The sequence below is a fragment of the Phyllostomus hastatus genome, unplaced genomic scaffold (assembly GCF_019186645.2).
Source record: "Phyllostomus hastatus isolate PE091 unplaced genomic scaffold, TTU_PhHast_1.1 phas_contig_150, whole genome shotgun sequence".
NCBI classification, from domain to species: Eukaryota; Metazoa; Chordata; class Mammalia; order Chiroptera; family Phyllostomidae; genus Phyllostomus; species Phyllostomus hastatus.
In genome coordinates this window covers 31,720,310-31,863,850 of record NW_025333611.1, presented here as the reverse complement: position 1 = coordinate 31,863,850, position 143,541 = coordinate 31,720,310, and the positions used below count along the sequence as shown (strand labels likewise).

The following is a 143,541-nucleotide window of genomic DNA, read 5'->3' as shown; positions in this document are numbered from 1 at the left end:
ATAAAAAACAATGAAGAATAGGTAGTCCAGCCCTGTGTTATCTTCCCTGTAGAAGCAGGATCCCCACCCCAGGGCGAGCCTCGGGTTGCCTGTGCACCTTTGGAGCCGCTTTGCCCTGTGCTGGTTAGCAGGTGCTCTGCCGACAGAGACCACACCGTCAGGTGGCCCCGGGGAGGTGTGACAAAAGCGGGTCCTCCAGGTGGGAGAGCACATCTGCACACTTCCTGGGAGGGTGGCCAGTCCAGCCTACGTCTGCCCCCAAATCACCGGTCGCCACAGGGGCTGCGTCAGGAAGGAGTTGGGCGGGGGTGGGGGGTGGGGGGTGGGGCTTGGAAGAAGCCGCACGTGCAGCTGACCAGTGGCCTCTCACGGTCGGACCCCAGAAATTGAGACAGCGATATTTTTTCTCTCTCATTCCCTCTCACCACTTGCTCTTCCGTTCCCCCTCCTATTTTTTTTCCATTTAGAGTTTTTATTAGTTTTTGTTTTAAATTTCATTTTAAAATAAAAGTTATGTTCCTGGCTGGCGTAGCTCAGTGGATTGAGCACGGGCTGCGAACCAAAGTGTCACAGGTTCGATTCCCAGTCAGGGCACATGCCTGGGTTGCAGGCCATAACCCCCAGCAACCGCACATTGATGTTTCTCTCTCTCTCTTTCTGTCTCCCTCCCTTCCCTCTCTAAAAGTGAATAAAATAAAATAAAAAATCTTAAAAAAATAAAAGTTATGTTTGCACACACGCACTCACACCAACCCCCAGTCCTGGAATTCTGCCCTGCCTCTTTTTGTACTTCCCAGAGGAAACTACTTTTAGTAACTTAGCTGATTCTTTTGATATTTACCTGTGTATCTCTAAGCTGCTTAAATTCCTGGAATTGTCTGTTGACTTCTTGCTATGGTAGGTGAAGATTTAACTATTTTTCCCCCTCACCCAAGGACATGCTTATTGATTTTAAAAAGAGGGAAGGGAGGGAGAGAGAGAGGGAGAGAAACATCAGTCAGTTGCCTCTCATATGCTCCCCACCTGGGACGGAACCCACACTTGGGCATGTGCCCTGACCGGGCCTGGAACCGGCGACTTTTCAGTTTACAAGATGACGCTCCAGCCAACTGGGCCACACCAGCCAGGGCAGGATTTAACTTTTTAAATCACTACATATACTTCCCATCTTTCATAGTTGTAGCATAATTTTATTATATTCATATCTAGTGATTAAATCACTTTGACCCTGAAAGCATTATATGCATCTGAGCTGTGATGACTTGTATTTTCCAGCCAACATTTTCTCTCTGGAATTATAATTTTTTGCCCTATTTCCAGTTTTTTTTTAATATGCCACTGATTCAACATCAAACTCTTCTTCTGTTAAGTAAAATTCATCTCAAAGTTGTTTTCACAGTCCTTATTCTATTCACTTCATCTTCGTGAGAAAAATCTCTCCTGGAATCTTCTGACCTGGGGTGGGTGCCCTCTACAGCTTCTGTGTGGGGTTGCTCCACTAACCTCTGTGATTCCCTTGGTTTCCATGCCTGCAGGATCTTCTGTTTCCTGGACACTGTATCCTCCTGTTCCTTGGGTTGCTCCCTCATTATGGTGGAGCACGTTTCTCCCCCATTAATTGTTACAAAGAAGTAAGCCGGGTTGGGCTTCTTTTTTTTTTTTTAGGACTCGAATGTCTGAAAATGTATTTTATCCTCATGCTTAATTGCTGATTTGTCTGGGTATAGAATTCTAGGTTGGAAATCACTTTCTCTCAGACCTTGACGGCGTGGTGCCGCTGTCTTCAGGCTGCTGGCGTTGCTACAGCGGCCATTCGATGAAATCTATTTCCCTCTCTCCCTCTCCACTGAAGGAGCTTCTCCTCGTCCCTGTTGTTCTGAAATTTCACAGCGCAGTTCCTGGTGCAGAGAGATGCTACCTCATTGTGCCGGGCATTTAGTGAGTTTTTTTCCATTTTGAAACTCATATCCTTCTGTTCTGGGTATTCCGTGTGAGCGCTGTTTCCTTGCTGATTTTCCCTCCCATTCCCCGCCCCCTTTTATGTCCCGCCTCTCCACTCCCCAGGGACCCTGCTGCTCAGAGGTTGGAGCTACTGAACTATTTCCCCGTCTTTCTTATTTTGCTCTTGTTTTCCATCTCTTCTCTTCCACCTATTGTCCAAGCCATTTCATCTTTGAAGTTTTGAATACATTTTCACTCTGCCATCATTTCTTTTTAATTTCCAAGAGCTCTTTTTTTGTTGTTTTCTAAACATTCCTTTTAAAAATAGCACCTTGTTCTTGTTTGAGAGATGTGATATCTTCTCTGAGAATATTCTAGTTTCACTAAAGTTTTCTTCTCCTCCCCCATTTGTCTTGCTTCTCTATATTTCATAGGAGGTGATTTCCTCAGGTGCCTAGTGATTCTCGATTGTCTGCTCACCTCAAGAGCAGAGGCAACTAGAAAGCTGACTTGATAGCCCTATGCTACGTACTTGCGTGGGACTGTTTCCTTAAAATGACCATGTAGTATAATCTGGCTGGGCTGCTTTCATAGGGAATCCTTAGCATAGGTGCCTTTTGAACTTTTCTCCTGGACGAGTCAGATTGCTCAGAAAAATTGTCTCCCGTCTTCTGCCTGGAGATGGTATGTTGGCTACCAGCATTGTGGGGGCTTAAGAAGGGGAAAAAAAAACTAGCTATCTTTTTATTTAGTGTGCGTATTAGTCAGCATGTGTTTGCCCAAGCTGTTGCAGCAAAATGCCACGAGCTTGGAGGCTTAAACAACAGACATTAACCTTCCCACCGCCGTGGAGGCTGGGTGTCCAAGATCGAGGTCCCGGCAGGCCGTTTCCTGTGGCGGCACCTTTCTGGCTTTCAGAGGCCGCCTTCTTCCGAGGACCTCACGTGATCTTTGTTCCGTGTGCACAGAGAGCAGGGCCATCTGCTGTCCCCTCTTCCTCCTCTTTTAAGGACATCAGTCCTGTTGCATCAGGTCCTCAACCTTATGACCTCACTTAACCTGAAGTACTTCCTTAATTGCCGTATTTCCAAATACAGTCACCGAGGGGGTCAGGGCTTCAATGTGTGAATTTGAGGGGGGACAGTAGTTTATACCAGTATGTGAAGCATCACTTATTTCAGTTTTCATTCTGATTCTCCCACCTTCAACTGCGTGTGGCAATCTCAAGACTGTTTCCTTGAGTCTGCAGCGGAAGTGGGGCAGGGGCTGTCCCCTGGCTACCTGGACTCAGGATGGGCATCTGAAAGCTCGGCAGTTTACTAAACAGATTACAGACTTCCCAACTCCCTCTTTTTAAATTCCCATTCGCCCCCAAATCCAGAAGTAGCGTCGCCACCAATTTCTGGCCAGTCGACTTTTTGGTTTTCGTTACTGGGGACTCAGGACCAGCTTTTCTGGATCTGCTACATCGGTTACCACTTGTCCAGCTTCCAAAGTGTCCTTGCTGTTGTGTTATCTTCTGCCGTCTTTGTCCATGAGGATTGTAGTATAGAAGCATCTTCTTGTCGTTAGTCACATGGGGGTTTTGGAGCGGGTAGAGGTAAGCGCACGCCTGTTTAATTTGCCGTCTTTCACTGGGTGCCCTACATCGTCTCCCTCGAGAGCCGATGGAAACCCACCTGCCAGTTTGGCTTTGATGCCAGGCTTACCTCTCCCCCAGACCCGGTGTGTTCACGGAATGTCTCTATTGCATCCAAGTATGTTTGATTCTGATGCATTGGTTGGTTTTTGAGAACCAATAGTCTGATATCACTTGACCAAGGGAGAGGGAACGCATTCTGAGCTTATCACAAAAATGCAAAGCTTTTTAATAAACTCAGAAATGATTTGTGTTTTGAGTTGAACAAAGCCTTCACATTTTCCCGAACACCATTTTCCCGCATTTTAAAACGTGATATATTTCCAGGAGAATCTAATCCATATGTTTCTTATTTTTTGCTTTTAAGACATCATAATATTGCTTCATAAAGCGCTGTTTAAGTCAGTATTCTTTATTAGCTTTTTTTTCTTAAGTAAGCCCTTTTCCTTAGCTTTTATTTAGAGACATATTTTTTCAAAACTTCCCAACCACAAAGTTCAACTGAACCCCCAAAGATCTGAGTTTCATTTGAAATTTTGACTTTTGTTGAGTTCTAATTAGAGCAAGCCCAGGTTTTCTAAAACCGTGTGGGCTCCGTGTTTGCCGGTGGAGCGTATCTGCGCCCTGAGCCCACTTCTCGGAGTGCCTTATTGCGCGGCGCTCTGGGTCAGAAAGCAAGCACAGACCCGCAGCACGCCCCTCGGTGTGTCTGCTCTGCCGCTGCCGCGAGAGGGGAGCAGAGCAGCTACGCCCCCGCCTGGGGAGTCCACAGTCCGGTGAGGGAGCCTGGGGAAGACGCAGAGGGCCTGTCATTTCTCCGCTGCCAACTGCGCACCAGGTGATGAACTAGCCACTTTGCCGTTACTGTCCTAGTAACCTAAGGATAAACGTAAGTATTTTACCTAAATGTAATCCCCATAATAAGCCTCCATAATAAATGAAGTTTTTCATTCAAGGTGAAATTGACCTCCGGTGAGATGCACTCACCTGAGTGCAGAACCCGGTGAATCTGACAAATGTATGCACCTGTGCAACCACGGCCACGTCGGTACATACAGCATTTTCATTGCCTTGAAACATTCCCCTGTGTTGTCTTGTGGTCTGTCCTCACCTCTGATAGGCAATTATTTTTATTACTGTAACCACAGATTGGTTTTGTATGTTCTTGAGTTTGGTCTGAATGAAGTCGCATAGGGCGAGCTTGGCCGTGTCTGGTTTGCCTCACTCAGCATGCTGGAGGCTCATCCGTGCCGCCGTGCGCACTCGGGTAACAGTGCACTTTGGAAGTTGCCAAATATTATTTCCATTGTATAAAAATACCACAGTTTATTGATTTTCTTGTTGAAAGAGATTGGGTGGTTACAGTTCAGGGCTATTATACATGAAGCTGACACAAACATTCTTGGACAAGAGGCTTTGTGGACGTGTCTATTTATTCTTTCGGGTGAGTAACTAAGAGCAGAGTTGCTGGTCACAAGTAGATATAGGTTCAATACTTCAGAACATGCCACAGACTTTCCGAAGTTGTTTTTTCCCATTTGTCCACCTCCATACATGGAGGTTCTGTTTGTCCCTCCTCCACTTGACAGTCTAGCAGGTAAAAATGAAAAAATATGCGAAGACCCAGTGTGGAAAGGCAGAGTAAGCGGGATGATTAGAGGGTTATGGAGAAATCAAGCATGGCCCTATTATTCATTTCAAATTAATTTGCATATGGAGTGAGGTAGGAGTCAAAATTCATTTTCTACCATATCAATATCCAGTTGTTTCAGCACTATTATAATTCTATATTTCATAGCATTGTTTTTTAAAAATTTTCTCAATTACAGTTTACATCCAACACTATTCTATATTAGTTTCAGATGTATGGCAGAGTGGCCAGAAGGTCATGTCCTTTACAGAGTGGTTCCCACGATGCTTCAAGTACCCACCTGGCCCCGTACATAGTCATCACGACATTATTGCCCACGGTCCCCACGCTGTGCTCTCCATCTCTGTGACTGTTCTGTACCCAACAGTTTACACCGCTTAACCCTTTCACCTTTCTCACTCAGCCTCTGCCCCTCCCCTCCCCTTTGACACAGCACTGTGTTTTAAAAAGACGTTCCTTTTTCAGTTGAACTGTGTTGGCTCTTTTTGTCAAAAATCACTTATGTGAGAGTCTATTTCTAGGGCATTCATTCCATTCCATTGACATACAGGGTCCGGCAGAAGGAAGGCCCGCTCAAGTGTGGTTGGTAGGGCAATAATACGAGTGTCATAATTTATAGTTTTAATTTGGACGCTTCACCTAAAATGCAATATGGTGTGCTTGAGTGTGACAGTGTTGTGTTACAGAGTTACATTCTTATGATTCTGTAATAAAAAGTTCTGTAATAAAAAAGGGGTGTTATTTGTGCTGGATCCTGTGTCTGATCTTCAGGCCAATGCTACACTCTCTTAATTATTGTAGCTTTAACGCAAGTCAGGCAGTGTGAGTCTCCCAAATTTGTCCTTTGTCATGATTGTCTTGCTTATTCTAGGTCCTCTGAATTCCCAAATACCATTTTAGAATCAGCTGCCATTATACAGAAAAGAGCTTGCTGGGTTCTTGACTGGGATGGTGTTGAATTTCTAAAATAGTTTGAGGAAAATCAACACCTTGAATTCCATTCAGTCTTCCGCCCCATTCACATGGCGCGGCGCTTCCTCCAGTTAAGGCCTCCTCAATTTCTCTCCTGTCCCACAATTTCTAGTGTAGAGGTCTTGCACATGTTTTATTAATTTGTTCCTAAATACTTTTTGGTTTTATGACTCTGCTGTAAGTGGTATTGTGTTTGGAATACCATTTTTAATTGCTTGGTACCAGGTTCCAGCGATGCAGTTGAGTATTGCGTTTTGACCTTTACTCTGTGGCTTTGCAAAAATTCTCTGTTAGTTTTAGTAGCGTGGGTTTTGTGGGGGTCATATGCCTAACAGTTTATCATATAAGCAACCATATCAGGAGGCAGTTTTCTTTCTTTCTTACTGATCTTTGCGCCCAAAATTAATTTGCTTGCTTGTTTACTTATTTACTTACCTTTAATGCACTGAGAAGATCTCCAGTGTAGTGTCGAATGGAATTAGTGAGCGTGCGCATCCTTTCCTATTCTCTGTCTCAAGGATGGATGATTTTGGTATTGCACCCTTAAACGTCATAGTAATCCTGTTAGCTGTCATTTTTTCGTAGGTGCCCACTGTAGCAGGCCTTCTGCGAGATGGTCCCTGAGGATCCCCATCTCCTTTTGTTTACATCTGCGTGTGACCTCCTTTTCTTGAGTGTGGGCTGGGCTTTAGTGACTTGTGTCTAATGAACAGAATGCAGCACAAGTGATGCAATGTCAATTTAAAGGTCATAAAAAGACTGTGGCCCTCACCTTGGGGTTCACTCCCCTTGCTGGCTTACTCCAAGGGGAGCCAGGTGCCACGCCGTGCGCTGCGCTATGGAGGGGCCCACGTGGCAAAGAACCAAAAGAGGTCTCCAGCCAACAGTTGGTGCTGAACAGAGGGCCTCTGTCAAAAGCCATGTAAGTGAACTTGTAAGTGTATCTTCTGCCAGTTACGTGTCCCGAGGAGACTGAAGCCCCAGCCAGCAACCTGGCTGTAACCTCATGAGAGACCTTGAGCCACACTCATGCAGTTAAGCCACATCCGGATTCCTGACCCCGGAAACTGCGAGATGAGGTTTGCCATTCCTTCCATTCCTGGTTTATGAAGAATTCCCACCGTGAATTAGCACCTAATTTTGTCAAATGCCTTTTTTGTTTTATGATAAATTGAGATGATTATAGCCTGTGTTCTGCTTATGTGGTGGATTACACTGATTTTCAAATAAGCCCCACATGCTCATGATGTATTATCCTTTTTATATATAATTAGAGTCAACTCACTGATATTTTCTTAAGGATCTTTGCTCCTGTGTTTCACAGATGTTGGTCTGCTCTCTTTTATTATCGGGACATAATTCATATATCTTAACATACACTATTTTAAAGCTAATGTGTAGATCAGTGGTTTTTGGTATATTCTCAAAGTGTGCAACCATCACTACTGTCTGATTCCAGAACATTTTCATCAGCCCAAAAGAAACCCTGGTACCATTAGCGGTCACCCCTCATCTTCCCTTCCTCAGGCCCCTGGCAACCACTAACCTACTTTCTGTCTCCATGAATTTGCATATTCTGGACAGTTTCTACAGATGGAATCACACAGTATGTGGCCTTTTGTGTCTGGTGTCTTTTATTTAGCACACACCATTTTGAGGATTCACATGTGCTGCAGCATGAAACAGTGCTTCACAGAACTCCATTCCTCTCCACAGTGGAAAAACAGTCTACAGTGTGGATACGCCACCTTTGTCCACCCATTCACCCATCAGCAGTGGCCACTGGAATTGCCGCCACTTTTTGGCTATTGTGAATAATGTTGCTATGAACATTTGTGTACAAGTTTTGATGTGGATGTATATTTTTAATACTCCTAGGGATACACCTAGGAGTATTAACCACGCTTCTGTGGTAAGGCTAAGTTTAACTTTTTGAGGAACCGCCAAACTGTCCCACAGCGGCTGTGTCATGTACGTTCCCACCGGAGTTGCATGCGAGTTCCAGCGTCTCCACATCTCCACCAGTGCCTGTTAGTGAAGCCTTTCTTAGCACTGCCGTCCCAGTGAGGGTAGCATCTGACCGTGGCTTTGATTTGCGTTTCTCTGGCGGATAATGGTGTCGAGAATCTTTTCATGTGCGTATTGCTGTTTGAATATCTTCTCTGGAGAAATGTCTACTCAGCTCCTTTTCCTAATTTCTTTTTTCTAATTGGGTTGTGTTTTTGTTATTGAGTTGTAGTAGTTTTTAAAGGACGTATTCTAGATACAAGTGCCTTAGAAGATATATTATTTGTGAAAATTTGCTCTCATTCTTTGGGTTGTCTTTTCACTTTCCGGTGGTGTCTTTCGAAGCACAAACATTTTTAATTTTCAAGATGTCCAGTTTATCCGTTTTTTCTTTTGTTTGTGTTGGAGTCATATCTAAGAAACCATTGGCTAATCCAAGGTTATCAAGATTTATGCCTAAGTTTCCTTCTAAGAACTTTACAATGTTCACTCGTACAGTTAGGTTTTTGATGCCTTTAAAGTTAGTTTTTATCAGGAGTGTTTAGTTGGGATCCACATTCATTCTGTTGCCAGTTGCTGTCCTGTTATCTCAGCATCATCTGCTGAAAAAGCTGCTCCTTCCATGGGATTGTCTGCATGCCTCTTGTCAAGATTCAGTGGGCCATAGGTGTGTGGGCCTTTTAAACGGACTGTCAGTTCTATCCCACCAGACCGATGGAATATCTTTGTATGTCTGTCCTTCTGCCAGTGCCACACTTTTGTGATTGACTGTAGCTTTGTAGAAAGTTTTGAAACTGGGAAGTATAAACTTTCCAACTTGGTTATTCCTTTTCAAAATTTTTTCGGCTCTTCTTGATGCCTAGCATTTCCACATGAATTTTAGGACTAGCTTGTCGACTTCTGCAAAAAAAGCAGATGGAATTTTGATAGGGACTATGTCGACTCTGTAGATTAATTTAGGGTATTGCCATATTAACAATATTCAGTTTTTGATTCATGAACAGGGGATGCCTTTACATTTATTTGGCTCCTTCTTAATTGCTTTCAAGGATGTTTTGTAGTTTGTGGTGTTCTTATATTGACTTTGTTTATTTTTTATATGAGGGTGGTAATGCTGGTTTCAAAAAATTAGTTGGAAATTATTCTGTCTCCTATTTTCTGAAAGACTAATGTAGAACTGATACTATTTTTTTCTTTAAGTGTTTGTTAGAATTCATAACTCTGGAACTGAGATGTTGGGACTATATGAAATTATGAATTCAATGTTTTTAAAAGCTCTAAGGAAGTATACATTAAAAAGGCAATTTTACTGTATGTTAATTTAAAAAATAAAATTAAAAATAGGGTTTTTCAGATTTTTAACTTTACTTCTTTTTTAGTCTGTTATTTTTACTACCAAGTCAATTGGCCCATAGTCGTTTGCCATATTTCCTCAGTTGCATTTTCATGTCTGTTAGATCTGCAGGGTGACTGGCTGTTGATAATTTCTGTCACTTTTCTTTCAAAGTCCAACCAGTTTCGATTGCTTTAGATTATTCACTTTGGATTCTGTTGGTTTTCTTCTATTTTATTATTCATTTCTGTTTGCGTATTCATTTTCTATTTCATTAATCTTTGCTCCTCTTTCTTTGAATTAGTTTGGACTTCGCTATTATTATTATTATTATTATTATTATTATTATTATTTTATTTATTTTTTTAGTTTCCAAAGGCAGAAGCATTGATCTTTGTTTTAGGCCATTCTATTTTTCTAATGCAAGAAGTTGAAGCTGTAGCACTCCCTTTAAGCATAACTTTAACACCATCACACAAATTCAGACACTATGTGTTTTTATTTCCATTAAATTAAAAATATTTTCAAGTTCCATGTTTTCTGAGGTACTGTTATTCAGCGCACTCATACTTAGGATCATTCCACCCCTTTGTCGTTATGTAGGGTCCCTCTTTACCTGGCGTTGTTCTGCACCCTAAAGCCGCCTCCTCCTCTTGTGAATGCAGGCGCTGCAGCTCTGTCCTGACTGGAGTTTGCTGGGTACATGCCTCTTCGTGTGCTTTTACTGTGAGTGTGTCTGTGTCTTATTTTGAAGTGGGTTTCTCATACAGATTAGATAGCTGTGCCTTGTTATTTTATCTGGATTGAGAATCTTCACCTCTTAGCTGGACTATTCAGAACCAGATTTGATGTGGTCGTAGATATGGTTGGGTTGGGTTTATGTGTACGATTTTGCTGTTTCTTTTTCTAGTTGTTTTGCTGTGTCTGTGCCTTCCTAAAAGCATTGTTTATTGCCTTTCTGGAATGCATTTTTTAATGATTCTATTTTGTTTCCACTCATGGATTATTAAAGATATCTTTATTTTACTGTGGTTTTCATTTTTAGTGGTTGACTCAAGTTTTAAAATATGCATCTTAAACCCATCGCAGTCTGTCTTTAAATGGCCATACGCCACGTCACTTACCATGCAGGAACTTTGCAGCAGTCCGGCTCCGTTACCTCTCTTATCTGTGCTATTTTTAAATTACATTTTAATGTTACATGTGTCATAGCTTCCACATGTCTTTTCATTAGACAGTCAAATCTCTCTTAAAGGAATTTTTACCTCTTATTTTGTAGTGTCTTGAGACTTACAGAAAAGTCAAGTTGGTGTGGAGAGAGCCTGTGCACCTCCACCCAGCCTCCCCTGATGTTAAACGACACCTTGCATAACCCCAGCGCGATTATTAAAACTAGGAAATTAGCATTGATACAATACTGTTAACTAAGCCAGACTTTCTTCAGGTTCCACCAGCCCTTCTCCCAACACCCTTTTCCTGCCCCAGGAGCTGGTGCGAGTCCCCGTGCTGCACTCCGCGCCCACGTCTCCTCAGCCCCCGCGATCTCTCACGCGCGTGCCCGTCGTTCGTGGTCTGGGCTCATCTGAAGAGTTGGTTATTCTGTGCACTGCCCCTCAGTTCGGACCTGAAATTTCCTTGTGACTAGACCGAGCTTGTGCACGTTGGGCAGAGATACCCCCAAAGTGATGTGCCCTGCTCAATGACCCCCCTGGGGGCATGTGACGTGGGTAAGTTTTATTCCCGGTGGAGTTAACATCGATCACTTGGTTTGGGCAGTGCCTGCCAGGGCTCTCCACAGAAAGTTATTGTTTTTCCCCAATAAATACCTTGGAAGGAAGACTTTGAGATTGCAAACATCCCATTTCTCCTCAAAGTTCATTTCACTAGTTTTAGCCTCCATCAGTGGTTCATTTTGGTCTGCAGCAATTACTGTACTGTAAGGGAGAGCTGTCCCTCATCTGTCTGCCTGTTTGTCCATCCACCCGTCCATCCACCCACCCATCCATCCAATCAGTATTGACCCACATATACTACTTTTATGCTGTAGGTTATCAGGTTGTTACGCATTTCGCTGCTCAGACTGTTTCGGCCATTGGGCTCTCTGAGGGTGGTCCCGCGCCGTTTTCACGCACCCTCATCCTCTTCTGAGCGCCGCTTTACTCCCTGGCCCCACAGAGGCTCCAGGTGTACCTTGTACTTTCTCTTCCCCACCTTTGGAATTAACCACCTAAGTAAGGGCCCTGGTTGTGGTGGCGGTGGTGGTTTCTGATTGGAGAAGGAAATAAAATCTGGGCAGTGAGCATCCTCATCGCTCACCAGATGTCATGTTTCAAGGTTCTATTAATGCACAAACCTTAGATGTAGGTATGCTAACTCAAGTATACACTCACTTACCTTTATTGTTGTATCTATCTACGTAAGTAAATATGTTTTAAAAACTATAGTTCATACTGCTACCTCTAATTCAAACCTGATACCACAGTGCTCATTCTGGCCCTCTCCGTTTACTTATTTGTAACTGCCTTCTTCAGCTTGTTAGACACCTTGCTTTCATTATTTACAATGTGTCTATTTGTTTAACTCGAGCATACATATACAGTAGCTTCAGAATTGCTAACCCATTCCTCTGTGAGAAGTAATTTTACTAACTACCGTATAGTATTTGAGTGCAGTTCTCTTTACCTTTGTAGTATCCAGTCAAAACACGGTTTTGAAAGTTACGGAGGTTGATGCTTCCCCTCCCCCACCCCCTTCGGTGTGTGTCTGCTGCTCATTCGTCCACTTCGGCTCGTTTGCTACAGTTTGTATTTGATGTTGGCTTCTTGCCACGTCCAGGCTGATTTTATTTTATGTACATTTACCAGCAGTGAACTTTGCTCTTCGCAATATTCAGTTCTGGAAATTTTGGCAAAGTCATAGAGTCATGTCGTCACCACCAGCCATGACACAGAATGGCTCTGTCACCCCCCCAAAGTCTCCTGGGCTGTCCCTGTGTAATGGCCCTGCCCTACCCTCTGTCCCTGGCAACCAGTGATATTTGGTTTGCTTGCCTTTTTTCCTAAACATTATCAAAATGGAACCATATATTATGTAGCTTTTTAGGTCTGGCTTCTTTCCTTTCACTAAGTGCATGTAAGAGTCACCCATGTGGTGTGAATCATTAGTTCCTTTTTCCTGGTTAGCAGTGTTCCATTGTATGGCTGCGCCATTGGAACTGTATTTACCCATTCACTGGTTACATAAGAGGCATCTGGGTTGCATTCAGCTTTGGGCAATTGCGAGTAAAAATGTTACATAAGTGTACAGGTTTTGTGTGAATATAACTTTTTATTCCTCTTGTGCAGATATCTAGGGTGGGGATTACTGGGTCTTCTGATAGTCACGTGTTTGACTTACCAGAAAGTGACCGACCGCTCTCTGCTCTGCCTGCATCATGTTGCGTCTCCAGCAGCAACGTGTGTGAGTTCCAGTGGTTTCACACTCCTGCCAAAAGTTGGCGTTGTCATTCTTTAAAATTGTAGGCATTCTCATAAGTGTGCACTGACCTCCTGGTCTTATTTTTTAAATTTTTATTTAATCTTTATTGTATTTTTTCCCATTACCATTTAGTCTCCTTATACCCCTCTCCCTCCAGCAGTCACCATACTGTTGTCCGTGTCCATGAGTCCTTATTCCTTTTTGCTCAGTCCCTCCACCCCTGCCTCCCCCTCCCTCCCTGGTTTTTATTTGCATTTGTCCAATGATAGGGAGCATCTTATCATTTGTCTATTTGCCATCTGCATATCTTTGGTGAGGTGTCTGTTCAGATTTTTGCTCATTTTTAATTGGGTTGTTTGCTTTCCCATTGTCAAGTTCTGAGAGTACTTTCTATATTCTGGAAACAAGTTCTTCATTGGAAATGAGATCTGCAAATATTTTCTCCCAGGCAATGGCTTGCCTTCTCATTCTCTGAGCAGTTTATTTGACAGAGAAGAAGTTTTTAACTTTGAAAAGTCCAATTCATTAGTTTTTGTTTAATGGGGCTTGCTTTTGGAGTAGCCAGAACTAACATTTCTGGAGAACTAACATTTGAAAACTATTGAGTCTTTCAACCCATAGACATGGTGTATTTCTCTATTTATTTAAGTCTTTCATGTCTTTTATCAGTGATGTATAGTTTTCCACCTATAGATCTTCTAGATATTTTGTCAGATTGACACCTACGTATTTCATCTTTGGTGCTATTGTAAATGGTACTGATTTCTTCATGGTGAATTCCAGTGGCTCACGCTACCATAGAACACACAGCTGATTTTTTATATTGACCTTGTGTCTTACAACTATGGTAAGCTTATTTAGTTGTAGGAGCCTTTTGTAGGTTTTTGTTTTAACCTTCTCTGCAGACAATCATGCCATTTGCTAATGGGAACGGTTGTATTTCTTACATTCCACTCTACATGCCTTTTCTCTCTTTTTCGTGAATGTCGTGCCAGCCGGCATTTTCAGTCTTAAATTGAATAGAAGTGGTGGGAGGGAACATCCTTGCCTGTCTCCGGCCTCAAGAGGAAAGCACTCCGTCCTTCACTGTGAGGTATGTTATTAGCGGTGGGTTTTTATAGATGCCCTTTATTAAGAAAACGCACTGCTATTATAATAGCTGGTGAGAGCTTTTATCATGAATGGATTCTGAGGTTGGTTGAATGCTTCTCTGCATGGGTTGGGATGATCACGTGACTTCTCTTCTTCAGTCTGCTCATCTAGGGCATCATGTCGGCTGTTTTCAAAGGCTGTTCCGGCCCTGCATTCCCAGGAGAACTTGGAATTGTGCTGTGTTGTACTGTTCTTTTTCTATATTGCTTGAATGTGCCAGTATTTTGTTGAGGATTTTTGCAGCGGTGTTTATCACAGATCCTTTTTTGTAGTTTCTTCATGTGTGATATGTTTCTCTGGTTTGAGTATTAGGGCTGTAGTAGCCTCATAAAATAAGTTGACAAGCATTGCATTCTTTTCTGTTTTTTTGGGTGAGATTGTGGGGAATTGGTACTATTCCTTTCTTAAATTGAACATTTGAGGAAGTGAAACTGTCTGGCCTGGAGTTTTATTTGCTTGAAAAAATTTTAACCATGAATTCAATTTCTATAGTAGACAAAGGACTATTTAGTGTTTGTTTGTTTGTTTGTTTTTGCTTTTTCCTAGATGAATATCTTTTAAGGAGTTGGTTCATTTCAACTAGGTTATTTAACTTACAGAAACAGAGTGGTTTGTAGCATTTATCTATTATCCATTAATGTCTGAAGTCTCAATAGTAATACTCTTTTTCTTGGTGTTGGTATTTTGCATCTTCTCTTTCTTTTTTGGTCAAATGGATAAAGTTTGTTTTTTTCAAGGAACTGACTTATAAATTCACTAATTTTTTCTCTTTTTTGTTTGTTTTCAATCACAGTGATTTTTGGTCTTTACTATTTTCTTTCTCTGCTTTGCGTTTAGTTTTCTCTTTTTTTGTGGTTTCTTAAAATAGAAGCTAAGATGATTGATTTGAGAATTTTCTTCTAATAATAAGAATCTAATGCTATAAACTTCCTCTAGATACTATATTTGCTGAATCTATAATTTGTTATATTTTACTTTTATGTTCATTCAATTAAAAATATTTTCTAATTTTCCTTGAGACATTTTCTGTCATCTATGGGTTATTTATAAGTGCATTGCTTCATTTCCAAATATTTGAAGAGTTATGCAGATCTCTTGAAAATAATTTTTATTCCACTGTTTTTAAGTGATACGTTCTATAAAAACCAATCAAGTTGGTCAAGTTTTTTCACAATGTTGTTTGAATCTGCAATATCCCTGCTCATTTTCTGTTTACTTGTTCAGTCAAGTACTGACTGAGATAAATGCATTAAATGATCTAATTTTAAAGTCTTCAATTATAATTGTGGATTATCTTTTGCTTTTTTCCATGTTACACTTGTTAGATTTACTTCATTTTGGAGCTCTGCTGTTAGTTGCATACGGTTTCCTGATGAACTGAACCTTTAACCATTGTGTAATATCCCTAGTAGTTTTCCTGGTTGTAGAGTCTATTGTTTGGTAATAATGTTGTCCTAAAAACTAAAATGGCCTGTTAATTTACTAGTAAATTTGGGAATATTACGGGTATATTTGGGAACAGCAGAGAATTGCAATCTGGGACAAGTATACTATAGCAAAAACTGTAGGCAAGTCCAACAAGCAAAGGAGAAGAACATTATTTTACAGAGAAAAAGGAAGTTGGGAGTGGTTGTTTTGAGCAAAAGTCCATTGGAGGGAAGCAAGGTGGACAATGTTGTATTTGTCCGTTTTGGCTGAGTTGCTGGACAAGGGAAGGATTCTTCCTTCTGCCGGTAGTAAAGGAGTATTAACTCGCAAGGCATGTCCCTTCCTGTTGAGACTCATAACTGATCATTCTTCCCATTGGGATCTATCATTGACCTTGAGTGGTAGTCTGTGAGGGTCCCCCTACTCCATTAAATGAGCTTTTCCTTTATTAATTTCCACATTACTATAGTCACTCCAGCTTTCTTTTGGTTGGTGTTTGTGTAGTGTATGTTTTCTCATTCTTTTACTTTTAACCTACTTTTAAAGTTGGTTTCTTGAACACATCATACAGTGGAACTATTGTTTAAAATTTGATCTGACCACTGTGAGAGGGTCGGGGGGGGGTGGGGACTGATTGGAAGAAGGTGAAGGGGTTAGTCAAAGAACATTCAGGAAGGACCCATGGACATGGATTTGATCTGACCATCTGTCTTTCAATTGGTATATGTAGACCATTATGTTTAACTATTAATATTTACATTCAGGTTGGCCATTTTATTGTTTTTGTGTTCGTCTTCTCTTTTTGGTGCCTCTTACCTTATTTTGTGTCTTCTTTTGGAGTCATTGACTGTTTTTTGGTATTCTATTTTCTTTTATCTATTGGTTTTTTTATTATGCCGTTGTGTATTTTTTAGTGATTATTCTAGAGTTTATAGTGTACATACCTAACTATTCAGTTTATTGAAGGTTAAAATTTTATGATTTCAAGTAAAATGCATAAGTGTCATCGCCATAAAGATTTATTAGCCCCTCTTTGTGCTGTAGCTGTCACAGGTGTTATGTGCACGCTGTAAGCCCCCCTCAGCGTTCTGTAGATCATCATATTTTCTTTCAACAGTCGTGTGTATTTTTAAAATCTTGAAGGAAAAACTAAAATAATTTATATTATATTTACCATTTCTGTTTTTCTTTCTTTATTCCTGAAGATCCAGCTCTCCCTCTGGGATCATTTGCCTTCAGTCTGGAAACTTCCCTTAGCATTTACCGTAGAGTGACCCTGCTGGTGACAAGTTCTCTTAGGACCTTTACCTGAAAACGTAATTATTTAGCTTTTGTTTCTGAAGGGTATTTTCACTAGATGTGGAGCCGCGGGTTGACAGGAAATCTTATTTTCTTTCTCTCTGGTGTTTGGCAATGGGGTTCAGATATGCCTGCACATACTGTCCTTGGCGTTTGCTCTGTTTTAGGTCTCTTTCAGTTTATTTATTTATTTTTTAATTTATTTATTTTTAGAGAGGGAAGGGAGGGAGAGAGAGAGAGATAAACATCAATGTGTGTTTGCTGGGGGTCATGGCCTGCAACCCAGGCGTGTACCCTGACTGGGAATCGAACCTGTGACACTTTGGTTCACAGCCTGCGCTCAATCCACTGAGCTACGCCAGCCAGGGCTTTCTTTCCGTTTATTTTGAAAATTTATGCTTTTCACTAAATTTGCTAGGTTTGAGATGTCTTCAACTAATTTTTTTTTTCTGTGCTAATCTTTCTCTTTCAGGGACCCCAACGACATGAATGGCCTTTTGAAATCGGCAGACAGGTCTCTAAAGCTCTGTTCATTGTTTTTTTCTCCTTAGTTTTTCCTCTGCTCTTTAGTTTGGATAATTTCTATTGATCTGTGTTCACGTTCCCTGCCTATTGTTTCCTGTCATCTTCCTCTTACTATTGAAATGATCCAATGTTGTATTTATCAGTTTTGAAATTTCCATTTGGTTCTATTTTTTGCTGGGCATGTCTATTTTTCCATTCATTTGAAGAATATTTATCTTTGCCTCATGGAGGATGATGACCTTGCTGCTTTAAATTTAATTCTACTGGGTTATGGCCAAAAAGTTCATAGGATTTTTTTCTGTATGATGGCTCTAGTAGTACTTAGTTGTCTTTAACTTCATTTGAAACAATTTTGTTAGACTGTATTGTGGCAGTTGTCATATCAGCTTGCATTTAAAATAAACTTACCAAAATTGGTGAATTTTTGTATAGCTATTTTAATATTGAAGGTGGAAGAACGCATGCAGTATTTTTGGCATATTATGGTTTATTATTTCAAGAAAGGTTAAAATGCAACTGAAATGCAAAAAAAAAAAATAAAAAGACTTATGTAGTGTATGGAGGAGATGCTGTGACTAATTGAATGTGTCAAAAGTGGTTTGCAAAGTCTCTTGGTACTCTTGACATTTTGGCCAAATAACCCTTTGCTGTGGGGCTGTCCTATGCACTGGAAGATGTTTAGCAGCACCCCTGGCCTCCACCCACTAGAAGCCAATAGCAGGAGACAGCCGACATACTCGAAATATGCACATCAATAAAGTTATTGTTGAAAATGAAAAATGTGTCTTTTATTTCGTGGAAAAAAACATAACAGACTTTTTGGCCAGCCCAATAACATCTGATCTGTCTCGGGTTTGACATCTGTTCCTTGTCTTTCCCTTGAGAATCGGCCAGGTTTTCCTGGTTGCTGGTATGTTGAGTAATTTCATACTACACCCAGGGCATTCTGTCCATTAAGTTGTGAGGCTCTCGGTCCTGTTCAAGTGTCCTGGAGGATGTCGATTTTGTTTAGCAGGCCACCAACCTGGTGAGGGACAAAGGACCAGCTCCGCCCCGCCGTCTGTGGGCAGCCTCTTCTCTGCTCTTTGAGTGTGTGCTGCACGTGTGCAGCTTGGGGAAGTGCACCTGGGGTTCAGGCTAGTTCATGCCCGGGATCAGGGCTCCCCTTTTCCTGATCTCTCCACCCTAGGATTTCCCCCTCATTCTCCAGGTTCCAGAGGCTCCTTTCATGGCTACAAAGCTGGGGTTCTGTTGGTGCTTTCTTCAGCCACTGGCACTGTTGCTGTTTTGGAAAATAGGGGAGTGGGTATAGAAAAGAGGAAAAAGCAGTGCCCTTTGCAGAACAGGAGCCCCCGTTCCCAGAGGTACAGGTTTCTTTGTGGGGGGGGGGCGCTCAGGTGCCCGCATCACCACCAGTGGCGTGGTACTGCCCTTCTTAGGCTGAAACTGGCCTTGGGGCAGGGCCAGGGCCAGGAGAGAGAAAGGACACTCAGAACAATGAGGGCTTCTCCACAACCTCAGGCTTTTAGGGCCACACTGACCCAGAAGAGGTCATTTCTTGGGGTGTTTGCTTCCTGTAACCACTCTGAAGTTCCCCAACTTGACTCACCCTGGGGTTAAAGCCAAGAGATGAAGGGAGAAGAGAGGAAAAGCACATAACTCATCACCACCATGCTGATTGTACTTGAAGTTTGGACTTCCCTCGGCTGTCCACCTGCTGGTACTCACCGGTGAGGTTCCTCAGCAGCTGCCTTTCTGAGTTCTGTCCAGTGCTCTTAGTTGTGAGTCGTAGGATAAGCTGCAAGAGGCTTACTCTGTCTTGGTGGGAACTTTGGGGACATGCCTAGCGGTTTCGGCATTTCACAGCTCACAGGTGGGCCCTCGCACCTGCACACTCCATGCAGACCCAGAAAACTCAGGCTGATGGAGGGGAGACTCCATCTCTGTTCAGTTCACACGAGGTTGGTGCTCGGTCTCATAAACAGCCTGTTGCTTTGATCTCCGTTTGCGTTGGGGCATCAGAAATTAACTGGGGCAGATAGAGCCAGAGAGACTGAGTACAAGTCTAGTCTCTGGCACTTATTAGCTCCTTGGCATTGGAAGAGCTGCTTTCCTTCTCTGAGCCTGAATTTCCACATCTATAAAATGTTATGTAAACTGCCAGACTTGAAGGCTGTTAATTCATTTAAGAATTATTGATGTAGCATCTGCTATGCACCAGGCATTATTCTAGGCACTGGGCCTATGGTAACAAAAAGCAGGCAAAAATTCCTATCTTCATGCATCTTATATTCCAGTGGTGGGTGGTGAACGATAAAAAATGTGAATGTGGGAATTAGATAGAATTTATTAAAACCAAGACTAGTAAGTGCTCCATCTATGGGCCTCACCTAGATGAAGAGCATTAAATGGCAGGTGCCAGCCAACATTCCCTACAATCAGTCGTGAGGGTTAAAATGAGCCCCAGTTAGACTGGACCTGAAACAAGCTCAGCTTCACTGCTAGCATCATTGCCAGTTCGATTCCCAGTCAGGGCACATGCCTGGCTTGTGAGCCAGGTCCCCACTAGGGGGCACATGAGAGGCAACCACAATTTGATGTTTCTTTCTCTGTCTTCCTCCCTTCCCCTCTCTAAAAAATAAATAAATAAAATCTTAAAAAAATATTTTAAATTAAACTGACATTTCTTTTTTATTGAATTTACTGGGTTGGCATTGGTTAATAAAATTACATAGATTTCAGGTGTACAATTCTATAATACATTATCTGATATTGTATTGTGTGTTCATCCCCCCAAGTCAAGTCTGCTTCCATCTCAATTTATCCCCCCTTCACCCTCTTCTACCTCCCCTACCCTCTTTCCTTCTGCTGATCACACTGTTGTCTGTGTTTGTGAGGTTTTTTTCCTTAATCCCTTCACCTTTTTCACTCAGCCCCCCAAACTCTCTCCCCTCTGACAGCTGTCAGTCTGTTCTCTGTATCTATGAGTCTGTTTCTATTTTGTTTGTTAGTTTATTTTGTTCATTAGATTCCACACACAAGTGAAATCGTATGGTCTTTGTCGTCATTTCTAAGTGCCAGTGAGGAGGTGGAGTAGCTATAGCTCTCATGTTCCTGAAGCGTAAACTTGTACAGCCTCCCTGGGAAGTGGGTTGGCAGTTTCTTTTGCTTTTATATTTTTAATTATATGTTATTGATTATACGATTACAGTCCCAATTTTCCCTCTTTGCCCCCTTCCACCCAGCACCCCCTACTTACTCAGACAGTCCCCCCACCATTGTTCATGTCCATGGGTCATGTGTATAAGTTCTTTGGCTACTCCATTTCCTATACTGTGCTGCACATCCCCATGGTTATTCTGTGACTACCTATGTGTACTTCTTAATCCCCTCACCTCTCCACCCATTCCCCCACACTGCCCTCCCATCTGGCGACCATCAAAATGCTGTGTCCATAATTCTGTCTCTGTTCTTGCTTGCTTTTTAGATTTGATTGTAGATAGATATGTCTTTATTGCCATTTTATTGTTCATTGTTTTGATCCTCTTCTTCTTAAATAACTCCCTTTAACATTTCATATAATAATGGTTTGGTGATGATGAACTCTTTAATTTTTTTCTTGTTTGGGAAGCTCTTTATCTGCTCTTCCATTCTAAATGATAGCTCTGCTGGGTAGAGCAATCTTGACTGTAGGTCCCTGCTTGTCATGACTTTGAATACTTCTTCCAATCTCTTATAGCCTGTAACTTCTTTTGAGAAATCAGCTGACAGTCTTATGGGAACTCCCCCATAGGTAACTGATTCTTTTCTCTCACTGCCTTTAAGATTTTCTCTTTACCTTTAATCTTTGGCATTGTAATTATGCTGTGTCTTGGAGTGGGCCTTTTTGCATCCACCTTGTTTAGGATTCTCTTTGCTTCTTGGACTTGCATGTCTATTTCCTTCAGCAAATTAGGGAAGTTTTCTTTCATAATTTTGTCAAAGAGATTTTCAATTTCTTGCTCTTTCTCTTCTCCTTCTGGCACCCCTATGATGTGAGTGTTAGACCACCTGAAGTGGTCCCAGAGGCTGCTAACACTGTCCTCGTTTTTTGGATTCTTTTTCCTCCTCATTGTTCTGATTGCTTGTTTTTTGCTTCCTTGTGTTTCAAATCATTGATTTGGTTCCAGCTTCATCCACTCTACTGTTGTTTTCCTATAAATTGTTCTTTATTTTTATTATTGTATCCTTTGTCTCTGACTGGATCTTATTTATGCCTTTGATGTCCCAAATTCCTTGAGCATCCTTATAACCAGTATTTTGAACTCTGCATCTGATGGTTTGCTTATCTGCATTTTGTTTAGTTCTTTTTCCAAAGTTTTAATCTGTTCTTTCATTTGGGCCATGTTTCTTTGTCTCCTCATTTTGGCAGCCTCCCTGTGTTTGTTTCTGTATTAGGTAGAGATGCTATAACTCCCTGTCTTGGTAGTGTGGCCTAATGTAGCAAGTGTCCTGTAGGGTCCAGCAGCACAGCCTCCCCTATCACCCAAGCAGGGTACTCAAGGCACGCCCTGCATGTGGGCTGAGTACACCCTCCTCCTGTAGTTGAGCCTTGATTGCTGTTGGCAGGTCAGTGAGAAAGATTTACCCAGGCCAGTCAGCTGCAAGGACTGGCTGTGATGACTGGGCACCAACCTCCACCCTCCATGAGAGGATCAGCCGTGTTGGGATAGGATGGTGGTGATCCAATGTGGTCTGTAGCAGTCCACTGGGTGTGCAGAATCTGGGATTTCCCAGGTGGTACAGGCCAAGGTCAGCCCCCACCTGTGTTCTGCCCAGGGCCACCCTGTGTGAGCAGTCTGAGATAGCTGCTACTTATGCTGGGCTTGGAGATTCCCAGGCAAAGCCAAGCTGTGAATCTAGTCTGGCTGCTCCTAGTACCAGGTCTGGGGTCACTGAGCTAGTGGTATAGGGGCTGGGGGCTCACTGAGGCCAGCTGTTGCTTGTTTGATAGGATTTAGGAAGTTATGAAACATGAGCCAAGACCAGCCATTCATATGGAAAAGGCACAGTTAACAGTTTGGGTGGGCCCATTAGTTGTGTGGGAAGGAGTCTCAGGATCTTCTGGGTGGGCAAGCAGTGTTAGCCAGAGTCTCAGATATGGCACCTGCCTGCTGGCTCTGTGGCTCTGTGGTGGGGAGAGCTCAGAAAAGGGACAATGGCCTCTGCTTGCCTTTCTGTATGGGAGAAAGCTGTCCCTTAGCTTCTGCCTTAATGCCAGACACTTCAGTTCTTCCCTGTATGCTATCAGTACCTTTCAAGCTGCTACCTCGGTGGTGGAGCTCATAGGGAATGAGTCTGAGTGAGTTCGTGTGTGGGCTCTTTAAGGGGAGCTGCTTGGAACTCCAGTAGTTTCTTCCATTGACTAAATCCCTGCTATTGTTGCCACCAGAAAAATTATGGGGACTTATCTTCCTGGCACTGGAACCCTGGGCTATAGGGCCTGGGACTCCTTACTCCTGAGGTATCCTGATATCCCTCCTGAATTTTTATCCACCACACATGGATGAGGGACCAGCCCATTCCGTGTCTCCACCCCTCCTACCAGTCTGAATGGATGCGGCTTCTTTATTTCCATAGTTGTCAGACTTCTATTCAGTTCAATTTCTAATGATTCTGAGTGATGGTTGTTCTATATTTTACTTGTAATTTTCATTACAGCTAAAATGTAGTTGTGCCAGGGGTGGGCCATGTTTACCTGTGCCTGGCAGTTTCTTTTAAAGTTAAATGTGCAGTTAACCGTATTCCATTTCTGAGTATTGGGTTGGTCAAAAAGTTCATAGGATTTTTTTCTGTAAGATGGCTGTAGTAGTGCTTAGTTGTCTTAACTTCATTCAGAACGATTTGTTAGAATGCATTGCGACAGCTGTTATATCAGTGTGCATTAAAAAAAGTCAAAATTGGTGAATTTTTGTGTGGCCTTTTTAATACTGAAGATGGAAGGGAAATAACACAACATTTTTGGCATATGCTTTATTGTTTCAAGAAAGGTAAAAATGAAACTAAAATGTAAAAAAGATTTGTGTAGTATATGGAGAAGGTACTGTGATTGATAGAACGTGTCAAAAGTGATTTGCAAAGTTTCATGCTGGAGGTTTCTCACTGGACAATGCTCCACAGTTGGGTAGACCAGTTGAAGTTCATAACAATCAAATCAAGACATTAATTAGGAACCATCAACATTCTATCATGCAGGAGACAGCCAAAATACTCAAAATATCCAAATCAATAAAATTATTGGTGAAAATGAAAACTATGTCTTTTATTTTAGGGCAAAAACCATATGGACTTTTTGGCCAACCCAGTATTTACTCAAGAGAAATGGAAACATATGTCTACCAAAAGGTTTTTTATATAAATATTAATAGTAGTTTCATCTGTAAGAGCCTGAAGCTAGAAACAGCGCAAATGCCATCAATAAGTGGACCTACACACACATCGTGGTACGTTCACACCATGCAATGCTGCTCAGCAATGAGAGAGCAACAAGCCGCTGACACAGCGTCGTGGGTGAATCTTATGGACATTATGCTGGTGCAAGAAGAGTGTGTCTTATAGATCCTGTTAACATCATATTAGAACAAGTAAAACCGTAGTGATGGCAGCTGAAATCACACCCGCCACTGGCTGGAGCTGAGGGGAGCTGACTGCAGAATGGGGCAAGGGAGCTTTGGGGCTGACGGGGCTCCTCGAGATCCTGGCTGCGGGTGGTTGTATGTATATGAACGTGTGTGTGTGCAATTATGTGTATATACACATTTATTTTCAAAATTCAGCAACTCGTACACTCAGAATGGATGCATTTTACTTTATGTAAATTGTGCTTCAAAAAGTTGAAAAAAATGATGCCAACTAAGACCTTTAGCCAACAGGAAAGTTTTACCAAATTCCTAAAGTCAGTACTGAATTCAGATGTTCTGATTAAGATCCTCCAGCCTTATTATAGGCATTGTGGGTTCAAAACAGAAGAAATGAATTTAAAACTACTTTTGAAAAAAATGGTGTTGTTGGAAGGTAAAGTCACTCGTGAATACTTTTCATCACCCTAGTTTGACATGAATTTTGTGTCTTGGGGACTCTCCCTAGTGTGGTCGGGTCCCTGCTGAGCAGTGATTCTGGGACAGGGACCTGCGTGCCAGTGTCAGGCGCTCCCCCTGCTTTCTGCAAAGGCATGGCTGTCCTTCTGACTCCTGGAAGTACGACCAGGGGCTGGCTCTTCTTCCTGGGCCACAAAGCCCCTGTTTATCAGCCCCTGTCTGTGGCACACACAAGACACTCGCCATTTAGATAATTTCCGTGGGAAGAAAATCCTTGTTATTTCAGTGACATAGTGACAGTCTTTTAAAAACTTTGTTTTGCTTCGTCCAGGTAATTGATCCCCTGGCCCACTCCGGGGCTGTGGTGTAGACGTGCTCTGTTCTGAAGCGGACACTGTTGTGGAGGATAGGGGGCAGGTATTTGTGGACAGGCAGGTGTGTGCAGGGCTGTGCCAGGCTCCGGGCTCAGGACTTCACGGGCACCTTCACATCAGGCAGCTCCCAGAACCTCTGTCTTCCACCTGTGGCTGAGACTCAGCTTGGGTGAGCGATGTGGCTTTTAAATTGGAAAACTGGATTCAAACCCAGGGACTTACTCACTCCCAAACCCATAATCTTCCTCCACATCTCGCTGAAAAATAATTATGATCCAAAGACGGCCCAGGAAACAGGCCCACTTTGATCAGATCTGAAATGCCACCTGGCCTGCATTTTCCACGGCGTGTGAGTGGCTGAGGACCACAGCTGGGTACAGGCCACCGCCACAGCGCCATCCAACAACAGCCAACAGCACTCGTCCCTGGGGTCCCTGAGTCTGGTCCGATACGGTTCCCCTTCATTTCGCAGAAAGTGTGCCAGCCCACCTGGAAGGTGCCACGAGTGTCTCGTGAAAAGACCAACCACACATTGTCAGGGTTTTGAGAGCTTGTGTCGTCTCTTCTCGGTCAAGCACATTTTACATGGGATTGAACTCCTCCCCTTTATGTGGGAATTCAGCCCTGTGCACCACTATGTCACCAGACTCATGAATATTAAGAGCAAATGTGTCTTTCCTCTTCTTTCTGCTGCCCCAGTGATGGCTACCAGGTGGCCAAACTAGGCAGGTGTGTGCTTCTGCGCAGGCCACCTTGGTTCCGAGGGCTCCCGTGGGCAGGGTGGGCTGGGCTGGGCTGGGCTGGGCGGGGCCTGGGGCTGAGCAGGAGAAATGCTTTTGTGCGCCTCTGAGTCTGGGGGAAGGTTCATGGCCAGGTCAGCACTCCAGCATTCTTTTCTGGGCCACAGGGGCAGAGGCAGAGGGGCCCCAGTGGGAGAAGCCCAGGCGGGCAGGTCTTGGGCGGCAGAGCTGCAGCTGCTGTGTTTGGTTTCCCTTTGGTCTCAGGGATTTAGATAAAAGGGCTGCTTTTATTGATTGGGGAGGCTGGGGGAGGGAGGGAGCTCTAGCAGTCAGCCTTTGCCTTTTTGTTTTTCTAAGCAAACATTTATTGAGCATTTACTGTGTACCAGGCATCATGCTAAATGCTTTTCATGCATTGTTGGGTTGGATCCACATGACAGCCATTTGACCAAGGAGGAGGAGAAGGCTAAGGCTCGGAAAGGTTAAGGAACCTGCCTGCGGTCACACAGCTTAGAAATGGCAAAGCATGTGGGTCCCCCAGCCCTCTCACCTGGACGACCACATTCGCCCCTCACGGCTCCTCTTTCTGGCCCTCGCCTTTCTAATCATCAGCTACTCGGCCACCACAGTGGTCTTTCTAGGGCCCAGCCCTGCTCTGCAGGCGGCAGTGGCTTCCCTTTTCCGCAGACCGAAGTTCGCACTGTGGTCTGAGCTCTGCTCATCCTTCCTGCAAGAGTCCCTCTGAGTCCCCGCTTTCCACCCCGGCTCCCCTCCCCCACACCTTGCCTCCCCCAGATCACCTGAGCCCAGGCTCCTGCTGGCGTCTCAGAGCAGGTCTCAGGCCCCCCCGCCAGTCACGGCTCCTCTGCCAGCTGCTCCTGGCCCCTGGCGTGCTTGGCCTCCCTGCTGCCTGCACAGGAACTGGAGCATGGTGGGTGCTCTGCTAATGCCTGTTATATGGCTCGTGTGGAGAAACCTGCCTTTTGCCCCTTTATTCTCAGTTCCTAAGGGCTCCATGGTGCCAGGACTCAGCCAGACCCTTCCCCGGTTGGCAGGGGCCTCATCCTACAGGGAGGGCCAGACTGGGCGGCCTTTCCCTACCCAGAAGTAAAGTCACAGGGAGAAGATGGCTGGTGATTCGAGATGAAGGCCCTGCTGCTGGGCAGGTGGGCTGGCAGGCTGAGGCAGAAAAGGAAAGACGACCCGAGGACCACCTTCCAGAAGGGGGAACGGGGCCCAGTCCTGGGCTGAGGGGCTGGTTGGCTCTGGACAGACGCAGGCAACGCCAGGGTGAGATGGCCAGGAATGGACGTCAGACCCGCCCAGGGGCACGGTGGAGGGCAGGTGAGGGACCTCTGGGAGCGCAGGTGTTACCTGGCAACAGGAAACCGGAGGGGCAGGGATTATCCAATTTGAGATCACAGAGGCAGAAATGCGTTGGATGCCATTTGGTAAAATGAATTAGGACCCAGCTGGGTGTTCAGGTTGCAAAACCCCGCAAAGAGGTATTACTGGGGGATCAGCATTACCCACTCTCGTTAATAAGCTGATAATGCTTCCATGGGAACCTTTCGCTGAGTCCTAGGGTGATCTCTCTGGGCCTCAGTTTCCTCCCCCGTGGTGTGGGCCCCTGGCGCAATAGCTTTCTGGGTACACAGGTGGTGGCGTCCAGGGAAGCGATGAGGGGCCTGCCCGAGTCTGCATCTTTCCTGGGTCCTTGGCTTCAGCCGTCAGTCTCCGGACAGGACAGCGTATGGCCATCAGACAGTTACGTTTCATTACAGGTTGTGCAAACTCTGAGCGTTAATAAGTGTCTGGGTGGGGACAAGTCTGCCGCCGTGCCTAACCTGCATGCAGGGCACAGGTGGGTTCATTTCAATCCTAGTGATCCTCAGTGCAGAGTGGGGGTGGGGGTTGGTATCCTCACTTGTAAACTGGAATTAATGTGGCTCAGACAGGGCAGGTGACTGTCCCAAGGCCACATCGGTGAGTGGCAGGGGCAGGTGGACACCAGGCTTGGCTCCCTTGAGCGCTCCTGCCCCAGACTGCTCTGCCAGCAGGACTCCCTCTGACCCCGTGGGGCGGAACCAGGAGCCTCACAAGCCTGCGTCGTGGGACGAAGGGCTCGTCCATCCGTCCTCTGTCCTGGCCCCTCCCGGCACACGTGGATCACACATGTCCCAGCCACGCTTCCTCGTGTCCAGCCCTTGGTGACAGACTGGTAGTTTGTGGTGGGGATGGGCCTTCTATTCTTGGCCTGATGGCCCCAAGAGAGACTGGTGGCCCTGCACCCTGCACGTCACACCTGCTCCGGAAGGCGCTTGGTGGAGCCAGCTCAGGGCGGCATTGCTTTGTCTGTACTCAGTTCCCAAACTCGGTGGTTCAGCACAAATGAAAGAGACCCCTTTGGTGGTGATGCTGGCCCATGGGTGTCGCTTGCTGCTCAGGGAGCCCAAGCCACACCCAAGGTTACACTGAAGAGCCCCGGCTGGCCTTCTTCACTGACGGACACTGGGGTCACCCAGAGCAATGGCTGGGGCCTGGGGCCTGCCGACCATAGCTGCGTGAGCACCAGCAGGTGGGACTGCAGAGAGGGGAAGGGCTCCAACCTCGGGGTCAAGCGGCCTGGAGCTGCGGGTGCTGCTCTGTACCCTGTGCGAGCCTGAGCGAGGGGCTTAGGCTCAGTGCTGTCAGCTGTGAAACGGGGAAGATGATGACAGTGTGATCGGCACTCATGGTGTGGGGCACGTGAGCCCTAGCAGGACCGGGGTCACAGAAAGCAGCCCAGGTGCTGGAAGTGCTGGGGGTTCCTGTTCTGGCTCTGGAGGAGCCGGTCGTCCTAGCCCCTCCTCCAGCAGGTTGGGGGGCCCGGCTGGGCCGCTGACCCTGCATGACAGGTTGCTCCATGAGCGCCTCTGCCCGGCAGACGCATGGAGGTTGTGTTAAGGCCAGGCGTCCATTGTCCAATCAATCAGGCTAATCGGCCTGGCCCTTGATAAGGGTGGGGATCAGGTTTCAGGGAGATTTTCCCGGGATTACTTCCAGTAGCCGCTCAGTCTAGACAGGCCTCTCAGTTACAGGGGTGCAGACAAAGGCGAGGGCTGGGAGTGCCCCACCACGAGGCGGCCCCACCCTGCCGGGTGGGCCCCTCCCTGCCCTGCAGACCCTGGTCTCTTCCTGGGGGGTCAGGACAGGGAAGGAATCAGCTCACTCACCGGGACCCTGGCCCATCCAAGCGAGGGTCCTGAGCCCCTGTGGTGAGCCCGGGCAGGGCACCAGGCCCCATTGGAAGACGAGGACACCATTGGTGCCACACTCGCAGGTGCTGGGAAGAGCACAGCTCACGCTTGGTCTCATTCCATTCTATCAGGCACAGGGAGGCGAGCCCCCCAGCTAGAGAGTTGTGGGGCTGGGACACGAGTCATGGCCTGTCTCGGGGGTTACCCTGGGAACATTGGGAGGGCTGTCCCAGTGCTGAGGGGACGGGCAGGGCAGTCTACCTGCCTGTCTCACTCCGGAGTCCCCAGCCTGGTCTTGCTTGGTCTTGCTCTGAGACCCAGGCAAGTCACTTTTGGAAATCAGTTTTCTCATCTGGAAAATGGGCATGCTATCTGCTCTGCCAAATAGGGGTGCCATGCATGTCGCCGAGAGAATGTGTGTGAAATGGTCTGGGAAACTGCCGAGTGCGGTGCTAACGCCAGCCCTGGCTCCTGCACGCTGCCTGCACGGAGCTGGCCGCGGTGAGAACTGTGGGTGAATCTGAGCACCCCTTCTTCTAAGGTAGATTGGCGAGTCTCGTTCGCTCCCCTTCTCCATCTTCCTGACACCTCCTGCCCCCAGAAAATGTGGGGAGCAACCCGAACCCACAAGGACAGGGAGCTGCAGGTATGACCCCCCTTTCCGGTTTTCCTGTGACATGCCCTGCCTTCACTGGCATCCTGGGGACATGCAGGTGTGACCCCGTCCACTCAGATGTTGCTGTGTCTGCCCCTCTAGGCTTTTGGAGCGGAGCCATGAGGAAGTGTCCTTCGGGGCTGGAATGTAAACTTTGGTCATATACCCTTGTGCATGGGGGGGAGGGGATGATGAGCCAGCCAGCCAGACAGACAGACAGATCCACAAGGCATGTGCAGCTCTTCATGTTCTGCCTTGGGTTTGACACAGCCTCCATATCACTTTCCAGTTTCTGCACCTTCCCCCGGACCCTGCAACAAAGTTGAAGACTTGACCCAAGAGAACAGCGCACTCCTCGTTTAATGGGTTAGCTTTCCCCAGAGCAGCAAATCCAAAAAACAAAATGGAATGATCAACAATAATAACAACAGCAAAACGTACAAGTTCAACAGGTCCTCAAACCTCGCTCTTCTGTGCGAAAGGCTTCTACCTCCAAGTGCTCTTTGTTCTGAGGGCCTTGGGTCAGAAACTGACCTTGTCCATGAGCCTGGAGGGCAGAGGCTGCACAGAAATGGCCTGGGGAAGGCTGACGTGCACGCCCCTTTGCAGGGCTGGGCAGCCGCCCACCCTATAGGCCGAATTCCCCAGGTCAGAGTGTGTGGTGACCAAGGGATGGTGGGGGTCTCTATGGCATGGGGTGCTGGGGGGACGGAGGGGCTCACAGAGTCCTGAGCCCCAGTGACCGGAGCCTGAGCCCGGTTTCACCGTCCGCCAGCTGTGTGACTTAGGCAAGTCAGGTAACCTCTCTGAGCCTCTGCTTTCTCATCTGTGAACTGGAGGAAAGACAGGACTTGTGTCATGAGACTTGGAGGGTTTGTCCAAGATGGCGGGCATCAAAGGGCGTGTGAGGAGGGGAACAGGCCTTCAGCAGGGTTTGCCCTTGGAGGCTGGGGTGGGGGTGGGGGATGTAGGCAGGGCTCCGGGGTGTTTGACGTGCCCTGTGTAATTGGCCTTGGGTGCCTCAACTCATTTCCATTCCTACCAATGCATTAAAAATGCCACTGGGCTCAGGACAAATGCCAATTCAACTCTGTAGTGGAGTTCTGACTCTCCGCCAAGCTGTGCATGGTGGCTCCCAGCGCGATGAGCAGGATCATAATGAAATCAGCATGTGCTCACGGCCGTTGGCGGTGTTACTAGCATCTCTGGTTGTGATAAACCCTAATCCCTTCCACGTCCGTGAGTGAGGATGTCAGCAGGAAAGTGGGGACACGCCCACAGCTGGAAGCCAGGGGCATGCGCCACAGAGGAGGAAGCGGCAGCAGCTGGCTGCCGTCTCTCTGTGGAGCGTGAGTGAACCCTTTGACGGCACGTGCCTCAGTTTCCTTAGTCTGTCAAATGTGATGATTCCTCTTCTGTCTACTCACTGGGCTGTTTTGAAGACCCCACGGAAATAGATGCTGAAACGGTGCTGAAATGTATAGAATCTTGTACAGATGTATGTAGTTGTGACTCATGGGAGAACATGGTGGCGTGTGGGCAACAGGTGATCTGCACATTTTTATAGCTAAGTTTTAATCTTTTTTATCTTCACCTGAGGACATTTTCTCATTGCTTTTAGAGAGAGAGAGGAGGGGAGGGAAGAGAGAGAAAGAGAAACATTGATGTGAGAGGGAAACATTGACGGGTTGCCTCTCATAGGCCCCCCAAACAGGGATTGAACCCGCAACCCAGGCATGTGCCCTGACCGGGAATAGAACCTGTGACCTTTCAGTGTGTAGGATGACACTCCAGCCAACTGAGCCACACCAGCCAGGGCCGCAGCTAAATTTTAGGTTTCTGAGATCTGGGAGTGACTTGCGAAGTATTCCAACCAAGACGAGGGTTTACATTTCTATGAACCCACCTGCTGTGTTTTTCTGCAATTAATTACACATCCTCCTATCTTCTTAAATAAGCAGAGCAGACAACATTTAACCTTTTCTTGTTGACTTGGCCATTGCAAACATTAGCAACAAGGATAGCTGTTAGAGCCAAGCACCGGATGTGTGTTTTTCCTGTATGATCTTGTTTAATCCTCATTACAAACCTAGGAGACAGATATTTATTCTGTTTTATAGTGACGCGCCGTGCCCCAAATCACACAGCTGATAAGAAGTGCGGTAGCGGTTTGAGCCCCTGGAATCCACGGTCCTGTAGTATTGCCAGTGAGTCAATTAAAATTATTTGACTTTTCCCCCTTCTTCCCTGTTTCCCTCCTGCCTTCCCCTGCAGCAGCTCCCCGGCTGTTGGTGTGCTGGGGTGAGAAGCCTGGCACTCCTTCTCCATTGAAACCAGACGCACTTGTCGTAAACAACCCCTTCAGGGCTCTAGGTACTGACCAAAATCGTACATTTCTGATAAGAATGTAAAATGATACAGCCACTTTGGAAAAGAACTCAGCAGTTTCTTACAAGGTTAAATATAAATTTATTATTCAGACAAGAGCCACCCTTAGGTGTCTGCTGTAACGAGTCATTGCAAACTTCGTGGCTGAAAACAACACAGAAGTATTAGCTTACCGTTTGGGAGGTTAGAGGTCCGGCAGGTGTTGCTGGGCTAAAGTTGAGGTGTCAGCAGGTGCACTACCCCCAGGATGCTTTAAAGGAGAAACTTCCAGCTCCCAGAGGCCGCCCACAATTCCTTGGTTCCTGTGCGTTTTTTCTCCATGTTCAAAGCCAGCAACAGACAGCTGAGTCCTTCTCACAGTGCATCACTCTGTCCCTCTCTTCTGCCCCTTCCGCTTCTAAGGATCCTTGTGAGTGTGCTGGGGCTCCTCAGGTAATCCCAGATAATCTCACATTCTTAACATCAGCTGGCTTGCAACCTTGTTTCCATCTGCAGCCTTAACATCAGCTAGTTTGCAACCTTGTTTCCATCTGCAGCCTGAATTGCCCGGTGCCAGGTAGCACAGCATGTTCATGGGTTCTGGGGGTTAGGGTGTTGTTGCAATGTGAAGTCACCCAGGGTGGTCTGGTTTTCTTAAAGTCAGCCAATGAGCAAGTCGGGCATATTGGGGAGCCTTCATTCCCCCTACTACACTACCCGGAACACATTTAAGTGTGTGTCCACGCAAAGACTTGTACGCAAATGTTCGTATCAGTGTGATACGCAATAGCCTCGAACCTGCAACAGTCCAAATGTCCTGCAGCTGGTTCATGGATAGACAGAGCGTGCTGAATCCTTCAGTGGAGCACCATGCGGTGATAAAGAGGAAGGAACTACTGGTACATGTTCCAACACAATGAGCCCTCAGACATCATGACAGTGATATGTCAGGGACAAAAGATAGGTTATGTAATTCCCTGTATGTGAACATTCCAAAAGAGACAAATCTGCAGAGACAGGAGATGGGAATGGCTACAAATGGACACCGGGAAGCGGGCTGGCGTGAAAGAAGCATTCACACAACTCCAACATGGGATGCTGCCTGGCAGAGGTCAAAGGTCATGTGAGAGAGGTGGCTGGGTATGGTGGCAGCCTCGGAGGATGGAGAACTTGGTCCTACATGGGGGACTGAGCCGATAAGAACCTGTAGGGAGGACACAGAGGCCGGTTCTCTCACTATTAGAGGACAGAGTTACAGATAAGGAAGGGGGAAAGCTAGAGGCCGGGTCCTGTTGGACTGGAATTGGGGATGTTGGTGTAAACTCGTGCTTTTCAGTATACATAAATAGAAATTAGCATGTATGTAAATGTGACACAAATATTGCTCAGCTCTTTCCATTAGGAGGGCCGAGAAGTGATGACACCTGTGTAGCAGACAGTGCACCAAGTTGCTCGGGTGCTTGTTTCAAATACTGTTTTCCACTACCAGGGGCCCAAAGCCAGCTTGAAGGGGCTCCCACTGGCACAGCCGGGACAGTTGAGCATCAGAACATGTATTGATAGTAATGGGCGAAAGCCCACTAAACAGAGACCTACGATCCACCCTGGTTTAAATAAGTAAATGAGGGAGAGGAGAAAGCCCCTCATTATAGAATGTCAGCTGATCAGGAGTAATAGAGCAAGAAAAATCTCCGTTTAGCAGTCATTATAATAATGAATTCAGGCCAAACTAACAAATTAAAACTGTTTCACATTAAAAAGTAAAAAACAAAACAAAACAAAACTGGAATCAAAAAATAAAATTAAAGCTAGACTTTATTTCTATTTAAAAATGCTCAAGAGAATTTAAAAAGGCCCAAAGGTGTCTAAGTTTTGCAGAAGATCATACTGAGGTGGTGTCTTCTCCATTACTAAGGCATGAATTTGATTCTTGGTTTTTTTCTTTTTTTAATAGATGTTATTGATTATGCTATTACAGTTGTCCCATTTCCCCTTCACTCCCCTCCCCCCTGTACACCCTCTCCCACCAACATCCCCCTCCTTTAGTTCATGTCCATGTGTCATAAGTTCTTTAGTTTCTACATTTCCCATACTATTCTTGCCCTCCCCCTGTCTATTTTCTACCTACCATCTATTCTACTTATTCTCTGTACCTTTTCCCCCTCTCTCCTCCTCCCACTCCCCTGTTGCTAACCCTCCATGTGATCTCCATTTCTGAGGTTCTGTCCCTGTTCTAGTTGTTTGCTTTTGTTTTAGGTGTGGTTGTTAATAACTGTGAGTTTGCTATCTTTTTTACTGTTCATATTTTTTATCTTCTTTTTCTTAGATAAGTCCCTTTAACATTTCATATAATAAGGGCTTGGTGATGATGAATTCCTTTAATTTGACCTTATCTGAGAAGCACTTAATCTGCTCTTCCATTCTAAATGAAAACTTTGCTGGATAGAGCAATCTCGGATGTAGGTCCTTGCCTTTCATGACTTGGAATACTTCTTTCCAGCCCCTTCTTGCCTGCAAGATCTCTTTTGAGAGAGAAATCTGATGGGAACTCCTTTGTAGGTGGCTGTCTCCTTATCTCTTGCTGCTTCTAGAATTCTCTCCTTAATCTTAATCTTGGCTAATGTAATTATGATGTGCCTTGGTGTGTTCCTCCTTGAGTCCAACTTCTTTGGGACTCTCTGAGCTTCCTGGACTTCCTGGAAGTCTGTTTCCTTTGCCAGATTGGGGAAGTTCTCCTTTATTATTTGTTCAAATAAGTTTTCAATTTGTTGCTCTTCCTCTTCTCCTTCTGGTACCCCTATAATTCGGATGTTGGAACATTTCAAGATGTCCTGGAGGTTCCTAAGCCTCTCCTCATTTTTTTTAAATTCTTATTTCTTCATTCTTTTCTGATTGTATGTTTTTTTCTTCCTTCTGGTCCACTCCATTGATGTGAGACCCAATTTTCTTTCCATCATTATTGGTTCCCTGTGCATTTTTCTTCATTTCTCTTAGCATAGCCTTCATTTTTTCATCTAATTTGAGACCAAAATCAACCAATTCTGTGAGCATCCTGATTACCAGTGCTTTGAACTGTGCATCTGATAGGCTGGCTATCTCTTGGTTGCTTAAAAGTATTGGCTTTGGAGCTTTCATTTGTTCTTCCATTTGAGCCATCTCTCTCTCTCTCTCTCTCTCTCTCTCTCTCTCTCTTTTTTTGGTCTGATCTCACCTGTTATGTAGTGAGGGCCAGAGCCTTAGGTGTTCACCAGGGCGGGGCAACCCAGTTGCTGAGTTGTGATGTTGTATGTGTGGGCAGGGTCCAAGAGGGAACAATGGCACTTGCTCCACTCTCTGTTGGATTTCAGTCCCCTCTGCTGCTTCCCACAGCAAATTGGGCCCTTCTGGTGCTGGCTCCCGGGGGGGTGGACTTGTGTACATTCTAGGACCCTGTGGGTCTCTCCAACGAACTCTCCTGTGAGGCTGGGAGTCTCTTCTGGCACCTCAACCCCCACAATTGTTTTCAATCAGTGCTTTTAGGCTTTATTTCCCAGCTCGGGGGCCCTGGGTAGCACGGTCTGTCTTGCTGCCCGTTTTCACCTGGTTTCTCTGCGCGAGAATGTGTGACTGCGGACAGCCAGCTGCCTTGCACACCTCACTGGGTCTGTTTGTTGCCTCCCCATGCCCGGGCCCGGGGTCTGCCAGCCACTGCTTTTTGCTGTCACAGGCCTCCGCAGGCCTCTGACTCCGCCCCTCTTGCCGGTGTGGATGAATGGTTGTTGGACTTCCGTACAGTTCAGTTTTCTGTCTGTTCTGGTTGTTTTTTTGTTTCTAAATTTTTGTTGTCCTTAATTTTGGTTGTGCAAGGAGGCACAATGTGTCCACCTATACCTCCATCTTGGCCGGAGTCCCTGATCCTTGTTAATGAAACTCCCTGAGAGTTCTTCTTGTTGGGCTGTGGTGGATCCCTCTGACTCCCGGACTCTGTCATAAATGGCCGTCAGCTCACGAGTGGTGAAAAATGCCACACCGGAGGCAGTCATGAAACGTCTGCAAGTTCTACTTGAATACCCTTCCTGCATTATTTCCTGAAACCGGGCCCAGAGAATACTGATGTGAGTCGTGAGCCCCAGTAAAGTGTCATCTGCAAAAGGCTGGTCTTAAACACAGCTCTTTCAGAACAGAAACTAGCAAACACCCTTCAAGAGGAAGGAGGAAGCACATGAAAAATTTTTTTAAAATGTTAAGTTTATAGAAATGTGTTTGCACGGGATGATGCACGGGCCTTGCTTGTCACGTGCTATAATTCGGAACCCCTCAGATATGTGACGGTTTGTCCCTGCTCCGAGCAGTCACAGGCTGCTTTGTAAAAGTTTCTTTCCATCTGTTTTGTGTGGTTCTGCCTTCTTTCTCTCTGCATGTCTCTGTTGCATTTTCAGAAAGCAGGCGGGCCTGCGAGCAGGCCAGGCTGCCTGTGTCCTTCTGCACAGTCAGGTCTGAGCATTTGTGCACAAGCTGATTGTGGGCTTCGGTGGGCAGGGCTTCCTGGGGCTTCCCCCTGTCCCTCTTCATGATGGTTGTAGAGCTTCAAACAGAGTGGACAAGGAAGCCTTTCCAATGGATGCTGTGCAAGGGCCCAGGACTACAGTAAGACTGGGGCTGGAGGGGCAGCGAACACGCTGTCTCCTCGAGGCTCAAGTGCAGCACTTGGGACTAAGAAACAGGGGTGTGTGTGGACGGAAGTGTGGCCATGAGGCCGCACTCCGCCCTCAGCAGAGGGATGAACTGCTGTATTGTGAGTGACTCCCAAGTGTCCACCAGCCAGAATTCACCTGGCTCAGGGTCCTCAGGTATGTTTTTAAAACCAGTGTGCATTCCCACGGATCATGGCAGCTTTATCACACAGGCCTAGACTTGGTCTTTCCAGCGGTGCCTGTTGTTATTGCTGCCCTAGGGCCACCGGAGTCCATGGTGCTGGCTGCGTCGGCCCTGCTCTGATTGGTGAGAGGAAAACCCAGTCAAAAGTGCCCAATAACCCAGGCATCAGTGTAGAAACTGAGATGCCGGGACTGGCAAGGTGACGGCCCTCCGGCCCTGGGAGAAGGGCGTCTGGGTGGCAGAGCAGGGCAAACAGGTGATTAAGGGGGGAGAGTGCAAGCCTGCTCTGAATAGAAAGCCGGAACAGCAGTGGCACTTGTGAACTTTCCTCAGAAATACCTTTGGCTTTGGTGTAGAGGGCACGCGCTAAACTAACACCGTCACCGCATCTGCAAGACGAGAGCCTGCAATTGGCAACTGGCTTTGTTGAGAGGCGCTGTCAGGCTGTGGTGATGGATGGGGGACCATGGGGCAGTCGGCTCTGGGGTGTTTTGCTTGTTTTAAGGCCTCAGGAATCTTCCGTGAACAGGCCAGCCTTTGCCCGTGGCGGGCCTCCTTCCCGAGCCCGGTTGATCCACGTGTCCTCAGGCCTTTTAACTAGAGAAACAAATAGGCCCTTCATTCAAAGAGGAATTCAGCACAATTGCTGTGGGGTGTGGACATTTCAAGGCTGTTATGAGGGAGGGTGAGGCAAAGACAGGAAGGCAGGCAGATGGAGATAGGGATGCTCACCTTCCCGGCAGCGACACGAGGCCCATGACTGGCTCTTGAGCATCTTCTCTGCACCTGGGCCCTGGTTTCCTCACCCGCCCCCCCGGGAGTTCCCCTCCAACCCCAGTCCATCCACCTCTGGCTTGTGCCACTGGTTGATTGGTTGATTCTGGGCTTGAACATCACCCCTGGCCTATGCTCCACAGGACTTCACACAGAGGAGTTCTTGATCCATTCAGAAACAGGGGGAAACTATTTCATGAGTGATTCCACAAAATTCTCCTAGAAAGTAAGAACTCCACGAAGGTGGTTAGCAGAGAAGCCTTCAGAATGTGCAAAGCGATGTCCATTTTCCAGTTGATTCCAGACCAGGAAGTGGCTGGGTGATGCTGGCTGTTTGAAGGGGATGCCAGGCAGCCTCTACTCCTGCCTGTACTGCCACCCCCCACACCCCCCGGTCCGCCCCCGCCCTGGGTGCACAGCCAGGGCCTCTGTGGGCTACGGTGCCGCAGGCCTGGCACTCGGGCCACGAGCAGTTGCCTGCAGATACTGAGTTGGCCACGTGCCCTAGACCGACTCCCCAAAGCCCTGAAGACATTATATTACCACCCCTCTCTGCTGTCACCAGCTCAAACTGAGAAACGGCCCCAAACCGTGATGCTGAAGTTAAAATAATTCCTTTGGAGATTTGCTGGTTGCACAATTTTAGGTAAGTTTCTTGACACTGAGCTTTTCTCGCTGGTTTAGGGGCCTGCTTTGCTCCCAAGCTTGGGGAGTTTTGCGTAATAGCCTTTGGGGCTGTGGGCTTTAGAATCTGAAATCTGGGATTTGAACTCAGTTCTGTCTCTTCCATGTGACTTTGGGTAAATCATTTAACTTTCTCAGTGTCCTTGTTTTTAAAAAAAAAAAAAAGAATAATTTTCTCTGAGTTGCTGGGACTCTAGGCTACCGTTTCCTGCGTACTCACTGTATGCCAGCTGGGCATGTGTGCCGTGTGGTTTAACCTCACAGCGACCTCACAGCGTGCGTGTGTGTGTGTGCGTGTGTGTGTGTGTGTGTGTGTGTGTGGGGTGGGGATATAATTGTTTCTCTTCTATAGATAAATGACAGACTCAGGGAAACTAAGTGACCCACTGAAGATCACAGCTAGTAAGTGGCACAGCTGGGACTCGAACCCGGATACTGATTCACTTGTCTGCTTTCTTAACCACTTTCTCAAGGCCCACCAAGCGTCCGATCAGCAGTGACTGATGTGAGCATCACTCGTCTGTGCTTTGCACACAGTAGGCGCTTGGTACAAACGAGGAAACGAAGAAAGGGCGGTGTCCGATGTCTGCAAACCCTGAGGAGCCTGTCACGGCCCAGGCAGAAAGCTTGGCTTCGCGACCTTGGCAGGAAGGCAGCCAGGCAGGTGGCGTCCTTAGGGCCTGTTCCAGGGCGAGGCTGGGCAGGAGAGCCCCCTGTGGGCTGCCTGAGTGGCTCCTCCTCTTCCTCCTGGGTGGGCAGGCACCTCTGCAGTTTGAGCCCGGATCTGGATCCTGGAGGTGGACACAGTGTTGCTTAGAATTATGGGGTAAGTGCAGAGCAGAAAGGACGCTGTCTTAAAAGTGAAGGGCAGCATGAGTGTTGGGGCCAAAGGAGGATGGTTGGGAATTCCTAGTAAAACTTTACAGCTTCCGCTTTTTCCCTCCTCTCAATCTTCCCATGAAACCCGTGCGGCTGGGGGGCCGTCTCGGCTGAGTGAGGGCAGGAGCCACCCATTGGCTCAGCCAGGGGAGGACTTTCTGGCCTCACTGGTGCCCAGGCATGGCCCTGGTGGACAGGCACCTGCCACCTGGCCCCCTGCTCCAGGCCCACAGGTGATAAGCGGCGGCCACAGGAGTCCACGGGAGCTGGGCTGGCACCGGCGCCACCCTCCAGCCCTGCCGGGCCACATCACGGCAGAGGACGCTCAGCTGCTGTCCCTTTTACGCGTATTGACTTAGTGGAGTGTAAACATGTTACAAGTTCACTTTCTCCTTTATAGGAGTCTATAAAAAGGCTCTTAAACTGGAGTCCTAGGGCTTCAGCGAGACAAACGTACAATGGGGCCTGGGGGCGGGTGCAGTCTGTCCTTCCCCGTCAGCCCGGAGGTGTGAGCCCAGTAGGATGTGGCTTCGGCTTGGAGCCTGGCACTCCGGCTTGGCCGGCATGACCGCAGTGGACTTGCGCCAGCAGGCAGAGGCTTCTGGAGGCAGGGCTGCCCGAGGCCTGCAGGCTGTTTCGGTGAGTCCCTGGTGAAGGCTGGCTCGCCTGCGTGGCCCCCAGGGCTGTGAAATCCAGAGAGTTCCCCTTCCCTAGAAAGAATTCCCAGGGCCCGTGGAGGTGCATGAGCGCCGGAGGTCTCTAAACAAGTGGGACCAATGAGAGGAAGTGTCCCGGGTCCCCAGTATGTGGCCAAGTGAGCTCAGCAGTCCTTTCTGGTGACTTGGGTCCTGGGTGGCCTGTGGGGGAGAGGGAGAGGAGGGGAGACCCTGCTGGGGAGGAGGGCCCCTGGAGCTGACCTTTGGAGCCCCGGAGCCTTCGGCATGCCTCGTCCGAGGAAAACCTTCCCTTCAAAGAGTGAGCTGGTGCGCAGGCACTGCGCCCTGTGGGCAAGCCCTGGGGTGGGGGCAGTGCGCTGGCTCTGGGAAACTGCATCTGGGGTGAGTGGATGAGGGGCCGAGGAGTTCTCTCCAAGGGCCTGGCGTGCTCGCCCTGCCACACTCACTGAGCCCCGCTGGGAGCTGTGGGCGTGGCTTTGAGCAGGAGCACAGGGCTGCTCCTGCACCCAGGCACTTACTGGGGCATCCACCTGACAACCAGTGTCCCGTGCTGACCTGACCCCTACAGGGGCTGGGCTCCTTCTGAAGGGGTTTGGCTTCACAGCTGTGGCCTCCACCCATTGTCTCCACTACGGCTCCTGGCCCAGGGGGCCAGGGAGTGGGACCCAGGCAGCCCCGGTGGCCAGCAGCAGCCTGTAATCCCACACGGCAACCAGGAATTCGAGTAAGCCCCAGCCCGGGTCAGTCATGTCCGAGGGGGAGTGTTTAAAGCCAAGTGAAAGGCTTTTTTGGGCAGCACCATCACCCCTCTGGGTGCACATCTGTCAGAGCACAGGATGAGGACAGGCCGCGCTCTGCACCTGAGTGGCAGGCTGGCTTTGACGTGGAGCTGGTCGTGCTCCCTCTCCCCATCTTGCTGGAGCTCCCCAGGCTCCTGGAGACCATCTGGTCACTAACTGCAGAGTACTGGAGAGGAGGAGCTAAATATGCTAATAAATGGGAGGCCCCCAGCGCAGGGCCAGGAACACAGAAATGTCCACTCCACGGGTCATTCTGTCCACTGTCGTGTGTATCAGCTACGGCCATTGTCACTATTGGGAGCATAAAAGCATTTGCTGGGGGAACCAGCCACAAAGGCTTGTGGGGGAAGCCTGTGGCTTTGGCTCCACATGCTAAATTGAATGGGATGTGGAGCTGGTGGTCTCTCCGAAGGGCTCCACCAACTGGTGTTCAACAAAGGTGCCGACACCACAGCCTTTAGCCCCATGTGGCTACTGAGCCCTTTGGATGGAACTAGGGAAAATGAGAAACTAAATTTTTAGTTGTATTTAATTTTAATTTAAATAGCCACCTGTGGCTAATGGCTGTCATGTAGGACAGCAGAGTTCTAGAAGCTTCTCTCCCAACTGGACATCGCCTGCTCCTCTCTGAGCTGTGGGGGCCCTAGACAGAGGGGCCGTCTGTGACTCCAGCGCCCTCGGTCATCCACAACGAAGGCTGCACTGGAATGGCTCATGGGACTGCTCACCATCTAGCCGGGTTTCCTTGAACTTGGCCAGTATGGAGAAGAGCTGGCTACTTGCTGACAGTGACCATCGCCGGACTTCAGTTATGACAGGCCCATGGCTTCCAACCTCCATGGGAATCAGAGCAACAGAAAGGGAGACCTCACGGTTATCAAGCATCTCTCCCCAACACTGTGCTGCCAACTCTGTTGTACAAACCAGGAGACAGACACCCTCAAGAAGTGGGGTGACTTGCCTAGCTCTGCATTTCCTACCCATCCCTCAGACTCCCGAACAAAGGACCAGCCAGGTTCCATACTGACACAATGCCAAAGTCAAGGTCACAGGCTGCAGAGCAGGGCTCTTTTGGCCCCGGCCCCTCTCTGTCCGGCCACCTCTGTGGTGCTTCTCTGATTATGAGACCCCTGCCTCTGTCCTGTTGTTTGTCCTGGCAGTGGGTGGCCAGGGCAAGGGGTAGCTGCCCACTTTTCCGCTGTGGGAATGAAGGCTCCAGGGGCTCGAGGGGCCTGCCCAGACCCTATGGGGCCCTGGCCAGTCCTCCGGGAGCCAGGACAGCACTCAGGGGCTGGCTGTCTCTAAGGCTGATTCTCCCGCCACCCATGTCCTCCCTGTGTCCCTTGGATTTGCTGTGGCCACTCCAGGAGGACAAGGCACCCCTGTGGGGTACACCCACATGGACTGGAGGTGGACAGGCCCAGAGAGGGGTGGCTCTGCCTCTTCAGGGCAGGGTGTGCTGGTGGGGGGCTGACAGCTGACAGCCTTAATAGGCACATTGTCCCCTTGCTGCCGAGAGTGCCGCCCGGCCACTTCCTCACACGCCGCGTGCTGGATGAGCTCATGTCTGCGGCCCGGGGCAGCCGGGCCTGGCTGTGGGGAGGCGGCCGGCCGGCGAGGCCCGGGCGGGCTGGGCCTGGCGGAGTTGTGAAGCGGAACGTTGTAATGAGCGACGCCGGCTGGATTTATGGGGCTGCGCACGTGGGCCTGGCCTTCCTGCAAGGGCCTCTGCATGGGAACACAAACAAGTCCTGGCCCAAGGGCGGCGCGACTGGGTCTTAACGAGAGCCCACTAATTACGGGAAGACCCCAGCCAGTCCCCAGCCTGTGGAGGAGCAGAGCGGGGCTGGCCCCTGTGTCTGCCCAGGCTTCCTTGGGGTCCCCAGTCCCCACCGGGAAGCCCAGGCGTGCCTCACCGGCTCCACGGCATGGCAGAAGGCCCTTCCTCCTCTGGGAAATGGGATGGCGCCCCTCTGCAGGCCTCTGGGAGGCGGCAGACCAGGATGCACGACTCGGCTTCAGTTACCCGTTCCTGGCTTTGGATCCTGGTTCTGCCAGGCCCCTGCTGTGTGGCCTGGGCAGGTCTCTTCCCCTCTCTGATCCAAGCTGCCTCAGAGAGAGCAGGGATGCTAATGTTCACTTTGCGGGGGCGTGGGAGGCTTTGATGGGAGACCGCGAGCAGGCTCCTCATCCACCGAGTGCTCACGGCACTGCCGCTGTCGGTGCTCTGTCCCGTCTCTGGCTGGTCATTACTGTCATTTGCCACCCGTGTGTGGAGGTGGCAGATGGCATCTCAGAGGCCCAGTAACATTCTGACTCTGCCCCTGTGCTGTGGTGGGCGAGGCAGCAGAGGGTTGGACTTGCACCTCAACAGGGGCATGTTGGAAATTCACACAGGCCTCCTGCCTGTCCTTGTGACCACTGGCCTCCCTCTGCCTGCGTGGGAGCCGGATGGGACCGGACCCAGGGTGTGCACCGCGCTGGCAGCAGAAGCCAGTGCTCCTGACCCGGGCGGGGGCTGTGAGAAGTGTCCTGACTCGGGCTTGTGTGTGGCGTCATGGGGACGTGCTGCTAGTCACCCCCCAAGGACACCGGCCCCGTGGGCAGTGCCTTTGCCTGTGAAGTTCGTGCGCCACGCTCACTGGCACAGAGGCAAGAACTCGCCCACTGCTCTGGCCCACAGTCTCTCCTGCAAATTTCCCACTGTTTTCCTGGTTTACTGTTCCCATGGATTCAGCCTCTCGCCAGGAAGGTCCACGTCCACACCCCCTTCACATCGAGAGCCAGAGAAAGCAGATGCACCATATGCTGTGAGGCCCAGGCTGTGGTCAGCAGTGTGGCAAGAGGGCGCAGAGCAGGGGCCTGGTGCCAACGTCAGGCTTCACTCTGAAGCCACCGTGTGCCCACATGAAGCGAGGGAGCTGGTGGGATGTTACCCCTGGCTGACTTCCGCAGGGCCGAACCGTAGGGAGTGACCGCATTCTCCTTAACCTTCCTGCTGCCCTCCCTGAACCAGGCACTCTGCCTGGTGACTGGGCTCCGAGGTCCTGGCAGGCTTGGCTTGGCCGGTGACTCACGCAGCCACTGAGAGAGAGCTCCTCTCCAGCCCTGGGCCCCTGGGTGAGGCTCCGAGGGTGCCACTAAGGGCAAGAGGCGTGGTCCCTGGCCTGGTGTCAGACAGGCTCTCCTTTGCTTGCTCACTGCTGTCTGCCCAGAGCCTAGGACAGGGTCTGGCCCAAAAGGCTCAGGGAACATGTGCGAATGAACGACACACACTGCCTGACAAGGTGACAGTGTGTCAGCACACAACAGTTGTCCGGGGGCACAGTGCTGTGGCTGGTGGATGTGCAGAGTGCACCGAGAGCAGACCCGTAGCCTGGACAGCAGGGTGGTCAGGGAAGGCTTCCTGGAGGAAGTGGAAGAGAGGTCTAAGAGTGGAGACCTGAGGGGATGGGCAGCATTGCAAGTAAGTGGTGGCAGCATCGTGTTCCAGGCTGGGGAGCTGGCGTATGGGAAGGCCTGAAAGCAAGACGATGATGGCCCCACACAGAGACAGGGCGGGGAGAAAGACGGGCAGAGAGGAAGGTGGCCCCAGAGACAGGACAGCAGGGGTGGGGCAGAAGCCAGACCGAGGGCAGGTAAGAGGCCGGAGAGGATGACTGGGCTTCCTTGAGCCCCTGGCCCCTGAAGACCTCAGAAGGCAGCTTCTGAACTTCCACGGCCCTGTTTCTTCCCCATTTTATAAATGGAGACACAGCACTGTCATCCCAGGGCGTTGTGAGTGTTGAGCTGGTGTGTGTGTGTGTGTGTGTGTGTGTCTTACACACTGTAAAGGGCTGAGAGGGGTGAGGTGATGGTTTGGGGGTGTCGCCCCTGGGAAGCCCTGGGGAGACTAGGGATCCATGAGGAGGCACAAGAGGGTCCAGACAAGGGCTCCTTGGGAAGGAAGGTCCCTTGGGTGTCATCTTAAAGGGAGACATCGATGTCCTTTCAGCTGTTTGGATTTGCCCGTAATTGAACCCTGGAGGGGCTGTCAGCGGCAGGTGACACATACATCGTAAGCGCTCTGGTTAAGAGGAAGTTCTGAACCCGGGCCCAGCCCTGGGCCCGGGCGGCACTTCCCTTCGGGGGATGTGCTGCGGGGCCAAGCTCGCTCTCTGCTGGGGTTCAGAGGCTGCCTCGAGGTGGGACTCCGTGGCCAGGTCCTACGTGGGACCTAATGAGGAGCTGCTGGGGTGCAATTACGCGCCCGGCCCGGGCTCTGCACCGGCTGACTGACAGCTCATTACCCCGCTGCCATTTTGGGGCGGTGAATTTAATCTCCCAGACGGGAAGCAAATCAATTTGCCCATCTGCTGCAGCTGTGCCTATGCGAACTCCGCTGTAATTTATTCTCTTCGGCTCAGGAAGCCTCGTTGCTTTTAGGTACAGAAATAGGTCTCGTGGCCGGCCTGGCCAGGGAGTGCTCAGGTGGACATGCCGAGGGGGTTGGGCTGTGAGGGTCAGAAGGGAGGTGCCATCAGCCTGGCTCAGAGGAAGCCAGGTTCTCGCCCAGGAGGCTGGGCTCCTGGATGGGAAGGTTGTATGTGGGGGGGGGAAGGCGTTGTGTGACATCCCATGTTGCTGGGATTGAGGTCACCTGCTCAAAGTCTTGGGACCGGCAGGCACTTCTGCCAGCAAGGCACATACGGCTTGCTTACCTGCATCCAGGACCGTGTTATTCTGAGCCATGGGCGTGGCTCTGGTTTCCGGGCTTTGGACACAGAAGGTTTGGGAGGTGTCACTCTGGGACCCAGGTTTCTGCCCTCTGTAAAGTGCGGTCATCACCAAAGCCAAGGTGGTGACTTTTGACTGGGGACACGGGGACCGTCTGCAGGGCAGTCCGAGGCCTCTTCCCCAGTGAGCACATTACCTGTGGCGTGTGCGCCTGGCCACATTGGCGGGGCTCCCATCCCCTGCTGAGGGAGTGGGGCCCCTGCAGGCTCTGGAAGGTGGTCTGGGCGCCCCCTCTGAGCACTCTCAAGGGGGCTGTTGGCAGATTCAGATTCACAGGGCCAAACAGGTGAAGTGGGGCATCTCCTGGGAGAAACGCCGTTTCGTGGGAGAGTTTAGGATGATGCCACTCAAGTTGGAAGGTGTTTCTTTGCATGTCCCTCTGTTCTGCACGCTGCATATGGAGGGCTCTGGAGTCTCTTCAGGGGCACGTGAGCGAATGCGTGTGTGTGCACATGAGCATGAGTGCCCATGGGTGTAGGAGGGTATGTGTGTGAGCATGGGTTTTCATGGGTGTGGGAGGGTGTGTGCATGGGTGTGTGTGAGCATAGGTTTGCACAGGCACGGGAAGGCATGTGTGTATTCATGGGTGTGTATGTGTGCACGATGTGCATGGGTGTGGGGTGTGTGTGTATGTGTGTGTGCGTGGGTGCATGTGCACAGCTGGGTGTTGGTGTGGGAGTCACTCTGGTGGGAGAAGAGGGGTGAGGAGGAAAGCACCTTCTGTGGAGAGAATGTTTCTGAGACTCCTCCTCAGCGTTGACAAAACAGCCCCTGCTGGTTGGTTTTTAGGGGTCAGAGAAAGGCCACTGTATTTACACACCGTTGCTGTGGAGCATAGAGGGGTGGTGCTGGGGGCTGGGACTAATGAGCAGTTTTATTGCCTCACCCATCAGGAGGGTCACGTGATATTATTTTGATATGGGAGCCCCCTAAAGCAAACACAACAGGCCAGGGGGTAAATAGAAGAAAATAGAAGAAAAGGGGGCCTCACCCCTGGCCATTGAACATTTCCCTTTCTTCTCAGCCCGGGGTGTGCCCAGGACCTGCCTCCCAGGGCCGGTGCCTGCAGGCCACTCACTCCGAGATGGCACCAAGGCCAGCTCCCGAGATAACACTGGCCCCATGGCGCCTGGCAGTGAAAATTAGACATTGAAGTTGCTAATGAATAAATCGACCAGGCCACACCCCCTGGCCACCCCCCGCCCCCCCAGCCACCGCTGCCTCTGACGGTAGGGAGAGCAGGACCCGCTCAGGGTGACTGATAGCAGCGTGAGTGACAAACCAGGGAAGGAGAGGAGTGCCCTCACCCCCCCCTTTTTTTTTTGCCTTCTTTTCTGTCGGGACTAACTGTAGTTGTGACCAAAGAGCCACCTGACTCTGAACAAGAGGAAGGAATTCTGCCCGATAAACCAACCCAGGATGGACAACTCCACACACAAGCCGGGGAAAGAGCTGGGGAGCAGACGGTGGGGCAGTGGGGCTGGCCTGGCGGCCAGTGGCCGTACGCCCTGGCTTCTCAGACACACTGAGAATCTGCCCCCACCTCACACGCACTGGGGCTGAGATGCCTGGGGGCACCTTGCCACTGACCTCCTATCACCTTGCTTCCTCAGCCTAGAATGTTCCAGCCTTTCCTGCGAAGTCCAGCTCTAGGTTACCTGCCCCAAGGAACGCCCTCCCCCCCAGCACTCTGAGTCGGGGTGCCCATTCAACAGGCACGTCTCTAGGTCCCCACTCTGCTGGCCAGAGGCTGTATGTCACCTGCCTTGCTAAGAGCCCCTGATCTGAAGCCGCATTCATAACCACGACCCAGTAAGTCCTTGTTGGCCACTGGATTGCTTTAAATACTCCTTCTGTTCACCCCTCACCCAGCTGGTTCTGTTTATGCTTCCAGGGCTGACCACACAGGACAGCCATCCGTGAATAGACAAGAGGCCCTGCCTCACCGGGGCAAAGTGCCGGGTGCATACCAAAGGAGAAGCCAGCCCCCGGGGCGGGGGTGTGGAAGAGCTGTTCGTGGTCAGACAGCTGGGGTCAGATCCCAGCTCCACTGAGAGCTGTGTGACCTTGAAGAAGATGCCTCACGTCTCTGTTTGTAGTTTGCTATCTATAAAATAGGGATCATGTGAACAACTTTCTAGAGCTGCTGTGAGAAGCAGAGGAAACAGGTGTGGAGGACGGGGTGGGGGGGGCGGGGTATACGCACGTGTGCGCGCACACACGCACACGCACACACACACTGGTGATTACGGTTGGCTTAGCTGTAGCTAGAGCCACGGTGCCATGTCATTCACAGGGGCTCCTGGAAAAGCAGGGCAGAGACCGTATGGATTACTCCGGACAGAGCCCAGCTGCCGAGGGCAAGGGCTGATTTTTAGAAACAAGTGCGCGGTGGGGATGGGGGCAGGCGGATGGTGTCTGCCCTGGGCTGTGGTGAGACCACAGGAGTGTGTGACCCAACGTTGGGGCTGGGGACTCAGGCGCACTGGCAGTGCGACAGCCCGCTGAGCGCCCCTGCTGCAGAGCACGCACTGCAAGCCGCACTCACTGCAAACTGCTGCCGCCAACAGCTCACAGCCAAGGGGAGGGTGGGGCAGACCACAGACTTCCCCCCGCCCTTCCCCCCACCAAGAATCCTTTCATTTTTGGTAAATTCTAACAACTGCAAACTTGTCTTTTGAATAGAGAGAGGCATGTGTGCATTTCAAGCAGTTCCTCGCAGCTACATCAGTTTTTAAAGTAATGAGCTGTTTTCTTCTTTTCCGTAAACATGAGGCTGACATGAGAGAACAATTTTTGAGCCCAGTTTTAAAACAAACTGGGTGGTTTGGAGATGATGGGAATCCCAGGCAGCTGGTTGGCTCTCTTTCCTCCGTTTCATTGAAAAGAATTTCTTCAAGGAGCCCACAGCTCAGGAGCACGATGCACTTTGGATTATTGAAAGTTTAGAAATATTTAGGTGATTATGGCAAATAATTCACACAAATCCTGACCAATGCAATTTATTCTTTTGTGCAAGCACAAGGAAGAGCAGAAACCAGTCATCCTTTTTTTTTTTTTTTTTTACTTCCCAATCCTCTCAGTGCCATCTAGTGGAGACCCATGCTAGACACAGGATTTGCTTCTCTGGGCTTCCTTCTCCAGAGCTAAGGAAATGCCTGCTTCTCCCTCACCCAGAAGCCAAGAAACCCCAGTGTCTTCTGTGTGTCTGCCTCTAAGTTAGAAATACCACCAAGGCCAAGTGCACTCTCTCAGGTTGCTGGTTTGTGTACCCCAGGAGGCCTGTATCCCAGTGGTCAGCATCTCTGAATTTGTAGCCGGTGGCCTGTGATTCGAGGTGGCACTGCTGACACACTTCTCCCAGCCTCGGTGTCCTCAGCTGTGAAGTGGCTCTAATAACAGGATCTGTCTGGGGGGGTCACAAGGACAAAATGAAATGATTCCCACAAGGGACTCAACACAGTGCCTGGCACGCAGCAAAATACCAGATTCCTAGTCAGGAAGTAAGCGCATGTAACCTAGACCCCGTCAAGATCCCGGGGGGAAAACTGAAGTCTTAATAACACCTCACACTTAGGAGAGACGTGGACAGATCCTCAGTCTGAGTGGGAAGTAGCTGCGTTTTGTTGGAGAGCTGGCGGTGTGAAGGCGCGGGGCTTCCCTTTGGTCTCCTTAGGCGCCCGTGGCATTCCCCCACACTGTGGTGCCGGCCGCCTCCTAGGCCAAGTCCGCTTCAGAAGCAGGTATGTTCTTTTCCAAACAGACAGAAGCAGTTTCCCGTGCTTCTCGGGCAAATTTAAATGAAGGCAAAAAATTTTGAAGCAAATAGTGTCTGTGCATTGCTGAGTTTAGGCAATAAGAGTTTAGCTCCTCCGGTCCAGCTGGGATCCTTCTAAATAACCCACAGGCCTGAACTCCCACAGCGGGGGAAGGCACGGAAAAGCTGGAGGCACGCCTTGGGGACCGTGGTGGTGGCCCCTTGCCCTTGGAAAGCTCCTGGTACTAGGGCTCCCCAGCCTGCAGGAACAACAGGCCCCACACAGCCCTGGGGGAGGTCTCGAGGCTTCTGCAGCTCCATCGGGGCCATGGGCCCAGCCATGAGCCAGAGACTGGCAGGCGGGGGTGGGTGGCAGGACAGAGTCGGGCTCTGGTACCAGCCTGCCACTTGCCGCCTGCTTTCAGTACATTTGCTTCCTCACCCCTGAAATGAGGGTAACGCCTTTGCCCCAGTGTGCAAGGATGGGAGGACAGACTTCACATCAACTCCCTCTACCAGCCATTAGGACCTGCAGATGCTACCCCCCCTCCCCCACCCCACTGCAACCCTCCAGGGGGCGGGCTGTCTCACCCCGGGCACCCCCCACCCACCCCCATCCTGCGGAGAGAGAAATGGACTTAGGCCTCCAAGGCACAATAATTTGAAATGCACCAAACAACAGTTTAACATTTTACTAAATCAATTCACACAAATTCCAAATTGCAAATATAATTAAGGACAACAGACTCTTGTTTTGTCTTTTAAATCTTTCATTTTCAAATCCATCGTTAAGACAAAAAGTAAACAAAAATTAAGTCTGCGGCATATTCATGATTCTTCTTCTTGAAGGACAAAAAAAAAAAGGAGCATCGTAGTAAAAAGAACGCCACGGGGTGTACGATAAAGCACCACGACACACGGTTACGACTCGGGCTTCCTGGGTTCTGCCTCCCGTAGTAGACGCTGCTCTCCCACTGCTCTGCGTCAAGCAGGATTTCATTAAAATAAAACTATAAAATCTCCTAGGTTACACTAAAGTCAGACACAGTCTGGAACACAGTGCTTAACAACAGTAATGCCAACTATCAGTGCTAACGTAAAAACATTTTAGAAAGTCGAAAACAATTAAACTGGAAATCAAAACCTTATTTTCCCTAGATGAGCAAACTGAAAATGAAAGGGTTCCCGCCTCCCAGTTGGAGTGAAGGGAAGGGGGTTTTTCTTTTCTTTCACATTGGAGGCCGGGAGCACGGGGTGGGCTGGCCCTGTCGTTCCCCAGCCTAGTTGGCATCCAGCTTGGCCATTTCCTGCACGTAGATGCCTATACTCTCGCTGTCAAAGAGCACGAAGTACACTGTTTTGATGGAAGAGGACATTGTGGACACGAAGTAACTGGAGATGGCCTTCAGGATCAGCTGAGCTGCCGTCTGCTTCGGAAAACCGTTCCTGCAAGACAGAGGACGAGGGCTCACCAAGGGAGGTCGCGGCAGCCATGGGACCATCCCCACCCACACACCCTCCCCCTCCGGGGGGCTCTCAAGGCCATGAGTGCCACAGTTTGCCCCATGCTGGGTCGGGTGGCTGCTTGGACACAGGCATGAGAAAGCTCAGAGCCCACCAGACAAGAGAAGGACGAGTGGGCCAGGAACCACGACCCGCAGGAGAATGTCTTCTGTGGCGTGTGGTGTGCGTTTAGTCCCCCAAGGCTCCCTGCGGGTCTCAGCGCCAGGGGCGGTGGGAGGCTGCAGCTTCTTCAGGAAGCTCTCAGCTCGTGCACACAAGTGACGGGCCACGCCCTTCCCACCAGCCCTTGGCTGCATGGGTGCAAGGCTGCTGGCCAGGAACCAGCTCCCAGTACATGGCAGCTTGTTCCAGCCCAAAGGCCAGGGCGTCAGAGAGCTGTGGGCACAGGGGAACAACTCCAGGCCAAGTGGTCTTCGTCTCAAAGGACAGATAGCATGTGTCTCCAAGCCAGGCCGGTGTGAATTCACACACATCTCCATTTGAAGTGTCATGTAGCAATTTGGGGGGCAGGGTCTCAGAACTTAAGCAAGGATCTGAAAGTAGTGCTCCTTGTTTCACGGGAGCCCGAGGCTGTTCCTGGTCAAGGCCGTAGATGCAGGACCCAGGTGACCCAGGGGGACAGTGGCAGCTGGGTACCAGCTTGCCTAGTCTGGTGGAGATAACGTGGACTTTGGAGCCACTGGTCCTGGATTCAAGTCCCTGACCCCAACTTATACTTAAAGCTATCGAGGGTGAGAGTCTGGGGCCAGTTTTCCCGAGTTCTTTGTCCACCCGCAGATCTACAGTCTCCCATCTGCTCTGGGCCTGCGGGTCCGTTGGTGCCCCAAGTGCTGGGCCAGCTTGCCAGGCTCAGTGGGACCCTCTATCAGAGGAGACCTGATGCCAAGTGAGCGGTTTCCCAGACCACTCCTGGCTTCACTGGCTGAGGGCCGGAAGCTCTGACGCCCCAGCTGCTCCCCTGGGAGAGCCGAGCGATTCTCCTCGCCCGCGCTCACAGCGCTGCGGGTGCACCCGCACCGGAGAGAGCTGTTCCCCTGACTTGCTTTTGATCCAGCAGGGCTTCACCCAGCCTGACGACGCTCCCCCAGGAACTCCTGGAGGCTTTAGAAGTGAAGCTGGTTCTTAGAAGACAGGGGTGTCACCCAGGACATGCTCCCAGCCTATACAGGGGAGCCTGTGGGTGACTGTGGGGTGCAACCCAGAGTCGGCGCACCTACACACACAGGTGGCTCCTCCTCAGCCACCAGGCACACCTGCATGGCCACCAGCACGCACAGGACTGCGGGGGAGGGCGGTGGGGTCAGAGGCTGTGGGGAGAGGCTGGGCTGTTACAGCCTGATGGTGTGTCAGGCACGGCTTCCTCCCGGGGAGGTCCTGGGGACTCCATCCACCACTCAAGTCGGGGTGACCAACAGGAAGCCAGGATGGAGGGTGGTGGAGACAGTGCAGGGCCAAGGGCTTTGCTGGGAGTGAGGCGGGGTACCCAAGTGGCGGGTCGTTCCCGCACCCTTCCCTGCTCCGGGATCAGCGAGCTCAGTGTGGGGAGAAGCCGCCCGTGCCACACCTGGCACGGTGCTCCAACTGCCGTCCCGGGAGCGGAGACGGAGGACAGGCCACCCGAACCAATGCAGGTTGCGGTGTGCTGGGGGGAGTCAACTTGGCCTTTTGCTTTGGGGGCTGTCTCGCCGATGAGTGTGTTGGGGGGGTAGGTGTGCAAGTGAGTGTCTCAGGGAGCATGGGGGTGAGGGGCTGCCCTTCCTACCCCTGGCTCCCTCCTGAGAGGGAGGCCCAGCCTGCTTTGGAGAGTGGGGTGCAGGCACAGGGTCACTGCATCGCTGGAATGGGGGCCCATTTTCAGTGTCTTGACAAACAGCAAATGTCTGTTTTACTGCTGTGAGTGCAGCTGCTGCCTGGAGGGCTGGTCAGGGTAGCTAGAGGCTGCCGGGCCCAGGGAGCTGGCAGGGCACTGGAAGCAGCCTGCAGGGGCCATGGGAAGTCTGAGGGCTTCCGGACCAGGCAGAGCCATCTGTGGACGTGACCTGGCTGGGGCAAGGGGGCGAGGGGGTGCTGAGTGGAGCTGTAAGGAGAGGCTCCCCACATGGAAGCCAAGGTTATGCTCCACCAGCACCAAGCTGCCCTAGTGAGGGCGCCACTCTGCCCATCCATCCCTGCCTCACACCTGCACAGGTGAGCTGGGCCGAGGTGAGGGCCTCTAGGACTTCCTGGAGGAGCAGTGCATTGTGGGCCTGATGGTCACAGCCTGTCCCCACCGGGGTTGCCAACAGGGGGCATGGCCCTAGCCCCTTCTGCCCTTGCTGATGGGGCCTCCCTGGGCGCCAAGCCCACGCCAGTCACTCCCGCCCCAGGGCACTTCCCAACACAGCCTTTCTCCCACAGGTTCCGTCCTTTGCCTGGGACCCTTGACAAGGGCCACACGATTCTCAGCAATGGGGTGCCCTTCCTTGTCCTTACATCAACAGCTTCCCACATAGCGGAGCCTGCCTCGGGATTGAGAGGGGCCTGTGGAAATGCAGGCTGTGGGCCCCCACGCAGGGGTTCTGACCAGCGGGCGTGGAGTTGCCCCGCTCCATGGAGCCAGCACGGACTTCACGCTCTGAGCTCGCAGGCCGGGCCCAGAGGTGAAGAGCCTGCAGGCGGGGAGACAGGCAGGGACTGACTGTGGGGTGAACGTGACTTGGACAGCCACAGCCTATACGAGAAACCCTGCCTCGGGAGTGGGCGCACTGGACCGCCTGGGCACCTGGAAGGCACGAGGGTGGCGGCTTTCCTGCTGTTTTCGGGCGGGGCCCCAGTCTGTTTCCCAGTAGCCACGGCTGGGGTGTCTGTACCAGAACGGACTGCACAACAGATGTCCTCACAGGGGCGCTGGACATGCAGCCCTGCGCCCTTGGGATGGGGCAGCATGGCACATGCAGCTGCTGGAGCTGCAGAGGACTCGAGTTCGGGTCCCATCTCTGCACCTCATTTCTCCACCTGGTGCAGCAGGGTCGGACAAGATGATGCACCGTGCCCTCAGTCACTCGTGTTTCTGCGAGGTGGGTGGTCTTGGTCTTTCTAAAGGCTCACGCAATGGGAATCTGCCTCCCCCTGAGCCCGTGACAGCTGTGACTGGCTGACGCCTGCTGTCACTGCAGTTACCCTGTGCTAACAGTGTGCCACCAGGGCCCTAGGGTGCTATCGGGATCTGTGTGGCCCAGTCCTCTCAGAGGGAGGCCAGCCCGGATTGGTAGCGTGCGGGGGTAGGGGTGTGGGTTCCCTGGGTAGGTGCTGCCCAGCTTCTGCGGGGGGGCGGGGGGGGGGGCGTGCTGCTTGGCTGTGCCTTGGTGCCTTCTGCCCCCATCTCAGCCTACTGCCTCTGTGACAGTCACTCTGTCCCATGCTGCACCGTGTCTGCCTTCTGGATGAGGCCAGCTGCCACCTCCTCTCAAATACAACTGAGCAACAGGAGCGAGGGCTTACACCCTAGGGTCAGATGCAGACCTGAATCTGACCTGCACAGGGTGTCGGCCTCTCAGCGTCCCCTCCTCTACTGGAAAATGGGTACCTCCAGGGTGCACATGGTGGGGGCCACGGTGGCGGTGACGCCAACACTGCTGCCCCTGAGAGGGGCGTCCGCCCCCTTCCCCTCAGCCTGACGCAGCTGCGGTGGTTAGGGCTCGTGTCTTAAGTTCCTCTGCAGCCAAGTGCACACGCCCTACACAGGGCTTATCTTGGACTTGGACCTTTTTCTTCTCAGCCTTGCCTTGCACAGACTGAGGAGGACAGGTGCCTGGCTTCCCCTGAAGTCATTCAGGTTATGCCCGGGACAGCCTTTCCTAAAGGTCTTGGTCCTCAGTGTCCCTGGACTAGTGCAAGGGGACCCCACGGGCTATCTCCTTCCGGTGCCTTCTTGGGCCAGCCTGCTCAGTGGTGGCTGGGGACTGTACACATTGGTTGCCTGTCCCACTATCCATCCAGATGGCAGAAATTTGGGTCCGTAGGGCCCAAACTTCCCAGAAGTTCCAGTTCTTCCACCTCTGATGAGCCTGTGCTTTGTGTGGGGCAGCGCCAGGCATCCCCGCCCCAGTGAGCCTGCCCCCCACAGCCGGGCTGGGCAGCACAGAGGAACCCAGGCCCCGACCTGTGTTGAGCAGGCCCAGCAGAGGCCAGTGGGGAGAGGCTGTGCCCTGGGGCTGGGGCGAGTCAGGTGGATTTTCTGGAGAAGACAGGTGGGCAGCATGCCCGTGAAGGCTGCACAGGTGTAAACGTGCACTTTAGGTGGGGCCTGGTTTGCTTGCTGGGCCAGTCCAGCCGTCTCCGCTGTTTGGGAGACTGGGGGGGCTCAGTGTCTTGGGAGTGGGGGTGACATGGGAAAAACGTCACCCTGTGTGGACACTCTTCTGGGATTCGGTCCCCCCTCACACCGAGATCCTGGGCCCTCCATTTTCCCATGTTCTGTCTTTGAGCCTGTCCGGAGTTGCCCTGGCCAGAGGTAAAGACCAGGCCGTCAGGGTGCTCAGCTGACAGCAGGGGACTACCAGCGGGAGAAGTCAAAACCAGAAAGGGGTGATGATGGGCTCTCTGTCCCACAAAGCCAGAGGGGGGCCCAGGCAGCACAACCCCAAAGGAGGCTTCTCTCACTCAGGACTAGTGTGTTTGGGGTTAATAAGTGATTCTCCCTAATTCAGTTGGTTTCTGTGCTTTACATGTCTCTTCTCGGGCTCATGCCTGAGGATAGGGAGGCCGATGGCCATTCCAAGTGGGGTTCCAAGGTTCCCTGAAGCCCATGCACAGAGAGTGTGCAGACAGTGGGGCGAGCCACCAGCAGGATGCAAGGAGGTGGGTCTGTGACCACCGGGGACAGGAGGCAAGGGTTCCTTGTGCCTAATGTTATGAGTGCCCCTGAAACCAGGGGCCTCTAACCAGATTCTGGTCCTACCCAATGCAAGCGGTGTGACCACAGGTAAGTGACGTAACCCCTCTGAGTTTCTGGTTCTGCACCTTTGAGTGGAAATAATAGTACGTCCCTCGAAGGGTTGTTGTGAGAGGATGCAGCTAAGGGTTTTTAGCACAGTGCCTGGGGCTCAGTAAATACCATAAATGGTAGCTTGAAAAAGACAAACTGTCTTTCCTTTTAAGCTCATAAACCTAAGGAGAATTTAATCAAAGCCCCAGATGAAGCTACTCCCCAGGACCGCCCCTCCGGAGAGGGGTCGCTCCCTAATGTCAAACAGCTGAGGGAGTGGGGTGTACATAAATATTGTGACCAGAATGCCCAAGGACAGGATGTCCAGATGCTGGAGGTGGCTTCCCAAGGCTACATGCCCAGGTCTCATTTATGTCCAGTGGGCTTTGAGGCTGGCCTGGGGGCCGATGGGCTGGAGGAAGGGGTCTGTGGTCGTGGCCACCCTTCAGATGCCCAGGATGCTGAGCTGGGCTGGGAGAAAGTGAGGCCACTGTACCAACACGTTTGCGTTTATCCTGTTTTAATTCCAGCACGACTCTTATGCCAGAGACACTGGATGCCACAAACAAGCCGTTTTATTTCCCCTCCTAAAGCCCGCTGTGATTTACGGGCCGGCTCTGCTGTGATCCCGGCCCCACTCATGAAAGGGCAGCTGCTGCCGCGGCGCTGCGGGGCAAGGTCTGCCCGGCAGATGTGGGGCCGGGCGGCCGTGCACATGTGCTCACCTTAGGAATTCCGCCCTCTTAAAAGCTTTCAATTGATTATTTCTTAAAACTTTCTACTCCATGAAAAATGTAAATAAGTTTGTAATAACAGATGCTCTTTTATGAGAATTACTTTTATGCTGCAATTAGAAATTTCCCAATAGCCATGTGAAGGAGCGTGAAATTATTACCTCCAATAACAGCTCCTATTGCTTCTCTTTTTGGGAGCACCTTTCATCAGGGCAGATCAAAGTGCCTCTGAAGCACTAATTAACTGAACCTCAGAACTGCCCGTGAGGAAGGGCAGTCCCCAAAGCCTTGCTGATAAGGCAGGCCTGGGACAGAGAGGGCAATTCATTTACCAAAGGTCACACAGCAGTGCAGTGTCAAAGAACAGGCTTTCTGTGGAAAATCAGAAGGTTAGAGAAGCTGGCTATTTATGCTGTGATACAAAAAAAGCATTTGATATCTAAAAAAAAAAGTCTTGAATTGACTCTGGGACCAATGCTGGCACCTCCTTAGGTAACTCAGGCTGCCTCTGCAAAGCCCTGACTTCCTCAGGTACTGGGAGGGGCTGGCGGCAGAAACCCAGAAGGCTTGTGATGGGAAGCCCAGGTGCAGCCACCTGTAGATACACAGTCCTGGGCTGCGACCCCTCTTGGGCCCAAGATGCCCACAGCTGCAGCTCTGAAGGCCAGTTTCCCTTTGCTCAGGACCCAGTCCAGAGGCCAGCAACTCAGCTCCTCTGCAGGGGGGACCCTGAGATAGGGTGGGCAGCAGGACCCCAGCAGGCCCCCTCCCTCACCTCCAGAGCAGGCCCAGGATGCCGCTGGAGGGATCGCTGTGCCTGTTTTACAGAGCAGGGGTTAACCATCACCGAGCTGGTTGGTGGCCGAGCCCAGACCCAAGTCCGGGCTGACCACCACCACAGCGCAGTACTGCTCTGCTAGGCAGGGACCTGGTGACTGTTTGCTGGCATCTGGGGTGTGCAGCCTGGGAGGTGGTGTGGTTGGGGTAGTGGTCACCTTGCCCACCCCATCAGCTGTTCAAAGATGACAGCCTTCTAGTGCGGGCTCTCTGGCTCGTGCGTCTGTCTGCGGGGCAGCTGAGCCCACCGGGGGTAATACAGGGCCAGGAGGCAGGGTAGGCCTGGCCCTGTCGCATTCACGTAACTGTCCACTCAGCACCAACAGGCCCCATGGCCTCGTCAGCAGGGCAATGAGACAGAGGCAGAGCAAGCAGGTCTGGGAGGTGAAGGACGCCCAGGAATACAAAGGCAGGAGGCACAGGGCTTTGCCCAAAGAGCGCCGTGGTTTGAGGACACAACCGGAATACAGCTGTAGGCTGGTTGCGGGAGGGGTACTCCTTTAATTATACCCACTGCTCGTGTGTCCTCCCCACCCACCTGGACAATCCCAGGCCACTCCGAGGTTCCCTTCTGTGACATAGCTGATGTCACGGCGGCAGCTCTGTGCTGTCCTCAGGCCCCCGTCCCACTCTAGCTCTTCAGCCGTCCCTCACCACTGCTCAATGTTGGCTCTCTCCCGTTTCTTGCTCTGTTCTCCTAGATGAAGGCCAGTGCCGGAGAGCAGCCTCAGGTGACCCTGTCCGCAGTCAGAGCCCCACAGTCACGGGCTCAGCACGCAGGGAAAGACACCCCTGAGTGCTGTGGCCACAAGCTGGTGCCCTTACCTGCCACTGCCAATGGATGGGAACGCGATGGACTTCAGCTTCTTATCATCCGCCAGGGCCAAGCAGTTCTTCACTGTCTTTTCCAGAAGTTCCTCGCACTTGTCTGCACCCCAGACGGGACTGTTACAGTGGATCACAAACTTGGCGGGCAGGCCGTGTCCTGCACTGACAGCAGCTGGAGGGGACGAGACAGGAACGGTGAGTTCCGTCCCTCCGTAAAGCACACAGCGCCAGATGCCAAAACCAGACCCACTGGGCAGTGACAGCACCTTCCGGAGCCCCTGTGACCTGCGCCCAGGGAGGGCCGAGGGGGGATTCGAGCGCGAGCTCGAGCCGGAAACCGCTCATCAGTTAGCCTCCCTCCCCCGTCCGGAGAGGGCCGCACCAGGACCCAGCCTTGGAAAGCTGGCGCAGGCTGCGTGGCCACCAGGACTCTCAGCCAGGACTGTGGTGAGCTCTTCCCCTGCCCTCCCAGAAGGCAGGGGCCTTCAGCATCTGACTTCACTGAATGTGTCAGAATGCCTGCAGCCTCAAATTAACTGCCTTTTGGGGTCTCTAACCCCCTTTCCTCAAGTGCATTCATGTGCCTATATAATTATGATGTATCTATAAACCTCCCAGAGTTTGCTACAAACTTACGAGGAAAGCAACCAGACTAGCATGTCTGCTGCCCTGTTCTTTTCCCTAACTGCTTAGTTTGGACAGATGAGACCGTTTCTAGGAAGGGACTGTTTTCTTTTCCTAGAAGAGGAGCCTTGGCCCAGCTGCATGTTTCTGCAGCCTGTCCCGCTCTCCACCTCCGACCCTTGTCTGATTCTGAGACCCTGGCCGTGGGCCTGCTACCCAGCAGGAAGTGGGACAAGCTGGCCCGGTGTCCCCGAGCACATTTCAGGATTCCTGTCCCCAGAGATGCAACGCAGAGGTGCGTCTGGGCCAAGGGCTGGTGGATGCTGCATGCCCTGCTCTGGCACGGGGTACACCGACCCCTGCACCACCGCCACGGAGGACACCCAAACTTGTGGTTTGACCGAGCCCGTTTCGTGAGGAACCCTAGGCAGCACTACCCACAACATGTGGCGTGTTAAGGCTGTGTCACTAGCAGACCCTGTGAAACAGTGCTTTGTGGGTGGTGCCTCAGGGTGCAGTAGAAACAGCTCTGAGTCTCAGGTCTGAGTGTGTGTGTTCACGCTGCTCACTTATGGGCTCACAAAACCTGGGCTGAAGTGCCGACCGACAGCAACCTAAGCCTGAGGCTTAATTCATGGTCCGTCCCCATGAGACATCACTGCTAAACTGTGCGTGAAAAAAGATTGCAAAGAAGCGCATTAACAGTGACTATCTTCAGGCAGTGGAGCAGGGCTGTGCTTTATCTTTATATTTTAAAATCTCTTCTAAAAAAAATCTTAAAACCAAGCCCAAAGTGTGCTTTTGTTACTAGAACAAGCAAATGTGTCCTTAGCCATGTTAAATCTAGTGCACGGCAGTGCCAGAGCCACCAAATAGGCCCATGCTGGAGCGCCATGTCGCAGGGCCCCAGGCTGGCTCAAAGTGCCAGAACCCGCCGCAGAAAGGCCCGGAGCCCTTGGCCGAGTAGCTTATGCTGTGTGTGTCCTCCCTTGTTCCAGGTGGCGCTGGCTGGGAGAGCTGGGTAACTAACTATGTCCCCCATGAAATGCCATGTCCCTCGTAGGCAAAACAACTGGCAGAGCTGAGGTCAAAGGCACAGAGCCTCGAGGGGACGAACCCTCTCATCCCCACCAGCCCCGTGACCTGCTCCAGCCCGGGCTGGTAGGTCATAAGGGCTTGGAGGGAAAGGGCTTATGCGGATATAGCAGAGTAACTGTTGATACCCATGTTTAATTCAGATTCATTAAAAACAGGATCTGAAGACAGAATGGCACTGGGACCATCTAGTAAGAAGGGAAACCAGAGCCCTGAAAAGAAAGGGGATGGCCTATCCCCGCCCAGCTTCGGGCAGAGCCCAGTCTCACCCACCACCTGGACTCCCAGGCCCTCGGTGGCTTTCTGTCCCCCTGGAATTTCGAAATCTTCTGCCTGCATAGCTCTCAACCCTTTTCTCCCCACCCCCACATCAGATTGCCCTGTATTAGGAAAGGTGTAATTGGCAAGTGAGAAATGTGTGTTTATATTTTCCCCATTGAAAGCACAGATGGCTGAATACAAATGACTTATTTGTATCTCTCACCAGCAGTTTTGCAGATGGCTCAGCATCACTCTCTCTCTTTCTCAGATCTTAACATCTGCCACTCGGCTTCTATAATTCCTTAAAATTTGAGGTCCAGACATCAAACATTTAGAAGCTATTTTAAGTATTAAAGAACTGGAAAGGCTATGTCCACTGCCCTGAAGCTCCAGTGACAATTTGCCTGTGACAAAGTTTAAATTGTTAGGCCAGCAGGCTCTGCCTCCAGCTCAGAGACACGTTTGCACTGCCATCTCTGAATTCCAAGTTGTCTCATAAAACGGTTTCCCTGATTCCGCATGGGCCACACCCAGATAACACCCTGTGCTTCTTGACCTTACCTCCAGCTACTTCCAAAGGCCCGTTCTTTTTCCGGAGCTCCAGAACAGCTTCCACAAACTCCTTGCCACCTTTCTTCTCCAGCGTGTTTCCTAGACAAGGACAGGGCGCGGTCAGAGTGCCACCCCGGAGTCTCAGGGCACACACACACACTCAGCACGTCAGGCGACTATGCACGCTGTGATTTGACCAGCTCACTCTCCATATAGCTGCAGAACAGGAGCTAAGCCTCGGCTGAGTCACACGAGTGAGATTTAGAAGGGATTCACCATCGACCAGTCACCACTCGGGCGCTGCAGACCCTTCTTTGGGGCTGACTCAAGGTGATCCTGGAGGGGCCAGAGATGCAAGAGGGACGGGAGGCGCCTGTTCTTGGCGAGCACGCCTGTGCTGCGTACTGTATTTCAGCGTGAGAAACCAGATGGTGCTGGCTTCCAAGGCTGATACCGCCCCTGGATTTTCTTCTGTCTCTGGGAGAACCCCCAAATAAGGAGGTTTTGGGAAAGGCATACCATGCTCCCATCAGGAAGCTGGCTCCCCTCCTGGCCGCAGGCCCAGAGAAAGCACTCAGAGCTGGCCACCTTTGGACTAGCATTAGCATCATGCTTAGTTCCTATTTTGCAGCTTTGATATATGTGAATACAAAAAATAATAATAATGGCCTCAGACAGAATTTCCTTAATCACACTTATGATTTAGAATCATTTTAGGTCAAGGAGAACAACATCAGAAACAGAGCTTAAAGATGAACTTGTGATGTAGAAAGGCCTGCAAAGAAGGGTGGCCTACCGGTCAGGGTCAGGTTGGTTCTTTTAGCCCAATGGCAGCAGGAAGCACCTTTTCTCGTGCATCGGAGTGCCTGATAATTAATTTCTGTTAGGAAAGCCAAGCTCTCCAGTGAGATCCCAACACCGATAAGATCCGTGGGTTGCATGTCTCGTGTGGGATGGCAAGCAGTGACCAAGATGACAGACAACATCACCCTTTCAAGTTTGGCCAGAATGGGGTCTCATTCTTCCTTAAGCTCTGATTCCTCAGTTTTGCACATTTTAAAGTACTTTTCCTCACAAGAGGACAAAAATACTCCTCTTAAGATGTACCGTGTATCTTGGAAAACTCAAGGTGTGCCTGGCAGATTCTGGGATGGGCCAGTCAGGGTGCATGGGAACGCACCAGCCCTGTAACGACCAGGGCTGACTTCCTTAGAGAAACCTGCCTCATTCTGCATGCTTATTCTGGAGGGCTGCCCCTGACCCCAGGAAGTGTCTAGAAGGAAAATCAGATGCCTGGGCACTGTTACCAGTAAGTCAGCCCTGGGCTAATGGCAGGCACTGACCTGTGAGCCCCCGGCTGCAGGAAGCCTGGGCTGTGCGAGCAAACGTGACCGGCAGGCCGTCACCCATAGGGGCCCTCAGCTCTCCGGGGGGAGGCCTGGCTTTCTGAGCGATTGACTTGGGATCCTTGAGGTGGGACCCAGCCTCCCTCCTCCTCAGCCCAGACTGCCCCCCTGCCTTTCCATCTTGGAAAGGAGTGGAGTAGGCATTTAAGTGGCAGAGGTGGCAACAGCTATGTGTTTCTGACACAGTTCAGCATCAGAGACAGTGACTGAATGGGCTTAAGAAAGCAGGTTCGGGTCTCAGGGCTCAGAGCCCTACCCACCAACAAGTGGAGGCTTTGAGGATACAACTAGGTGAGGCCCGCTTGCAGTTTCACCTGTGATATCCGAGTAACTGAGAAAAAAGAACCTGCTGGGTCCCAAATGCGGCTGCCCAGCTGCACCTGGTCAAGCCGTGCCTCCTAACCCAGCCCGAGCGAGGGAAGGAGACACGTGTTATAGCAGGACCATTGCAGGTCCTCGCTCTCCATCCTGGCTGCTCTTGGGGAGAGCTGGGAAATTTGGAAGGGAAAATAAAATCAGTACTGTGTTAATACTACCAACTCCGTCCAAAAATACAAAACATTTAAGAAAATGGGCTGATGTACAATTAAAGGTGTTTTATCTTAGGAAGAGTGTTTACTTTAAAATTTTTACTTATAATTAAATCTCGCTTTAATTAGAAGCGAAATTTGCAAGTTAAAATACACTTAACGCATTTCCCCAACTTAAAAACTGAACCCTGGATTGCAGGCAACGCACCCAGTCAGGACGTGACTCCTACACACACATACGTATGCACATGTTCATGTAGACACACGTGTACTTTTTAACAAGAAACAGGCCCATTTCAACTGTATTGTCAACACTCTTAATGTGAGACTCTTGCTTTTTAGGCTTCCCTTCAGGGTTAATCATAAGCAATCGGCTTCCTTGCCCCCAAGCATAAACACGTGTTACGCCCGTGAGAACAAGAACGTTATTTCATGCTTAGAAAGCAGGCACAGGTGTCAGTGTTCAAAACAGCCTGAGCAGAAATTTAGGCTTGGGCACATGTCAGGCTCAGCCTGTGGTCTATTTCACTGTTAGAAAGAACTTCTGATGGGTCAAGTTAATCACTGGGGCTACGCATTCCTGCACTCGCATTCCTTCTTCCAGCAGTCTCAGGGCTCGGAATTCGCACCAAATGGGAGAAGTGGAATGACTGCGTCCTGGCTTCCTCGCTTTCCCTCTCACACCCCCGCGTGGGAGCTGGAACCAATTGAGAGCACGCACGAATCTGGCTGGTCGCTGGTTTGGTATCGTAAAGCGAATCTGGGTTCAGTACTCGTTTGGACTGGTTCTCAGAAAAAGCACTGAGGTGGACTTTGGAAGGCCTGGGTTCTGGTCCTGGCAGTCTCTCCTCCTCAGCCACTCAGGTTGTCTGGACCTGCTAAGGTTTTTGCCCAGCTGTGGCAGTGTCAGTGTGTGAGGCGACCTTGGGCAAGCTCTTGGACCCAGGTTCCTTACATGTCACCAAGGCTAGTGTGTGTTTCCTGCGGGCACAGCAGTGGGCTGGGGTCAAGCAGGCCAGAGGGAAAAGCATTGGCATCATCATTATTCGGGAAGGACAGGGCTCTATGGGGTGGGGGTGTCATGGCTGCCTGCCTGGGCCTCTGCAGAGCCTCTGGCTCCAGCCTGCAGCATGGTCAACCCTGCCACACACAGGCCGCCCAGGCCCAGGTGGGAAGCTTGGACCCCAGAAATTTCCTGATTCCCATTTCACCAAAAGCCCTGGTGGGCAGGGTGAATCCAGGCCTCAGTCACTCCTGGCTGAAAGATGAAACCATGGCTGTCCGTTTATCTTCCTCCAAGTAAGTATCTCTCTCACACTAAGTTTTCATTTGGTTAAGAAAGGAAGTATCTCTCTATCAAACTGCCTGACTTAGGTGCTCTTGAACTCCCCCAAAATCTTGTCAAAGGGCAGTTTATTTTAATTACCTACAGCCTGGTTTCACTTTGGCCTGAAGGATTTGGTGAATCCCGACTTTCCACCCGTGTACGAAATTCAAAATGCCCAGGACACCAATCAGCCCAATCACAGGGCTGGAGCAGACGGGGGACAGCAGGCTTTGCCAGTGACACGAAGCAGAGCTAGGCGGCCAGACTGCTCACCTGCTGCCCCTCCTAGGTCTGGACACTCATGAAAATCCCGAGAGCCTCATCCTTCATGATAATCTCACCTTTGCCCTTATTACGAACATCTCCATTCTCCCTGGAAGCTGGTGCCTGAATCTACCTCGGAATGCTCCTCTTGGGCCCCACACATGGACTGTAAAATCCACACACACACGAGAGCGAGACCACAGGTCAGCACCAGCCATGAGCCAGTCATAAAACAAGGTGCTTTGCTTATTATTTAACATAATTGTCATTGTTACAATTACTTTTAAGATAGGGAACCCGAAGCATCAGGGAGCTAAGTGACTTGCCCAGGCCCCACAGCCAGTACAAGGTGAGGTCAGGATGCAAGCCCCCCATACCTAGCTCCAACACTGTCTTTTCTCTTGAAAGATGTCTCATTACCTATGTCTCATTACATAAGTGCCCCAGCACATTTTTAAAGCAGGGCACTACTTGACTTGCTGCGGCAGCAAGGCGGCAGCCATGGCTCCGCACCCTGAGTGCCTGAGTGCTCTTGGCCTCACCCTGTCCCCAGCTATTTAGCGCCAGCAGCCCAGCGATGATGTGCACCAGCTGCTGGGGAGAGGAAGGGGTTCTCTGGGTCTAGGAGAGTGTTTTTCAAGATCGGTCTAAGGACACCACATAGAAATGAGGATATTTTTGTTCTCGGAGGCTCTGAGAACCCTGGGTGTGGGCAAGTGTTCTGAGTTTGGGTAAGTGCCCCAGGGGGCACCTCAGCCTTGAAGACTACTTTCAGGAGTGTGCTCTGATGCAGAGAGAGAGAGAGGCAGGGGCTGGCATGCAGCCATCCCTGTGTGTGCCTGGTCCACAGAGGGCACAGAAGTGGACTGGGACACCCCTCAAGACGAGCTGGGTGCATCGCCCTTGTGGCCTAGGTCCTGTGTGAACCCAGGCTCCATCAAAGCTGCACCTCGTGAAGCAAGTGGAGAAATGAGGCTGCTGAACCAGTTTCCAAACCAGAAGCGTGCCCATTTGTGAGCTGCATGAGGCACCTGGCTGACAGCTAGCTGTATTTCTCATGTTCACAACCCGGGACAGGAGACCTGGGGAAGGTCAGGACAGCTGGAAGTGTGAAATGAATGCAGCCCTGCATAGCTGTCCAAGGGTCAAGCTGTCTGCGGCGGCCGACTGACCATGCACACACACACTCGGCAGCACCCAGCTAGGCATTACCTACTTCACCACCGATGTAGAAGTCAGTGTTTGTCGGGTGAACGACAGCATCACTGTCGATCGAGGCAATGTCAGCCTGTACAACTTGCAACTATAATAGGTAAACAAATGTATATCAACTGTGTTGGACCGAGACCCACGCACAGGCACATTCACTATCGCCCCATGGCAGGGCTGGCCTACCTGGTCGATTCCAACATAGCAGCCCAAGGGGCACAGTCCACGGAGTGTGCGCACACGTGGATGGGGGTGAGGAGGAGGAATATCAAATGTGACATGTTGAAATTAAACATTTGAATGACAAATCCCAAAAAAAGAGAAACACACACATGAGATCATTACAAAGGTTAAAAGAAATAACAAAACAACGAATGCCCCGTTTCACTTCGCAAAAGCCTGTAAAACCGGCTCCCCACGGAAAAGGTTGCTAAAACATGGCGTCTGCTTAAAAAAAAAAGAGTGGACGATCAGGCCAACCAAAACAATGAGTTTCTCCATTCTGTCAGAAGCAGTCAGCTTTCCGGGTCTCGTGTTCAGACTGTCTACCTTCAAGGGACATCTCTCGAACACCGAGAAAACAGTACAGGTATGCAGACAGGATTACCTTTACCTTTCCCCTTCAATGAGTATAAATGTTTCTCCAGGCCTACCTCATTCTAGGTAATCTTATTTCTAGGTATTTTATGTATAATAGGACAGAATACTTTCTTTTCCCAGCTTGTGGCTTTTTAAAAAGAGGGTGTCTGATGAAGGCAGCTGGAAAATGAGTTTGAGCAGGGCCCTGCCGAGTCCCAGGTCCCAGACTTCTGCCCCCTCCTGGGCCCGGCTTGTGCGGGCTGGGCCTGGGCTCCGGAACACGCCTCTCTCGGCACAGTCGGAAACTCTGCTGGCTTCCAAAGGCGGCCCCGGGTGGGAGTGGAGGGCGCACAGAATGCACCAAAGCCGGCATGGGCATGAGGCCGCCTGGGTGTGGACACATGCCAGCCTGCTGCTCCAGGCAAGGCTCACAGCCAAGAGGACAGGGGCCTTTCTGGTGCCCCTGAGTTCAGAGCTCCACTGCGCAAAGGTGGAGCCACAGAGTGGGATGCTCTGAGCACAGAGACCCCGTGGCTCATGGGGCAGAGCTTCCCTCTGCAGGAACACTCTTGGAAATACTGCTCTTCTTTGTAGTATCATCCTCTACCCAAGTCATTTGTGATGGTGACACTCAGTCACAGTTTTCAGTTGTAAAAACAAACTGAAGTGACAATTAGGTGGTACATTTGGAGAAAGCCAATTGGCTGGTGGATTAAAATCAGCTTAATTGTATCCTAATGCAGCTTGTCTCCCTTTTCAGGGGCTTTCGAGCTTTGAGTGTCACTGTAAGGCTTAAATGGAGAAACTATCATTTTGGAGTTACCTGAGATTTTTCCGTTCTTAAAAAAAATAAACACATTTTTAAAATATACCCCCCAAGTAACCAGCAGTCAGTGTGATCATTATGGAAGAGAATTTAGATGGTGGTAGGTTTATAATCAAGGGGGGAAGCAGCCAATTGCACTCAATGGAACCCCATCTGATCATTTCCGTTTGGAATGGCCCAGAGTGAGCAGACACTCAGTGTCTGCACCCCAACATTCATCATGGATTCGGGAATTTGGCTTGACCATCTGGAGTTTGAGAAGATAAAGAGCCTAAATTCTGGGTTCCATAACTTTTCATCTGACAGCTGGTGGTGCCAAACCCCATTCCCAATTACCTAGGTCATCTTTAAGGTCAATGTCAGCATTGGTAGGATTGATTATGGCCTCCACCTCAAAGCCGGCTAAATTACTGATTTCACTGTGAATAAGGTTCAGCTGAAAAGAAAAGCATGAGGTGGGAAATAACAGGACAGCCGGGAAGTCACAGAGAAGTGAGCCTTGGGACACAGATGAAGGGCAGCGAACACTTCAAGTGCACTGGGCACAAAGGGGAACTGGCTAAAACGAATCTAAGGACTCAAATGCCACTCAGACGCTGAAAGGGTGCGAGCTAGCCTGAGGGTCCAGAGCCCATTGGGTGATGCTTAGGCAGAAGAGGGAGTCCGGGAGGCACAAGCCACCCTGGACTGGTAGATCCATATCCCTAAAAGGACTTGTGATTTGGGGGCTACAGAGAGGCAGCTGCCAGGCCCTAGGATCAGGACACTCACTGCTGGGTGGGGCGCTGGGTGTGGCCACCCTGTCCTCTGAGCTCTGGGATGTGCAGAAGTCCCAGCTGGTCTGAGCAAACACCAGTAGCTCTGCTTTTTCCTCCAAGTGGCCACTGGTCTTCAAGGCTGTCCCCCATTGCCATGACTACTGGCTGGCTGGCCCCCTGCCCTGCTCAGGGGTGGCAAGGAGGAGAATGGTCTGTTGCTCAGTAATTTGATGTGTCTTCAGTCATGTGATACTGATGGCCTGGTGGCACCCAGGAAGGAAACAGCAGGTCTCTAGCGAGTCACTGTCTTTTGAATGGTTTTTACCTTGTTGGTGAAGTTACTCTGAGGCCCAATGAGTCGAGCACTTTCCCTGAATGAGTCTTATGAGTACCGGATCAACTGGATCTTTTAAACAGTCACTAAATGCCCCCTCCCCACTGTTCTTCTGTTCCTATAGCAACCCTCAGTATGCAAGGAATCCCAAATTCTAGGCTCAGCTGTGAGAGGGACAAAGAGAACTGGAATTAGCTGGCTCAGGGCTCCTATCCTGTGTGTACTCTTTCCCTTCCTGTTCTTGGGCACTAGCGCCTGGAGCAAAGGTAGCTCTCTCTTAAGATATTCATTCTTCAGTGACACGAATTCCTAACAGCTGCAGCAAAGAGCAATGCCTGAGCCCCGAGCAGCTGGTGCCCCAGACGGACTGAGACCCAGGCTGGGCGAGCTGACTGCAGCCTGCTGGGCCCGGCGGGGCAGGAGCCTGTGTCCGGGCCCTCGCCCCAAGGACACTTGGCAGGGACCCTCTTGGCAATGGAGCTCCAAGACACCGAATTTCTGGGGCCAAATATTTTGTTGAAAACAAAACCAAACACTCTATAAGTCTCAGAGATATAAACCCACACTTCTGATTCCAAGAAGCAGACAGTGGATTCTTAAAAAAGGAACTGACTTAGACTAAAAGTCATCACCCTTTGTGAGAAAGCAGTTGTGGAAGTAAATTTGGTCACATGGCCAGGGAAGGACTCTGGGAGGCCCTGGTACACGGCAGTGGTCCAAATTTTTAGTTTGGACTGGAAGAGAAAGAAGAACAAATTTTCTCCACTTGGACTTTCCACACTATGGTACCCAACCCCACGGGATGATTTCGGGGCCACCCACATCCCTAGAGCTAAGCTCTCCGAAGCACCAGGGAAGAGGCCAGGGGAGAGACCAGCATCAGGCCAGGTGCTCACGGCCCCACTTAGGGAGGGTGTGGTGACATGGGCAGGACAGGGTCTTAGGGTAAGGAGAGCGAACATTCAGGGTTCAGGACAAGGTAAGACGTTAGTTTACGACATATGTCAGTATTGCATTTGACTTTAAGCAAATGCTGTTTATAAAAGCTCAGATTAGGCCAACATTCTGTCCCCTCTACCACTGAAAGAAAAAAACAAAAACCCTGCATGGGTGTGCAAGTGGCAGGAAGTTGGTGGGAAAGGAGGAGGAGAAAAAACCAACACTTTACTTGGTGTGCTGTGGATGAGGTAAGCATACATCTATGAGATTCCTTTTCTGTTTGCAGAAAAACTACATGTGCAAATCCTTCAAATTCACACTTTTTTCTAAGTGCATAGGTGCTTCTGGATTTGTGTTCACAAATGCCTCACTGGAAAATCACCTCTTTCCATGGGCTCCAATTCAACTCGCCTGGAAGACCCCGCAGCTGGCCTCGGACTCTGCCCGGGGAGGGACGGGCCCCCAGGGGGACCGGAGGGCTCTGTGGCTTCACTGAAGGGAGGCAGTGGTTGCAAACAGGACTCCCAATCCTCGGAGGATTCCCTCCTGACCAGAAGCAGCCCGGCTCTCAGGGGCACAGAGTGCTGCACCTCATGGAGCCACTACCCCAACATCAGCATTGGGCATGCCCAGCTGATCAAGGGCTGGTCTCTCACCTGTACTTTGACTTTCCAACTATGCTCTGCTGTGCGCTGGGCTCAGCAGAGTCCTTGGTGTGAGGGCCTAAGCCACAAAACAATTCTGCTGCTATTAATTATGTACAAACATGTATTTTTTTTAAAAGACCCTCTTAACTATGAAGCATATGCTTGGGGAGGGGGTCTGTGTGTGGGAGTTTGCTTGGGAGAAGCATGGGGAGGGGACAAACTGCTTCAGGCACTAGGGAAAGACCAAGGGGTAACCAGCCTGGCTTGGGCAGGCTACACCAGCGGGCAGATACTGCGGTAAGATGAGCGTGAACAAATATGGTAGCTGCCCTGAGCAGGAGAAGATCCATGAGCTCAGACTATAGATGGGCCATGCATGCATGTCTGAAAAGTGTGCACCGTCCCGTAGATACACAGACCTGACAGGTGCACGAGGGACACCCAGACCCTGGGACCCTGGAGATGTCAGGGTCTCCAGCATCACCACCCAGGGGCAAATCCGACTGGGCCTCTCAGCCAAAGGGGTGGATGGCTGTCTGAAGCACATGACAGAGCGAGAAGCCTGAGGGATGGGAGATCAGATTTCTGCAGCACTGTGGGAATTCCCAAGTTTAGTACACTTGCTGGGAGGGAAGAGGGTCATTGAGATTTTAGAATTTTTAGAATAAAGAGACTCCTTCTTTGTCTCAGCATTGGGAAAGTCAGGAAGCTGTTTTAAACCATAGCTTGGGGGGGGGGGCGCGGTTAAAATACCTGTGGAGACTGCTGGCCACTGGAAAGTATGACCAAAGGGTATGGGCAGTTACAGAGCAGAAGGGGGTCCCACCTGGCTGCAGAGTTCGGAGGGGACGGAGCTGAGTGTCCTTCAGGATCCCTTCCACCCCTGAGGCCTGATCATCCCAACTGCCACTGGCTCTGCTGCAGCCACCTCTGATGTCCACAGCACCTGGGTTTCCCTCTAAAGTCGTTATGCCCACAATTGCCCCTGTGCTCACTCGTGATGTGAACTTGTTAGAGTACGAGCTCCTTGGAGGCAGAGGGGTGCTGACTCCTGACCTGAGCGCCGGGCAAGGTCCGAGACGGTGCTCGGGTTTCTGTGGGCACAGAGATGGAGCGGAATTGACACCCGACACCACAACATTACTCTGAGATGAAGTGAAGTCCTCCTCCCCTTCGAGCAGGGCTAAGGGAAATGGCAGCTCAGGAACCAGGCCCTTGGCCTGCCTCGGACCCGAGGTGTCCAGAGCCAAGCTGGTCACCCTGGAAGGGAGGCTGGCACCCACTAACTAGGAATCACCAGGAGGTGGCCTCCTGTGACAGGGAAGGAGCTGGTGGCTTGGAGACAGTGGATGGACATCCAGCATGCCTTGACATGGCCTACTTGGCTGTAGGAAATAGTACAATCCTACTCTATTACATAATCTGATCAGAAATTCAATTTTAGAAAATAAAATGATTGTTAAAGATTCTATGAGTAGCATGTTTAGCCTGTAATTGTCAATTTTTGGTGTCTCTCATTCCCTCATGATGGACAAGGAAGGAGAAGCCTGGCAGGTCATATTTCCCTGTGGAGTCACATGAAATGCAACTCTTTTTCTGTCCCCAAAGTCTACTTAAACTAAGGAGGACGGAAAGGGCAATGTCTCCCACTGAACTGATTCTAATTCCTCACAGAGAACCATGTCCTCTGTGGCCCACTCGAGGGCCTGCTCCTACAACTGCCCACTCTTTCATCGGCACTCTGCCGTCTACCTTGCAGGCAGCCTGGCCTGAATTTCCCTGGCAGCTTCAGGTCTAGCAGTGGCATCTGCTGTGTTTCAGGCTAGAATGTGTCACATAAATATAAGACACATGTGGGCACTGCTGGAGGCCCAGGAGCTGAGTCGCCACTCTCAGGAGCCGATCGATCATCAGCCACAGGTGGAACGGGGTGACAGCCGCCGCCCCCCACCCCCCGCCACCTCATTGCTGCTGCAAGAGCTCCTTGTCTCCTTATAGTTTCCCAGCCCCAGGAGCAGGGTGTCTGGACCAGAGGGAGAAAACCCATGGAACCCACCCTGCCTGTAGTGGCCGACGTGCTGTGGCTGCCACCCTGATAGCCAGGGAGGCAGGAAGACTTGCTCATCCCTCCTGCCACTGCCTTCCAGCTGCTTCAAATAACACTGACCCTGCCAGGAGGCCTAAGTCAATTACCACCGCTGACACAGATTTACAGAAATACACACTGGAAGTGTTTTGGGGAAATAAAATCATCAGGTTTTTATCTCTAATAACAAGGGGCTACAAATCTCCACTGAACTACAGAAGAAAAACTCTCAGCTGATTCAGATTCTGAACACGGTTCCACAATGTGTGTGAACACTGGGTGAAATTGTAGCGTTGTAAGGGCGATGACTTCTGAGACTTCATTATGTGAAATTCATCATCAACAAGGAGATCCCAGCCTCCTGAGTGCAGCCGGCTGCTCCTGTGAGTAGCTTAGCAACCATGCCTTACGCAGCTGCAGGGAGCAGTGTCGCCTCTCTCCAACCAGGCCTGCTTGCAATATTCAAGCCTTGGTCTCATCGTCGCAGGTGGAAAAACAAGACTCATAGGACTGTACGGCCTCACCATCCAGTCATCCTTCTCAAGGACCCTTTTTGAAACATTTCCTAAAATCCAAGTCCAAATTAACGTGCATGATAACATTTTAAAAGGCTGCAGTGCTTGGTGTAGGACAGCCTTTGCTGCCTCCCTTCCAGGGCTCGCAGGCAGCAGAGCCCGGGCAAGACCCTTATCCCAAGATCAAGAAGGGCATCTCCATTTGTAGGGCCGAGTGCTGCAGTTTTGGAACTACTTATGCTCATCCATCAAAGGGTGTGAGGAGTTCCGATCTGAGGCTGACTTTGGGGGAGCCCACAGGCGGTAGGTAGCAAGAACACTGGAAGTGGAGAGGCCAGGGGCAGGGCTGAGGAAGGAGTGAGGGAGAAGGTGACTCCAGGGGACTGAACTGTCCTACCTGCTCAACGGGCTTCCAAGTCCTGGACAGTCATCTGCATTGGGATTTGAGGCACACAGGAGCTAGTCCTAACTAGCAGGGCTTTCCACACTGTCACTCAAACCCAAGCAATTTGACGACAGGGCACAATGACTTTCAGTGCATTACCTGAAGGATGTGTTAAAGGGTGTGTGAGGAGACCCAGGTGGTTGCCTTCACTGCTGAGTTGATATTGTTTAAATAAATAAAAAATATTTTAAACCAGAACTTTCAAGGCCCCAGACCTTAAGATGACAACTAGTGCTGCTTAGTTTTTTCTTGGAGAAATGCACACAAAATACAGATGATGGTTATAAAATGCAAACTGTAATGGTTATTTGCCGGAACACAGAGGCCACCACTGGAACTGCGTCATGAAGCCCGAGTGCCATTAGCGACAGGAGGGGGCGGGGGGACAAGGAGCACTTGCAATGAATGACGTGCGCAGGAGGACTGTCACTGAGATGCAAAAGAAAATCAACAGTGAGGTTTTAAAAATGATGCAGTGGCAGAACCAAGTTGCTGACCACATCCAAACCAAACACAATTTACATGGAAGGCCAAATTCGTGCCTTTAACTTTTTAACGTGCAGGATTAAAAACATTAAGAAAAGTTTAATTCACTCTCTCTCCACCCCCATTTTTAGTGTCATCAAAGAAAGATTAATTTGCTCTCACTCTCAGGTCTTAAAAGCCTCTGCATCATTTTTATTTTCAACAAAAGTGAATCATCTTTTACAAAACCATGATGTCCTGGCAAAGTTGCATCACTGGGGCAGCTGGAAATATACTGCCCACAGTTAACAGAACTGAACAATTGGCTCGAGGAGCCATCAGGCGGCTCTGTGCGCCCCTTACATACCTCCAGAAACAACCCCGTCCCCCAGGTCAGGGGCTCTACCTTCAGCGCCCAGCAGAACGCACGGGCTGCCTGCTAGATCTCTCCTCTTCCAGGACCCAGTTTTAACTTCTGGCTGTTTCTCTGGTCAGTGCTATATGATGACCAGGTGATACCACATAAGCAGCTCCTTCTGAAGGCTAACTGGGGAGTCCCGACCCCCCACAGGAGCCCTTCCCTCGTCTGTACCACCACATCCTCTTCCCGCCTGCCAGCCTCCTCCCAGCACTCCCGGAGGCCACTCTGAAAGCCCTCCCCCCCACTCTCGCCACCCACCCCCCACAAGACCAGGAGTGGCCTCTGTAATCCCCAGGCCTTCCTGCCTGTGGAGGTGGCCTGTGCCCCTCCTTCCCAGGGCCCAAGAGCAGGCCGAGGCTACACGTCTGCCTACCTTCTGGCCGAGGAAGAGGCTCTTGGTGGAGAGAACTGTGAAGCCGTCGGCGGGCGTGCCCTCGGTCGTGCTGTCGGCACTGGCTGCCTTGCTGACTTCTCCCTGCTTCTTCTTGCACAAACAGAAGAGTCAGTACGCGGCACACAGGCAGAGCCTCATGCATCTTGGCATGTCTGACTAGCACACAGCTCACAGGCCTTGCCCGTAGCACTCAAGAGAAAACAGGAAACTGAATCACCAGCGCCCCTCAGTTTTTCTCAAAGTGGGGGCTGCACACTTATTTTGAAGTACAAGAATTCTATGAAAAATGTTAACTTGTATTTTTAGCACTTTATAATCTAAAAAAATTAGCTATCAAAGGCAAAATTTTACATGGGTAATTTAGAACAAACCTATTTTCATAGATTTAGACCAAGTACATGTCTCTTAATTAAGAGTCTCCCCTTTCTAGGTGGCTGTACACTATTCAAGCTTGAAGAGAAAAAAAAATTGTTCTAGGTCATTAGTTCTCAAAGAACCAAAAAGCAGACTGAGGACCACAGTCTGCCAACTCTCCCCAGCCCAGGGGTAAGACTCCCCGACTCCCCTTCAGTAAAACCAGCCCTGGAGAAGGATCCATGGGGAGTGTCTTGGTGAGCCCACTGCCTACCTAGAGACCCCAGCCCCCATCGGGGCATGGATCCCAGCATATCCAGCATCACTCAGTCTGAAGGCATGTACCCTGGGGTTCCCAAGAGCCTTTCCAGACTTATGTTGCATGAAGTTTCATCAGCTTCCAGATCCTCAACTTTCTCATGTACTTTTCTTAAAATTGATCTGCTCTAAGAGCGACTTAAGCCCATGGCAAAGGGTTCACGCTGGCTGCCTTGCACAACCACCCTTCTCCCACTTCCCAGACCACATATTAGCATGGCACACCCAGGAGGAGGAGTGCAAGTCTTTTCTGGTCTTTTCCATATTTTGGCCAAGGATGAGGCTTGTTTTAAAAAAAAAAAATGGATATTTTGAATCATTTGGGGATTTTCTGCATCCACATATATTGTAGAGTGATGATAGTGGTAACAATGGCAATTTTTGTTTAGACACTAAACCCTTTCCTTGCCCCAATTATTGCCAAGAAGTACATCACTCCTGAGGAAGGGTCTAGTGGGAACAAATCAAGAAAGTAGGACTTCTCTGCTGGAGTCACGTCCAGTCCTCATAGCTGGTCAGCCTGAGGGTCAATCCCACCCACTGATGTACCAACCCTAATCAAGGCTCAACTACAGAAGGATGACACACACTAACCACACCAGGGACACCTGGCTCAGGTGACCAGGGAGATGGTGCCACTGGGCCCCACAAGACAACTACTACCTAAGGCCACTCTGACAAGACTGGAAGGTTTAGCAGATCTACTTAATACATAGAAACACACACAGGGAGACAGCCAACATAAGGAAACAAGCATGTCCCAAATGGCAAAATAGGAGAATACTCCAGAAAAAGAGCTAAATGAAATGGAGACAAGTAATCCACCAGAAACAGAGTTCAAAACACTGGTTGTAAGGCTGTTCAATGAACTTAGGGCAAAAATAGATGAACTCAGTGAGAACTTACAAAAAGAGATAGAAACCATAAAAAAAAAGTTAAAAACGAGGAATACAAAAACTGAAACGGAGAATTCATTAGATGGACTCAACAGCATATTAGATGAAGCAGAAGATCATATCAGCAATCTGGAAGACAAGGTAGCAGAAATCAACCAATCAAAACAGCAAAAAGAATTAAAAAAAAATAAGGCTAGTTTAAGGCAGCAGCTCCCAACCTTTTTGGCACCAGGCACCAGATTCGTGGAAGGCAATTTTCCATGCAGCAGGCTGGGGTGTGCGGGAACAGGAAGCGGAGCTCAGGCGGTAATGTGAGCAAAGCTTCGTTCATTCACCTGTTGCTCACCTCCTGCTGCGCAGCCTGATTCCTAACAGGCCATGGACTGGTATTGGTTTATGGCCCAGGGGTTGGGAACCCCTGGTTTAAGGGACCTCTTGGACAACATCAAGCACACCAACATTTGCATCACAGGAGTACACAAACAAGAAGAGAGCAAGGAACTGAAATTTTGATGTGAAAGAATAACGGTTAATGGAAATAGACGCACAAGTCCAGGAATCAAGTCCCAAATAAGATGAACCCAAAGAGGCCCACATCAAGACACATCATGATGAATATGCCAAAGGTAAAATATAAATACAGAATCATAAAAGTAGCAAGAGAAAAGCAGTTAGTGACATTCAGGGGAGCTCCCATAAGACTGTTATTTATTTCTCAACAGAAACATTCAGGCCAGAAAGGACTGGCATGAAATATTCAAAGTGATGAAAAGTAAGGATCTACAATACGATCACTCTATCCATTTAGAATCAAAAGAGAGAGAGTGAAGAGGTTCCCAGATGGTAAAAAAAAACTAAGACTTCATCACCACTAAATGAGTATTACAAGAAATGTTAAAGGGATTTCTTTAAGAAGAAAAGATAAAAAATATGAATAGAAAGTATAGGAAACAATAATTCTCACGAAGGCAAACACATAATAAAAGAAGTGGATCAACCTACTATAAAGCTAGTACAAAGGTTAAACGGCAAAAATAGGAAAAATGTGTAATTACAACAATAAATTGATATACACACAAAGTAAAAAATAATCACAAAAACATAATCATGGAGGGGTTGAATAAAACTTGTGGTGCTTATATTGTGTTTCAACTTAGGCAACCAATAATTTAAAATACAGTGCTATAAACGTAGCTTTGTGTATAAGAAGTACATGGTAACCACTAGCTAAAATTCTACAAAAGATAATTTAAAAAAGGTATAAAGGAATCCACACACAACACTATAGAAAGTTATCAACATATAACAGAATAGAGGAATAAGAATCAGATTAAAGAGAACTACAAAAACAATGAAAAACAATGGGACACAGTAAAATGTCAATAACTACATACCTATCTATAATTACTTTAAATGTAAATGGACTGAATGCTGTAATGAAAAGCCACAGGGTTTTCTGCCTGCAAGAGAACCACTTCAGATCAACACACGAACTAAAAATAAGGAGATGAAAAAAGGTATTTCATGCAAATGAAAATGAAAAAAAGAAAAAGCCAAGGCAGCCATACTTATATCAGAGAAAATAGACTCTAAAACAGGGACTGTAACAAGAGACAAAAGAGGGCATTTCATAATGATAAAGGGATCAATCCAAAAAGAGGACAAAACTCATAAACATCTATGCACCCAATCTAGGGACACCCACAGAGAGCGAGCAAATACAGACAAACATAAAGGGAGAGATCAATAGCAAGACAGTCACACTAGGGGACTTCAGCACCCTATTGACATCAATGGATAAATCATCTAGACAGAGAATCAACAAGGAAACAGAGACTTTAAAAGACTCATTAGGTCAGATAGACTTAGTTGATATTCTTTAGGACATGTCATCTAGAAGCAGCAGAACATACATTTTTCCTAACTGTACATAGAATATTTTCCAGGACAGACCACACATTAGGCCACAAAACAAGCCTTGATAAACTTAAAAAGATTAAAATCATACCAAGCATCTTCACTAAGCACAAGGGTATGAAACTAGAAATCAATTACAAAAGAAAACAAAAACACACAAACACATAGAGGTTAAATGACATGCTACTAAACAGTGAACAGGTCAACAATCAGACCAAAGAAAAAAACAAAAGATACCTTGAGACAAATGAAAATGAAAACAGAATGACCCAAAAACCTATGGGACACAGTAAAAGCAGTTCTAAAAGGGAAATTTAGAGCAATGCAGGCCTACTTCAAGGATCAAGGGAAAAAAACTCAAATAAACACATTAACCTTTCACGAAAGGAACTAGAAAAAGAAAAACAAAGCCCAATGTGAGTATAAGGAAGGACACAATAAAGATCAGAACAGAAATAAATGAAATAGAGTCTTAAAAAATAATAGAAAAGATCAATGAAACTAAGAGCTGGTCCTTTTTATTTTTAAGATTTTATATATTTTTAGAGAGAGGGGAAAGGAGGAAGAAAGAGAGGGAAACATCAATGTGTGGTTGCTTCTTGAGCACCCCCTACTGGGGTCCTGGCCTGCAACCCAGGCATGTGCCCTGAATAGGAATTGAACCAGTGACCCTTTGGTTGGTTCACAGGCTGGCACTCAATCCACTGAGCCACACCAGCCAAGGTTGACACTGTTCTTATAATATTTTTTTGAATGTCTTCTCAGGCAAGGGAAACAAAGGAAAAAATAAATAAATGGGGCTGCATCAAACTAAAGAGTTTTGTACAGTAAAGGAAACCATCAACAAAATGAAAAGATGATCAACTGAATGGAAGGAGATAGCTGCCAATGATATAAGGAACTCATGTGACTTAACACCAAAAATCCCACAAACAATCCAATTATAAAATTGACAGAGGACCTGAATAGACATTTCTTCAATGAGAACACAGAGATGGCCAACAGACATGAACTGATGCTCAACATTACTAATCATCAGGGAAATGCAAATTAAAATCATGATGAAATATCACTTCATACCCGTCAGAATGGCTACCATCAATAAACCCACAAACAACAAATGTTGGTGAGGATGTGGAGAAAAGGGAACCTTGTACACTGTTAGTTGGATTGTAAATTGGTTTAGCCACTAAAAAAAACAGCATGAGGGTTCTTCAAAAAATTAAAACTAGAACTACCATATGACCCGGCAGTTCCACTTCTGGGAAGAAATCTGAAAAACTAATTAATGTAACAAGAAATAAGCATCCCTATGTTCATTGCAGCATTACTTATTATAGCTAAAATATGGAAGCAGCCCAAGTGCCCATCAACAGATGGCTGAATGAAGATGTGGTGCAGATACACTATGGAATCCTGCTCAGGCATAAAAAAGAATGAAATCTTGATACCTGGAACAACATGGGTGAACCTAAAGGATATTATGCTGAGTGAAATAAGCAGGACACAGAAAGACAGATACCATATAATTTCACTTATATGTGGAATCTAATAAATAAACAAAACAGAAACAAACTCATAGATACAGAGAACAAATTGACAGCTGCCAGATTGCCGGGGCGGGGAAGGGATGGCTAAAAAAGGTGAAGGGATTAAGAAGTACAAATTGCCAGTTATAAAAACAGTCATAGGGGTGTACAGTTTAGCATAGGGGATATGGTCAATAATATTGCAATTGCTATGATGGGTACTAGACTTATTGAGGTGATCATTCCATAGGTTATATAAATGGCTAATCACTATGCTATACACCTGAAACTAATGTAATATTGTGTCAACTGTAATTGAAAAATTTTTTAAAAAGAAAGCAGGGGGTGGGAAATATTACAGATGCCCATTTGTTCCTGCAGGGCGGGATGAATCTGGGCAGTAGACTGAGGACAAGGCCTGTACCCTGTCCTTCTGTCCACTGAGGATTCAAATTCATCAACATATTAACACTTTTACTAACACTGAAAAACAGGTCTGATTTTGCTGAATTCTTTAACAATAAGGACTGCTTTGGCATGTAGGTTACATAGCTAACCTGAAACATTTTCCACAAATTAAATGAGCTAAATCTGAAGCTCCAAAGCTTTAATATAAATGAGAAGACAAAAAGCATTTATCAAGAAATATGATAGAAGAGAAGATATATCAAAGTTATTACTATTTGGGTTTTCCTCATAGTTTAAGTGTATCAGATTTGACACATGAAAGAAAAGCAGGTATAATTAACAATTACATGGTAAATCTTGGTAAAGCTGTTTTGATATACTTCCCAGGAAACTAGAAAGGGAAAGGCTGGATGACAAATCCTTTTGCAAGTCAGATGTTTCTAATTCTGTGCTTTCAACAAAACTGAAGAAACACCAAATTGAGTGAACAGCTGATAGATCATTAAAGAACAGACTGATGTAGTTAACAGTAATGTACCAATGCTGGTTTCTAAGTTGTGACTAATGTACCAGGTTTATGTAAGATGTTAACAAGGAAATTGGGTGAGAGACACTCAGAAACCCTCTGTACTATCTGTAATTTTTCTGTAGTTTAAAATGATTCTACAATAAAACATTTATTAAAACAAATTGATGACAGATTACTATGTGATTGTTGGCATATAACTCAAAAAGAGTTCAGGGGACTGAGTAATGTTGCTATTACAAAATCTTCTCCATTCCTATTTAATTATTTTTCTGAACAAGATTTTCCAGGGACTTATGCCTATACATATAGCAATATAGGGAGCTGAATCCTATTTCATTTTAGCAATAAGTAACACTCATCTTACAATACTTGAGTTCACTGAAAAACTGTCTCCATCTATGCCATACAGTGCCAAGAAAATTTCACTTTTTCCTTATTAAAATTTGTAATGTATTTGTCAGTTTGATCAATTGTATATTAATAAATGTGATCATTCTTTAAGTCTATAAAATCCATAACCTTTAGTGCTTTTATGAAATATATTTTTTAAAAATTTGAATTTATATAAACTATTTTTGTTGTAAAGATTAGTAAAATACTAGAAGCATAAAAGTGTGTGTCATTAGGATAAAATTTGTGGGGCAAGGAAATAAGGACCCAAGGAGAAACTCAATGTCAAATTCCCAACTATTAAAAAAAAGCCTGTTTGTGTATTTTTTTAAATGATGATGGTATATCAAATCATCACAGCATTTAGATTTCTTTGAATACATTTAAATGAGTGATGAAATTTTTCTTTTTAAAGGTCAATTTTATCATATAACAAAAATTATACCCTTTGTAGATACTTAAGTGTATTATGAAAAGTGTAGCTGTCAATTCTGAACATGTGAGACACAAAGGTTTCCAAAACCATCTGAGGAGGCCATGAGCCCTGGCTGACAGAGCTCCAGGCATCTGGGCCTTCGGGTGGTTTTACCCGGAGGAGCCCGAGAGCTTCCTTGTGTTCGGACACAACAAGTCGGCAGTGCCGGTGAGGGCAGGCGATGAAGCTTAACCTGTGAGAATTAATGCTGATGGTTTTCAGCGGTACATGCAGAGGTGGGCAAAGTAGGAAGAAGACACACAGGTTACAGTTATTATAGAAGCTTTGTTCACTCAAAAGAATGTTGCAATGGCAAAAAATCTACTTTTGCTCACCCTATCATATATGTGTGTGTGTGTGTGTACACACACACACACAGAATGGAATATTATTCATCCATAAAAAAGAAGAAAACCCTGCCAGGAAGCCCAGACAGTTGCAAATAAGATAATGCCAAAGAAACCCACTCTGACACACATTATAATTAGAATGGCAAAAGTGACATACAAGGATGGAATCTTAAAAACAAGTGAAAACAACTTGTTACAGACAAAGGAGTCCCCAGAAGAGTGTAAGCAGATCTGTAAGCAGAAACTGCAGGTCTGAAGGGAGTGGCACAATATATTCAAAGTGCTAAAGTAAAAAAAACAAAACAACAACAACAACAAAACCCTTCTAACCAAGAACACTCTACACCGAGCAAAGTTGTCCTTCAAAATTGAAGGGGAGACAGAGGAGTTAACCCCTAAACCAGCCTTACAAAAAAAATGTTAATAGAACTTCTTTAAGCTGAAAAGAAAGGGTGTTAATTAGTAACAGAAAAAGATATGAAAGTATAAATCTCACTGGTGAAGATAAATGTATAGTAAAAGTGGTATATTAATCACTTATAAAGCAAAAGCCATTATAGATATACACAAAAGAGAAAGAGGAAGGTACCAACCTAATCATACCACTAAAAATGTCACCAAATCACAAAGAGAGCAAGAGAATAAGAAAGAAACAGAGGAACTACAAAAAGCCAAACAAGATGGCAATAAGTACATACCAATAACTACTTTAAATGCAAATGAACTAAATTCTCCAAACAAAAGTCAGAGAGTGACTGAATGAATAAAAACACAAGGCCTATCTATATGCTGCCTACAAGAAAGCTACCTGAGATTCAAGGACACACACAGGCTGAAAGTGAAGGGACAGAAAAAGATTTTCCATGCAAATGGAAACCAAAAGAAAGCTGTGATAGCTATACTTGCATTGGACGAAATGGACTTTAAAACCAAGACTGCAACAGCAGACAAGGAAGGCCATTATATAATGATAAACGGGCTGATCAACAAGAGGATATAACATTTGTAAATATTTATGCAGACAACACAGGAACACATAAATATATAAAGCAAATATTAACAGATCTAAAGGGAAGTATTCTAAATAGAAAGTAAAACAATAATAGGAGACATCAGAGCCCCATCTTCATCAGTGACATATCATCCAGACAGAAGGTTAGCTAGGAAACATCATCCTTAAATGACACGTTACACCAGAACGAATTAACAGACATGTACACAATGCTCCATCCAAAGCAACAGAACACACACTCCTCTCAAGCACATGTGCAACTTTCTCCAGGACGGACCATGTGTTTGGCCACCAAAGAAGCCTTGATAAATCTAAGAAGACTGAAATCAAGCATCTTTTCTGACTACAATGGTCAGGAAAATGGAAGTAGAAATCAATTACAAGAATTCTGATAAATACACAAATATGTGGAGATTAAACAACATGTTAGTAAACCAATGGGTCAAAGAATAAATCAAAAGGGAAATAAGAAAAACCTTAAGAAAAATGAGAATGGAAATACAACGTGCCAAAACTTATAAGAGAAAGCAAAAGTAGGTCTAAGAGGGAAGTTTTAATGATAAATTCCACATCAAAAAACAAAACAAAACAAGAAAAATCTCAAATAAACAGCCTACCTTCACAACACCCCAAGGAACCAGAAGAACAGAGCCCAAAGTTAGCAGAAGGGAGGAAATAAAGATCAGAATAGAAGTAAATGAAACATACTAAAAACAACAGAAAAGCTCAATGAAACTAAGAGCTGACATTTGAAAAAATACACAAAATAGACAAAGTTTTGGCTAGATTCACCAAGAAATAAAGAGAAATCAAATAAAATCAGAAATGAAAGAGGAAACATTACAACTGATAGCACAGAAATCCAAAGAATAAAAAGAGAATAAAAATACAATTATGTGCCAGAAAATGAGACACCTAGACAAAATGGATAAATTCCTACAAACATTCAATCTACCAACACCAAATCATGAAGAAACAGAACATGTGAACAGACTAATTACTGGTAAAAAGATTGAGTCAATAATCAAAAACCTCCAGACAACAAAAGTCCAGGCCAGGAGACTTCACTGGTGATTTCTACCAAAGATTTAAAGAAGAATTAATACAAATCCTTCTCAAATGCTTCCAATATATAGAAGAGGAGGGGACACTTCCAAACTCATTTCACAAGGCCAGCAATACCCTAATAACAAAACCAGACAAAAGATGCCATAGGAAAAGAAAATTACAGGCTAATATACCCAATGCAAAAATCTCTAACAAAATATTAGCAAACCAAATTCAAGAATACATTAAAAGGATCATATATCATGATCAAGTGGAATTTATTCCAGGGAAGCAAGGATGGTTCAACATTCACAAATCAATCATGTGATACCCCATATTCACAACTGAAGGAAAAAATCACAATTTGATCTCAGTAGGAGGAAAATTGACAAAATTCAACATTCATTTATGATAAAAGCTCTCACCACAGTGGGTACAGAGGGAATGTGCCTGAACATAATAAAGGCCACATATGACAAGTCCACAGTTAACATCATACTCAATAACAGAAAAAGCTGAAAGCTTTTTCTCTAAGAGCAAGAACAAGACAAGGATGCCTATTCTTGCTACTTTTATCTAACATAGTACTGGAAGTCCTAGCTACAGCAATTAGGCAAGAAAAAGAAATGAAAGGCAAAGAGAGAGAGAGAGAGAGAGGGAGAGAGAGAAAGGAAAGAAAAGGAAAGGAAAGAAGAAGGGGGGAGAGAGAGAGAGAGAGAGAGAGAGAGAGAGAGAGAGAAGGCAAAGAAAGAAAAGAAAAGAAAAGAAAAGAAAAGAAAGAAAGAAAGAAAGAAAGAAAGAAAGAAAGAAAGAAAGAAAGAAAACTGGGTATTTTCAGATGCCATGACAATATATATAGAAAACCCTAAAGGATGTACCAAAAAACCTGTTAAAACTAGACAACAAATTCAGTAAAGTTGCAGGATACAAAATCAATACACAAAAATCAGTTTTGTTTCTATACATTAATAATGAGCTATCAGAAAAAATTACAAAAACTATTCCATTTACAATACATCAAAAAGAATAAAATACCTAGAAATAAATTTAACCAAGGAGATGAAAGACTTCTACCCTGGAAACTGTAAGGCATTGGTGAAAGAAAATGAAGACATGAATAAATGGAAAGATATTCTATGCTCATGAATTGGCAGAATTAGTATTATTAAAATCCATACTACCCAAAGCAATCTACAGATTCAATACAATTCCTAATAAAATTACAATGGGTATTTATTAGCATTTTTCACAGAAACCAAATAATCAATCCTAAAATTTGTGTGGAACCACAAAAGACCCTAAACAGCCAAAGCAATCTTGAGAAATAAGAACTGGGGGAATCATGCTCCTGATATCAAACTGTATCATAAAGCTGTATAACCAAAATGGTATGGGATTAGCACCAAAATAGACACATAGATCAACGGAACAGAACAAAGAGCCCAGAAATAAATCCATGAATACACAGTCATTTAATTTTTGACGAAGGCACCAAAAATATGCAATGGGGAAAGAATAGTCTCTTCAACAAATGGTGTTGGGGAAACTAGATATCCACATGCAAAAGAATGAAACTGGATCCCTATCTGACACCATACTCAATGATCAACTCAAAATGGGTTAAAGACTTGAATGAAGACCTGAAACCCTAAAACTTTAGGAGAAAACATAATAGGTGAGCTCTTAGACTTTGGTCTTGGCCGTGGCTTTTTTGGATTTGACACCAAAAGCAAAGGCAACAGAAGCAAAAACAAATATGTGGGACTCCATCAAACTTTTTAAAAGCTTCTGCTCAGCAAAGGAATCCATAAGCAAAATAAAAAAGCAACCTATGGAAGCAGAGAAAATATTTGCAAATCACATACCTGATAAGGGATTAATATCCAATACATACAAAGAACTCATAAAAGTCAATAGCAAAAAAACAAAAACCCAGTTTAAAAATATGGACAAAGGACCTGTTTAGATCTTTCCTCCAAAGAATACATACAGATGGCCAAGTACAGGAAAAAGTGCTCAACATCACTCAGTGTCAGGAGGTTGAAGTGAAAACCTGAGTGAGATGTCACGAGACAAGAGATGACAAGTGTTGGTGAGGACGCGGAGAAACGGGACCTTTTGGTGGGAATGTAAATTGGTAGGACTACTACAAAAATTAATATGAAGTTTTCTTAAAAAATTAAAAATAGAACTACTAGGTGATCCAACAGTTCCACCTCCGCGCATGTACTGGAAGAAAACAAAAACAGAAATTCAAAAGGATACATGCACCTCCATGTTATAACAGCTGAGATTTGGGAACAACCTAGGCGTCCATCGATGGTTAAAGGATAAAGAAAACGTGACACATCTCTGTTACACAGGATGTATTTTAAAAATACAGGGTGGGGCAAACATAGGTTTATAGTTGTTTGTATGGAAAATAATAGAATGATAATAAATAACAATTCAAGAATAAAATATACATGATGGAATATTTTTCAGCCATAAAAAAATACTGCCATTTGCAACAACATGGATGGACCTTGAGGGCATTATGCTAAGTGAAATAAGTCATATGGAGAAACACAAATACCATATGGTCTTACTTATATGTGGAATCTAAAAAAAGCCCAACAACAAAAACTAAGCTAACAGTTCAGAGAACAGACTGGTAGTTGCCAGAGGTGGGGGTGGGTGAATTAGCTGAAGCAGGTCAAAAGGTACAAACTTCTAGTTATAAGCCCGTCAGTCATAGGGATGTAATGTACAACATGATGACTACAGTTGGTAACAATGAATTGCATATTGTAAAGCTCCTACGAGATCAGATCCTGAAAGTTCTCATCACAAGAAAAAAACTTTATCACCACGAATGGTGATGGATGGTAACTAGATTTATGGGCTCATTTCCCAATATAGTAAACCTTCATGTAATGGCATCAACAGGTTCTGAGAAAGCTGTGAAATGACATGAGAACAATTTTGCCATAGGCTAGTCTATATATAATCAAGAATTCAGTTCCCAAGGCATCTCTCAATGTTATAACAAAACATTATTCAAGTATCAGCTGTATATACAAATATCAAGTCATTATGTTGTACACCTAAAACAAATGTAATCTTATGTGTCAATTATGTGTCAATGAAAAAGAACTCACCTATAATATAAAAAGAACTGTAAGTCATTAGAAGGGACAGATAACCCAATTTTTAAAAAATGCATGGAACACTTATACAAGAGAAAATATTCAAAGGACCAAAATTTACCTGAAAACATGATAAAACTACTCAGTCATCAGGACAATACACACCCACCCGAATGGCTAAAAGTGAAGTCTCCAAGCACCCTGCTTGGGCAACAATGTAACACCGGAACTCCCATACACCGCACTGGACGCACTGGACGGCATACTTCACTGCCACTTGGGAAACTGTGTGGCTCTGTTCCCTCAAGCTGACACACAGATACCCAAGACATCACAATCCCACTCAAAGGCATACTTTCAACACAATGTAACGTGTACGCACGGAAGGCCTTGTTCTTTTGCAGTAGGAGCCTCAAACGGGAAACAAATCTCTCTCAACCACAGAATAAGCACATTGTGGTAAATTCAAACAATGAAATGTATGGACTTGGTGCTGTCTGCTACTTACAGCAACCTAGATGAACCTCTCAAACACTGTGTTAAGTGATAGGTCAGAACAAAAAAGCAAAATACACACACTTGCAGAAATGAATTTACTGTGAAAATGATAAAGGTCCCTTAAGTTGTGCAGATCCCATCTAAGGCCCTACATCTAATTTTACATTTATAGCTTTGTATTTACTTAAATGGGGTCCTCAATGGTTTCGGCCTCACACCCCCGTGAACCCCTTCTCTCCTTGTGCTGTACAGAAACAAGAAGCGGCAGCGGGTGACACATCTGTAATGTAGAACATGAAGACCGCAATTAACACTGCTGTACAGAACACATGAAAGCTGTTAAGAGAGTAGATCCTAAGAGTTCTCATCAAAGGGAAAACCACATTTTTTTCCCTTTTTTAAAAAGTGGTTTCCTCTGAATCTGGTACTTTACATATTGAAACCTTATCTTGAGAAGGATCCTGGGCTCTCTGACTGCAAAAGGCGTCCACTATAGACACGTGAAGGACCCTGCATGCAAATTCTGTCTGGTTCTCTCTGCAAGGAGCCACGCGTGCTCCCACCTCGGGGCCTTGCTGCTCCTCTTCCCGGACCTGTCTCCTCCCAGGCACCTGAACGCGCGAGGCAGACAGCTCCCTCTGTCAGGTCTCCACTCAAGTGTCACCTCACCGACAAGGCTCACCTGAGCACCCGTGTTCAATCACACTGCCCGTGCTGTCATTCCACTTTATTTCTGTCCTTGCGCCTGCTCTCCTCCCACAGCCCTCTCTGGCGACTCTGCCCCACCACGAGACCAAAGCCCCCTGCTGCACCCCACTACCGAGAACTGTGACAACGAGCACAGGTGGACTGAAGCAGTACCAATCACATGACTGCATCTTCTTTCACCAACCCAGTGTTACAAGTTGAAAGAATGAGCGGGCTTTTGAAATTTCTTAATGGGATAAAATACCCTATATGTAAGCAATAGCCATCATAGTTAAAAAATACACTGTCTGCCTCAGCAAGTTCACCTTGAGGACTTCATCCTACACACACTCTGGCACGTGAACACAGAGACCCACATGCAGTGACATCCCTGTGGTGCCATGCACCACAGCGAATGACAGAAACAACCGGAAGCCCATGCATGCAGATCTGGGTGCACTGGTCTTGCATACTATGTAAGTAACTAGAGTCACACAGGAAACACTAAAGCGGCTCAACGTGCAGATACCGAAGCACTGCCAAGTTCGTAACTGCAGCAGCTAACATTTGGGCAACACTGCTGTAAGCACTTCACGTGAATTCTCCTCAAAGCCGACCAACCACCCATTTTACAGATAAGAACACTGAGTTAGATACCAGAGAGTCATTTCCCAAGTCAGGTCTCTTCCCAAGGCCACCTAGCCAGGAAACGGCAGAACTGGAATGCAAAGCCAGGTGAGCTGGCATCCTTAGCCACTGTGGAACGCTGCCAAAACAGTGGGTAACATGTTTCGATGGAATGGGGCAGGGTTTGCATATCTAATGTGCTTTTACATGCGTAGCCTTTCTGAAAGGATACATAAAAATTGATTATAGAAACCTGTCTGGGAGGAAATGGGGTGGACTGGTGGGAGTAAGATTTTATTACTGTATACTCTTGCACCACCCAAATTCTTACACCTATTACCTAGTCAAAAACACATAATGTGAATATTCATTGAGTCACTGAATTCTAAGTCTGGGATGGACCCCATCATTCTATTGGAGGGGGTGTAAACCGAGGCACAGACTTGCCTGAGGCCACCCACGTAGGAAGTGGGAGCCCTAAGGTGATGCCAGGGCTCCAGACTCGAGCCTCCGGCGGGCTCTGCTACCTTCCCCACTCTCTCAGCATTTCCACTGTAGCTGACTCAGCTGTCACAACTGGAGACTTTCAAAAACTCCCCACAACATGGAATTGGGGGGAAAATTATGATTGGGAATTCGAGTGTTGACACTTGAAAAATACCAACTCCCTTCCACTGCAAGTACTTTAGCGTGTTACGAAGGCTCTCTCTGGCTGTCGCTGGAAAGGTTATTTTCAGAACATTCCACTTAAACCTGGAGATGCAGGGTTCTCCACTCTTTCTGGGAGCTGATACCACAATTTACATTAAACAAATGTTTTGAAAATTAGCTGTTCACGGTTCCAATTTCAGCTTCCCCCAGGGTTTAATGTTAGCCAAACACTCGTACAGTAAGCAGACAATGTGATTCATTGTGTGGAAGAAAAACAGACCACCGTAACAGACTTCCTGCTTTTGTAATCAAGGGAAAAGTGGAGTGTTCGAGCGATTATTGACATGTGGTTATTAGAAACACGGTTCCAAATATAGCTACTAAGAGCAAAAAGACACACACACGCCCCCGCTACATTTCCAGTCCAAAAAGAAAGAAAAAGCCTTCCTAGTGTTCGGTCAGTTGGAAAGTTCAGAAAGTCATGGGTGAAACTACTAGGAATCGGAGTGACAGTGGGGAGCACGGCTCAGCCTGGGGTTGCTGGACACACTACAGCTGGGGGGCTGCGCAAACACCGACGAGTAGCACGCCTGCAGGAATGAGGGCTGTGGCTTGGGCCACAGGCGGAGGACAGCCAGGCAGAGGGTCGAGGTTCTGTCCTGCTGGTGCCTAGCGCCCAGCAGCAAGGGCCCCGGCTCTGTGGGCAACCAGCTCCCTGGGGCCTGTTCTCAAAAAGATGATGGACTTCGCACCTTCTTCTTCTTCTTAACATCTGAAAGGGGGCACACAGGCACTTTCCCCTGCCTTCCCCATCCTGCTCCTCCCCCCAAATGCTAATGTTGAAAGGGGGAAAAGAAACCATGCAGTCTGCTAATTTTATAGTTAGCAGGAATGAGAACGGAGCACTCTGTGAATTCCCCGCCTGGCTCCCAGCCTCCTCCAGGACTTGTGAGCTAGGTCGAGTGCGAGCGTCTGGAAGTGGGTTTACCGGATGCTCTTCAAGATCAGGTTTCTCTCTCAAAGAGCTGGGGCAGGGTGGGGCGAGATGGGGGGAGTGAGGCGGGTGGTCTGTTGGAAAGAGGAATTTAGACTCTGATGTTTTCAAGGAAGCATATGTTTGTACACAGGATGCACAAAGAAGTACAGCCTCTTCTACCTCAACTGCAGGACACCTGCCAAGAGTGTGGATGGGAGGTTAGAGGTCAGGGAAGGAGCCCCCACGTGGTGAAAGCCAGTCTGGCCGAGGCACAGACATACCAGGGACCTGATCTTTGGACAGGATCAGATGAGGGGACACACTGGGACAGCAGCAGGTGTGTGTGTGGCTCCGGGTCAGGGCCCCTGCAGCCGTCCTGGGAGATGCCCTCACCATTTCACTCCAGTGAAAGGCTTGGGGCTCCGGGAGGAAGAATGTCCATCATTAGACCGGATGAGTCATTTCCAAGGAGTTCTTATCAAGGGGCTTACAAAATAGTGAGGTCACCTTCTGCCAGAGGTGACTGTCCCCTAGTCTGGTTGGAGGCCGGAAGGCTGACTCCGGAGGGGGCGCCGCAGCGCCAGGCAGTCCCACTCACCCAGAGTTTCTGCTGCACTGGACCTAGTTTGCTGGCCCTGGAGCCCACTGTGACGGCTGCTGGAGGCAGAGCCCAGTGATGAAGGAACGCCGCACTAACAAGACGGTTTCTCTCACCACAAAGAGATCAGCACCCATGACCTGGTCTCAGTCCAAGTTGGGTCTAGCAGGAAGGGGCCTGAATAATGCACCTGTTTTGCTCCTTAATGAGGGAATCATTCTAAAAAACAAACTGTCTTGGACTGTTCCAGCCGGAACACGGTCAGGAGGACATTCAGCCATGACAACGCAATATCGGTTCTGAGAGCGCCAGGGGAAGGGGCCAGCTGGCACCTCTGGGCAGGACTCAACTGTCGCTGTCCACAGCACAGGGAAGCTCCTGTGCACACCACTCACCTCCCACAAACGTGGGTGTCCCCTTGAAAGGCCAGGCACAAGGCCCTTTGACCCCAATCCGCCGAGCCCCCCCCCCCCATTCCCCTTGCCTATAGGAATCCAGTCCCCAAACTGTGTCCAGACTCTGGCCACTTGAGCAGGACCAGACCTGTAACTGGTTCTGTAACTGGTTCCCACATGTCCCTCCATAGTGCTGCACCCCATCAGTGGGATGAGCGCTCAGCAGGAAGGGGCCCCTCCCAACCCACCTGTCTGCCCTGTCCTGCCCCACCCACACACCCCTGCCAAATCACGTACCTTGGATTTCCGAGCCCCCTTCTTGCCTCCTGTCTTCTTAGATGCGGGCTTCTTCTGGGATGGAGACTTGGCCTTTTTGGCTGGGGGCGGTGTGATGATGGCTTCCAGTTTCCCTTTGGATCCTCGTTTCTTTGCTAGTAACTCCGGGTGGATGTTTGGCAACACCCCGCCACTGGCTATGGTGACTCCTTTTAGCAGCTTGCAGGAAAAGCAAAGTAGCAAATGGTGAGCCAGACCACCCTGCCTCTGACCTTCAGGACATCAGCCTTGCCCACCCACCCAGACTTTCCATTTTGGTTGGTGGAGCGCCTCCCTCCATGGCATCTACAAGGATGCAGATGGGACCCAGGCTCACTACACAGGAACAAGTCCTCAGAGTCCCTCACCCAGGAGGGAATTTTGATGATCTCTTTCCTCTACGGAGCACCAAATGCCTTGTTTCATCCCTGCCCCCACCCTCAACTAAGGCCTTCAGGAGAAGCTGCTGTGAGGGGGCAGGGACGCTGCTAACAGTCCACAACGCAGTCCATGCCTTTGCCAGCCAGCCAAACACCCACACCCCCTGCACAGACAGCTGTCTCTCACGCAGCATGACTGGCTGCTTGGGAGCCTGGGGTGGGGCAGCTACAAGAGCCCCTTACCTGATTCAGCTCCTCATCGTTGGCCACGGCCAGAAGGATGTGCCGGGGAGTGACCCGCCCCTTCTTGTTGTCTCTCGCTGCATTGCCAGCCAGCTCCAGAATCTCCGCTGCAGGGAACAGAGGGGAAGAGCACACGGTCAAGTTAGGGCACAGGTGGCAAACACAGGGCCCGTGGGCTGAACCCGGCCCTCCACCTTGTTTTTCCAGCCCAGCCCCCTGTTTCTACCCGGCGGCAGCGCCAAGCTCCTTGCCCCTAGTTAAGGAGTAGTTACATTTATACAGTCCTAAAATGACATTTGGCCCTTTGAAGGCAACCATGAGGCTGATGTGGCCCCCGGTGAAAATGAGCTTGACACCCCTGTGTTAGGGCATCAGAGGACCACCCGCATCCTCCTGGCCCCCCAGTCATGGTCCTGGGAATGGCACAGGCATTGGTTCCTGAAGCAGCCCCAAGAGGCAAGATGCAGGTGGCCTGCGTGGCACACTTTGAGTCGAGTCACAGAGGTATTGAATCAAACCCCTGGTCCAACCCTTTGTTCTGGAGATGAAGACACCGAGGATGAGAGGAGAAGAGATCAGCCAAAGGTGCCTCGGTAAGAAGTGGCAGAGCTGAGATCTGAACTTCTCCACCAGCACAGGGCTGCCTGCAGTCAGCCTCCAGATGTCACCAGGACCAACCCTGAGGAGCCCATGGTGTGGCCCGAGGATGAACCATGCAGGCATGGGACTGAGCAATGGGTCTCGTGTGGGTTTACAGGGCTTCACGGGGAGGTGGCATATGACAGGTGCTTAGTCAGCCTCAGTCCAAGGAGTGCACGATGACCACCTGCACACTCAGGCTCAGAACTGGACATATTTTTACGACATCGGACTCTACAAAGCCAATGTTGTAAAAATATGTTTAAAAAGAAAGAGGTGGGTGCATGTAGTAGTTTATTTAGGGGTGAAATGTCCTCATGTCTACAATTCTCAAATAACTCTGAAAAATTCAATAGCGGAAAGTAGTGGTGGTGGAATTTTAACAGCTGTTAAATCCAGGTGAGGATATAAGGGTGTTCCTCTTCCAGCATTCTATAGATTTGATATTGCTCAAAATAAAGAAAAAGCCAGAGGGATCTGAGCCCGACCCGTGGCTGGCTAGGTTAGGGTTTCCTTACCTGCCTTCTGGAACAGGCTCTCCCTCACCAGACAAGACACCACAGCACCAAAGACGAGGGAATCAGGGAGGCCCCTGGTCTCCTCCTTGGTGGCACAGTTCTCTTGGAAACTGTCAACCTCATCACCTCATTTATTCACGAGAAACAGAGACTCTCTCAACGTGCACGTGACACCCCCCACCTTTGCAATGCTGTCCACGCCACAGTCCTGTCATGGTGTCCTTCTAACCCACGCTTCTGGGCTCAACTCGAGTCTGACCTCTTCCTGGCACTACAGAACTTCCAGCAGTTTAGGTTATGTTGGAAACACTAGATGTCTCTGGCAAGTCACAACTTGGAAACATCATAAAATAACTAAGGGGAAAATTTCCAGCTACATGAAAAGCACGTATTTAAAATGCACAATATTACATGGTACTCGTTGTGAAGAGGTACTAACAGCTGCACCCAATGCCAAAACTGCTTGGTGTGTGAGGCTGAAGAGCTGCTTGGCTATTCCTGCAAACTTGCCTGTTGGTGGGGGTGAAAAATCAGTCACACCTGTCACAGCAGGAATTCATTTATCAGTAATGACAGCACTGACAACACAGGACACCAGAGGTACCTGCCAGCTTGATGCTCCCTGGTGAGAGCCCCTCACCTTGGATTTCACATGTCACAATGACTAGAGGGAGGCCCAGGGAAAGGGGGAGAACATCAGTATGTCTCCCATGCTCACCTATTAGTCTCAACAGAGCTGTTCCCCATGTTCCTCAGCAGAGTCCTTGTCCGGGGGCGGGGAATGGCCCACCTAGCAGTTTCACTGAAGCTTCCCTCCAAGTGCTCCTGGCAGTGTGAGCCAATGCCCAGCACAGGTGGACCTTCCTTAGCCAAGCAGAGAAGGGTGCTTGGGATGCCTAAATGACCCTAGGCCTCAGGAGTCGTGAATGCAGAAATGCCTGCCTATCCAGCCCAGCTACATTCTCCCCCGTCCCTGGTGGAGGCGGCATATGTGCAGTGCTACAGTCCTGACCATGGCCTGGGCGGGGGAGCAGAAGCACAGCTGAGGGTGAAGGCACAGGAAGGAGGGTTGGTCACAGCTGCTGCTGGGCGGGAGCCTGTGCAGCAGGCAGGCTGCAGAGGGACAGCTGCAGTGGGAGTGGCAGCCCACTCGACTGGCTCCTACGCTCCCCCACCCCCATCAGTGTCTGCAGAGTGCTAAGAATGCTCTACCTGGCCTCCTCTGAAAGAGGCAGAGAAACACTCACAGTGGTGCCCCAAGCCCACCCCTTTGGCAAGAAGATCGTTTGAAATTACGGTTTCTCAGGAAAGTAGAGGGGCCTGTTTCCTCTTCCTGCCTGGAGTGTTAGTGGAAGGCTTGCCCCAAGAAAAGGCACAGTGGCCGTTGGTGGGGGGAGGAGAGGAGGGATGTGGTCTTTTTATTTTTGGCAGCACTGCTCTATTTGTGCAGGGAGATGGTGACAATGACCGCACAGACCTGGAGCATGTGAGGGATCACCAGAACTCAGTGTGCTTGGCCTCGATTTGGGTAGAGTACAGGAAGTAGACAACACAGGGAAATAAAGCAATGGAGTGACCTATAAGCAGCACCCATGGCTGAGAGATCTGAAGATCAACTGTCCAGGAATTCCCCCAGACTTCCACAAGCTTCCCCCTCCCGCCCACCCTGAACTCTCACTTTGTGGCTAAAATGTCCACTGGCCTGAACTCAGTTACCACGAATGAAGCAGTGGATTCAGGGTTGCTAGACTGGGTCCACCTGCGAGTGACAACAAGTGGAGCGGGGTGGCTGGGAGACATGCGTGCAGCGGCATGAGGAGGGTTTCAGCCCCTTGTAAAGAGCTGGGCAAGGGTGTCATTCTGCTGCCTTCCTCACCAAGGACCCAGAAAATCCAGGACCCGATCCTTTTTGCAAAACTCAAGCTCACCTTTGAACTCAGCCCTGCGGGACAGGAGGGAAGCTGTGCCAACTGAGGATAATAAAGAGGACCAGAGATCTACACTCCACCTAGAGCTGAACAAAAACCTTATCTTCCATTTCTTCCTGCATGTTTCCCAGAGGACGTTACCATAGTAACCCCTTCATCAAGGGACATGAAAGACAGAGCACCTCAGAGACACACCTTTGTGAGAAGTACGTGCCCCGCCCCACCCTGGCACTGCAGCAAGCAGAGGGCTGGGCATTTTACAACAGCCAACGAAGATGGAGGAGAAATCTGACTGCTAACAAAAGCAGGGATCCAGGGCATGTGCTCACCCCTGGCCAACTGTTCAGTAAAACCACCCTTTCAGCCTCAGTCTGATTTTAGAAGCCCAATGCTAAAGGGCCTTCCTGGCTGAGAGAGGGCTGCCCAATTCAGGGGAGAGGGGAGGTGCAAAATGACAGCAACTGGACGAGGTGGAACAGTTCCGTCTGCCTTCCAGGAGAGAGCTGCCCACTGCTGAGCGATGGGACAGGGTGCACACCACCAGAGGACACTTCCTGATTAAGTTTTCCTCCTAGTAAGTGATCTGGGCTTTGCAAATGAGAGTGAGGGCTCTGTCATGGAAGCCCAGGCTCAGGGCTAGACGTGGGTTCCTGCCACCGCACACCGAGCCGTCGGGGATGGGCCAGGGCCAGCATCAGCTGAATGGAGCCTACACCTGCCCGCAGGGGTGGGGGACCTGCCCTTGGTGCAGCTCGTGCTTGGGAAGGTTTTATGCATCTTAAAAAAAAAACACCTTTTTTAAACCTCTCGCTGGTTCAAGAGAAAAGAAATTCTGAGAAAGAGAACCAGGACAGCACCAGATCTGCAGGCGCAAATCCTGTTCTCCACGGTTTCCAGAGCTCAAGTATGCATCCTCCCTTGGAGGGAGTTTTCAGGAGCCATAGCCCCCGGGGCTGTAACCAAAACAAAGGGAATCCATAAGAAACCACAGGAGGAAACTGCAGAGAGCAGTTAGGATAAGAAACACACCCCTTACCAGGTTCTCCATCCCTCAAGCCAAGTCTTCCAGGCCGGTGACAGTCTCATTTCATTACTCGGCAGGGATTGGGGGCCAAAGCCCTTGGGGTCAGCTCTGGAGAGAACCCTGAGTGTGGTGAGGTTCCCTAACTATAAACACTGTGAAGGGGACATGCTGAAAGAGCAGCATTGGCCAGCTCATGTGCTATTTTTTAAGGATTTTTTTTTTTTGCTTATTTGTTTGAAGATCTAATTAGCAAGACACCCCAGCACCTTTGGCTCCCAGCCCAGTCTCTGGCAAGTAGTGAGCCGCTAGCTCCATCCTTTTTGCTGGCCTGGACCAGCCAGGCGACCTTATTCTCCCCTTAGCACAGCACGCCATGCAGAGGCACCCCGGGCCCAGTGTTCCCCAGCCTCACTGAGCACAATCGTTTTAAGGCCACTTGACAAAATTCTCGCAGCCTTGAGTAACAGCACAATTTGGCAGCCTTTCCAGCTCCAGACCAGCTGTCTGAACGTGAATACCTTTGACAGGTCTACTTTCCAAGTTCACCTAGAGACCAAAGGCTTACAGCTTTTTTCTTCCCCCTCCAAACATCTTGAACTGAACCATATCTGTTGTGCTGAAGCATTCTGTCTGTCTTCCTTCAGGGAGATGAAGTCATGGTTTGCAGAATCAGACTCCTAACAGCTAACAGGTGATGTGTGGAGGCCGCGCCAACTTCTAAACACAAACCTTGCAAAGGACAGAGTCGGGGGCTTCTACAGAGCTGTTTGAAGCGTCTCCTCTAACAAAAGAAAGATTGAGAATAACAACCAGAAATCAAAGACAAGCAAATGTTCACGTAATCCCAAGGAGAAAACAGATATTTGCTACAAAGCCAACAACATGACAAGGAATCTGTTTATTGTCATTTTTTGCAGTCACCAGGCTTCCATCAGCAGTTCACTGAGTTCAGAGCTGTTGTACACCATCCCCGGAGGCCTTAACCCAATCGACCCCAATCGGAGAGCGCAGCTAAGAGTTTCCTGCATCCTGCCTGCACCAGTTTCCTCCAATTCCCTCCGCAGCCCCCGAGGCCACTGGCGCACATCCCACCTTTCCAGCTGAGTGGCAGGGTCTGAAGCCTGACGAGCCATCAACTTGGCGCTCAGGCCCCGCCTGTGGGCCAGAGCAAAGCTGTCCAATCTGCCTGTCCCAGGGCCCTCACGGAGCCAGGGATTCCACGGACAGAAGAAAGCCTCCAGCAGTACCCGAAGGAGATATTTTCCGTGAAGAGGGTGAGGTGCTGCATGAGAATGAGTCATCCTGCTGCGCTTCTGCAGATGCCCCGACTCTGACATGAACTTGTCCACTGCTGTTAAGCCCACATTACAGACCCCTCCTAAGGGCCAGGGGTCCAAGGGGCAGCATGTGGTCCAGGGTCTCACCTTCCCTACAAACTCTCCTAATGAGAAGCACAGCTTCAGTGCGGAGGTTCTAAAGTCATCTCATTGGTTTTTATATTTCACAGTAAAAAAATTTTTTTTGCATTATACAGATTAACAAAGAAGAGACAGTATGATTCTCTGCAAACACTTTTGCTGACATGGCCCAGTGCATGAATACCTTCCCTCCGGGAGAGCCTTCCTCCACCTTCTTCAAACCTCAAGAGCACCTGTGCAGGCCACCTCCCAGGCCTGTCTGTGGCGGAGGGCAGGCGCCACCGTGCACCAAGGTTAGAGGTGGGGTCTGCTGTCACACAGCCTGGGCATACATCCCGGCTCCTGCACCAAGCTGCGACTTATCCAGACACACCTGAGCCTCGGATCCCACTCCATAAAAGGGGGGTGATACCTGAGGTCACCTCTAGGCGTGCAAGGATTGAAGAGTCACCAAGTTATATGCTGAGAATACCGGGTGCATGTAAGCTACTATGATTGAGGCTACAACCATACACTTGACCTTTTAAAAGTACAGCAGGCTTGATTTCTAGGGGAAGAAAACTAGATTTTCTTTTCCTCAGTTTCCTTCCTCTAACAGAGTAACTGGCTGGCCAGCTGGATAGATGGATGGATGTGCATGAGAGCCAAGCAGAGGAGGAGAACAGCAATGTATTTCGAAAACCTGGTGTTTCCTACCCCAATAGTTTACTCTTTGCTGTTACACTTAACAGTTTACATGTGTTTGAAAAATGCACTTGAACCTGATTAACCTCGGTGCTGCCAGATTGTCTTGATAGAACACAGCACCCAGGGTGGCCCCACAGGCAGTCTCTGCTGTGGGATGGGCTCTGGGGCTCCAGTCTGACCCCAGCAGGGTGTGCTGGGGCAGGGGCAGGGCCCACACCGCTGCTGAGGCAGCACAAGTAGGGACCCAGGAAGGAAGGTGGGAGGCGGAGGTGCTGGGGAAGGCCTGGAGAAAACCGCTCTAACCTGGGCCCTCTGCCCCGCCAGTCACTTGCTTTCAAGGACTCTATGATAGAATACAAGGAAATGGTTAATAGTATGTTTGTTTTCATATGGAAAATCACAGCCATTTGTTCTTAATTCGTCTCAGGAAGGGGTGAGCAATCAGAGATGTCTGCTGAAATGAAACAATTTGAAGAGTGTAATGTAAAGAGGAAACTCACTTAAAGAGCCCTGACATGGTGCCATTTCCCAGATGGACATTTAAGGACGAACAGTTGCAGAGCAGTGCGCACCGTGGCAGGCTGCTGCCGAGCGGGGAACAGCAGCGCCGCCTGTCACCGGCGCTCACACACCCTTCACCAGTGCAGCAGGGCTCTGCCTCCTGGAAGTGGGTTGGGGACTAGGTCAGAGGGGACATTTTACTCTACTCTTGTGTGCCCTTTGAGCTTATCTTGTGCACAGTCTGTGTTTCAAATGTAAAATGAAAACACAGTGTGAGTGAGAAGAGGCAGCCATGCGACGTGCTACCCCATTGGCCTGCTCAGCTATGGGTCACAAACACCCTCTGGCCCGACGTCTGTCCCAGCCTGCTTCATCCTGTTTCTTTAAAAACAGTCCTGAGTGTATGAAGACTTTTCACGTTCTTTCCTAATTTTTAAAAAAATTCTTACTCAAGGACATGCTTATTGATTTTAGAAAGAGGGGAAGGGATGGAGGGAGAGAGAGAAACTTTGATTAGCTGCCTCTTAAACAGGCTCCAGCTGGGGATCAAACCTGCAACCCAGGTATGTGCTCTGACCAGGAATCGAACCTGTGACCTTCTGGTGTACAGGACAACACTCCAACCAACTGAGCCACCAGCCAGAGCTCAGGTTCTTTCCAAGACTGATTGTTTTTAGAACAATATGAGTGTGTCATAGTCAGAGAAGCCCCCAACAGGGACTGCCACTCCTGGGGTCACCTATACCAGGCTGGCCCAGGCCCTGTGTACCCAAGTACTTTCCCAATGCTAAGGGTCACTTGTCTAAGGATTTGCCCAAGCTCTGTCACCCAGACTTCCCCTCCCCTTCACTAAGGGGACAATGAAGGGACATCAGGCAAAGAGCTTCTGGTCTTTGCCTGATGCTCTCTGGTCCCATGTCCCATGGTCCACCCTCAGTACCCAAGCCACACAACCCCTCGACACCTGACCAGCACTGCTTTCCCCTCTCTGAGACTCTGTGGCTCCTCATGGCAGCCCTCAGGCCACCTCTGGCCATGAATGCTGTCCCAGGACCTCACTTGCCCTGCTGCTGCTATAGCCAGCACCTCTGACACTGAGCAGACCACCCCTTCCCTCCAGCCAGCACACGGCACTCCAACAGCCATCACCCCTCTTGTGCCCACACCCGTCTCATGCTGCAAGCCCTCGACATTCCTCCTCCATCAGTGACTACTTGTCTTTCTGGGCCCATCCATGCAGAACCCCTGTCCTCTTCGCTCATGCCAGGCCACAGGATGGTCTCCAGCCTTTACAGAGCCATGCATGTGCCCTTTGGTGGTCACCTGGGACTCCCAGGGCTTGCGCCCCCCACTCCCCCAGGAATCCAGGGCACCTTGGCCAGGCTGCAGCTCCATCAAAGACAGGAGCCAGCCTTGGAACCTAGGCATGCACCATCTTCCTGAGATGCCCACTGAAGACAAAGGAGACGCCAAAGGGGCCGAGTGACCCTGAGTCTCAGTTCTTTCCTCTGTTTGCTAAGGTTTCAGCGCCAGTGGAAAGCCAGAAGGAAATGCTCTTCTAGAGATGGGTGACTGTGCTGAGGAGTGACCCTGGGGAAGTTAACTGAACTCTCAGAGCCTCAATTTCCTCCTAAGCAAAACAGGTGGTTTGAGGACTCCATGAGTTACCACATGGGAAGCACTTGGCCAGTGCCTAGCATATGGTTAGTGTTCAATAGATGGCAGACGTCTTATTAAACTGCTCTGTCTTTTCTCGGCACTCAAGACACCGTCATAATCACAAGCCACAATCTGAGTCCGGAATGGAGACCACCGGAGCCTGGGGTGCGGGTGGGAGTCCAAGGGAACAAACAAACAAAAACAACGCTGCTCAGGTTGAGTGCGCTCACTTTCTGAATGAACGGCAGATACCAACTGTCAACGGTCAAGGTCAAGACCCGGGTTTACAGAGGCAGCAGACCAATGTGTGCCAGAGGCCAGCTCGGCCGACGGTCACCACAGGGAGCGTTGGCCGGGGCATCAACGGCCAGGGGAGCCAGCAGACGGGCCTTTTCCAGAGGCCCTAGATTTCCAAGTGGTTGCTCCAGGCCAGAAATGAGAGCTCTGGCAGGGGATGGGCCTCCGTCCAGAAAGAGGACATTCATAAATGTCTTCTATAAAGGCCATTCTACAAATGTCCTCCTCTATACAAACAGGGGTGTTGTCAATCCTGTGTAAGGACACCTCAGTGTCAGGTGCTGTCACCAGCCTCTGAAGCACCAGGAAACACGTGCTTTCTGGCCACAACATGGAAGGCACTTGCTCAAAAAGTAGGGAGGTGGGTGGGAAAGGAAGGTGGAGAGGGAAAGAGGGAGAAAAGTGGGAGCCAGGGTCAGAGCAGCAGGCTGGCTGAGCAGCCTGGGTTATTTGAAGGGTTTTGTCACCTTCTTGGTGACCGGAACCAGGGGGGCGGCAGGAAGAGACGGGGAGGTGGAGGGAGGCTGGCCGTCGTCACTATCCTTTGGGTTTGTGTTCTTGCCAGAACTCACACATAGCTCTGAGGAGTGGCTTCTCACTTTCGTAACTTCTTCTGGGTTGACCAGGCAGAGACGCCCTTTCAGACAGGAAAAGAAAGCTAGAAGACTATACATATGTCTTATTAGTTCCTGACGTTTTAACCGGAAAATATTGGGAGAGAAGATATGTGTAGACTTCTTACCCATTTCCTTCTTCTCTCAAGTAAGTAAGTAGTGCTTTTAAAGCCACTCTTGATGGTCACACAGGGGGACCCTGGGATGCTGTTATTTCAATCAGCTGGGCGGCGCCTGGCAGCCTCTGCTTTTCAAGACAGAGCTGAGACAAGCTCCATGGCTCTCGAGGCAGAAGTGAGAGATCAGCCCTTGAAACACTCCGACACCTGTTTGCCGCCGACTGCCGCCCTCCCACGTGCCTCTCTGCAGGCAGGTCCGGACCCCTACACCCTCAAGGCAATCCTAATGGCACTTCATTTAAAAACCCAGGGTCTAGTTCAGCTCTCACCCTCCTCAGCTTCCTTGGGAGCACTGACACTAGCAACAATCCCTCCTCCTGAAACTCCTCCCCTAACTGACCTTACCCTTCAATAAAAAACTATAGGGTTGGCCAAAAAGCCCATTATGTTTTTCTGTACAATGGTTCTAATAGTGCTTAGTTATCTTTAACTTCACACGAAACAATTCTGTTAGATTGTATGGTGACACTGTCATATTAGTGTGCATTTTTTAAAAAACTCACCTAACCTGAATTTCTGTGCAGCCATTTTAATACTGAAGATGGAAGAAAGTACACATTTTTGGCATATTATGCCTTATTATTTCAAGAAATGTAAAACCGTAACTGAAACACACACAAAAAAGATTTGTGCAGTATATGGAGAAGGTGCTGTGACCAATCAAACATGTCAAAAGTGGTTTGCAAAGTTCCTTGGTACTCTTGACATTTTGGCCAAATAATTCTTTGCTGTGGGGCTGTCCTATGCACTGGAAGATGTTTAGCAGCACCCCTGGCCTCTACCACTACAAGCCAATAGCAGGAGATAGCTGACACAGTGAAAATATCCAAATCAATAAAGTTATTGGTGAGAGTTTTAAAAAGTGTCTTTTATTTTATGGAAAAAATGTAAAGGACTTCTTGGCCAACCCAATACCTGCTGAGCAGCTGCAGAGGGTCAGTCCTCATGCGAGGAGCTGAGCACACGGTGGTGAGGGAGGGGTGAGACAGCGCAGGCCCAGCCCTGGACCCTGTGGCCTGTGGTATGTCCGGCCCTCACGGACACTCAACACAAATCTGCTGAAGTCAACAGGGATTCCTTCGACCCCCAGCACCCACCTGGCACCTTGAACCTGGTCAGAGCCGGGTGATCTCTCACAGATGGGTCATCATGGATGAGTCTAAACAAGAACACCAGACATGTGGCATTCAGACGGCTATGAAGGGGGAGTGCAGGAACACTCTCCAGGGCACTGGCCTGGTTTCATGTATTCAAGCACTCGGGGCCCACGGCAGGCAGTGGCAGCCCAGGCGAAAGCAGCCCAGTGATGGCCCAGGACCCAGGCAAGGCCTCACCTCACAGTCTCAAGTCAGGACTCAACATTGGTCGAGGAGACTGGGGTGCCGGGGGGAGGGCAGGGGCGGGTCACTGATCCTCAGATTCTCCAGCCGAGATCTGGGCTCGAATATAAATGTCAGTCTCCACATACCACATGTACCCATTATCCTGACTCACTATTGTTTGAGGTTTCATTTTCTAGATCTCTTTTTAAATGAAAAGAGAAAAGAAGGCTATCTTTGGGAAGATATATGACATTTAAGAAACTAATAACCATGACTGTCCCCTCGGAGGGGGAGTGGGTAAACAAAACAGGCAGACGTGTGTCTCAGTGTACATACATTGGGAACATATGAATTTTACCCTTGGTATTATTAAATATGTTCCATTGGTACTTATTACAGAAAATGATTACTTTCACAAAAGTAAAACGACAATGGAAGACCTACCAGATATAAGAAACATTATTAAGTATATAACAAGACAGACCAATGGAACAGAAAAGGAAGTCCCAAAATAGCCTTAACTATATTCAGAAATTTCACGTATGGCAAAGGTAGCATTTCAGATCACCGGAGAAAGATGGATTACTCAGTTCATTGTGTTGAGATAAGTGCATAACCATGTAGAACAAAATTGAGTGGATCCCTATCTCATATTATTTATCAAGTTAAATTCTAAGTGAATCAAAGTAAGAGTGTAAGAAGAATCAGACTATTAAAATACTAAGCAAAAGCATGAAGGAATTCCTTTGTAATAGGCTTTCTGAACAATGATTCAAAAATAGACTCATCAAAATTTCAGATATTAACATTGTTTAGATAAAATTTGGTAGTTTCTGAATATATAAGGGTGGGCAAAAGTAAGTTTATAGTCATGAGTATGTGAAAGAGTTTATTCTTGTATTATCACTAATTATTGCATTATTTCCCATATAAACTATAAAGCTACTTTTGCCCACTCCTGTGTATGTACGTTAGTCATCACATTGCACACTCTAACTGTACAAATACAATTATATTTGTCAATTATCCCTTAGTTGAAAAAAATTATCCAGATACTATATAACTATATATTTAAGTAAAACTTTGGGGGGAGGGTGGTAATGGGAGGGAAGTGGAGAGGGTTGGGTGGGTGGGCTGGAATGGGAGTAAAAGGGAGAAAACTGTACTTGAACAATGATTAAAATAAAATTTTTAAAAAACTTTGAAAATGAGGAGAAAACAAGAGATTATAAAGAATAACTGAGCAGATTCAAAAAAGAACCAAAAAAACTTCTAGAAATGAAAACTATCAAAACTAAAATTAAAAATTCAGTGTCTGAATATTAGATAAGATACAGCTGAAGAGAGAATTAAACTGGGAGATAGTTCTAAATGATAGATCAAAAGTAATTATCCAGGCTTCTGGTCAAGATAGCACTGTAAGTAAATACAGTACTCACACTCTCCCACAACCACATCAAAAATACAACTGAACTACAGAACCACCATCATTCAGAACAGCCTGAAATCTAGCTGAACGGAAGTGCCACAACTAAGGACTTAAAGAAGCCACACTATGATTGGTAGAGGGGTGGAGACACAGGACGAGTCAGTCCCACAACCACATGTGGTAGATAAAAATCAGGAAGTATATCTCAGCTGCGGAGGTTCCCCCGAGGAGTGAGGGGACCAAGCCCCACGTCAGTCCTCCCACCCCAGGGTTCCAGGGCCAAGAAGAAAAGTCCTCATAGCTTCTTGCTGAGAAAAGCAGCAGGGATTGTGGCTGCCACAAAGGGCTTCTGGAGTCCCAGGCACTTCCTCTTAAAGAGCCCGAGCACAGACTTACTTGGACTTAGTCTCTCTGAGTTCCAGTGCTGGGCAGCAGCTAAGGCTCCAGGGACATACAGTGAGAAAATGAAGTGTCTGGTATCAAGACAAGAGCTGGAGGGGCCTCTTTCTCCCAGACAGAAGTGCTGGCAGAGGGCATTGTTTTCTGAGCCGTCCCCTCAGAGCAGGCAGGCAGGGGCCATGTCTGAGACTCCATTAACTGTTCAACCACCCTGGTGATTCCGAGACCCCACCCCACCAACTTTTGTGCCCACCCAAGCTGTTTCCAGTGGCTTTTCCATATAAATGGCCTGTCTTGGATCATGCTTCAGACTTTCCTAAAGTATCTCCAACAAGCAGCATCTGGCCTCTGCATGTCCCATGCCTCTCACTAAGTAGCCCCAGGCCTGGCACTAGCAGCAGCTGGCCCTGGTTTGCAGCTTATCTTCTCATGGGCACCTCCAAGCCCAGCACAAGTAACAGCTGCTCACAGATTGCTTTGTGGCCCATGTGGATGGCCCTGGACAGAACACAGGTGGTGGCTGACCTTGGCCTGCATCTCCTGGAAGGCCCCAGAACCAGCACACCCAGCAGACAGCTTCAGATCACGTCAAAGTACCATCCAGCCACCTCCACAAGTGACACACCAAGGGGCAAACTCAGCAGGCACCAGAGCCCTCTGAAATAAATTGTTCTCAGTGGGGTAGGCCCATCCATAGCTGATCCTCCATAGTGGCCAAAGCCAGTCCTTGCAGCCAATCAGCTTGGGGGTAAATTCCTCCCACTGAGGTGTCAACTTTAATCAAGGCTCAGCTACAATGGGAGGATATACATAGCCCACATGAGGGGCACACCTGAGATGCACAGCTTGGGTGAATGGCAAGGCTGTACCACTGGACCCTACAGAACATCTACTACATTAGGCCTCTTGACCAAGCCTGGCAGATGTAGCAGCTCTACCTAATACATAGAAACAAACATAGAGAAGCAGCCAAAATGAGGAGACAAAGAAATATGTCCCAAATGAAAAAACAGAACAAAACTCCTGAAAAAAAACTAAACAAAGTGGAGATAGGCAATCTACTAGATGCAGAGGTCAACAATGGTTATAAGGATGTTCAATGAACTTAAGGGAAAAGTAAGTAAGCTTAGAACTTCAACATCATTAAAAAAAACCAAAACACCATGGAAACCATGAAAAGGAACCAATCAGAAATGAAGGACACAACACGGGAATGATGAATAATTTACAGGAATCAACAGTTGAGCAGATGAAGCTGAGAATCGAAACAACCATTTGGAAAATAAGGAAGCAAAAACATCCAATCAGAATAGCAAAAAGCAAAAAGATTCCCCCCAAAATGAGAAGAGTTCAGAAGCCTCTGGACCAACCTCAAGTGTACCAACACTTGCATAATGGGGGTGCTGAAAGTAGAAGAGAAAATAAATTGAAAACCTATTTAAAAAACTAATGACAGAAACTTCCCTAACCTGGTGAAGCAAACAGACTCACAAGTCCAGGAAGCGCAGAGGGTCCCAAACAAAATGAACCCAAAGAGGCCCACACCAAGACACATCATAATTAAAATGGCAAAGGTTAAAGACAAAGAGAGAATCTTAAAAGCAGCAAGAGGAAAGCAGTTAGTTACCTACAAGGGAGCTCCCATAAGACTGTCAGCTAATTTCTCAAAAGAAGCTTTGTAGGCCAGAAGGGATTGGCAAGAAATATTAGATGGTGAAAAGCAAAGACCTAAAATGAAGATTACTCTATCCAGCAAAGCTACCATTTAGAATTGAAGGATATTCAAAGAGCTTTCCATATAAGAAAAAGCTAAAGGAGTTCACTACCACCAAACCAGTATTATGTGAACCATTAAAGGGTCAAGAAGAAATGTCAAAGCACCTACTGCTAAACTGCTGCTTTGTCAAGCACTCCTTGAATGTCCATCACTATGGAGTCATCTGTTGCCCTGGGAAACTGAAGGAGGATGAACAATGTAGTGTGTGTAGAGAGCACCTCCATCATTACTTCATGATTTGCTTTGACAGTGATGATTTTCTGTGATCAGCTACCAGTAAAGATCATCAATAGTGGATATTAGTAAAACAATTACATTAAAATCTCTTTCATACATGTATACATACACACAAAGGGCATTCAGTGCCAGCTGTTATATCTCTAGATAGTGGGATTATAGTAAGTTTTAGCTTCTTAAGTTTTCAAACACAAATTACTTGTATAACCACAAAAAAGAACGTGCATTTAAATATAGTGTACGCACAATTGGTAACCAGCACACTGGAGTTTTAACTTCAGTGTTTCCAACTTTTTTGTAGTTGCAACCCTCTGGATCATGAAAACCCTTAGTTCTCCCTTTCCTGTGGTTTTTTACTTAAAAAAAAAATGAAGCTGGTGAACTGCTCTGCAGAACAAGGAGCACCAATGGGTGCCGAGAGCCCCAGGCAAGCATGAATGTCCAAGAAGGTGCTCGCAAAGGTCAGCTGGGTTCTGGCCTGAAGTGTTAGTTAGTTTGACATAGAGGTGGTCACACAAACTAGCATGAAACAAAGGAACTCAGAGGGCCTCAGAGAATCAAGGAGTCAGCCTAACAGTCCTCCTCCTTCTTCCTGCCTTATTTTTAGCTGTGTGAGTACAGAACACACTGGGGTGTCCTGGATAGGCAGGTGGTAAAGAGGCCAGGTAAGTGACAGAGCCAGCTGCAGGCTCTGCCTCACTTACAGATGGGGGCGGGATGGCGTGGGGCCCAATGACTAACAACAAAGGGACATGAAACATCGGACCCGAGGTACAGATCAGAAATCAAACAAGCTAAAACTTGGGATGAAGATGCTCCTTTTAATTGCCAAAACCAAGTATATTTTTAACAACCACCCCTTTTCTTGGGGTTTTATTGCAGGAAACAGCCAGGCACAAGGGCTGGGCTTCATCTAGTCTGCAAAGTGGCCATAAGGTCACTGAGGGGACCCTGCTTGTTCCCCAGGTCAGGGGCAGGCCCTGTAAACTTCATCAGTCAGTGAAGTATACACAGGCAGCTTCAGGCAGGACTGCCAGCTGTGACAGGATGCCAGGGGCCCACTAGGAGGCTGTGGAGGTTCTGGTCGCTGGCAAGAAACAGGAGAGGGAAAACCAAGGTCCGAACCAAGGGGGCAGGACCTGGGAAACAGGAAAGGAGGAGGGAATTAAGAATCTGCAAATCCCAATGTCATCATCATTTGTGGATTAGATCCAAAGAGGACAGCCTTGTCCTGTGAGAAGTGGAAATGCACAAACTACTGTGACACTAGGTTTTTAAACAGACCACAGCTTAGGTGTCTCAGTCAGCAGACCTCTCACAGTGGTCACCACGGGAGGACTTGTGTTTATTGCAAGGTGTCAGACACTCAGCATGGAGAACCAGGCCCTTTTAATGTTGAGAAATCCTTTGAGAGTGGATTTGATTTCTGCAAACAGGACTTACTTCGTAAGTCCTAGGACGTAAATTGGTAGACTAAGAAGGTATGTGACCAATCTGTGTAACAGTGTTTCTGGACCAAAAACAAAGAATAAGATGTCATCGTACATCTTTTTGGATCTGGTGAATAGGAACCAGACTTGTTCTCTCAGGGGTTGAGTAAAATGGCTCTAAAGGCACATGCTCCCAAGGTAAGTTCCTTGGGAAGGGATTTTGATCATGTATCTCTCAGTGTCCAGCACAGGCCTGAACAGCGGTAGGCCCTCCCTGAGCAGTGCCTGAGTGACTCAGCTTGGCAGAATAAATACACAGCCTCCCCACGTCACTACCCCACTTAGCAATACTGAAGCACCTTCCATGTGCTGGGCCCTGGATGGAGAAGGAAGACGCAGGTTCCTATCCATGAGTTCAGGCTTGGTGTCTCAGTGTCACAACAAGCCAGACCAAAGTTCATTCTCTACAGTGGCTCTTGATTTCATTTCTTCATTAGCACTACTCATAGTGCCATTTCGCATGGGCTTAACGCAACAGTGTCCCCTATGCCATATTGTGCATGGAGTTTAAAGGTATTCCTTGGAAGGCTTTTCTGATATAAGCTGGGAACCACAACATACCTCAGTTCCTCCCCTGGGAGATTCAAGGTGACACCAGCCTGTTAAAGTCTCTGAAAAGTCCTGCAGTAAAGAAAGCTGTCTCTCAAACTAAAACAGGTGGTTCCTAAACTAAAACAAGTTCCTTTACTGAGGAAATCATCAAAGTCTTCATACATCCATCTCCAAAGAGGGAGTGTGAATCTTGCTGTCTCCTCACGTCAGCCACAGAGCCCTACTTTCAGCAGACTCCCTTCGATTTCACCAAACACTAGGTTCCTGCTGAACACAGTATGGGCCATGCTCAGAGTGGCTTGGACCTGTGACTTGAGGACGTCAGATCACAAATGCGCTTGCTCTTTCCTCCCAGTCCCCCGGACTGTGAGACTCACGTACGTTTAACTTATCCTTTAGATCTGCTTATTCCCTTGCCAGTCTGTGGGCTTCTATGTCCCCTGCCATCAGTGGAAATTCCATCGGGGCAAAAGCCATGTCACGTGTTCTTAGGTCACATCCCTAACCCTTCCAGCACTGTACAGTGCTGTGCAAGGCACAAGGGAGAGGCTCCAAAGGGGATGAATGAAAGTTGAGTTCCCTTGAAGTATCAATGAAGAAAAACATACCATAGTACTATGGGGGGCAAAGATGATGCCTCAAAGAAACTGCCTCAGTTACTCCATGCTACTTATTTGTATCTATCATTTATTGAGGGTTTACTATGGATACTGGCTAAACTCATGTGATGCAGGATTAACCTGCACAGCAACCCCAAAAGACGTCAGCTGCCCTAGGCTGGAAAGTCAAGGGCTAAGTGGGTAGAGAATGGCATGAAGCCCAGAGAGCATGGGCCCTGAGAAGACAGCGGACGACATCACATTCTTGAAGAGCTCAGGGGGGAGTCCAGCAGGGCTGCAAAGCCAGGCATGCAGAGATCTGGGGAAGGAGCTGTCTGCTCTCCAGACCCATGCCTGTTCCAGATGTTGACTTTTCCTTTTAAGTTCAGCGGATCATTGGGCTCTGGACCCAAGAGAAGAAACAGACACTAGTTTCAAGTTTCAGAGCCAGACACAAGCCCCTGATGGCCTCCCCACACCACACCAGGGGCGTTTGCTTGGCCCCTCACCCCTGAAAACGTGCTCTTCACAGGGAGTGTGTAACTGGTGGTGCCGCCTGCAGAGCCACTGCCCATTCAGATGCTCTAGTGCTAGGCTGGCCTCAGCTCTGCCCTTACATCGGCTCAGGGCTGGGTAGGCTCGGCCCCTGGCTAACTGGAAAATCCTTCAAGGTTTCCATAAGTGTGCCAGGAGCTCAGGACAAAAGTGGCTTCTGACACCGGACAGAAGAGTCTGGTAACACAGCATCTTGTTAGTGAGTGTGATACAGGCTTTAGGAAGAGAAGTCACATGGCAGCTTGAAACCAACTAGAGGTAGGCCTGACACTGCTGATATATTCTGCAGGAACTTGGTGAGGCTCCTGTCACCATCCCTAAGGGAAGTGGACAACCACAGCAGGATGACGAGGGACTCCTTCCTGTCTCTGCTTTAACCCTAATGTAACGGTACATGGGCACACTCACTGTGCCGGGACGGAAAAGCCCGTCACAAATGTGCATCCTCTCATTTCAGCCTCATAATAACCCCATGGGACAGTGACTGTTAGCCCTATTTTACAGACAAAACCACAGCTCAGAGGTGTGACTGGTGTAAAGCCACAGCTAAGAAAAGACAGCTCTGACACCAAGTACCACACTCTTAACTATCAAGCTCCACTGCCTCTACCTGATTTCTACGTAACAGCACAGCACACCAAGTGTACCCCAGGGCTGGCCACAAGGGCAATGTCAGCACCCCCTACACGAGAGCCACCCAGGCCTAGGCGGGCCCTGTAGCTCGGCAGTCCTATCAGCAACACCTGCGCATCCAGGCCACCCCCCGCCCCACCCCTATGTCTCCACAGGATCCTTCTGAAGGCAGGAGGCCTGGCCCAGCCATTTCAAAATGGCCTCGTGCTGCACATCCACCCCATCACCACACCTGCCATTGTCCACGCCATGTGGGAGGGTGTAGGCCTCACAGACAGGAAAACAATCCCTCCACAGCCCCCTTCAGGTGACAGCTAGACAAGCAGGGCACTCTGGTTAACTGCTTAACAAGCATCCTCCAGGAAACATTTTCCCACACCTATTCACGGCATACGTGGCCCCGCATCATCCCCTTCTTTCTCTTTCCTGCCCCTGGACAGGAAGCTCTTTGGGGTGGGGATAGGTCTCGTTCAGGCTAACATCCCATGCTGGACACGTCACAGCTCTCAGTGAGGACCTGCTGAATGGTGGCACTTCCCTCACACACCTATGCCAGAGCACGAGGTCTGGGCCCCGTCACTGACCAGGCCCTGAGCTGCTTAAGGGCTGGTGCCCTCTTTACATATCTTCCCCTGCTCCGGGAAGCAGCTGGCTGCCACTCAGCAGGCGCATCCAGCAGAGGAGAACAGATGACAGAGCGCCTCTCCCAGCTCTCGCAGGGCTGTCCAGCACCATTTTCTTCTCCGGGTCTCAGCAGATGTGTCCTCCTCAAAGAAGCCTTCCTGAGTCGGTTCATCTCCAGGCCCCCAGTCACCCGGGTGACCCATGGCCTGTTGATGCCCTCCCTGGCACTCCTCAAACTTGGCTACCATCCGGGTTGGGTGGTACGTCCTGCCCCCATCGTTCCTGTGCTTTCATACAGAGCCCAGCGTGCTGCCTGGCACACAGTAAGTGCTCAGTAAGCATGTGGAATGAAGGGGGAACGGTCTTCAGTGAAACAAAAGCAAAGAGCAGAATAGAAAGAGAGCTGGTCCACCTTTCCTTTTCACTCAAGGACCAAACCAAAGTTCTGCCCAGGCTTCCAAACTTCCACATGCTTTCCTGTCCTCAGGGCTCCAGGCAGGTCACCTCCAGAGAGCTGTCAGTGTGGGTGTGCAGCACTGTTCGCAGGGGTGGAATAGAGCAGCAGTTTTTACTGGACATGGCCGAGCTCAGGTCCCATCCCATCACCAGGCAACAGGACACAAGTGACCACAGCAACGACCGAGAAAACAGCACTAACATCTCCCTAGGTGCCTGTCATGTGGACCAGGCACCATGCTGGGGTCTAGTATTAGGAATAGTCATGCCAGTCACTCAGCACCGAATGCAGCCAGAGAAAATAGTTCGGATTCAGCTAACCACAGCGCTGTGGAAGGCCTTGGCATAACTTAAAAATATGTATAACAGGGGTTACCATGGCTAATACCAGAGTAAGGATTTGCCAAAAAGCTACGTTTCCAACTCTAGTACTGGGCTTCCCTGACCATTCCCACTTCCCTCTGTGACCACTACCACACATCTGTGGTAGGTGCGACGGGTGTGGGTAGACAGGGTCAAGGTCTCTGGCTGCCATGAGAATGGACCAGCTGACCGTGACCTCATGAGCACTGTGCTCAGTGTCAGAGCCAACCAGGCACAGACAAGGAAGGCCTACAAGTTTGCTTTGTGGCACAGACACTTGCTGCTTCAGATATGATGGAGCAACAGCATCCCCTGTCCTGCACCCTGTGAATAAAAGAGAGAAATCTTTACAGAAGAAATGAAACTGACGCTGTACTTGACCTAATGACAGTGTCTATGGAAACTCCAGTGATAGGGGCACTGTGTCATTTGGGAGCCAGGAAACACTGGCTGGTTGGGTTTACATATCGTATCAGCCTTCCCAATACGGTCAAAGCCCTTTGGTCTCCCAGCAGCCTGAAGTTGGTGGAATGGGACTCTTGTGTCCATTTGAGTTGTAAGGAAAGTGGGGTCCAGAGAGGTTAAGTGACTCACTCTGGATCACATAGAATGTAAACTGCCAAGCCAGAACTAGACAATGTCCTCTGATTTGATTTCTATCTAGTGACTTCTCCCCTGGTCTCCCTGGATGACTGCCATAGTGTGTCACATAAATTCTGGGCCTCTGTTTCTTTATCTGTACAGTGAGAAGGATCAGGCCTAGCTCATGCTACCAGGCATGCCACCTGTTTAGAGTCTCTGACAAGCAGAGATCAAAAGTCCCAGAATATGTGCAAACACCTCACAACTATAACACACCAGTTATGACTGCATTTTTCATGGGGGAGCCTTTGGCCTTTCCTAATTGAGAGACTCAGGAGAGTAATAAGTGACCTAGCTCTTCCGCTGCCTCACTGTAAACTTTGGAAGAGGCACCTTGCCTTGCTAAGAATCAAGGGTGCCCCTCCTGCCACCTACGCTGATGGTGTACAGAGCAGTAAGTGGTAAAAGTGTGATGACAGGACAGCAGGATGTGGGACCCCCCCAGTCCTCACTGGTTATATGCAACCCAGGAAAGTCCTTTCATGCTTTGAGGCTGGTTTTCTCATCACTAAAAGTGGGGGTGGTATCTCTGTCCTGCTGGCCCCTCAAAATTTCTATGGAGCCCCCAATGAGACCAATAGAATTTTATCTGTGAAAAGGCCCAAGGACTCCCTAGAAAGATGGCTGATTCCAAGATGGGGGCAGGGAAGGTCTAGGGTGAAGCCCAGATATCTCACGATGTCGGAAAGCAAGGAAATGTACAGAAATGAAGGGAGATGTGGCAAAAGGGCACCAGAACCAGCTTGAGGGTCAAATTTGAGACAATTTGAGCATCATAATGAGTAATGACATGATAGTACATAATCCACTAAATTAAAAACAAAATCAGTGAACCAACATTGACAGTATAGAAAATAAAAAGGACAGAAGTAAAGCTCTTCTTTACAGAAGAATGCCAATTAATAAACGCAGTAGAAATGACAGAAATAGAAAATTGGGCCCTGGCTGGTGTGGCTCAGTGGATGAGCACCAGCCTGTGAACCGAAAGGCCTCTGGTTCGATGCCTGGTCAGGGCACACAACTGGGTTCCAGGCCAGGTCCCCAGTGGGGGGCGTGTGACAGGCAACTGATAGATATACATCATGCGCATCAACATTTCTCTCCCTCTCTTTCTCCCTCCTTTCCCTTCTCTCTAAAAATAAATAAAATCTTTAAAAGAAATTCACCATTTTCCAAACACCGTAGAAGATCAGCAGAGAACACTAAAGCTGTCAGGTAAAAGCCTTTGACTCGGAATGGGCAGAGACTTACAGACACCACCGTAATCAAACAACCAAACTGAACATCACCAGTGACAGCACAGAATCCCCTCAGGTGCCTGCTGACCAGGGAGGGACTCAACATCACTTACACAATCGCTACTACAGCGTCTAACCCGAATCCAAGCGTAAGACCAACCAGACTGAACTCTGCAAAAGGAGCTGGACTCCTCAAAACGGACCATGTCAAAAAAGAAAGGGAAAAAGTTCATGCCATGAAAAAATTTTTAAAAAGCTGAGGAACTATTTAAGATTATATGAGACTTGAGAAACCAGAGAGCCAAACGCAATAATGCAAGGTGTAACCATGTGAAAGGGATCTTGGACTGGGAAAGAAAGCCAAATAAACCTACAAAGGACATTATTAGGACAAGTGAGGGAATTTCAAAATAAACCATCTAATATGTAACAGCCAAAAATAAACGTGTGTGTGTATGTGCATACCTGCCCACCCACGGGGTGGGGTGACAAAGTGTTAACTGGTGGAACTAGATGAAAGTGGTCACTGTGCTATTCTTGTAACTTTTCCATAGGTTTGAAGTTTCAAAAGAAAAGAAACCAGAAAGGCCCTTGAAAAGCTGTCAGAACTGCCAGCAGTGTCCCAGTTGACTTGGCACTCACCTGTCAGGTACTCCAGGACGGCGGCCATGTACACGGGCGCCCCCACTCCAATCCTGTACTTGGGGTGCCCTTTCTTGATGTACCGCAGCATCCGCCCCACAGGGAAGATGACTCCTGCCTTGGCGGACCGGGAGGTTTTGGTAGACTTCTTCTTCCCGCCCCGGCTCGACATGGCGGTGGCCCTGGAGCTGGATCAGTCAGCACACTGAGGAGGGAGGAAGCACACTATCAGGATCACTGGGTCGGCGCCATCCACCCTTCCCCCAGAAGAAACAGGTGCTGCCCACAGATGCCACTGCCTGCAGCCACTGAGCCCGCTGAGCCCAGCTGACGATCTCCACCGAAGTACGGAGGCCCCTGAAGACAGAAAGGGGCCTCCCTTTTCACATTTTATATCACGACATCAATTTTATCAGCCACTTCCATTTAAAGGTTACTCTGACAGTGGCCTTTATGCCGTATGACGTAAAAGAAAATGGGATTTCTTGGCTACATTCCATGCACTTGTTTAATAATTGCATTTTCATACACTGAGACCAGGGCTGGTAAATTTGCTGAAATCTACATAAAAGAAAAGAAAACTATGTTGCTTGCCCCTAGAATGAAGCTTTACAGCCAGATACCTAAGTTCTTCGACAAAGGCAGTGTCCAATCCTTCATCTGCAAGAGGCAGGAAAAGCTCACAGGACCTCAGTGAGTAACCAGGTTGGAATGAGAGGCCCTCGGGACACTTCCAGTCTGCCGGACAGGCCTGCCCTGAAAGAAGTATTTTTCCTTCCCTGCTCCTCCGCCCAGTCCCCATCCAAAATGTCACTCAGTCCAAAAGATGCCCCTGTTCAACACCTCTGAGGGGTCCTCTCCTCTCCACCCCAGCTGTGACTGACCTGGTCATCACTATCTAAACTAAATGATCAAAAAGGTCTCCCACCCCGGCCCCCCTTTCCTCCACTCCACCTGCCCTCCACCAGCAGGGTTACCTGTGTACACACAAATCTGAACACGCTGTGGCCTTAAAATGTCCCTGGCTGCCACCATGCCCAAGACAAAACCAGGGCCCTTGGCTTGTCATGCAGAACCCTAGAAATCTAGGCCTGGCACACCTGTCCAGCTTTACCTTGTACTCCTTGTGGTTGCACGTGGTCCCCCAAATGCCCTGCTCGGTGGTGGCTGTGCTTCTACTAGGACCTCCTCCAACCCTCGTGCCTGCTTTCTGCCCTCTACCAACCCGCCCCTGAGTGCTTGATCCAGACGCTCTGTCCTCTGGGGTCCCATGTGCTTCACACAACAGCCTAAGTGGCACATGCCCCCCACCCCTGTCCCTCCCATGAGATTGCAAGTTCTCGAGTCTTCCCTTGGTGGTACTCTCAGTGTAGCACCACACAGTTAAGGTCTCAAACATTTGCTGAAAGCATTCCAGTCACTTCGCATTTGCTTCAGGGACCATGCTGGGGCATGGAGGCAGCGGTGCACAGGGCAGTGTGGTCCCTGTTCTTACAGAGCAGGGTGGGGAAGAGAGACAGAGAGTCCCGAAGTCATTTAAGTGGTAATGGTGGAAGGCCAGTGCAGGGTGCTGGGAGAGGGGCTTCGAAGAGCCCTCTGCCCACTCTTGGGCACCAGGTAAGCCTTCCCGAGAGGGCAATTATGCCCTGACCACCAAACCAAACGGGCAGGTGTCCCATTTACTGCTAAACCAAGGTCAGGCTCCGTGATGTGTGGACTCCTCCAGCTCCAACAGTCCACACCTCTGACCGTGGAGGCCACTGACTTGTAAGTCCTTCTTACTCCGATGCCCGACCCTATACTAGAGATGTGCCGTGGGCCATAACTAACATCAGTGTCACCAACCCCCAATCACCTCAAACTGGCTGCTGGGCAGAAGGGGCCAAAACAGCAGAAAGCAGCATGCCTGGGCACTGTGGGGCAGCCATGCTGACAGGCACAGCAGAATTAAAGGGCTCAAGCCCTGGCCCTTGCAGGTGCTGGAGATAGCTAAGCAGCCCCTGGGAGGAGAACCCTGTATTTAACCCTATATTTCACCCTGCCGAGAGGCACCAAGTCTTAACTGGTCACTGGGCACTCAAGAGACCTGGAAGGGTCTGAATTTTTCTAAAACAGTTAGTTGGCTTCATTTTAAAACATCCCCTGCAAACAGAAGCCTGTGCTCACTCTGTGCAGGAATAGGCATGTGAACACACACATGTTCACAGGGGAAGCTGCCACTGGGTTTCCTGGGTCTTTTGCGTTACCCCAAACGTGTTTTGCAGATCGACCCTACACTTGGGACTGAGAGCTTTTCAGATCTGAATGTTTCCCCTCTTTCAGCAGAAGCTTGTGGTCAGTGGAGATTAGTGCAGCTTGGCCTTGTTCTTACTGAAGCACAGACTTCAGCTGTCTGCGTATGTACGGGGCTGCCCCTGTGGAAATCAGACAGTGTCCTGCCCCAGAGAGGAGCCACCGGCACTCAGGAACCTGATGGGTCCTAAACACACTTACTCCCTAAAAGTGATGCTCCTGGTGATCCCCTCTGACTGTAGCCAAGAGTCTTTACATCGTCCACATGCTGGTGACGCCCAGGTCTCCAGCCCAGTGCGTATCTGGCTACTGAGCCCCAGGGCTCTGTTCTGATTACCTGAGGCAAGGGCCCACTTGGAAGTCCCCTGGGCGCCCTGAACTCCCCTTGGCTTCTCAGCCCCATCAGTGGCAACATCATGCATCGAGCTACCAAGCAAGAGTCAGCCTGGCCCCTACTTTTCTGCCACAGCACCCAATCATTAGCCAAGCTCTGCTGAACCCACCCCCGTAATTTCTCCAGCCTCTTCCCTTCTCCTCACACCACCCGCACCTTGGTTCGGCTCTACTTCTTACCTCCTTCCCCAGCACCAGTCTCTTCCCATGGATGCTGGAGAGCCTGTGCCTGCTTTGCTAGTGCCCCATCACCCTGAACTGACCACAAACAGCACCCTTCAACTACTTCCGCAGCCCTGTTTCCTGTCACCGGCCTGGGATCAGGTGCCCCAGCCTCCCCAGCCACCCCAAGCTTCCTGACCTGTGATGCTGTGCCCAGTTTCAGAGAGAGGAGAAGGGAGGGAAAAACAATGTGTGAGAGAAATATCTACTGGTTCCCTCTTGTTCGTACCCAATTGGGGACCTGCCTAGCAACCCAGGCATGTGCCCTGACAGGGAATCGAACCGGCGACCTTTGGGCTCACAGCCTGGCGCTCAATCCAGAGCCACACCAGCCAGGGCCAGAATGTCTTTATACATGCTGTTTCTCCTGCCTATCACACCCTTGGTCCTCCTGCCAACCTGAACTGTGCTCATAAGCCCTCTCCTTGAACCTGACCGGGGACAGGAACTGCTTCTGCTCCGTGTTCCCACAGCACATACCCTGGCATGTATCGGGGGGCCTCTCCCCCCAACTTGACTGAACTGAAAGTGACGTGAGGCCAGGCAGTTGTTGACTCACGTCTGGCTCCCTGGGTCTCAGGAAAGATCTGAAACGTCACGGGCCTTCAAGTGTCACCTGCTGAATGAAGACCATCTTCCTGTCTCACTGTGAGTCCAGCTCCTCTCTGAGAAAGCAGTCCTGAGTCTTCATCCCTTCCCCAAAGGGGCTATCTTGCAGAGATGCTGTTGTTCGCCCCTCCCCATGTTCTTTCTGCACTTCTAACTATAGATCCCCAAGCTGCAGCCACAGCTGTCAGGATTCTGACTAAGCCATGCAGCCTCATGACATCCAATGATGTGTGGTGATTTTAAAAACATTATTGGGACAATCACCTTGTAGCTTGTGGCCTCCAGATAAACTCACAATGTGCAGGCCCATCCTGTTCTTCAGATGGCCACGGAGAGCTAAGGGCAACTGCGGCCAGGCACCAACTGGGGATAGCGGCTGTGACAGAGTGGCTGTTGAGCACTGTGTTAATAACTCAAATTCCAAAGCCAGACTGACCTGATTCAAGTCATGGCTCTGCCACTTACAGCCCATGTGTCCTTGGACATGTGATATAACACCTCTGAGCCCAATTTCTCATCAGTCAAATGGATACTATGATAGAATAGACCTCTAAGAGTTGAATAAGAGCATGCATATAGGAATATAAGAGAACTGAATGAAAGTATGCATATAAGGGCCTGACACTCACCTACTCAGGGAGTGCTTGGTAAGGTTAATAAAAATGATGACAAAATGTTTAGGATGCAGATCTGTCTTCCTGAAGAACTGGCGTTGGATGTTTGTATTCATGAGGGTAGCACTAGCTGCTATAACAAATAAGCCCTTATAGCTTAGTCCTCACTCATGAAAAGTCCAAAATGGGTTTCCACGACTGGCCAGTGCTTCTCCACAGTATGACTGCTGGACCCAGACTCCCATCCTCCCATGAATGATTCTCAGGCTTACCATGGAAGAAAACACATGGAGGTTTTCAGGGCCCAGATCTGGAAGTGACGCTGTTGACCACGATCCATCAGCTAGAACTTGGTCATGTGGCCACAGCTAATTACAAGAGAAGTTGAGAAATGTCCCTTACCTATTTTCTCAGAAGGAAAGAGGAAACAGCCAGCCCCTGTCACATGACAAACCAACTGGAAAGCTGACCCTAAAGCCAGGTCTGGAAGATCAGCAGAAGCCTGCTTGGCCCTGTCCGACCCATGTCCTGTACCGAGCCTCTTCTGAGAGACGGACAGGTCTACATCATAGAAAAAGTGGCTTCTGATGCACTCGACTTCTCTTCAGGGCACAGATATTGCTCACAAGAGAAACAGCAATGCTCTCGTCAGGCAGACAAAGCTGTGTCCTTCCTCCCTGGAATCATGGCCCAGAGCAGACCCTGCTCAGTAAACTAGAAGCCCTCACCCCTGCAGAGGGCCCCCCAAGCCTTGAAGGCAGTGATAGGTATTCAGGCAACCTCAACATCGTTCATCACATTATGTTTACATACATTATCCTGGCTGCCTTTCTGACTGTTATCAGGTCAGGAAATGAAGATTCTGTGGTTGGTCCTAAAGGGATCTCTGTGTCTTCACCTTTGCAACTCTTCCAACTATAAATCAGTCCAACAGACAGGAGCCTTATTAGCAGAAACCCAAAGCTTTCCCAGAGACTCTTCTGGGAGGGGCTACAGAGATGAGCCAGGCTTGAGTGAGACGCAAGTCTCCAACCACAGGCCTCTCAACCAATAAGACGTGACCTAGACAACATCATCTATCCTCATAGCTCAGGACTAATTAGAAGTCTGGCAGTGAGGAGCCCATGAATAAGATGGACATGAAAACTGCAAGCCCTCGACTACTAGGAGGGGCCATAGAGGTGAGGAGGACCAAGGACCATCCTACCTACCTACCTACCACACCACTCCACTCCTCACCAACAGGGTACCCTATTAGGCTCCTCACTGCACTGCAAACCACCTTTGTTCCTACCTCCAGTCTTTGGCACACGCCACTAGCTCTGTCTGGAACACCCTCACCAGCCTCCTGCCTGGAACAATCCTACCTAGTGGTCCCAGCACCTCTGCTAATGCAGACCTAACGAAGAGCTCTTTCCTCTGCATTCCTGCTATGTGGGCCCCTAGTCACAGTCTAGTTTAGGGCAGCCCATACCCAGCTGCAGCCTTGCATCAAGGCCCTGCAACCCTCCAGCCCCTCTCTATTTCCAGCAACCAGGGCTCCATGCCTTGCACCCAGCAATCCACCAGGCTGAACTGCTCCATTTCCTCACTGGACATTCCTACTGTGGCCCCCAAGTCCAGCTAAAAATCCCTTATGATGTCCCCTAGGTCTACCACCATTCTTTAATGTGTCCAATTGATTTTCTCCATCTTTTTTTGTAAAGTGTTCTGCAAATGCAGATTCCAGGCCTTCCTTCCAACCTAACTGCCCCTCTAGACCCAGTTTATAGAAACATTCTAACACCAACTACCCCACCCTTAACACTTGTTGCCCTGTATCATCACTGTCTATTTCCTTGTCTTTGCTGTTTTGTTGCTGCTGTTGTTGTTGAAATACCCCTTGTGTGTAACAGTTTTTTTTGGCTTGAGTCTCATATTCCTTATCTGTCTTGAGGGGATGGTCCACTCTGCTCTGCTCACCACTGCATCTTGTCTGTGACCTGGGAGGCTCTCAAATGCTGGCTAGATGGAGACTGATTAGTGGACATTTATTGTGGGTGGGCTCCTCTTGACAAAGATGAGGGGAACATTTCCAAAGGCCATAGGACTCAGAGATATGGAAGTGGGACAGCAGCTGGAGACCTTCTCTGGGATCAGTCAGGTACACGCACCTGGCTTATCCCTGTGGGAGCCCAGACCCTCAAAATTCAGGGACCTTGTGGAGCCACTCTGGGGATTCCCAAAAAGCAACGTTACAATTGTTCTGCTCCCTGAGGTGGGAGCCTGGCAGAGGCCTTCCAGCTCCCTGACAATTCTACGGCTCCAGTAACCTCTCCCCTTGCCACTAGACAGGCTCAGTAACACAGAGCAGAGGAAAATACTTACCTTCCTCACACCTGTAAGAGACCAGTCTCTGCTAAGATGCAGCACACACACAAAAAAACCCTCTTAAATAAACAGGGCACTCGCAAACCCACTGGAATGGTCAATCATGAAGTCTTTTATTATCTAAGCAATGTATGCCTGCATACTGATGAAGAACAAGCATCGACGAGAACTGCCGGGGGCTGCTAGACAGGCGCCCCTATCCCCAGCGCCCAAGGAGGAAGGCAGTGGAGCTCTCAGTGTTTGCTGAGGGAAGATTCCCCCACCCTTTCCCTATAGCTGGATAAATGCCCACATGTCACAGGCATTTGTCACCTTCCCATCAACTCCAATCACGAAGGCCAACCTGAGACACTTAATTCTTAAGCGAAGGACATTAATCCTATTTACAGCATTCTCTTCCGTTTACTCCCATCACACCAAATGATTAACGGTGTCTCTGCTGTCATGTCCCCAGAGGCATGTGGATAAACTACACAACTATCACTCACAGAGCTGGGGTTCTCAAGCTACACTCTGATTGGCTTGGAACAGAGAATTGCTCTGCTACTCTAGCCAATCAGAAAAAAAAATCTCTCTTCATTCATAAAACACTACATCATAAAGTGAGCTGGATGATTAAAGAATTTACAGTCTGCCCTGGGGGAACCAAGGGACTGAAAACAGGGAGTGAAGGATAAATTGAGATAGTAAATAAATTCTAAACCACACATTTTGTTCCAGCAGATGTATCTCCCTCACGTGTTAGATTTTTAGTGGCGGGAAGAAACAAAACCCAAACACCAGTGCTATTCACAAGCAGGAAACAGTTTGCAGAAAGCTTGTCTGGGATTAAGATTTCACCTCTGCAAACGCCCCCTCTGGTATGCTTCCCTCGCTGCACTAAAGGAACCACCGCTATACAGGGTGGGGCAAAGTGGGTCTATAGTTGTTTGTATAGAAAATAACACAGTTAATAAATAATAATACAAAAATAAACTGCCTTGCATACTCACCACTGCAAACCTACTTTGGCCTCACCCTGTATTTCAGGAGGAAGGCACTGTCAGCTAACCTCACCAGGAAACTTTCCTTCATACCCCCTGTCCCTTTTAAAGGCTGGGCCAAACTAAGATGACCATTCCAATGGAAGACCATCAAAGATCAAGTTAAACTGTGACTTTCAATAGGACAGGACCCTGGCTGGACTTGGCATCTAGCAGCCATTCACTGTTGGTGGAACAGAGGAAGCGCTCCCAGTGAGAACAAAGAACTGGTCGAGTCTCTCTGCTGTCAGGATGAAGTCTGAACCCCTCAGCATCTCTGACCAGGATCCTCTCCAATCTGGCCCTCTCATGTCACCTGACTCTCCCCTTGGACGGAGCCACCCTGAGCCTCTGGCCACTCCCCCACATGACCTCTTTTCTCATTGTTTGGGGACTCTGCACATGTGGTTCCTCAGGCTTCAAACACTTATCCTGGACTGCCCTCCTTTGCCCAGCCAGTTCTTTCTTGGCCCTTCGTGCCTGGTAAGGGCTTGCTCCTGGTTAGGTTGTCATTCTGGGGCCGCTGGGGGAGCAACTGCAGCCTCCTGCACTCGCCTTGCAGTGGCTACCTACTTGTCTTTTCAGCATGTCAGCTTCCCAAGGAAAAGGACTGGGCATTTCTTCATCACGGTACTGTCCCCAGTGCCTGACCCAGAGTTAATTCTTAATGAGTACTTATTGGAAGACATTGGTCTTGGCAGGCTCGATCCAAGCAAGCAACCCATACAACTCTGGTATGAAGAGCTGACCCACTCTGACTCACTCAGAAGAGCTGAGGTGGGACCTAACATACTTCTAAAGTTGCAGAAAGTGGGGAGAACCCACAGGACCAGTACACACCCCACTTACCCCTGCCCCTTCCCAGCCCACGTGCCAAGAACAGAACTCTGAAAAACTCAATGCAAATCCAAAGGCACAGTCCAAGGACCACAGGCTGCTACAACTGTGACAAACGCCACAGATTCCTGGGTTTTGTCAGCTTAGGGTGTTCGGTGTGTTCATCATTTACATCAATCTCCTAAAAATGACTTGGGCAGCATTAGCTCTATAAGTATAGAGGCAGGTCTCAGAACAGATGTATTCCAAGCCTCTCTCCAGGGAAGTAATGAGGGTTCTCCCTGAGTCCTGCGTCTCCAGGACCAGAGATGCATGTGCCTGGCCTATTTCATACAGACTGAGCCAGTGAGTAGGGTCGTACTAGTGCTGTTCTAGACGACTCTCAACCTTTTGTAAAACGTGGGCTATCCCTTCCCCATTCTCAAGGCCCTGCCTCCAGCAATGTTCACTTAAACTCCTCCCTCTTCCTTGATACCTTTACCCCCATTACAAAGGGAACAGAGTAAAATAATATAACAAACTGAGAGATTACCCAGGCTCCTCCTAAAACATTTCTGAGGAAAACTTTAAAGTCTTGAGGGTTTTTTTAAAAGAAAAATATAGGCTTATAAACGAATCTGTATCAGACAGCTTCTTGTGCAAGACTGAGATGCCACCGCCCAGCTTTGGAGAGTGGTGTACAAGGGGTATTAATCCCAGTTACAGGCATGAGGTGTCCATTTCAGAGCTAATAACTCCTCTGACAGCACTCAGTGCCCCAAAGGTGGCTGGCAGTGGGTGGATTCCACCAAATTTACAACTGGAACCTCCCAATCAAATCCAAAGCTGTTCGAAATTCCCCCTAGGCCCTGGAGCAGGAAGGCTTGGAACAAAGCACTACTCCCACCCCTAACGGTAAAACCTCAAACCACAAAGGTGGAAGAAAAAGAGAAGCTAGCAGGAGTGCCCCTCTAACTGTCTATTCTTATAGGCTGTTTATAAAATCATTAAAATTTTACATGGACTTCATGATCGTTGTAATGATTGAATTCAGTTTTGTCTCAGTTGTTTCTACAGAAGCCTCTCACTTTCAGGAATATTTCCCTCAACAGCTTATCTAAAACAACCTTCCAGCAATCTACTAACAAGATCCGTGAGTGATCCATGGTCCCCCTGCAGGAGTGAAGGTGGGGCGCACCGTCCACACACCTGTTATCAGATGACCCTTCCGGCAGCATCCTGCGCACTCACCTGGCCACGCCACCCCCCAGCGAGTCTCTTTTCCTCCTGGCCTTCTCCACCCAGGGAGCCTGCAGCCTTCCGGAGTTACCTTTAAAAAACTCCCAACCAAGAAGCAAACAAAAGGCCCATCAGAAGCCCAGCGAGAGCAGCGGGGGTCCCCTGGCCTCTCCCCGGCCCGCCTCTGGACAACCCCTTCCCCGCCTGGTCTGGCTCCAGTCCTGCGAGTGTCCTCCGATCAACCCCCACCCCCCACCCTGCCCTCCCCGCAGACCCAGCCAGGAGCCTACACAGCGGCCACCGGGATCTCGGGCCTGACTTATTGTGCCCAGGCTGGCAACTCGCTGGCGGGTGGGGCCTCACCGAGTCCAACTCCGCGCACAACAGCTCCTAGGCGCCCAGGCCCAGGCCCAGCAGCCAGTGCCGCGGGGCCTCCTGCCGCTGCAGGCCGAGCCGTCTGCCCGACCACCGAGGGAAGGGTCGCCGCGAAAGGGGCCCCAACTGTCTCCTTCCCACAAAAGCGCCCGGGTGCAGGCAGGAGGTTGCGTCCGTGAGAAGTTGGCTTCCGGGTTTGCTTTCTGAACAAAACCAATGGGAATCCCACGCGGCCCCAGCGTGGCCTGGGAAGGCGCGGAGAGCGCGAGGCCCCGGCGTGAGCCGCGCCGAGCCCGGGGCCCGAGCCCGGCCAGCGCCCCTGGGGCGCACCCGGCCCGGTCGCTCCCCGGCACCCGCGGCCGGAGAAGCGCGGCGGCCGGATCCCGGCGGCCGGGACGGGACGCGCGGAGAGGGGCCCGCGCGGCACTTACGGGCGGCTCGGCGGCGGCGGCAGCAGCGAGGTGTTCGGCCTGTGCCCCCTGGACCGCTCGCGCCTTTTCTCTTCGCGCTCCGCGCTGGCCCGCGCCGCCCGCCTCCTCGCTTCCCGCCCGCACGCCCCGCGCTCGCCCCCTCCGCCCGGCTCCTCCGCCGAGTGAACTGGAACCAGTAGCCGCGGCCCCGGGATTCCCACAATGCACAGCGCGCCGCTCGTCACATCCCATCCCGTCCCCGCGCGTCCGGCCACCCCGCCCACGCCGCCCGGGCCCTGACCCCATCCCCAACCGCCGCGCGCGCGGGCACTGTCCTCGCCCTGTCTCCTGGACGTCGGTCAGTTTGGCCCCAGCTGCTCTGCGGCCTTGGTGTCCGGCCCTCTGCCCTCAGGCACCCCAGCGTGACTCCGGACGCGCAGGACGCAGGATCCGCCGAACAGAGGTGCCCAGGCAGAGCTGCTCTTCCAGCGCGCATCCCAGCCTGTGTGCCTCGAGTGGCACTTATTGAGCCTTTTATTAACCCAGGGAGGGAGGCACAATGACTGGTATCACTTTCCCCCTCTCCATGCAAACCTCCCGCGCACCTCAGAGCCACCTCTCCCCGACCCCCCGCGCCCCCCGCTGTCTTTAGATAAAAGCCCCCAGCAAACCTTTTCTGTCCTGCCACCAATTACTGCACATCCAGCTGCCATGGGGTTGGCTCTTCATCATGACCCCAGAAGTCTAGACCTGCTTTGTGCACGGAAGCCGTTAGCTACTTCGATTGAGCCAACGTTCACCATTGAACCAGTTGGGATTCATTAATGTAAAAAGATATTATCACCAAAGACGTGTTTTAAAACTGCAGACTAGCAAAAAGAGGAGGGGCCTCTGTACAGCCCACCTGTGAATCCCTAAATTAGGTTTCTCTTCCCAAGGTGTTAGTGCCCCATCGCGGGGTACTTAAATAGGGCCCTCCCTCCACCCCCCCCCCCCTCCACCTGCCAAAGTGTGGAGGGGGAAGCCACCTGAGCACCTAGCTGTGGACCAAATTTGGATAACAATACACGCACAACAGAGTTGACACACGGTTTAAGGTGCCGCTGCCCCTCCCAGCCCTCAGGCTTCCTCTTAGAGCAGCGGTGCTAACCTCGTCCCTTCACCGTGGTGTTTTACTCTGGCCTTTGCAAAGCAGTGTACAATTCACACCTCTCATGCATTTGTTGTTTCAATTGAGTACTGAAGTCATATTTTGAGCTATGCATCAATTTGAGTAATTAAGATAAAAGCAGTGAACAGAACAGACAAAAATTCCCTGCCCTCTTGCAGGTTGCAGTCTAGGAGGGAAAGAAACACAATCAACAAAAGAAATGATGTGGTAGATAGTATTAATGCTGTGGAGAAAAAGAAGGCAGGGAAGGAAGGCACGGAGTGTGAAGTGGGATGGAGTTTCAAATGTTAGAGGAGACCTCCCTGAGGAGGTGACATTTAAACAAAGACTTGAAGGAGCTGAGGGAGCAAGCCATGCGGATATCTGGGGGAGGAGTATTCCAAGCAAGAGGAGCAACAGCAAGTGCAAAGATCCTGAGGCAGATGTGTCTCTGAAATTCTCAATAAATAGTGAGTGTGTTCCTACCACACACAAACATACAGGAATGATAACTCTGTGATATGGTACCATTACACTAAAGCTAAAGTGATCATCATATTGCAATATATAAATGTATCAAGTCAACACATTGTACACCTTAAACTTCTTTGTTACATGTCAGTAATATTTTTTTAGTGAAACGAGTAAAGAAGAGTTGTAGGAGATGAAACTGAAGAAATGATTCTTTGTGTCCCAAAATAAAGCATTAAGGATATGTGAGGACCCCCACCACTGCACTGCCCACCGAAGCTGCAGAGGAATGTCAGGGAAGGTGCAGGGACTGCCTGCCTTGTTGCTCTGTCCTTCTCTGGGTCCTCACACAGGCCCCTTGGGTCTGTAGGGGCCAGCCACAGTGGGAGGTTTCCGTGGAGTGCAGCAAGTCAGGAGGATGCCAGACTTCATTTATTTATTCAGCTGACACTTGCTGAACACCTAGTGTGGGCCAGGCCCCGGCCAGTCTCCTTCCCAGGGAGAGCAACGTTCTAGGTGTGTTTCCAGGCCAGGCCTGTAGGGCAAGAGGGAGATGCCTGCAGCCTGCTGGTTCCCTGGTGGTGGACAGACCTGAGGCTTCTCCTCCAGGTCCTCAGTGATGGCCTAGGCCAGAACCAGAGGATGATCGTCTATCTGCATTGCAAGGGAGCCAAGAAGCAACTCACTCACCTCCACCCCAGCATTAGTTTCTGATGCAGTTGATTTCCCTGGTGACCTGGAAGTGGGTAATGTTCAATAGACCAACTTTGCTCTCCATCTTACTGCACACTCACCACCATGCCAGGTCACATACATCCCAACACTGCACCTTCACAATGGCCTCAGCAGGCACAGGCTATTTCTGAGACATTTCCATCCTCATTTCACAGACAAAGACACTACAGATTCAGGAAGCCAAGAAATATGCTTGAGATCACAGAGAGGGCAGGCTGGCGCTGGGGTTCACACCCAGCTCCTCTAGGTCCTAGGTCAGGACTAAAGACAGTCCTCCCAGGAGCTCGGCTCCTCTGCACCCAGCACCCACCCTCCCCGCACTCCCCAGTTCAGAGTGGGTCTAATTGTGCCCACTCAGTCATGCATCACTGTCCTCCAAGAGCCAATCTTGGTTGGCCCCACCCCCTCATCCCTCCTCAGTGTGTAGTTCTCATAGAACTCACCAGGAATGTTGTCCCCTGGAGCTGGTCAGTGCAGAGACCCTGTGTCCACATCTCTCCAGAAGGCTCCCTCCTCCCATCCCCAACCCCTACCTCTCACCACCCCTGGGCCTTAGGTGTTTTTGCCCTCATGGGCCCCATCCTCTGTTAAAAACAAACAAAGAAACAACAACAACAACCAAAAAAAAACCCTCCATTGATACAAAGACAAATATGTTAACATGCTACATTAAAATCGTGCTCCACGGAAAATTCAGCCCTGCCCACACACAAGTCTGAGCAACGCTAGTGCATCTGTCAGGCCCACTTCCCTCCTCCACCAGGGACAGTGCCGAGACCCACATGACTTTATGGGCTCACAAAGCCATTTTAACTTCTCAAATCAGAACAAAAAATGAAGGTTAATTCTTTTTAGATAAAACATATATTTTAATTTAATTAATAAAGTTGTCTTTATATCAACACAGTCATAAAATGTAAGTTTTTTAATATCACTTTTTAAAAATTCTCATCTGAGGATAAGTTTCTTTGATTTTACGGAGAGAAAGGAAGAGTGAGAGAGGGAGAGAGAGGGGTGTGGGGAGAGAGAGACAGGGAAACACTGATTGGCTGCCTCCCACACACACCCCAACCAGGGATCGCACTCGCAATAGGTACGTACCCTGACTGGGAATCGAACCCACAGTCTTCTGGTGTACAGAACAGTGCTCCAACCAACTGAGCCACCTGGCCAGGGCTAAAATGTAATTTTTATATCTTGTTAGAGAGGAAGGGTCCACAAAGGCAAAAGTGTCTAGAGCCCATGAAAATGTTAATGTTGCCTTGTTGGTTCAAGTAAAAATGTGTGAAAGGCAGAACCTTTAGCCCACTAGCAATGACAACAAATGCTTTTCCTCAAGGCTGCCATCCTAGTCTGTTACCTAAGGGAAGCATTTTGTGCATGCTTCCCACGTGGTCACAGAGAATATTTAAAAATGTGTCCTGAGGGGTCAAGACTTCATAAAGTTAACACTTGCTACTGCTTCATCAAAGACATTCTTAAGTGAAAATGTTGGGATTTTTTTTTCTGCAAGTTCGTGGCAGTAAAGAATAAAATGATCATTAGTTAAGTTTGGTGCCAGTGCTGATCTGCGTCAATTCACCAGCAGTTTTGCCCACTTTTGTTTTTTCATCATTGGTGCAAAGATCAAGACAGTGAAAAAGCTAAGTAACGTCTTAGCATTTTTATGAAAATGTTGGACCATGTGGATACCTAGAAAAGTTCTCAGTGAACTTAGAGGGTCCACAGACCCCAGTGTGGGAACCTCAGTTCCAAACACCCTGAGGCTGTACCATCATTTATTTAACCAGTCCCTTGTTGTAGTTGCTTGTTTGCTTGCTTGTTTTCAGGCTGTTTCCAATTCTATTATAAAGACCTGGTGAATATCCTTAGAGTTACACATTTGTGGACTCCTGACTGTTAACAACATCTTTTATAATTTATTTTTAGAGAGAGGAGGGAGGGAGAAAGAGAGGGAGAGAAATATCAACGTGTCGTTGCCTTTTGTATGCCCCCAACCAGGGTCCTGGCCTGCAGCCCAGGCATGTGCCCTGACTGGAAATTGAACCACTAGCCTTGAGGTTCACAGGCCAGTGCTCAATCCACTGTGCCACACCATTCTTAGAAATGGAACTGCTGTATCAAAACCTAAAGGCTTTCACAGAGGTGGTCAAATGGCCCGCCAGAGAAGTCGGGGCAGGACAAGGCCAGCGGGCAGGGTAGGCTCCAGCAGTCCTGCATTCTCCCAGCAGGACTCTTTGCCCCACCCTGCGTGTTTCCAAGACCTCTGATGATCTGAGAGTCAAAGTGTGGGTTGTCGCCGTGTCCCTCGGTTCAGCCCAACCTTGTTTGTGGAAGGGCAGAGAGCAGGCCTCCAGTAGTTCCTAAGCTTTTGATCGACACGCCTCAAGCCCAGAGAAGTGAGTCTGTGCGAGGTTGTGTGGGGATCCCAGGAAAGAAAGCCTCTGGCAAACCTGCCCCTACCATCCTCTGCCCCCAGCAGCCAACAGATGTGCTCTTTCCGTGGGACAGATGCTTGGCCGTCGCGGCAGGTGCAGCCTTTCTTCCAGACTTGATTACTTCAGAAGTTCTTTCTCTTTGATGTCCTAGTGGCCACAACATCTGACATCTGACACTTTTCCTCATTTCAACACCACCCCCAGCCCTTCCGTCTTTGTTAAGCAGTTAATGCCCTCCTCTGAGAAGTAGGTGATTGTTTACCCTTAATTAGGAATAACAAAGGAGCCAAGGAAAACCATCCTAGGGTGCCTGCAGGAAGAAGGAGGGGCTGTTTTACGATTCTGGGTCCTAGAGGCTTCTCTGGATTTCAATATTGCTTTCCTCCTGACATTAGAGCTGAACTGAAAATGCAGTTTGAAGGACTTAGGCTGCCCGTGGAGCAGTGGCACTCTGCGTGTCCCTGGGAGGGCACTGAGGTCCTTTCCTTGGGCTGTGGGTCTAAACCCCTGTCATCATAATAGTAATAGTAAAACCTGTGTGCCCTTTCACTGTGTCGACATTTGCACTGGAGGAAAAAACTGTGAAACACACACACACATGCTCCCACACAGTCACAGATTTTAAAATATCCTTAATGAAGCAGATTTTTAAAGTTTTTAATTTAATTTTTTAAATACTCACCCGAGGACATTTTTTTTTCCATTGCTTTTAGAGGGAGGGAGGGAGGGAGGGAGACGGGGGGGGAGAGAGAGAGAGAGAGAGAGAGAGAGAGAGAGAGAGAGAGAGAGAGAGAGAGAGATGGATCAGTTGCCATCTGGTTTGCGTCGGGATGGGGGATAGAACCCGAAACCCGGGCACGTGCTACATAGGACCAGGAATGGAATCCACGAACTTTGGGTCTAGAGGATGACACTCCAACCAACTGAGCCACACTGGCCAGGGCAGATTTTTAAATGTTTGAAAGGTTATATCTGCCACCAGGAGCTTGACAGCTTCCCAATACTTTAAAGCAAACAAACAAAAAACTTTCCTGATGACATCAGTGGTAGTTTTAACTAGCGTGATTTTTTGATGTTGTGTAATAAAATCTGCCAACCTTTGGAAAGCCCTCACATATCAAAGTAATACATATGCTAGTATTACTTTGTGAACCAGTGTCTTCCTAATGACTACAGTATGATGCTACAGTATCACACATAGGTTTAAAAAATCCGTTCAGAGTGCAAGACAAACCAATGGATTTAATGCCACAGAATATGAAAAGTTCAGTGATATATTTTAATATTCCACATAGCTGCTAATATTTAAGAAATGAACTCTCGTCAAGTTTTGGTGCTGTGGGCGAACAAAAGGCTCCTATGGAAAGTAGCCTCACAGGGTGATGCGATCATAAATTCTTAACTGGGCAGGTCATGGTGTGTAGTCGCCTCAAGCACGTAACTTGTTTAGTAAAAGGTTTATCTTCGCCTTAAGCAAGCCCCGTCCATTGTTTCTGTGCACCTGCGTTAACATACCTTTGAAATAACCACCCTCTGGAGAGTACGTAATCCTGTTAACCATCCTGCAATCCAACCCTTACCTTACTTCCCCTATCTCCACTAATCTTCCTTACATTCCCTCCTTAATGTCAAAGGCCTAAAAGAAGCTGCAAAAAAATGTTATTCTTCAGAGCTTTGGAGCTCTTGTTCCCTGGCAATGGCATCAGTTTGGCTCAAACAAAGTCTTGTAAAAAACTCTCTGCATGTTTGGATATTTCTTACCTCGACTTTGTAGAATCAGAGAACAAGATCCACAATCATCTGCAAAGGTTATTGTAATGCTCCTGCCTTGACTACTTTAAAACAAAACAAACCTTTTGCCTGAGAAAAAGCCACCATGAGAAAGTCAAATGACAAATCTGAAGAAAATATTGGCAAAATCTACCACAGATAGAAGCTACTGTCCCTTTCTTAATCTGCTTGGACTGTCACAACAAAATACTATAGACTGGGTGGCTTAAATAATACAATTTTCTCACAGTTCTGGAGGTTGGATAGTCCAAGGTTAAGGTTATGGTACAGTTCATTCTCTGGTGAAAGCTCTCTTCCAGAGTACATGACCAGTTGTCTTCATGTGACCTTTTCTCTGTGCCTCTGTGTGTGGGGGGGGGGGGGGGGAGTTGGGCGGGGAGAGGGAGAGAGAGAGAGTCAACTGTCTGGTGTCTCTTCTTGTAAGGACACTAATCATATTGGATAGGGCCCCATCCTTACGACCTCACTGGTCCTTGTGGCTTCAATATGAATTTTGGGGACACCACTCAGTCCATAGAAGATATGTACATTTTCAAAATATTTTTTTCTGATTATATATGCTGAAAATTGAACATATACAACCCTGAAAATTGAGGGGAATAGATTAAAACTCCTACTTTTAAAAATGCTCAAAAGATATAACTAACAAAAAAGATCTAAAAACTGGTGCTTAAAATGCGAACAGATGTTCAACTTCACTCATAAGAAAAGTACAAATACAAACCCTACCTGGATATCATTTCTAACTTGTCAGACTGGCAGAAGTTCAGTGGCCGGAAAACACATTCTGTTGGCAAAGTGGTAGGAAACAGGCCATCACGTTGCCGGGAGGAGTGCACCCTGGGACAGCTCTGTGGAGAGCAATTTCACAATATTCACCAAGGCTCCCTGTGCATTCACCCTTAACCAGGCAATTCTGCTTTTAGAATTTACCCTGACCATGCACTACAATGACAGGAAAATGCATACCCACAAGATTGTTCATTGCTTCATTTTTTGTAATTGTGAAATATTGGCAAATGCTTAAATATTTAAATGTAGAAGATTGATTGAATAAGCCATGACACATGCACACAATAAGTACTTACACTGTAAAAGTGAGCGGCGAATCAATATGGAGTGATTTCAATATGGAGTGATTTCCAGCACATACTGTCAGGTGAAAAAGACAAAGGGCAAATGAGCATAGTACCCTACATTCTGTGCCAGAAAGAAGGAAAAACAGCATGCATACGCCTCTAGAAAGAGAAACACAGGAGGGGTAAGGCAGAAAACAGTGAAGATGGTACCTGTAAGGGGCATTTCCCTGAAATCCTTGGTTGCTCTCTATTGATTTATTTTTTTGAATCTCAAAATCATCTATTTACTATATGCACATAAAGTTGGTTGTTCTTTAATGCCATCACACAACTTAAAGACACACCTTTGTTGTCCTTTTTAGTTACTCTCAGCTAGAAGCTGGGTCTAGAGAAAAGCTAGCTCCCCATTCCAGGAAGCAGAACCCATACCCTGGGTTTCCATAGGAAACCACAGGGCATTGCTAGAGAAACTGCTATTTTCCTATAGACTCCTGCAGGCTCCCAGCCCTACAGAGAACAAAATGGGCTCTGTCCTCTCACCCACTTCTCTTTTCATTTCTGTTTTTTTTTTCCCATTGTCTTCATTTTCTAACAGCTCTACACATTTGGGTGTTTTGTGGAAGGCAGTTGCAGCACAATTGTTCGTTATGTCATGCAGCTGGGGAATTTTTATGCAGGTAGGAAAAACACAGGCCAACTTAGCCATTGGAACAATTGCAAGGCAGATGAAGGTGAGGAGAATGCATCTCCAAGATGCTTTCCTCGCTGTCCGCCATCCCATCCACGGTTCTGGTGTCTGCCTCCTGCCCCGTTCGGTGAATGCTGGCTCCATCTCTCCCTGTCACCAGGATTCAAAGTTATTATGTGCATCTGCTATTATATAGAGTTGCCCTCTGGTGGTGCAGAATGGTTAGCCCCCATATTAAATGGGTCCAGAATGCAGCTGTTCTGGGCTCTTTGTTAGCAAAGGAGGAGAAAGAACAATAAAAAAAAAAAAAGACTGCCATCTCGCACATCTTATAACAATGAGTCTTCTCCCCTGACCTCTTGCCCTAACTCAGCTAGGAAACTGGTGAATTGTACCTGTTACAACTTAACTAAGAATCAATAGGTAACAGGCAAGAGGTTGCTTTGGCTGCTCAGATTTAAAAAATGGTCTGGGGCTAGCTCTGGGTTGAGAAGGTAGGGGTGATTTGGACAGCAGGATTTGACTAGTTTCAAAATGGCTCTACTCTGGGCAGGCTAACTTTAGAAACAGACACTTTACACCACAAAGTTTCTTTCTTGTGCAATGTCCCACCCTACGTTTTCCTGGTTGGGTGACTCTCCTACTGGCTCTCCTGCATGTGACATCATGGCACCCAGATCCTTTGGGCTTGTGGTTCGTCCCTCTTCCAGGCTCTCAGATAACTCTCTGGTTAGCCAGTAGGTAGCAAAATGCAATCAAAGGTTGAACATGGCAAGGTTTATGGGTCAGACACGAAAATCATAGCCATCCCTTCCACCCACTTTGGGCATTCCATAGGCCAGAATCCAGTCATATGGCCGTGCCTGCCTGCAGGGGTGGCCGGGGAAAGTAGCCTTGTGGTTGCCTGGGAGGAAGGCTGACAGTGAATGGCTCATGAACAGCTGCAGGTCTCTGCCCGGGGCTCATGTTCATGTGTGTGTTTCTACCTTCTGAAGAGGAAGTAAAGACATTGCTTCTGCCCCAAAGCCTCTGGGCTCTTTTATTCCTCAGTTTTCTCAAACCCTGAGTTGACAGCAGCATGGGATAGGGCATTTTCAGCCTCTGAAGACTGGTAGGAAAATATCTTTCAATTAAAACATGGAATATTTTTCTGGTCCTGGGGGAAGTCTAATTAGCCAACATTATTGTTTAATAAGCATTGTATTGAAATTTGACATAATATAAAAAAAGTACAAAAAAAATAAAAAGATCCCATAAGTAATCGGCTTCATGCATTTTCACAGGGTCAATATAGCTATGTGACTACTACCCAGCTTGAGAAATATAACATTACCCCATCTCAGAAGCTGACAAGCAAGGGTGGGTAGGGAGCTCTTGGTGATGAGGAAGGGTATGCCTGGGCGCTGAGTCGCTACGCAGCATTTGGGCTATGAAGCCCCCTCCTTTAAATGTTAAAGATCTAGTAATAACCAGCAATGTAATTATAATTAATAGGAAGGCTTAGAATATGCAGAGTGCTTTTTCTCTTATTCCCCTGAGAGCAGTGGGTAAGAACAGGCTTCAGAATCCTGCAAGTTTGGGCTCAAGTAACAGTGCCAATGCACTAGTTGCATGACTTTGTACAAGTGACTTAACCTCTCTGGATGCAGCTGAAAAATAGGAATGTGAGGCACGCTTGTTCTCAATGTCATCCTGTCTCCTTGGGGAGCCTGGAAAGCTCTGCAGATTCTTTTGCAGCGAGAATTCTGGGTGGGGAGAAACTTCCACTACTTGATGGTGTTCATGGGATGTTTGGACGGTGCAGCCGAGGGAGCCCCCTTCCTCATGCTGAGCTGCGCTTGGTTTTGGGTGAGTTACAAGGCAGCCGAGAAAGATGGTCACCAGCTTCATGGTGGGAGAGGTGGCTATGACAGTAGCTCTGCTGGCAGTGATGGCGGTTTCCTGATGTCTTAGCTACGTAATGGGTCCTCATGTTCGTCAGCTCATTGTCACCCCTTGTGCACTCCTCCAGCCCTTCCCATAATCTTATGAGCATCTGATTCCCTGCATAAAAGTCTCCTCCTCTGCTCGAAATACCTCGAGTGACTTCTGCTCCCCACACTGAACCTAACTGACGCAGGCTGATGATACCGCTGATTTTCCAGGATCGCGGGATTAGGCCAGCTGTGGTTCCTGTCACAGCAGAAGCACTCGGTCAAGGGTAGTCGCTAATGACCGCCATACGACTAACTGCTAGCTGTTAAAATTTGCGGGAAACCAGTTCTGTAAATGACATCTTGCTGCCCACTGGTGTTAGCAGGATTTTTTCCCCACTTTGTTTTTTTCCAAGCAGTCAGCAGGCATCCATAACAAGAGGAAAATGATCCTTGGCGAATGTTGCGTTCCCCTTATGTTCTCGCCAACAATTCATGTTGCCTTAAGCGATTAGGCCTTTTTTATTGCTTGCCTCATTGCCCTGCTGTCTGCACCGAAGTTACGTCTTGGCTGGCTGGGCATGTCCCTCTGATGGAGTCCAGGCCTGCTGCACAGAGAGCAAGGAGGTTATTTGATCTCTCGTCTGTGGCTCCTACAAGTCCCACCGAGAGTGTGCTTACCCACAGAGCTCCACTAGGCTAATTGTCTTGGTGTAGCCAGAGAAGCAAAATTCCACCTAAAGCCATGAGTGTTACTTTGGGCAGGACGTGGCATTTGGGAGGGCAGCCTCTGGGGTGCTCAGGGATCTGCTCTGGGTCCCACCCAACCCTTCACAGACACTCAGAGCCCCTCGAGCTAGTGGGCAGCTGCTTCTTGATCAGGGTGATGGAGGGTCATGAGGGGCATCCCCTGCCCCCAAAGGGAGTCTCCCTCAGCCTGGGCTGACATCCTGGAGCACAAGGAACCCCTCTGGTTGGGTGTCCGTCAGGATGGGCTCCAAGCCTGATACCTCGACCCCTGAGTGCTGTTCCACAGACACTGCTGGAAGGAGGGCAGGGAAGTTCCTCTCTCCTCCCCTGACTGGAATGGTTTTTGTTTGTTTAATTTTTATTTTTATTAAAAAGCTGGGTGGAACATTTCCCACTATGCATTCTCATCACGGTGCTTCCTGAAACACAAAGTTATCCTATGAAGCCGACTCATAAAATCATGAGACCCTGGAGAGAGGTTTGGACTCAGTCCTTCCACTGGCAAAAGCTTCATGAGAGTGGATCCCTGCCTGTAGGCTCCCACGGTGCTGCTGTTGCCACCCAGGGGCCTCTGCCCCCAGCGCAATCACACTCACAGGTCTTGTCTTCTCAGATCTCAGCCCGGCCCTCGCAGCGCCCAGGCTCATCAAATTCACTTTGGACTGTGAGGTGCTCTTGACCAGCTACTGACCTCAGCACTAAGAAGCAGTGTTTGTTAGGAGGAGGAGGAGGAGCAGCAGTAGGAGGAAGAAGGGGAGGAGGAGGAGAAGAAAGAAGGGGAGGAGGAGCAGGAGAGGAAGGAGGAGAAGAGAAAGGAGGAGGAGGAGAAAAATGTATTCTTTGAAAAATGATAACCACCCCTTCCCTTTCCCCCAAGCCCAGACCTCTCTGCGTTGAATGTTCTGCCCCCTTTACACACAGCAGAGGCCTCGGACTTTAGTGTGCCTACGAATTACCTGAAAAAACCACAGTGGGCCCCACTGAACCTCTATTAGGATGGTTATAACTGAAAACATGAGGAAAACAAGTGTGGGCAAGATGGGGATGGAGCCCTTGGACACAGGGACAGAAAGCGGTGTAGCTGGTGGAAAACACTTTGGTGCTCCTCCAAGTTAAAACGTAGAATTATTACATGACCCAGCCATCCCATTCTTAGGCAAAAACAGCAAAAATCTGAAAGCAGGGACTTGAGCAGATATTCATCCCCCCAAGTTCACAGCAGCATATTCACAACAGACAAAGGTGCAGAAACAGCCCAGTGTCTGCGGACAGAGGAATGTGTGATCTGAACGTGGTCTCCACGGCAGTGCATGACTGCCCACTCAGCCTGGAAGAGGAATGAAGTTCTAACACACACCACAGCACGCATAAGCCCTGAAAACAGTTGCGCTGAGTGAAATAAGCTAGACATGAAAGGGCATATACCGCAGGAGTCCACAGACACGGACTAGCTGGAATAGGTGCATTCCAGAGACAGGGAGCAGATTATAGGTTCCCGAGGCCAAGGGAAACGGGGGTTATTACTTAACTGTTTGGGATGATGGAAAGTTTTGAAAATAGACCACGGTGAAGTTTGTACAATAGTGTTAATGCGATTAATGCCTGCCACTGAATTGTACGTTTTAAAATGGTCAAAATGGCACATTTCATGTTATAAATGTTTTGCCACACTTTTAAAAAATTGCCTGAAGAGCTTGCAGAAATGCAGGTTCCTGGGATGTGTTCCCAGACTTGAGTCAGTAAATCCACTGAGGGCCCAAGAAGTGCCTTTTGGACCTGCTTCCCAAGTGTCTTTTATCTGGGTAATCCAGGGGCCTCCTTTAGAATTGCAGGCATGCATAAGCTATGCTAACTGCCCTCCTGTGAAAAAGAAGAAACAAAAACAAAAGAGGCGTGCTTGCTGCTTTTCAAAGCTTGTCCTGAAAGCACACTCCCACTTTACAGGTAGGGACAAGGTGAGGTGGGCCGCTCCGGGGCTCCATGCATTGGGCGGACTGGCCTGCCCAGGCTGCATCTGGGGAGCAGAGGACTAGCAGGGCCACTACAATCAGCCCTGTGGCTCTGTGATCCAGGGCTCTGCGGGCCATCGACCAGCCTCCATGGCAGCACAGTCGTGCATCCTTCTCCAGCCTGCACAGCCCCAGACGGGCTCTTCTGCCAGGTGCAGCAAAGGCCAAAGGCAAGCGGTGACTTTAGGTCCTGACCACTTCTCAGAGTTGGTCATGCCATCTCCTTTCTCCCTGACATTCCCAGTGCCAGGCCAGGTGTGTGCTTCTTCCATCCGTGGTGCCTGATCTCACTTCCGGTATCCTTCCAATGATTGGCACAATTCACAGTGTTTTTAATACGTCTTACCTTGCAGGTAAGTAAGCAAATTACTAAAATGACTCCGAGCAATTACAAAACATCTGTGGACTGATATCTGAGAATTCGCACTTGCGTCCTTTCGTTTCCTAGCAACTTGGGTGTTCTTTGAGCTTGGTTTACACCTCCACCCTGACACCTTACGACTGGTCTTCAGACCCTGTTCAAATAGGCCCCTCACAGAGTAAAGCACAGGAAAAGGCCCACCTGGAGACTCACATGCAAGGACTGCTCATCTTCAGAAGGGAAAGAGGAGGAAGGAAGGAGCCCACCTTTTCCTCTCACTGACTTTTACAGAATCTTGACCAGGCGCTGCATCTGTGCCAGCCCCTTGGGAAGGGGCAGCGGACAAGACACAGCTCGCACCCACGGGGAGCTCAGACCAGGGTGATGGTACGTGCAGGGTGGGGTGGGAGGTGAGAGTGGAGAACAAATGAAAACTGGCAGCTGTGAAATAGTTTACCAGTGGGGCAGGGCAAGAGTGTGGAGGGAGGGCCGGTCTGAGGGTTCAGAGATGGGAGGACTCAGGGAAGAGTTCAGAAATGAGGGGACACTCTGAAGAGACTCTTGAAAGATGAGTAGGTTTTGCAGGCAGAGAAGATGGGTTAATCTCCCCTGCTTTTCAAGCAGAGTTAAGGTGATGGTGTGTGATGGGGGGAGGGTGGGGGAGGGGGGCAGGGGAGGTGAGGCGGGGGAGTGGCTGGTGCCTGACCCTGGGAGGCCCCTCAGGTGGGTGGGACCCAGGTGTACATCTGGACCGGACCTCAAGGCAATAGGGGTACCATAGGATTCCCAGCAGAGGAGCCGTGTGCTCAGATTCGATGGGAGTTTTGAATATCTAAAATTTTTTTAAAAAGTGAACCTCCATGAACCCACGATTCAATTAAATGATTATTACTGTTTTTTTCAAGCTTGTTTGATGTATTTCTTAGACTTATCTAAAATCTAGACATCTTAACCATTCCCCTCTAAAAACTGCAATACATCCTTTACCAACAAGGATTCTTCTTTTTTTACAAAACTATCCTACCATTAATTATCATACCCCACATAATTAACAGTAACTTGCCACACACACATTCAAGTTTCCCTGGTCATCCCGCAAATGCGTTTGCTTCAAGGTCACTTTCTATGGGCCAGGATTTCAGCCAAGTCTATATACTGCGTTTGTGACTTTTGTTTCAGGAAGAGCACCCAGAGAAGGTGAAGTCTGGAAGACTCGAATTTCCTGCCTTGGGGGAGAGGCCAAGCCACACAGTTTTAGCTGGAGCCTCAAGTCTGGAGTTCAGGAAAGCGGCTGAGTTCAAATCATCTCCGTTTTCCTGGGTGAGAAAAGGGTGGGGTCCAACCCTGGGGTGACACCCCCAAGAGGAGCAGCACAGGGGTCTTCAGCAACCTTCTAAGAGAGCTTGGGTGCTTGCCTCAGGCAGATGCAGCGGAGGGCAGATCAAATACTGAAAAACAGTCTTGAAGTTTTGTTTGGGGTCCTGCAGTGGCTCTGAGGGCAGCATCAGCGGAGCGGTAGGGGTCCTTTTGCAGCGCCGGAGCAATGGGCAGGGAGAAGGGTGAGGGAGCCGGACGTGGACAGCTCTGTCAGGACCCTCGCTTGGCTGAGAATGTACGAGTGAGGGGGGAGGCGGACTGGGGGCGCTGTCTTCCGGGGTGGGAGGCCCTTGCGCCTCTAGAGGCTGAGGGGCCAGAGCCCGTCACTGGAGAAGGGAGAGGAGGGCCGGGGATGGTGAGGGTACACCCAGACCACTTTTTGGAAGGCAGTCTAGCTGTATGTAAAAAGCTTTCAAGTGGCCTTAACAGTGAGCTCGCCAGCAGATACTGGAAGCTAAGGAGAGAATCAGAGGTTTGTTGTTGCCTTATCAATAACAGTAAAAGCTGAAAGAAGCTTGTGTGCGTGACAATAAGGTCACGCTTGTACGTGGATTCTCAGCACTGTAGACATTTGGGGTAGGATGTTCTTTGCTGTAGGATGTTATGTCCTGGGGCATGCAGGAGGTTTAGCAGCATATCTGGCCTCTCCCCACCAGATGCCGATAGTCACCACTTCCTGCAAACTGTGACAACCCGCGTGTCTCCAGACATTGCCAAATGCCGGGGGGGAGGGACAAAACTGACTCTGGTTGAGAAGCACTAGTTAAAAACATCTTATGTCCAGATGGTGTCAGGTTACAGAGCCACAGGACAGTTTCCTGGAGTCATTAAGGATGTGTGCACAAATCCTTACGACATAATGTTAAGGAAAAAAATTCACACATAGAATAATACTAAATATATCCAAACTACGCGTATCACACATGGAAAGAGGTGGAAAGGAAATAGACTAAAACATAAAAGGAATTAACACAGGATGGTCAAACGAGTGACATGTTTCCAATTTTCTACATTTTCTTTTAAAAGAACACATTTTTCTACACTGAGCACAAATGTTTTATATTAATTTGTTTTTACATGCAGCTTTGCTGTAGATCCAAAAATTTACTTTAAGAAAAGGTATTATTGAATATAACATATGCAGGAAAGTGTGCAAATTTTAAGTGTACAAATCAGGGGACTTCCACTAAGTGGACACACCTGTGTAACCAGCACCCAGGTCAAGAAACAGGACGTCGCCAGGCCTCCTGGAAGTTCCCCTCGTGTCCCCTTGCAGTTACCTCCCTGCAAGGATGACCCACTTCCTGGTTTAAACACTGTGGGTTTCACTGGCCTACTTTACAACTTTATATAAACAGAATCACGCCGTGTGGACTTTTATGCTTTTCTCCCCCCAGCGTTGTTGGTGAGATTCATCCATGTTATGCTGTGGCGTTGTAGTATGCTATAATGAGCATATATTATTTTTAAAATCATAAAGCTATTTTTAAAAGATGGCAGATGGCAACTATTAAAACCTGGACGCTTTCTGTTTCCCGATGAGAGCTCTGCAGCTGTTGGGGAGCTGGTCCCAGCCTCCAGCCTTGCCGCTTGGCCTCTCTCAGTTGCCTCTCCGGGCCTAGCAAGGGTTTGGGCTGACTCTACCATCCCCTGGCTCACCCACGGCCGCCCGTGATGCGTGTTTGTGTTTGAGCCCCCGGATGAGGAGACTGATGGGCAGGAAGGCGGGGCGGCACATGCGTCTTGCACAAGGCTGAACGGGGAGCAGGGCTGTGTGCACCCAGGATGGGGTCAGGCCCTCCTGAAGCAAGGGTCTTCGCCTCCGGATCGTCCCGAAGGGGGTGTTCCCGTGGTGACTCTCGGACCTGCCACTGGCAGACAGAGAAGCAGAGGTTTCCCGGCGGAGGCTGCCTCCTCTGGAGCCCCGGCTGCCACAGTCCTCAGTACAACACACCACACAGACTCTCACTTGTTCCTCCTAACAACTGTGTCAAGGAGGCGCCTTCGCCGCTCCCCATTTCACGCACCACGAGAGGGGGACAGAGGGATTGAACTCTCAGGAGGGCACAAGCTGGGCTTTGAGTCCTGATCTCTGTGACCCCAGTATCGCCTTTCAAGGCACCTCCCTGCCCCCCATCGCTGACTGAGGTGAAGAGCTGGGGGTCACACCTTAGCCTCAGGCGATGCACTCAGTCTGCTGACCTAGCTCCAGCCAGCCTTGCGGTCAAGCCAGCTGGTCTGACCAGAAAACAGGCAGTTCAGTATCTTTCTCCTTTTTTATCTAAGCCCCACCTCCTCTAACCAGCAGGAATCTCTGGGAAAATGATCTGGAAAAACGGAGGCATTTTTACGACTCTCTCCTCACCTGAACCTGCTGGGCCAGGACGGAGCGCAGACCCCAGAGCTCCGACCATTCACCCTACACTTTGGGCCTGGGCGCCCCCAGCTTTGATGTTGTCTTGGTAAATGTCCCCAGTCACTGATGGGCTCTGATCTCTCCAGCACCTAATAATTCAAACGGCCTGGGGTAGCGAGCAGCTAATCAGCTGGGCAGCCCTGGCAGCTGCACAATGAGATGGAGAGGAAAGGGGTCCCTCTCGTTCTCAGGGTCTCATTCCACAACCTGACGGCCAGGGCAGACGGCACCGTCCGCTGGCCCAGTGGGAAGGTTAATTTCTGCCAGGACCTGGGTGGGGATCTTCCTGGCCAGGGCAGCCAGTGGTGCGTTTTGAGTCACGGTTGTCCAGGCCAGGCCATCGGGTGGGAATTAAAATTTAATTTAGAAAGTCCTGTCTCTGCGGCCCTGGTGGCCGTCGTCTGGGTGATTGACTGGCTGGTTTCTTTCACCTTCACACGCCTTGGGTTTTTACTGGAGGAGGAAATGAAGGCTGAACCAGGGCAGGAAATTCCATGTACACAGGTGTTTCTGGTTAGCCCCCCTGCACCTCGCCCAGGGGCACGACTGGGGGCCTGGGGTGCCTGTGTGAGCTCGGGGCCTCTCTGGCCCAGCAGCTGCCGTGGCTTTGCATCTAAAGGACACTGGGCAGGACAATCAGGCCACTGCAGGGAAGACAGATGTAACAGCAAGTGATCCCCTGTCTGGCCCCGGGAGCCCAGTAACTGCTGCCGCTGACGCAAGATCACGCAGGCGACGTGGCGAGGGCCCCCAGCCTCTGTGCCTGCAGTGGGCAGCTGGTGGCACCAGGGCCTGACCTGGGAGATTAGCAGCGCCCTGAGGTGGTGTTTACACATTGTAGCCGGCACTTCATGTGGCTGACCTGCCCCCATTTTCACATCTTCTAAAGGGCTTAGGTACCCGAAAAACAGGCCCTCCCTGGCTTAAAGGGTCTCTGGAGGAGCAGCCTCGAGCTTCGTCTGAGATAGCCATCTGCAGGACTTGTTTCAGAGGCTAAAGAAGCAGCTTTCCCCACCCCGCAACGTCCCCACGCTGCCGCCGGCATTTCTACTGTTTGTTTGCCATTCACTGCCCTGGTATAGGCGCGCCAGGCTCCTGCTGGGTCCTTAGTGTGCCAGAAGGGAGGGGCCACGCTGAAAAATGGACCTACAGAGACGGGGGTGGTGGGGGTGGGGGGCTCTGGGCAAATATCCACCTCCACCCCACCCAACTTTCTCATCTGTGAAATGGGAATTGCTGGAATGAACGTGCTGGGTTTGCACACGGATGAATGGAATACCATCCCTAGAACCTTGGGCCCACCATGGGTGACAGTGCATCCTGCCCCTGGGGATGTCCTGCCCCTGGGGACGTCCTGCTCCTAAGGGCATCCCTGAAGGAGTCCTCAAAAGAAAAAATTATTTTCTGAATAGTTTAGGGTATAACTTTAAACACAGCATAAAACAATTGTGACCAAATGAAAATGCCCGTGAACTGACTATAGACCGAGGAGTGTCAGTGATGTGACAGTGAATAACAAACACGATCAATGTGACAATCGAAAACCATGTAAACTGCCCTGGAGAAATCCAGTCTGTGCACCCTGGTCACAACTGTGGGGAAATGTGTCCCCGACAAAGACTGGAGGGAGATGTAACTGCTTGTTCAAGTGCATTTAAGCCATTTGATATTTAAATGCATAGTTTAAAGGAAATTTACTGAGAGGTGGACATGAATATTCTAAGTTGTCAAGGTCCTACGAAGATGAGAGAGGGTCCGTGACATCGGGCCAGGTCAACAAGACGTGTGTGTCCCAAAGGCTGGAGGAGAGCCTGTGGTTGAGACCCTGTCCCTGGGGGACATGGAAGCAGGGCCACTAGGATGAGTGTGGCCACCCCAGTGAGGTCTTGGGGGTGGGAGCATGTGCTGGGAATCGGGGGCACAAGCTGTAGGCAGAGTGCGGCCGCGAGCATTCCGGCTGCCCACCGCTGCAACAGCCAGCGCTCGGGAGGCTGGAGTTGATGTGAAGGGAGGGGTTTATTCAGGTGCCGGCACCTTGGAAGATGGGGGGCTCGTGTCACAGAGCCCGTCTCCCTGGGAAGATGGGGACTCGAGTCACAGAGCCCGTCTCCCGTCTCAGTGCAGGGTGAGGTTTCTACAAGGAGGGAGAAGGGAATAGAACAAAGCAAACAAAGGGAGGGGCTTGCAAAGTGCTGTACGTGCAGACAAGCA

General features: G+C 49.0%; 1 protein-coding gene across 7 annotated transcripts; it reads right to left on the bottom strand.

The window, feature by feature from the left end:
- Positions 1 to 49,756: 49,756 nt before the first annotated feature.
- On the bottom strand, positions 49,757 to 124,365 carry LOC123806052 (core histone macro-H2A.1). Of its 7 annotated transcripts, none has more exons than XM_045819050.1 (10): positions 124,174 to 124,365; positions 123,380 to 123,468; positions 113,791 to 113,995; positions 91,369 to 91,475; positions 90,728 to 90,925; positions 73,625 to 73,735; positions 66,978 to 67,077; positions 60,510 to 60,599; positions 57,966 to 58,140; positions 49,757 to 50,525 (listed from the first exon to the last, which is right to left on the bottom strand). In XM_045819050.1, exons 3-10 carry the CDS (start codon positions 113,960 to 113,962, stop codon positions 50,360 to 50,362), a joined length of 1,119 nt encoding a protein of 372 aa, XP_045675006.1. In that variant the 5' UTR covers positions 113,963 to 113,995; positions 123,380 to 123,468; positions 124,174 to 124,365; the 3' UTR covers positions 49,757 to 50,359. The 7 variants fall into 7 exon arrangements, with proteins under 7 accessions (XP_045675006.1, XP_045674997.1, XP_045674987.1 ...); XM_045819041.1 differs by lacking the exon at positions 124,174 to 124,365 and adding an exon at positions 123,731 to 124,162; XM_045819031.1 differs by lacking the exon at positions 123,380 to 123,468.
- Positions 124,366 to 143,541: the final 19,176 nt, after the last annotated feature.

Coding starts and splice junctions, on each gene's coding strand:
- LOC123806052 (XM_045819050.1), bottom strand. CDS start 113,962: ATGTCGAGCCGGGGCGGGAAGAAGAAGTCTACCAAAACCTCCCGGTCC. Junction 67,078..73,624: donor GCCTCTTCCTCGGCCAGAAG/GTAGGCAGACGT, acceptor TTTTCTTTTCAG/CTGAACCTTATTCACAGTGA. Junction 58,141..60,509: donor GCCTTTGGAAGTAGCTGGAG/GTAAGGTCAAGA, acceptor CGTCCCCTCCAG/CTGCTGTCAGTGCAGGACAC.